This window comes from Phymastichus coffea, unplaced genomic scaffold (genome assembly GCF_024137745.1).
Source record: "Phymastichus coffea isolate CEN01 unplaced genomic scaffold, Cenicafe_Pcof_1.1 PCOF00070, whole genome shotgun sequence".
NCBI classification, from domain to species: Eukaryota; Metazoa; Arthropoda; class Insecta; order Hymenoptera; family Eulophidae; genus Phymastichus; species Phymastichus coffea.
In genome coordinates, this window is record NW_026706881.1 from 655,791 (window position 1) to 771,643 (window position 115,853).

At 39.8% G+C, this 115,853-nt stretch overlaps 8 protein-coding genes across 12 annotated transcripts; 4 read left to right on the forward strand and 4 right to left on the reverse strand.

The window, feature by feature from the left end:
• Positions 1–719: 719 nt before the first annotated feature.
• Positions 720–4,114, reverse strand: LOC131667750 (flightin). Of its 2 annotated transcripts, none has more exons than XM_058941407.1 (3): positions 4,015–4,114; positions 2,681–2,925; positions 720–2,395 (listed from the first exon to the last, which is right to left on the reverse strand). In XM_058941407.1, exons 2-3 carry the CDS (start codon positions 2,902–2,904, stop codon positions 2,149–2,151), a joined length of 471 nt encoding a protein of 156 aa, XP_058797390.1. In that variant the 5' UTR covers positions 2,905–2,925; positions 4,015–4,114; the 3' UTR covers positions 720–2,148. The 2 variants fall into 2 exon arrangements, with proteins under 2 accessions (XP_058797390.1, XP_058797391.1); XM_058941408.1 differs by having other exon boundaries at positions 2,681–2,922; positions 4,015–4,098.
• A 4,184-nt stretch (positions 4,115–8,298) lies between these two features.
• On the reverse strand, positions 8,299–9,692 carry LOC131667734 (uncharacterized). The gene is made up of 3 exons (XM_058941387.1): positions 9,687–9,692; positions 9,203–9,430; positions 8,299–9,026 (listed from the first exon to the last, which is right to left on the reverse strand). Exons 1-3 carry the CDS (start codon positions 9,690–9,692, stop codon positions 8,640–8,642), a joined length of 621 nt encoding a protein of 206 aa, XP_058797370.1. The 3' UTR covers positions 8,299–8,639.
• Positions 9,693–9,907: 215 nt separating this feature from the next.
• Positions 9,908–18,689, reverse strand: LOC131667765 (uncharacterized). 2 transcript variants are annotated; one of them, XM_058941434.1, is made up of 3 exons: positions 18,483–18,689; positions 13,690–14,003; positions 9,908–11,336 (listed from the first exon to the last, which is right to left on the reverse strand). In XM_058941434.1, the coding sequence occupies exons 2-3, from the start codon at positions 13,868–13,870 to the stop codon at positions 10,675–10,677; spliced, it is 843 nt and encodes a 280-aa protein (XP_058797417.1). In that variant the 5' UTR covers positions 13,871–14,003; positions 18,483–18,689; the 3' UTR covers positions 9,908–10,674. The 2 variants fall into 2 exon arrangements, with proteins under 2 accessions (XP_058797417.1, XP_058797418.1); XM_058941435.1 differs by lacking the exon at positions 18,483–18,689 and adding an exon at positions 18,300–18,457.
• Positions 18,690–21,657: 2,968 nt separating this feature from the next.
• Positions 21,658–24,652, reverse strand: LOC131667751 (RNA exonuclease 5). The gene is made up of 2 exons (XM_058941409.1): positions 23,819–24,652; positions 21,658–23,735 (listed from the first exon to the last, which is right to left on the reverse strand). The coding sequence occupies exons 1-2, from the start codon at positions 24,459–24,461 to the stop codon at positions 22,510–22,512; spliced, it is 1,869 nt and encodes a 622-aa protein (XP_058797392.1). The 5' UTR covers positions 24,462–24,652; the 3' UTR covers positions 21,658–22,509.
• Positions 24,653–41,997: 17,345 nt separating this feature from the next.
• LOC131667767 (large ribosomal subunit protein uL14m) lies at positions 41,998–43,259 on the forward strand. The gene is made up of 3 exons (XM_058941439.1): positions 41,998–42,191; positions 42,417–42,613; positions 42,851–43,259. The coding sequence occupies exons 2-3, from the start codon at positions 42,430–42,432 to the stop codon at positions 43,102–43,104; spliced, it is 438 nt and encodes a 145-aa protein (XP_058797422.1). The 5' UTR covers positions 41,998–42,191; positions 42,417–42,429; the 3' UTR covers positions 43,105–43,259.
• Positions 43,260–43,957: 698 nt separating this feature from the next.
• On the forward strand, positions 43,958–47,075 carry LOC131667747 (mitochondrial import receptor subunit TOM40 homolog 1). Its single transcript, XM_058941404.1, has 6 exons — positions 43,958–44,123; positions 44,592–44,706; positions 44,778–45,031; positions 45,114–45,275; positions 45,415–45,564; positions 45,999–47,075. Exons 1-6 carry the CDS (start codon positions 43,961–43,963, stop codon positions 46,136–46,138), a joined length of 984 nt encoding a protein of 327 aa, XP_058797387.1. The 5' UTR covers positions 43,958–43,960; the 3' UTR covers positions 46,139–47,075.
• A 555-nt stretch (positions 47,076–47,630) lies between these two features.
• On the forward strand, positions 47,631–86,607 carry LOC131667721 (box A-binding factor-like). Of its 2 annotated transcripts, none has more exons than XM_058941358.1 (8): positions 47,631–47,929; positions 67,372–67,714; positions 69,761–70,783; positions 77,678–77,808; positions 77,890–78,216; positions 83,282–83,457; positions 84,824–85,124; positions 85,191–86,607. In XM_058941358.1, the coding sequence occupies exons 1-8, from the start codon at positions 47,866–47,868 to the stop codon at positions 85,589–85,591; spliced, it is 2,766 nt and encodes a 921-aa protein (XP_058797341.1). In that variant the 5' UTR covers positions 47,631–47,865; the 3' UTR covers positions 85,592–86,607. The 2 variants fall into 2 exon arrangements, with proteins under 2 accessions (XP_058797341.1, XP_058797342.1); XM_058941359.1 differs by lacking the exon at positions 83,282–83,457 and adding an exon at positions 83,905–83,996 and having other exon boundaries at positions 47,634–47,929.
• Positions 86,608–102,223: 15,616 nt separating this feature from the next.
• LOC131667728 (putative mediator of RNA polymerase II transcription subunit 12) lies at positions 102,224–112,365 on the forward strand. Of its 2 annotated transcripts, XM_058941376.1 has the most exons (9): positions 102,224–102,501; positions 104,685–105,235; positions 106,250–106,961; positions 107,024–107,620; positions 108,083–108,208; positions 109,500–109,575; positions 110,260–110,319; positions 111,257–111,449; positions 112,001–112,365. In XM_058941376.1, the coding sequence occupies exons 1-9, from the start codon at positions 102,481–102,483 to the stop codon at positions 112,095–112,097; spliced, it is 2,433 nt and encodes an 810-aa protein (XP_058797359.1). In that variant the 5' UTR covers positions 102,224–102,480; the 3' UTR covers positions 112,098–112,365. The 2 variants fall into 2 exon arrangements, with proteins under 2 accessions (XP_058797359.1, XP_058797360.1); XM_058941377.1 differs by lacking the exon at positions 112,001–112,365 and having other exon boundaries at positions 104,670–105,235; positions 109,500–109,571; positions 110,259–110,330; positions 111,257–111,381.
• Positions 112,366–115,853: the final 3,488 nt, after the last annotated feature.

Below are 115,853 nucleotides of genomic sequence, written 5' to 3' on the forward strand. Positions count from 1 at the left end.
CAAAAAAATCATTTTTATCAACATTTTATAACACTAAAAATAACATTTTAGAAATAAAAATAGTATATATTACCTAGGTTAAGTATGTGCCAGCACATGAGGCACAAAAATTGAAAAACATGAACTATAACGTTACAAATTATTGTTTCAATCATATATTAGTAATTTACTTTCTTCAATAACTTTACTTTTTTCGCATTTTCAACCTAATTATTTCAAAACCACAAAAATGGACTTTACGATTATACCAAACAGTTTAAGAATTATTTTAAAGTAAATATCGTAAGCTTTGTTTTTTTTTAATAATTCTTCGACCTGTGTGAAATTTATGTACATAGATATTGTAACGATGAGATTTGAATCATATTTAAATTTCATTCCCTCTCCTATTGATGGCCGTCTTGCGCGCCCCTTAATCTCTCTCCGAGGTTTTAAAGGAGAGGATAGTCTAGCGCTCGGGCAGAAGGAATTAAGACTCGCTGTCGATGACAAGTACGTGATGTGTGACTCAACAATTGGCCGATGATTATCCGCTTAACAGATTTGTAGTGTGATCTACCGATGGCTACAAGTATACACACACGAACGCAGATATCTCGAGAGAATCATTTGCTGACACTGTCCTGAAACTGCAAGCCTATCACAGACTGTGAGGATAAAATTACAAGAATCTTATCAACTTCACTTTGAGCAATGGAGGATTGGTCTGCAGACAGTGGATTATTAGACGACAATTAGTAAAAACGACTGTAAGACGCACTTATTCTAATGATATCATTGCGGGATAGAACTTGTAATAATTCTTATAAACAGTTAAATTAGAATCTCTATTGTACCGAGGTATTAAGAATAGTGTAAGCGTGATCACGTAAATTATAGCATCGTTAAATAAATTGAATGTTAATTGTAAGGATCAATATAGTGTGTTATTGCCATGATCTTGTTCGTGAGCTCTTAGTCGTTTGCCTATTTACTTATGCTCTACCGATTTTTAAATGTCATGTTTGTGTTGGCCTTTAATTCAAGTTCCGAATAAAATTTATTTTGTACTATATTACTTTGAAATTTTTACAATATTACAATTCAAATTTTATTGAATCAAAATGTTTCATGCTCAAACATTTTATAGCTCATGCATAAAACCCTTCACGATACTATTACAAAATTACGAATTCAACCCCATGACAATATTTTCAAAGAACAAATCGTCTAAAAATAAAGAGCTAAATTACTTACTGTGATAATGAATTTGTTTTGATATGGCGGGTTATGAATAAATAAAGTGCAATTTATTTAAGAAATTTGTATTATAAGCAATTTAGAGACTAAAAATTATTATATATTATATATTCATAATTATAATACCGAATACATGAAATAATAATAACGTAAAGTGCAATAGAAAATATTGAATGGTGTAACTAACAAAATCATATTATTCCACATAATTGGTAAAATAAGCCGAAAAAGTAAATAATAGTTTTGTATATCACGATTCATTCTCAATAAATAGTTTCCATTTCTAAATGCTACTTGCAAAATTTTCTTCAAACTTCTAATAATAAGTCTTTTTTATTTGAAAAACGATTCACAAAACTAATATCTCAGGTTCGGCTTTGATGCAATCTTATTGACAAATTATTCCATTGCTTTCTTCTTTTTACTTATACAAACAATATATAAGTAACTTAAAAATGTATTCGCAATGAGTTTGTTTCGTTATTCATCGATGATTGTTTGCTCAGTCCTTGATTACTCTAAGCCGTTCGTAGTTGAACTCAAACACTTGCAATCTATCAAGAATTTATTATTACAAAATACAATAAGTTGAGCCTAAGCAACGAAAGGAAATATTGTTGAAATTTTAATGAAATATAATATATTGGATAAATTATTAATGAAATGTTGAAATTTGCGCTTGATTTGAGCTGGACATTGTTCGTTAGTTCGATATGAGGAATCTCGGTCTGTTCCACCATATATAATGTGCAATAAATATCTAGTTATCAATAATGAAAAAGAAAAAAAAATGTTACGACTGCTGTGCAGAATAATAAGTGAATTTTTTGTCAATTGGATCACAATACGCTGTGTCTTATGAAGTCAGTGTTACAGCGCAGATGTTGAACATAATTGAGGTTTACGCGTTCAAAGAATCTTCTGATATCTGAGACTATAATAGGCCCTAGTATGGTAGCTATAGTGCCGAATCTTGGGCTTATATCCCGTGAGGATGCGCATGTCTGAGCAGCGTTTGTAGCTTCGGTTCGTAACATTCTTCGAATCGTACATCCTGAGTGCGCGCTCGGGCCATTCTTCAGCACGTGGCTCTTCGCGACTAAGTCCCTTATTCCTCTTGTTCATCCAATCGATCACATCGTTATAGTAGTTTTGCCTTGTAACAGAAGGTAATATTATTGGCTTATTATTGATTTAAAATGTGACGAGGGCAGAGCCAGTGGGACTGAAGAGCAAAAATATTGTTGGTCGATCGTCCCAAGCTTGTGAAATATTGATTCGATTGAGAGGAACGTTAACCTCGGTATGACAATGGACCGAGGTTTCGATAGGCCAGCGAGGCACGCGACAGCAAAGAATGGGGCCTTGGCCAACAAATAATTCAGATTGACAAGGGCGGATGAGCTGCGCGAAGGAAAGATGAGGCTCGCAAACAACTCACCTGTAGTCGTAGATGTAACCGTAATTAAGGAAAAGCGGACGGACCCAGTGGTAGGTGTACTTGGGCGGGTCGGCCTTGGGCATGGTCCTCCAGTCGAAGCCGGCTTCTGGAGCAGCAGCAGCGGCGGCGGGAGCACCAGCCTCTCCTCCGGCTGCCGCTGCTTCGTCACCCGCGGCCGCAGGTGTCTCGTCGACATCCCAAGGTGATGGCTCGTCGTCCCACATGCTGATCTTCTAATCTGACTGCTGCAACCACACAAGCGCCCGTGAGACTTTCGATAGCTTTCGCGATCGCACGAGACCTGCCTGCCTGCCTGCCTGCCTACTACCCGTCGAACCGAAGAACTCGATCGAGTTAAATCGGGGACCACTGCGCTTTTGGCGAGGGCGCGGCTATTTGAGAATGTATTTGACCTCGATTTCGTCCTTTTGTCCGATACGTCGCTATTTCTTTTTTATTGCTTCGTAAACAATACCGCTTTTTCGCCCCGCTCTTTTTCTTTTTCTTTCGAATGCTCAGTCATTCTTATTTTCTACATTTGTATTTACACAAGTATAGTAAGCCTACAGCTTATCTATTGGAGGTATTTTTTAATTATTTCATAATTAGTCTTATTTTTTAATATTTTTTCCTTAGGAAAGTTTGCACGTTCAGTTTTCTTTGAACAATCACTCAGTTGTAAAAGCTTTGTATTCGTTTCTTTGGAAACACTAGTATAACAGCTTTTGCATTGCACAATCCAAGATATTTTCAATTATCGTTGAATACAACTTGGTTTTCTGCCTTTGAGCTCCGATAAATTGAGATCGTGCCTAACAATTAAATTTTAAGACGATATTTATTTTACTTTTTAATAAATTAACTTATTTTCTAAAGTTGATCACATTATAATCATAACGAAAAAGAACTTGTATGTTCATATCTTATTTACGAACATCGCAACTATGAACCGATACCTGAATTCTTAAATTAAAGAAAAATTAAGCGATAATTTTTAAAACTATCAAGTAATTTTTCAGTTGGCTTAATTGTTATTGTACTTGATATAAATTATAAATCAATTTTAAATAATTGACTCGGTATTGAGAAGTAAATTCGTTTTATTCTCTTGTAAGTATTTTCTTTGATAAATTTTTGAATCAGCCTAATAGCCAAGACTAATGCGCTTTTTAAAATTGCATCTGCTTTGGTAAAGAATCACTTTATGACAAAAAAAATCACAAAAATTCACTTGCAAACACTTTTAAAAAGAGTAAAAATTGTGTGCAAAGTTGCAACAATCACTAGCAATACGGGTATAGTTGAAGTTCAATTGTCTTGAATAAGCACCGTACCTCAAGTACAAAAAATACGAAACTGCACTGGCACTGATTGCAGTAGGATATCGACGAGCACCTAGTTGGAGCTGTTTTGTTCGAATGACCGTTACGATCGCTGTACTTGCCGAATACACGGCTATTCTTTTAGCTTATATTATTTTGGCCGAAACCCCTCCACCTGTGACGCCGTGCTAATCGCTCAGGTGGGGATTCTGATTCATGCAACGTATTCTTTTCGTAGGCTAAGGGCCGTGGATCGTACACGTGCGTGACCACCTTACCCTGACCGCATCAAAACACGTTCGAACTTCAGTTCATACCACGTGTCGTTCGCTCGATGGTCAATATTGACTGTATCTTTTAAGAAACATGATAATCTTAGAAATACCATTTCCTCTTCCTGTACATTTTATCTCTAGCCGTCGCCATGAATCCTACGAACATCTCAATTCAAGCACCGTATATGAAATTTAAATTATATAGGTATCTTACACGGGTAATATGTACTGCATGCTTTACAAATTATTATGTCAAAATTAGCCATGATAGCAGTAATATAATCAATTCATCGAGAGTGATAAGAATTTTGGGAAAAGAATAGCGATGGAATGTTTCAATCGTCTCTATCAATGCTTCGATGTTCAATAAGAAATGCTGGATACCTTCAACTTTGATACTTATTTTCTATGAATACAGTGGGTATTGAATATCCTTATAATTTTCTTGTAAATACTTGTTACATGAAAAATAGTTCAAAAATCGTAAACAGTTGTCGATTTAATAACCACATTCACAACTGAGCATCTTAATATGGATGTATGATGATTTTTAATATTCATTTTGAAAAGATCAATTATAATATAATTATAATTTTTAATATAAATTTTATATATAAAGACTAAAAATAGATGCCTCGAAAAATTCGTTTTCTTTAGATATGTCCCTAACATTATAAAAAGTACTACGAATTTATTAATAGGTTCTTCAAGCTCAACAATCATCCTTGTACATTCGCACTATACTTCCAATAGGAGGAAGAAATTTATCAAAAAATTACTTAATTAAAAATGTATTTAATTCTATGACACTCTTATGAAACTCTTTTATTACGTTAACATATTCCTACTAATATCTTTGATACTCTGATTTATTGTCATTAGCTAATATAATAAGGAATTCTCATACTTTTTCTACAATATTTTCTCTATAATTCTTCTGTTATATATTATAATATCAAGATGATATTTGTCTTTTTCAAGATCTAATGGAAACACAAGAACGAACTTTACTTTTAATAAATTATAATTGAACTTATACATCAAAAATATTAATTATAATAAACTATATACAATAATCTAAAGGAATGATATATGATAGTTTATTGTCAAAATAGACATGTAGTGACAAAACTAAACATAACATCGAATTTGAATACATAATAGGATATTACGTATTCCAGTTAGATAAAGCGAGAATCAGTACATTTAATTCAAGAAGATCACTCATCTTGACTGACTTTGAATTGGTGAAAACAAATTTTTCTGAATTACATAATATCTGTATAATAACAATATATAAGTAACTTTATATTAGCAGTATAGTAACATTAGAATAAGTTTTATGATACTTAATTACAAGAAGAACGTATTGATGCTCTTTTTTCTTTGTCAAATTCTTATTTTCCTCAAATTTATCCCGATTTCAATATCCAAATTAATATAATTTAAAAATTAAAAAATTGACAAGATAGGGAAGGGCTAAATATATAGAATAAAATTTTTATATAAATCATTATAATTTCATCGGTTCCATAAAAAGGCGGTTCACATAAGAGTGTTTAACTTCAGAGGTTTTACTGTATGCTTTTCAGTAAAGAATTTGTTTTTCAACAATTTAAAAAATTATACTAGAATTTTTATATTATTTTAATTTAAAATAATTATATTTAGAATGACATTCGATCAATAACGAAAAAAAGATAGGAAAACTCATACTTTTGAATTAACGTATCTGAAAGGCGTATAAATGACATCATCTCTGGATAACACATTGCTATCAGTTTTATGCTTGAAACTGTGAATTAATATTAGTTCTGAAGTTACGAATATCCACTAATACTTGCTTTAAATTATTACACTCATATGAACAATAGGTATTAATTCAATTTCCAATATTTATTTGAAAATCAGAAGCAATAATTCAGACATGAAATTCATTTGGACAATATGTATATAATGTATATTATATCTGTAAATATCATGGAAGTGTAATCCATCAACTGCAATAACAACATTTTTCAGTGGCTGCTTATTTTACTACAAATTTATTAATAGTGAAATAAATATCATGCTAAATAAGCATTATTTCTAATTTGCATCTGATTGATACATCAGTATTTTTAAATTTATCAATAACGAATGTTATTGAAAAAAAAAACATTTAAATCAAATTTTCAATAAAAAATACTATTTTTCCCTATACACCTGTATCCATCGGCATATAGTGCGGAAAAGCTCTTCAAAAAGATTTATATAATTTCTTTTTACACAAGGAACTCGTAAATTTGATCAAACAAAGAATGTCTGGTAGAAAAAACTAATACAAAGCCAATAGTTTAAGATTTGAAAGCAGTAACATATTCAAGTTTCTGTTACTGCACTTTATTACTCCAACCCATGAAACAACGGTTCCTACTATTATCCACCAAATTAAATGCATATTCCTCAAGCATAGTATTTATTGTTTTCTGAACCATCGATGACTGCCGCAGGAAGAGTTTGAGAAAATGAAGACTCATAGACAACACAGAACAATTAATAGTGACGCCTACCCACATTTGACGTAAACGCCAGCCTGTATCTGACACCTTACTCTGGTTTACTTACTATAATTCAAACACTTGCAGCTGCGCATGCTTACGGTCCAAATATAATGTCAGGGTGCTTAATTGGCTGCGAAAAAGTGTTCCGCTATGATGAATGAATACCTACCAGAAGTTCTCTAGTAGGTACGCGTGCAGCTAATGTTTCGCTCAGTATTCCCCACAACTCGATGTGCACTAGTCGTCGATCTGTACGTCGTTGCTTTATCTTCCATAGCTCAGATTTCAGTGGATCATTAATAGTTCATTCTGCTGAATTAACAATATCATCTATCGAATTATTGTGATCAAATAACACATTCCAGTATGATAAACGATGCCTCAATATTTTGAATTTGTAATTTTTCTGACATTGATTAATAAGTATTTTAGCAAACAGCCTTTATTTCCAGACGCATTTGAACGATAAATGCCAAGCAGTAAAAATTATTTGTTTGAATATCTACACAATTTAGTTACTATTCTGATAAATTAGGTATGCATTATTTATTTTTCAATAAATGAGTTTAATTTCATTTTAAAACAAATTTCATATTGCTTTTAGGTTTTCTTTGTAAAATTTCATAATTCCCAAATTTTCAATTGAAAAAATTATGGCAAAATTATTTTAATTTTAGAAATTTGGTAATCTACAAAAAAATTTATTGAAATAACAGTTTTTTTCGAATGTTATCCTGTATGATGTTAAAAATTAGATAAACATGCAACAAGCTTTAACAATACAACTAATAAACAATGCGAGTAAAAAGTACTAGTATACCTGCAGATATACGGAATTTACTATTTGACAATTTTGATTAATTCTACATTTTCAGATCAAACGTAAGTTTAAGATTTGTCATATATATTTTTTGTCAATAATTTATGACATAACAAAAAGAATTGATCATACTAGATTAAATAAATTTGATTCGGTTGCACTTCTTGTGTAGATAATAGCAAAAAATGCTTAATTAAACACACGGGCTTTCTATAAAGTTACTGCATAAGTTTCCTTCAGGCTATAGTGATATGAATTTGTCAAGCCCGACCTACGATTTATTACAACATAAAGTTATATCCGAGTAATATTGTGGATCTTAGTAAATCAATTGTATGTTACGTAATCAATACATTAAAATAGCTTAAAATAGAGTAGTTATTGATTTCATTAAAAAAATTGCCGAGCATAATGGGTATATGTAGAAACATCTTGTTCTCAAGATGTTTGGTGCAATTAAATTTAATATGACTATCGAATTTTTGAAATTTAATAGTTTTCCAATTTGACAGATTAGTGAATTAATAAAAGCAAATAAAAGTAAACTTATTTTGAGAGATTCTTATATCTGTTAATGTATAATAAATTAAGGGGATATCTGCAGGTTGTGTCGAACGTTTATTCTCATCATTAATTAGAATTTGAAATTTTACTTTATTAACAGTTAAAAATATTTGGTACAAATAATTAATTTTTTCATTGGTTGATCTTAGAAAACAAATGTTTACAAATGTGTAAGCGAAAAAGCTAAAATAAGTAACTGTGGCAATGTTAATTACTCGATTCGATGACAGAGATATCATGATGTAAAACATGAAATAAATGAATGTAAAGCAATTAAATTGAATAGTCAGCTGCACGAAGAGCATGAAATGTAAAATAAACGTGCCCACAGCTGAATAAAATAATTGAAAGCGATAGAAGAATAAAGAACATAAAGAAAATGATAATCGAATTTGAAAATAATAGGTTATGGTTGCATCGATGAATGACATTGATCTAGAAGGAGACGCTCTTCTTTCTCTTGGAGTATCCGCGTTTACCACGCGGTTCGAGCTTCTCGATATAGGGATTGTTGGTGCCATCGACGATAGAGTTAAGTCGAGTTCTGCGCATCTGAGTTGGAGTTGCCTCGAGTGGCATGGTGCCCTCTTCGACCGGCACCAATTTGGTCCACTTGACGTTACTAGATTTGGTATCAGGTACCTCCATGGCAGCGAGCGTGCGCGCACGCTCCAATCGTTGGGCTAGCGACGTGTTCTCCACGTCACCCCCCTGATTATCAAAGCGCAAGGCGTGACGCCCGAACACATTATCTGCCTGTTCCAGAGTGTTTCGAGCTTTCTCGATCTCCGCATTCAGGTCTATCATGTCGAATAGACGATCCTAATTGGGCCAATAATTGACGCCTATTAATAGCATGTTCATTCTTTAATCCGATCGCGTAACGATTACTCTCAAAGCTTCAGATAGGTCCAGTGATTTAAGTATTTGAATAAAATCGTTTTCAGTTATGATTCAATTATACGCCCACGTACGCTTATGAAAATAGTTTAATCAACCTGTACATCCCGTCGCTTGCGACGCAACTCGGCCAGATCTTCATCAAAAGCAGCAGAGGCACGGTCTTTGAAACGTCTTTGACTGGAAACGAACTCATCTTCGAACGGATCTTCGGAATGACCGCGTCCGTAACAAAAATCAAGATCATCGTATGAATCGCTGCGACCTCCTAGATTTCTTGATCCTAAAATTGCATTTTGACGTGTATTTTCTCCAATACGCAACAGCTATGATCAGTCGCATAAACAACATCAGATCTTATTATATAACAAAAATATTTGTTCGCGTTTCAACATCTCAGATAAATTGTATTGAATGTAGCTCGAGTGCTAATACAATGTTTAGATGAAAGCTTTTTAATATAAACCCTTTTATTATTCGTTCAAGAAATTGAGAGGCGTGATAGTACTTGAAGATATTTCTGAGATAAAAACAATTTACTTGATTTCTACTTTTATTACATCGTTGACATAATTGACTTACCTCCATGTGGCGATCACTCGATGAAATGCGTTTGCGCTGGCTTGTTTTCGCGGACAATCATGCTTGAAATGCAAAATCAACAGGTTGCTCAAACTACATAAAGTGCTGGTGTAGCGGGTATACAACACTCTTTAAAGGAAAGAATTCATGCTTGACTTGGTCGGAGGAATATTCAAAGCAAGTATAGGATGTAATAAACATACGATATAAATAAATTCGTTGACAGAACACGAAACACCATTTCGTGAATCCGTTTTATTATTCGTAATATGAAAAAGTATACATGATCATATACGCGTTATAAGCTACGAAACACAACCGTAGCTTCACTGTTTGAGGAACACATTTATCTTTTCTTTCTTCACAAGACAAAATGATAAATACCTTCAATGTAATAATATTTTTTTAAGAAAAAATAAAACGTAATATTGTTTTACAATAATTCCAAGTGTTGATCAATCAGAAAAAGACTAATGTTCTCAAGGTGTTTGAGACGTTTATAAAAACGCATTGATCTAACTTAATGAAAGAGAATCGTCAATACGTAAATTACATTGTTTATTTATTTCGCTTCAGTTAGCAGTGGGTACTAAATATGTTAATACTTGATTATAACAATAAATAATTGATTGACAAGGAATACATGTCTTTCGCTAGATTACCATTCAACCTAGAAGTATAGAAGTTGAACGAAATAGCAGCTGCACAGCAGACGACAAGTTCCTCAATAAATGTCTAAATAAATAAATAATTGAATCTAATAGTACGATTAATAGGGAATCTTGAAGAAAATAGACGTATTTAAAAAAATGCTCGACAGTCGATTGATAGTAGAGTATACGTATCGAAATGTTATTAGAATCCAGAACGAATGAAAAGATCACCGAGTCAGTGGTGGGCGAAAACGATAGAGTGCGCTGGAGCAATTATATAGGGGGAGAGAAGGGCAGCGGCGAAGAGGTGGTGCGACGAGCGAGAGCGGGACTCGTTAGAAAGAGACGTGCTTCTCGGTCTTCTCGGAGCGGTGCAGCGAGAGCTTGCTGGCGCTGGCGAGCGTCTCGTCGGCCGCGGAGCTGGTCTCGCTGATGAGCGCCCGCAGGGCGGCGGCCCTGCGCTCGCGCCGCGCCTGCTTCTCGGCCATCTCCTCCATCTCGAGCTCGAGGTCGTCGAGGCGCGCCTTGCTGAGCCGCGCCCTGCCGGCGGCGGCGCTGCTCGAGTCCTCGGGCGCCAGCCCGGCCTCGAGCTTCGTCCACTTGGCCAGCGGGGTGGGCTTGGCCAGGTCGTCGAGCAGCTCCTTGGCGTCGGCCTCGAAGGCGCGGGCGCGCGCGGCGCGCCGGCTGGCCACGCTCTCCTGTGCGGCGATGCTGCCGCTGCTGACGGCCTCCTCGTCGACCAGGTGCATGCGCTTCTTGATGCGGCTGGCGGTGGCGGCCATCTCGCTGGCGAACTCGTCGCCGAGGGCCGAGCGCCGGGGCCCGCGCGAGGTGCGCCGCCCGTGGATGTCGAACACCGTGTCTTCGTCCTCGAAGAAGGGATCCGGCTGGGGCGAGCCGAGGCTCCGCAGGGGGCGCCGGCCGAACGCCTCGTGATCGCTCTCGAGCTCGCTTCGACCCAGCCGTGCCTGTCTCGAGCCCGCGAGGTCGCGCGTTCCTGCAAGAATTACCGGCACATTGGCTCCTCTCTCTCTCTCTCTCTCTCTCCTATCTCCGTTTCAAATATTCGCACTGGGATAAGCTCTACTATCTTCGTGTACTTTGACCAATTCACGCCACGATTTCCGATCACTTTAAGCAATAAGATTTAGAATTACAAATTCTGATAAACGTAGCTTAGAAATTGTCTGAGAAGAAGCCTGAGAAAAGACAAACGAGATTTATTTTATACACATTATTGATTGACAGTTGCTTACGACATACCTATAAAGGGTATGTTCAAAGTCAATAGTTTCAGCCATAAGCTTTGTTCAGATCAATTATCAAAATGGCACTATCTTTTTTTGTGAAATTATCCTTAATCAAAATATATTACTCATTAATTCCAGAAGACTTAAAATGCGAATCGGTAAAATGTATTAACACGCAGAAGCTCAAGTTCAGCGGGGCTCCAGTGTCCCATATTCTCATTAAACTTAGAACTCCACACCTACGCTCTCATCTCGGAATAAGTTCTAGTATTGCGGAAATAACCTTCGTTCCGCGAATTTCCTTGGCCTATCGTAAAAGTAGTTCAAGGTCATTCGACACAGACTATCGTTCTTTCACAGGATTTTAAGCAACTTTTTTTAAGATCTTTACATCGTTTCCACTAACATTTGTAGTAAACATCATTATCTGACATATGCCCTGCTGTCAACAGATTATTAGAGGAAATATTTTTAATCTACGTATTGTGCAATGCTTTTTTCAACTCACGCTTTTCTTGAAGGAAACACATTTTTTTAATCATAATTTATGAAAAATGCTACTGTTTTGTCCTGCGCCATTTAATTCTCATTACAAAGTATACTGATGAATGATAGTTTTTCGTGGAAAATAGGCGAATCAGATAAATGAACAAAAGTGAATTTTGTTTTGACTAGTTATATCAGATATCATTGATGCAGAGTGAAATTAGTTACATATATAAATTTCTAATATATTACTTTTAAAGGTACATTATAAAATTTCAACTTTATTATTGAAATTATAGAAGTTTAACTTGTTTGAATCGCTTGCTTTGTAAAATGGCAAACGTACTTTTGCGACAAATTATTAAACTCCAGATTAATAATTTGCCTAGTTAGGCAATCTGCGTTTGACATTGAATAATATTAACTTTCTATCGCGAATTTCTTGGCGTTTCATTTGAATTAGATCTCTGTTAAAAACTGTTCGCTTACATGTATAACCTTCATATTCATATTTCACTTCAGAATAATCGAAAGAAGGGCAGAAAGCTATAGTTGCGTAGTAGAAAGTGTTGCAGCTGCAGAGAAGTTATAGCAAAAATCATAAGAAATCTACATAATATGTAAATAACCTTAAGGTAACACTCGCTTCTTTCGCAAATTAAAGACCTTAGAAAAGATAAAAAATAAAGATAAGACCAAAGCATGACTAAAAAGTAAACCGAAGAAACTTGTGAAGAAAGAATAAGACGGTATAATCAGTTCGTAAAAGTGAACAAAGTGTGAAACGCAATGCAGTAAAATATCGTAAAAAAAAAGAAACAAAGAAAAAAATACCCAAAAGAGAAACAAATATAACAATAACAAAACTCATGCGACTCCAGTTTATGTTTGTAGAAAATGAGGCAAACATTTATTCAGTAAATCAGTATTCAATACAATGATTATGGACAACAACTGGTGTGAGCCGTAAGTTGACAAACGCACAAAAGAAGGGTGCACAATTTTGAGTAAGATATTATAAGGACTGACAGATTGGAAACGTGAACACGCATAGGTATATTATTGAAGGTTTTTGCAGGAAGACAATACTTGATAATAGTTTTTTTGTATATATATCGTTTGTGGTGATCGGATTGCACTCTCCCGTCGATCGTATTCATTTGATTTGGTGTTTTGATTCGAATCGGATCGCGCGGTCGATCGGTCGTGGTCGCGATGCGGCACAGGTAAAACGGAAAAACTAAACGAGTGTTCTGACGATTGAAAAGCCCGTGTAAACTACTCGTGACTACTTGTAAAAAACTCAGCGAGGCGCGATCTCTGGTTAAATTGGTCGAAATTTCGTTGTCCGAGAAAACGCTCAAGTTTGTTTGTGAAAACGTACAGGTGGGTCGATTAAAATGAGCGTGGAATCAGCGTCTCGCGAGTTTGCAAATGGTCGCTGTTCGCGGTCGTGTGGAAAAGGTTGTTCCGAGATGTGAGCTAGAGAGAGCATATCTGAATGTAGGCGAACAAGTGGCGTAAACGGTTGCCGGTGTCGTCTACGTGTCTATGTGGTGTCGGGACAGGGCGAGGGAGATTAAAACCACTTGGGAAAACGACTGAAGACGTTACCGATGTCGCTACGGCGCGCGGCAATCTCGTCGGCGAGCGAGTTGCGTGGCTCAGGGAACAGCGGGCGTCCGCTGTACTTCCTGTTCAGGTTCTCGATCGCCGGCTTGTAGTACGACTCGCCCTTGTCGTAGTTGCAGCCGTAGACGCGCGTGCGCGGCCTGCTGAGGATCGGCCTCGACATTTCTCTTTCAATCGGATTGTCTGCCGCTGCTGCCGCTGCTGCTGCCGCCGCTGCTGCTGCCGCTGCTGCTGCTGCTGCTGCTGCTGCTGCTGCTGCTACTGCTGCTACTGCTCCTCCTGCTCCTCCTCTCTACCTGCAAATACACCAATTGCACCGTTTTCATTCTATTTCGCCACGGCCCTAATCAGCTCCGTCCCAACGAAGCCCTCGTCACGTAGCTTCGTTATTTATACTGCGGAAACTAAGTCGAAAGTCTTTCGTGTGCTCAGTTTGCCAGCTGCCCGCATTTTGTAAAGCCAGCAGTTTTTGTGGCTTGACGAGTGACGACAGTGCGTGACGTCCGGAAAACGTTTCTATATTTATAAGAAAGCGCTCAACTCAGTGCCCACGTCGACGCTGCTATAAAAACGTCATGACTAAGAGGCCGTAAAAATGCGAGAAAAGACTTATTAGCTCGTGCAAGGGGCATCGAGCCGACTAAATTCAAATATCGCGTTCGATGATTGTCCTCTCGGTGCTTGTTTGAGAAAGCACTGGAAAATGGGAAGCTATCGAAAAGGGCACGGGCCAACACGACGAGCATCGCAGGCGGCACGTGCGCCCAGAGGCGAGATTCCGCGCTCGAGGAAGTGGCAAACTGGAGCGTGGCGCGGTCTTTCTCGGTCTCGCGCTCGCCTGGCTAAAATAGCTCGCATCTAATTTGGTGTCCGTGAATCGAAGCGCGCCGAGGAGACGGCGGCGCTGATGCCCGCTCGCTCGCAGCTCATAATCGACCGATGTCCCGCGCGTCTGTCGTCTCTTTTGTGCTCGCTCGTCGTCGCGTCGGCTATTTCAGCTTGCCCAGGCGAGCAGCCGTGTACTTGCAATTGTCATTCCGCTTTGATCCCGTTCCAAATCATGTACCCGCACCCTACCTTACCTTATTTTCGACCTTTTTCTTTCTACTCGAATTTTTACTCGCTCTAGCTATCGCTCGATTTCAGACCAACGATAATCAACGAATTCAGCGCTGTCTCTTTCACCTTCGTTCAAATTTTTATACCAGCAAAAATCAGAATCATTCAAATATCTACAATCTTGTAGTCAACATGAATATCAAAAAAATTATGCAGCTTTAAAGTCAAACTTAGCGTTCACTATGAATAAGCGTCAAGATATTATTTCAAAGAAAATTTATCTACGTTTCTTTACGTTTGCACAGAAGCAATATATTCCATTATGAACGCTTCAAAAACTTAAAAATTACACATATTGTGCATTACGATTAGTGAGTAATGAAAGTTGGCATCGTTAAACGTATCTGTGTAAACACCATTAGACATTTGTTTCTTGAATCTTTATCTAATCAATGAGTTTATATTGAATTCGTAAATGAAAATAAAAATCATAAATATATGAACTTATTCTCGTTGCAAAATAGATCATCATTGACTAGCGTGAATTCATTTCACTATTGACGCGTGAGCGTGTGATATCTTTGACGTCGGAATTTCATAATGACTAGAATAATTTTCAGACGTTTTCATTAATCATACAAAAACTTAAGTTTGTATAAATGTAAGCTTCTAAAACTGGTTTACGATTATCGACTTAAATTAATATACGCCAAGACTTCGTTGATGTATAAACAACTGTTGTTTCATCAACATCCCACTAGTAATAACAATACTTATATTTACACTATAAAGTTTAAAGATACAATAATTTAACCACAATTGGCATTAGTATCGTTTCTATAAGTCTGTACGTAATGGCCAATTAAATATTTGGCATTTGTCTGTTAAATCGAGCCATTGTTCCGTTTTAGAATATAATAAATCACTTCTGACGTCTTTGAGCTAAAATGCGATCGTAGAGTGAATTCCAAGATATTAAACAAATTTATTGAAAACGTTTCATATATTCATAATAGGAAAATTTTAAAGAAAAAATTTTTCATGTAAAAATAAAATAGTGTTATGAAGTTATTCTTTTTCATAATTTCAAAAGTAAATTTTTCAAATCAACGGCAGCATATGATGTTTTGTACCCAAATATGTCTAATACACAAATTAAAATATTATTATAGCGCAACTTGTGATGGACGAACAAGCTTTCGATATTGCCACAGCATGCAGTAATCCGCCCATCAATGCAGTTTTATTTCGATGAGGTTGCGAAATAACGAAGGCGACACAAGAAAAGAGGAAGCTGAGTAGAACAGTTCAGTGTCATGCCAGCCACATTGAAGAGCCGGTAACGAGTTATTTAAGCTATGCTAACGCTTTTAGTTTCTGAGTCAGAGCTGCAAGCCAAGTTTTGATACACTCTTGAATGTCATCTAACTCATAAATGCTTCAACCTATTGTCTTTTTAAATTAATCTGCGAAGACGGAAACCTAATATTCAATTATGTCTTATATTCCCTGCAATTTTCAACTACCTTTCTATAAGTTAATTTGATTCGAGGAAAAATTTCGCGATGGAAAATAATTTCGATTGCGATTTGTGAATATTATAAATTATAGCATTTATTAAAACTTGAATCTTTACAAATGAATGTATGGTTCATAAAATGAGCAAATGTATGAAAATATTTATTAATAATCATTTTTTAGATAAACTTTTAATACTACCTATGAAAAAAAAATGAATATTCAAACCTGCTAGTCCGTACAATTTACTCGACAAATTACTTTTTGCGTATTGATTAACAAAGCTATGATGAAAGTAGCTACAATAAACATAGATGCGACATCTTGTTTACAAGTCTACGAAGTGACATTGTGGTTCCAAATATAAGTGTCTATTTTATTTCCATTAGTCTGATGCATTTCCTGTTTATAGATATCTCAAGATATATAGAATGCTAGCCGTTATGAGTAAAAAATATCAGCCAATAAATTAGCATCAATTCTAATGAATAAACATTTCCAATTATTTCAAAATATTACGCACGGAAGTCGTTCGTTTGTAGTAAATTAATTATAAAAGAACTATGTCATAAGCATTTGTAGTATGACTAATGAATTCTGTGCTCTCGAAAAAATGCATCAAAATATCTGAAAATAAAAGAGTGACATTTTGTAGTAATCGAGTTTTCCGGTTTTTTTTTAAATTTCATTGTCAAAAAATTAATAACTTTTTAACATACATTGGATCTTCCATATTTAGAGATTGTGATTTTTTCAAGTCACCTAATGATAAATAAGATAATTTATAGAACCTCAGCAAATTTTTTATTTTATCAAGTTTTTACCCTCTTGAAAAGATCTAAAATTGACTTCTTAAAATTATGATTTCAACGTACATGAAATGTATCAGCATAAACTTTCTGTATACATCGTTTCTTTCAATTCTTTTAGATTGGGAGGCATTCAGGTCAGCATTAAAAATAGCTCGGAAGAAAAAACAGAATTGCGAATAACTGAACTCGGTGAGCATGTCAAGAAAATTTGTTCGATTTCGCATGCAACTTTGATAATAATAGGTAATTGCATCTCGATCTTGATAATATTTTTGTTCGATAAGTAAAATATTGAAAAGTCGAAGATGAAATAGTTGAAATTATATAAGCTCATAAAAATGAAATGGCTAAAATTTGACGATTGCGCAATGAAATGAAGCTGTAGAGAATTGGGATAAAGAAAAAAATAAATAGCCGAACGACGGAGGGTACCGAGCATTACGCAACAAGTTAACGAACGCGCGTTTGCTCGCCTGCAGTAGCTGGGACGCGAGGGCCCGCCAAATTTAGATGCAAGACATTGTCTCGAATCGCCAGATATCGATTACAAAACATAATTATATCGCCGCATACGAGCTTCGATATTTATAAGGACGAATCGTTATTTTTTATGTTAGCTGAGTGATACATTTTTGAAAATGTACATGATTTAAGAATAAATTTCAGGTTTGAAGTGGTTGATTCGAGTAACCGTTGACACTGATTTGTGAGCTGCGGAGTAGATTGTGCAGCTGCCTAAGACCGAAGAAAACGGTTTGGCTCGATTCATGGAAAGTGCAACGTTACATAAATATTGAAGTAAAACGAACGGCAATGAAACTATTGAACAGTACAAAGAAAAACGTAAAAATAGACAAACGCAAAAAATAAAGTAGGTAAATAGAGCAAGGGGCGTCGGTAACTCGAAAAGCCGAGAGGTGCAGCCGAAGCTGGCAGCGGCGAGAAAAGGGTTAGGCGCGTCGAGGCGAATGCGATATTTTGAAACAGCATATTTGATTATTGCGAGCGCAAGAATCGCAGGGTAAGATTATCGATCAACGCCCGGGCAGAGGTGAGTCAATCGAATGGTTCGCGCGGGCTGTCGTAGCAGTCTGGTGGTCGGCGCAAGCTCGCGGCGATGACGAAAGCCCGCGATAATAAATTGACAGCTGACGAGAGAAGGGCAAAGAGTGTGGAGGCTTGTATGCAGCTGGCGCAACTCACCTAATAAAAAAGAATGGCTCGTTATTTAGCGCTCACTTGACGCGAGATCGCCTTGCGATGTGTACGCGCACGCAACCGCACTTTTTATTATATACGCCAAGCTCTTTACTAAACTTGCGCTTTGCTCCTCTCTTGTCGCTCAAGCTGCCTGCAAAGATATTTAGATGAATGAAAAACTTGTACCTCGAGATTTCGCTATGTTTATTTAGATTCGACACTCGGGATGACGATGATGATGCGCAGTCTCCCGCAGTACCAGAACGACTCCCACGGATAAATTTCGATGTCCGTTTTCTTCTCTTCGCTCTCGTAGCCCACCTCCTCAAGTTCTCCGTCCCACTACCCTCGACTACCAGCCAAACTGCCGCTTCGGCTTAAGAAAGCAAATGGAACGAGATGGAGAGCTAGCAAGTGAACTGCTTAGAGAAAGACGGTCGGTAGAGTGAGAAGGCGACCGAAAGAGAGAGAGAGAGAGAGAGAGAGAGAGAGAGAGAGAGAGAGAGAGAGAGAGAGAGAGAGAGAGAGAGAGAGAGAGAGAGAGAGAGAGAGAGAGAGAGAGAGAGAGAGAGAGAGAGAGAAACAAGAGAGAGAAACAAGAGAAGAGAAACAAGAGAAACACAGCAAACAAGTTAGATGCGGATCAGCCAACTCAACATAGATCAGATGATCGTTTGTCGGTTCATTTCACACCAATTTCACTCCAATTCGCTCTTTACCGCCAATCTCAATATAAATTCTACTATATACATGATAAAAAACCTATTCTTATTACGTAACTAATTTATACGAACAACTAATAGAAAATTGTAGTATTTTTTAGTTTCTAGTTGTATTTAAAATAAACAAAAAAGGACTAGAGCAACACTAAGTCAAAACAATTAAATATAACTTTACTACTTATACATCGGTAATTCAAAATGCACCAACTTACGCATTATTAGATTCAAATATTTTTTTCCACAGAGCGCTCAATGAAATATCTATTATATGCCAAATTCGATACTACATATTATAAGATTGTTAATTACTCCACTCGAAGTGTCGTCATTTCAGTTACTTAGCCAAAATCGATGCCATCTCACGATATACTATTTTATTTTGTCACATTGAATTAATTGACTATTCTCATTTAAGATTTTATCCGAATATTTAATGACAATGTTGACATATTACTTCAAAATTAATCTTCTTTCTATAATGGAAAATTAATCGATTTGCATAAATTTTGTTCTAAATATTTTCATAGTTTACTAACTATAATTGAATAATTTTATCTTTTAGTGATATATAAAGTTTTAACAAAATTACTTTTACAAAATATTAAACAAACACTGCTAACTCATTGGTGGTTAACTTTCTCGTCAACAAATTCGATTTCTAATTTTTTTTTCATTGATATTTATTTTTCATTTCCATGGCCTCAATGACTTGTACAATAAGAACTCGATTCATTGCTTATGATTAGTAATATTTGTACGAAATTTCAAGTCGATTTCATTCAATTTACTCCAGTTATCACAAAAATAAAAGATTTATTTTTAGAAAAAATATTCTTTTACGGAAACTAATCCATACAAAAACTTAAAATTTATAGAATATTTCACTAATAATATCAGACCTTTAGTAAAATATTGAAAAAGTTTCATGCATTATTTTATAAAATATGATTTTTTTTAAACGTTTTGGAACGTAACTTTAAAACGGGACTAGCCAAAGATATAATTTTTTTAAATGAAAGAAAAATAAAGTTACTACAAAATTCTAACACAAAATTTAATAAATCCCATATATAAGACCAAACAAAATTGAAAAAAACTAAATTTCATAATTTACATAATTGCATAATTACATAATTGTGATTATGACCAAACTACTCGATAGATTTATTTGAATGAATCTTTTTTCCACCCTTCAAAAACACATCCAAAAAGCCTTTACGCGACATTTTACCGTATAAAATTTCAGTTATTGATGACACATATACCCATAACACACACATGCACACACGCGCGCACACACACACACACATTTCGTAATGATTGCATTTTTAGACCCGCGTTAACTTTAATAAACTTTTAAAGTGATTTTCGGTAAAAAAAAAATTTTCATCCAAACAAAGCTTCTAAAGGGAAATAGATTTGAGCAATATATCACGTAGTATAAAATATTTTATTAAAAAGATATAAATATGAAATTTTTCATAAAAATCCGGTATAAATATTGTAAAATGTTTAAGAAATAAATAAATAAAATACCAGTGACATTTTTTATGTAATATTTATACAGAAATATTTCACTAAAATATTCATTGCCTACATCAAAAACATTACCTAGAACCTGTCTATAAGCTTTGTAGAAATATCGAACAAATTATTCCATGAAAAGACTTGAGAACGTTTATTAAAACATTTTCATAGTTGAAAGAATCAACATGGGAATATATTTCCTGAATATATATTTTGAAAGCATTGCCTCGACTTTCCAAATATTTTTCAAAATATTACTATTTAGTAATTATTTAATTTCATGGAAGAAATATTTACTTGCTCGTGAAAAGCCACAGAAATATTAGGGAAAAACTTGTAATGTTGAAAAATTTATAGAGTAATTCTTTGAAAAATTTTTGTAATATTTATATGTCTGTGCAAAATAAACCATAGACATATTACAGTAAAAGTTATTGCAATGTATTTTGAAAATTTGAATAAAATTTAAGAAATATAGCGGCAACCATTTCTGTAACATTCCTGCAGCATAAATTTCACAAGCTGCATAAATATCATAGAGATATTTCAATCTCGACATGAAAACTTGTTGAAAACTTGCAACACTTTTTCTAGTTCTTCGTTATAGCAGTAAGATTAATTGAATTTTTCTATTCTAAGAAAATGTGTTACATTTTTACTGGTTTATGTATGCAGTACTAGTATTTACTATTTACTATTGTATCTTGTAAAATTACCCATTAAATTTTTTGCTTTCTTTTGCATAATATTGATAATCTTCTAGTTTAGAGTTGAGGTTTCCTCAGGTATAATAAATGCAATTTACTATTCCTGGAAATATTATTTAAAGATCTTTTTCTCATTTTTAAAATTTAACAGAAAGTTATAGGTTTTCAAATAATATACTAATAATTTCAAAAATAGAACGTTGAATTTATTTCAATATGTATTTACACCAATTAAGATTATGAAGCTTCTTAAAAAATACTTAAAAAACTCATACAAACAATTCTAAAAAAATATACTAAATAACAAGGCCTATTAATATGATATGGTATATTAAGTATATTTATTAGTATAAATTAATAACTTTATTAAGATCCCCTCCATTAATATTTATAGATATACTGTCAATGGAGAAATTTGATTGTGACTTTAACCTCCAATAGTTCGCCTAAAATATATAAATCAAAGGTGCTAGAAAAAATTCTTCAAAAAATAATCATACCTTAAGTGAGACATCAATCTTGGAATATTTTGAACAGTGGTTTCTTTATAATTAATTAAAAAGTCAACTATAATTTCTAGCTATTATTTATGTTTAAACTCACGATGGATAAACAAAATGTTTTCGCACTTTACAATCAAGCTAACTCTGGAACATCATTGATTTTTTTATTATTTTATGTAGAAACTACTGCTCAAATCATTTCAAGATGATTAGTCACAAACTAGATATGAACATTTCTTAACGATAATTTTTTCGAGCATCTTTGATTTTTAATTTAGACAAATGTTTGGAGGGAAATTGCGACAAAATTTCTCCATTAACTATATATCTATGGACATTGAGGGGGAGCTTTAATTTATTTATAAATTTGGCAAAGATACATTATTATGTCACGTGTTACCAAACTGTAAATGCCTGTATTAATTTATCATAAGTACAAAATGGTAAATAAAAGTAATACTTTTAACAAATAAAATAAAATTTTATTAGGTTTTAAAATGAGTAATGCAATATAATGCTCATGTTTAAACTACATTATTTACAGCACTATGAAATCAATGATCAGTAATATTTAGAAATTAAAACTTTCTAGAAGATTACTTTTACTATTTCACTTTCTCAAAGATCTTATGAACTTGTCGTTTTATCTAATATATACAGTTTTTTAAAATACATACAAAATTGTCATTCACAATGGTGAATAATTTATCATCAGTTCAATAATAAAATTGATTATAATTTTTTACTTGTAAAATCATACTTGTTCCAAGTCTATATCTGTGTTTTTTTTTATACTTAAGAAACATGCTCCATTTGAAGAACTTTGTCCACTAAAAATTACACAAATCAAACCATTGAAAGCTGTATGTTTCCAAAGTTTCTTTACCCATTTATCTACACTATTTATAGTTTTATCCAAGTTCTCTTCTGAAATCTGATCTTCACTAAATTTTACATGACAAAAATTTAAAGCATGCTCCATAGCTACTTCACTACATCTACTGACAGCTTCTTTATTACTATTCACCACTGCAAGTCTCACATTGTCCCCTTTTCCAAATTCTTTATCTTCCATTATATTTAATGTAGAATTTTTCATAATTTTGGAATAATCATTCAGAACATCGGTACATCCAAAAATTGCTGCAGTTTTCGTTTTAACTTTTGTTACATGATTGAAAATTAATGAGCCAAAAGTAGTCATTTGCTTTTGATTCTGATGAAAATTTCTATTATCTTTCTTATACATAGATTCATATGAATATGTTTGACATTGATCCATAAGAATACTATCACCAAAATATATACTATTTGCTAATTTCAATAAAACTAATTTCATGGAGGCTTGAGAATCTTCTGTTGAACAATGACCACTTCTACCCTTTTGTATATTTTCATTCAAAAATTCTTGAACTAGAGTTTTTAATTTTGTCTTACGATACCTATCTCCAGTGATATTGAAAATTACTGATGTATCTATAATATATGGATGCATCATTTTCAGAGCATGCATATCAGAATTTAAACTTTGTCCAACAAGTATGGCATTAGCAGGTAAAAATTCCTTGATAAATTTTTGAACATCAGATAACTTTGTTGTTACATTTTCCAACATCATTTCTGTAATACCACTGTACTGAGTAAGGTAATCTGTAATTTTATTATCAGGTTTCACAAGAGTATCATAAACAATATCTAATTTTTCATCAACAATGGATACCCTAGTAAGCTCTAGACAACCTATTGTGGTTCTACACATCTCACAGTCTATACCAAACATTGGTGATTTTGAATTAACCTCATCATATTCATCTTTAGTTAATACATAGTCTACATATTTTTTAGCAAGACCTCCTTTTAATGGGATAGGATAATTCTCTTCTATAAGCTGATATGGTGAAAGAATCAATTCAGTTCTTGAAAATTGATCTGTAGATGGTAATCCAATATTGCTATTGTCACCTTTCTCTGATTTTGGAGCTAAAATTTCAAAAAAAAAACAAACACAAAAATAAAGTTTATCAAAAAGATTTTTCCATTTTTTAAAATTATAATGTTTATACCTGATTTCATAGGAAAAATTTTTTTCAGTAGCTTAATAATATCACCATTAACCTTTACTGCATTTTTTAAAGATCCATATTTATTAATAAGATTTTTCTTTTGACTTCCACTGAATGGTACAGCTGCAAGTTCTTCTACAATTGATCCACCATAAGCTGCTGGTGTAATTAGTTCTAAGCTGTGCTCTGATTTAGCTTTTAAATAACAGAATTTAGATTCATTCAACAAATAATGCCTAACCGATAATCCATCAACAATAAGTACTACAGCATGAGATACTTTATTGTATTTATCTAATTTACACCATCTATCTGGAACATAAGTTGCATGATGTCCAAGCATAGAGTACATAAGAAGGTGTTGCACGTCATTTAAAAAAATTGGTATTCGATCTTGACTGTCAACGTTAACTGTTAGGCTAGCATTTTCACCAGCTGATAGTAGTCGCAGTCGTGGAATAATTGAGAATCGTTTCTTCCTTTCACGAAGACTTTCTTTCAACTTGATAAATTCTTCTCCAGAAAGTCTAGATTTTTTGTTTTCTGTACTTCCTGGAAAGTCTACATTTTCTTTCAATATGATCAATTCTTCTTCAGAAAGCTTAGGTTTTTTACTTTCTGGAGGGTCAAGAGAATCTAGCATTTTAGTAAATTTATAACTTATAATTGGACAATAATAATAATATAAGACTTATTGCACTAAAAAAAAAATATGATTATAACAATGTTGATCCGTGATTCATACATAAATCTAATTAATAATGTGTTATACGGTGAAATCTGATTGTTTAAAAAAGGTTATTCTATGACTTAGCAAACACTGCCTATCATATGCCGTTGCCGTGGACCATAGATATAGTGGATATAGTTGAATAGTGGATAACTGACAACTGTTCTGTTCTGTTCTGTAGTATTCGTTGGCTCTGGACCTCTGATGTCGACTCGCAGTATAGCGAGCTGTGTCCCATACGGCCATCAACTGACTTGTTACGTTTGCGCGCGTGATTCAAATTGGCATTTTATTTGGGTAGAGCAAAGCGAAAGAAAAGAAAAGGCAAGTAAGTAAGTAAGTATTAAATGTGTTGAAGAAAGGCGAGAATAGATGAACTGACCATAGAAGTAGAAGTAAATGTTATTTAATAGAGAAAGTAAAGAAAAAGTTAAAGAAATATTTCTGAATTTTTAAGGAATTTACATAGAAGGTCAATGACATGCGGTTTAGGATCTGCAAGAAATTGGGAGATAGTGTAAGGGGGATAGATTTTCAATTTGTTAAGTTTGAGTAGTAATATTTTACGTTGTTCGACAAAGCGTTCACATGACCAAAAAACATGATTAAGGTCTTCTACATCTGATTCACAGGCACAAATGGGAGAATCTACCAAATGATTTCTGTGAAGGCTAAAAGCTAAATTATAATGATTTGTTCTCATACGAGTGATGGAAACTATCTGTGTTCTACAATGGCAATTATTAAAAAACCAAGGTTTTGAAGCTTTATTAAAGTAATTTTGGAAATATTGTAACCCTTTGTTAGTATCGGTGTTCAATAAATATTCAAAGAAGCGATCTTTACAGCCCTCATTGGTGAACTGTTGGAAGTCGGTGTATGGCAAGAGAAGGGATGGGGAAAAGCCTGTACCTATCGCTTTTTTAGCAGAGTCATTTACTATTTCATTACCAGAGATACCTTTGTGACTCGGGACCCAAGCAAGGATGACCTCTTGATTATTTTCTAGTAGTAATAAAAGTCGAAGTTTTATTCTAAAAATTGTGATGTGAGATGACTCGACCATGCATCCATTTTGTGAGATGGACGTAAGACAGCTTAACGAATCAGTAAAAATTATGGCTTTGTTTATTTTTTTTAAAATGATGAATTCCAGTGTCAGCTGGATTGCAAAAGCTTCGGCTGAGAATATAGAAGCATGAGAGTCTATCCTAAATTATAAATTAACATTAAGAGGTTCAGGACTATAAATTGCTAATCCGACATAAAGCCCAGGACCTGTTTTTGATCCATCAGTATAGAAGGGGGTATGAGAGTTTAGAAGGTCATGAAATTGTATATTAAATTCATTGTCGGGATTGTCAGCCTTAACAATAATAGAACCTTTATCAAAGATAATGTATGCTTGGATTGTTGAGCTTCAAGAGACAAAACGTAACAAGGAGGGATGGGGCTTGAATATAGCTTATTTCGGAATGGTTTTAGTTCTAAGTATGCAGTAAGAAGAGGAAAAGTGCGTAGATATTTAGGGGAGCTGTTGGTTGTACAATCAGCTAACTGACAAATAGTAGAAATAGAAGGATGGTTGGTGATTGAGAGCGAGCGGAGAATATAGTTGAAGGAAAGTTTATTTTGTCTCAGATGTACGGGATGAATTCGAGATTCAGCATAGATAATCCTGTTGGGGGTTGAATTTCTCATACCTAGCGCAAACCTAAGAGCACGTCTTTGAATAATGTTAATTTTTTTGAAAAAATTCGATGAGTTACGGGGAATGCAACAAAGACCAAAATCAATAGTAGCAAAAATAATTGCGTTGTAAATCAGTAGTAGCGATCTAGGATGGCCACCCCACCAAGTGGTGCGCAGCGATCTGATCATACTTATGCCTAAGGAGGTTTTTCCAATCAAATAATTTAGATGAGCAGTCCACGAAAGGCTTTTGTCTAACGTCATTCTGAGGAACTTAGCGTTGGATGAGACCGGTATTTTTGTTGAGTTTATTGTTAATGATTAGTCTGAGAGATCTTCGACTTTGTTGGTGTGAATGACTATTTTGGTTTTTTCAAGCAATAAGGATAGACCAATTTTTTTGAGAAATATATTGATTCTAGATAAATTACGTTCTAAGATCTTCAGGGCAATATTAGGGTCGGGGGCGGTTGTAATTATGTAATGCAATATCGTCAGCAAATTGAAGGCATTCACAGTTTGTAAGAATAAGAATAAGTTGGCTAACACTAATACTGTATAAAGTTGGACTGGAAACACTACCTTGCGGAACGCCTTTCCTTGTTAAGAAGGGACCAATAATCTTACCATTAATTTTAAAGTAGATGCGCCTTTCTGATATGAGGTTAAAATAAAATTTACATAATAACTTTGGAATGCCTATATAACTCAATAGATGAACTAGTGAGGTAGGATCGACGTCGTCGAAAGCGGATTTTATGTCTAGGTATGCTACAGCAGTGTAAAGGCCTTTTGCAAAGCCAGTATAGATTTTGGTGGTTAGGATAGATAAATTGTCTAATTAAGCAGGATCTTGATTTACGGAAATCAAATTGCGAGAGTGGAAGCTTGATATTATGTTCAAGCCACCACGATAAGCGGGTGAGAATCATTTTCTCAAAAAGTTTTAAAGGGGCCGAGGTGAGAGAAATTGGTCTGAACTTGTTATTAGCCGATTTGGGGATAAAAAAGATTAGGTATTCTTTCCACGCTTGAGGAAAGATGCCCGAAATAGTACATTACGACACTAGGCCAGAAAGTTGGATTTCCGGGGCGCGCGTAAGTGACGGGCGAGCCGAAGGCGAGCCCGTCATATTACGCACGCCTGGGCATCCAATTATCTGGCCGTGTGTCGTATACTATTTTTCCTTATCCCTGGCCGAAAGTGCCGTGTACACGGAGAGAGTAAAAATTATGGTGATCGTTCTGTAAAGTTGAAATACCTAAACTTTTAGAGGCTAACCGAGTGTGCGGGAATGACAGCTGCGCATGCGCGTCGCGCGTCTAATGCCGCTGCTCTATAGCGTACAGAAAAAACATTTGGAGAAAATCCGGGGAAACCCCAAGTCGTCATACTTTATGATTGAAAATTTTACTGGGCGTCACTGAAATTTTTACTAAGCTATCTTAGTCATTTCAACATGAAATTCTTTCCATGTAGCTGCGCGTGCTTTTTACTTTCCGCTTAAATCATGTTAAGCTGGTCTAGCTTGTAACGCATCGATTTGATGATTTGAATAACTCAAATCATATTCGCATGTGTACGTGGCAGTTCGTCACATGTGGGTCTGCCGCAATCCCAAAACTCGAGCATGCTATAAAACTCGAGCTACGGCAGCGCTCCTTCTTCTTTGCTCGGCCGCCACACACGAGGTAACAGCTCCGACCTGCGCGACGACACTTCTCGCTGGACGAAGATCACCTTGAGCACGCCTCGTACATCAAGCCTCTCACGCTAGTTGACATCGTCCACGAGATCTAATCAAGAACTGCGCCATTGCTGAGTATTCTCCATCGAACATCTCGCATCATCGTGCATTGGAGGTAACGACGCTTAGCCGGCCCGTACTATTTTCCTCGCAAGTATCGAGCCACGTGGCGGCTGCGGATTTCAATATATATATATCCGTGTGTGGTACAAGAAAGCCGAGCATTGCGAGCAATCATTCTTCAATTACGAATTAAAGTAAGGACACATTCGTTATAATCTCCGTAATTGGATTTAAATGTTGTTTGAACTTGAATATAACACAGATTTTATTTGTATGTAAATTGACGAAACCGCATATCTTGTTTCGAGTATTTGTTCTGGATTTTATTTATGATTAAATTATCAACTTGTTATTTATCGTCTAATTTAATGACACACGACTGAAAGTAGTATTGTCGAGTTAAGGATGAAGTATTTATTTTATTGTGGTTGCAACCAATAAATATGATGTGTACATAATAACGATTTTGTCCTTCTAGCGACCTTCCTCCTGTTATGCAATCCGGCTCAACATTCATAGTCTCGCTCCCAATTTCTAGTCCGGCAATTTCATTTGTTATATGACTTATTTCACATATAATCAACTATAAATAATAATTTTACAAGCTGCAGTACGGTTAGGTGTCTCCATGCCCGCCTGACTTTTGTAAAAACGAGGCGAAGCCGAGGTTTTACTGGTCAGGGCGGGCATGAAAAACGAAAGTATTTTATTCAATAAAGCTACAAGTATAGTACATTTTATTCAATTTTCTTTATTGATTTTGTTATCAAGTAAAGTAGCAAGTAAAGTAGGCGTACAGTAGCAAAAGCTTTGGTTTGACTGGCAAGAAAATCTTTCAGCCAACCCCCGCATTTTTACAGACGCCGTAAAAAGCGCTCTTTTCTTAGCCTTTCGGTCAAAAGATAAAAAAAAACTCTAATTTTGCCTATCAGGGGTCTACATTTTTTAAAAACGCCGCAAAGGACACTCTTTCCGAAGCCTTTCCGCGCCTGGATAGAAAAAAGCATTTCAGCCAATCAGCGCCGCGTTTCCCAAACAGCCAATCAGCGCCGCTTTTCCCAAACAGGCCGTAAAAGTCCCTCTTCCTGGAGCGAAATCAGACCGGGAAATAGGCACTTTCGGCCAAGAGATAAGGAAAAATAAATTTCATTGAAGGAATTTAACAACTCTTCAATTACGTTGTCAGGTATATTGGATAGTATACGATAATCTATCTTATCGAGGCCTGGGGCAGAGTTTAGCTTATATGAGCATGATTTTATTGCAGATTAGATCTCCAGAAGAGTAAATGGTTTATTAAAATGAGCATTAGTTGAATCATCATCAATAAAAAATTGAGGAAAGTCGTTAGGAGTACAAGAACTTGGACAGATTGAATATATCATGGCTTCTTGAGCTTGAATATTTTTGATATTGGTATGAGCTTGATTTGTTCCTAAAGAGCGATGTCGGAATTTTTTAATAGTTTGAAATATGGTTGCGATTGGGGTTGATGGGTTTATTGTTTCACAGAATTTTAAGAAGGACGAGGCTTTTGCCTGTTTGAAACCTGTTTAGCGTGTCTTTCTGCAGTTATAAGTTCGTTAATTAATCTCGGGTTATGACGAAAATTCTTTAATGCGTTTTTTCTTAATTTATTGGCTTCATCACACTTAGTATCCTACCAAGGAGCATTGAGATTTCTAGTGCATGGTTTCTTTTTTTTTATTGCCTTGTTTCTAATATGATGGTCGACGAGGAAAGAATACGTGTTCAACGGCTTGTTGAATAGTGTTTATGATATGATCATAGTTATCCGAGATGTTCTTGGAGGTAAAATCAAAAGCTATGTTTTCTAGATAATTACTGAAGGGTAGCCAGTTAGATGTGTTTTTAAATTTTCTAAGGTTATATCTCAAATTTGGTGATGATTGTGGGGAGGGATGTGGGATACCGATGTTAATGAGCAGAGGATAATGATCACTGCCAAGGTTATCATCGCTGACAGACCATTCGCAAAGATTAAATAATTGCGGTGAAGTGAAGGAAAGATCTAAATGGGTAGGATTGTTTGGATTTATCTTATTGATAAAGGTTGGAGATCCATCATCGAGAAGAAGAAGGTCATTGTCTATGAATGTATCATAGAGACTACGTCCTATATTATCAGTGGTTGTACTACCCCAAGCTTCATTATAGCAATTAAAGTCGCCTCCAATGAAGATGGATTTATAGTGGGAAACTGAGTCTATGAGAGACTTCCAGTTCAAAATAGGAAAATGATTCTTTGGTGGTCTGTAAACTGCTACAATAGTAAGGTCTGTATTATTGAGTTTAACTGTGATGGCTATTGTCTCTAGAATTTCAGGAAAGTTAGGGATTATTTCTTCAATATTAAATAAAATGTCATTTTTAATAGCTATTGCAACGCCTCCGCCATTGTTATCAAGTCTATCTCTGCGTATAAAAGTAAAATTTCTCAATTTCATTTCATATTTTTCTTTAGCTTTTGTTTCCAGAAGAATAAATACATCGAAATCATCGGAAATGCCTTCGAGAAAGGGGCGCCTTTGAAAAAAAGAGTTGCAGTTCCATTGAAAAATACGAAGAATCTTTGTATTTTTAGTTGTGTGAGCCATCATTTGAGCATATTTTGACAATAGAACTTAGGAGGTCTTTGAGTTTAGCTGCATTATTAGCATCGGATTGAGCAATTAAAGGTAAAATAAATTTGTTTGTTATCTCTAATAGTATGAATAAAGCCTGTGAGGCATCTTTAGGAGTTTCAAACACACCATAGTCTAGTTCTGGTTGAATATTAAAAGACGGAGAATTATTTCCATTAACAACATTGAGAGGGCAAAAAGATGGGTAGGCAGGAGACGAAGGTAAGGACATAGATTTCTCGCGTCGTACTCTGTCCTGTATATTTGATGACGTGGACCTTATATTTTGAGTGTTATATCTTGATGGTTGAGTTAAGTTCATTTGAGATGGTGAAGAAGGAAAAGAATTGGATGATGAATGTTGCTGAGACTGAGGAGATACACATGAAAAGTATGAGTTGATATCCTGAGTTCTGTGTTTGGAGTGATTGGAGTGGGGATAATTATTTTGATCAATGAAGTGAACATTGGAGGTATTTGAGTTTGTTGAATTTGTTGAGTGATTGTGGGTAGCATAAAAGTTAGGAGAAGATGGACAGGGATATGAATTTAGTGGTTGTAGACTGGGTGGGTTATAGTGAAGAGAAGGGAAATGAGCTGGTATAGTGGGAGGAGGCATTGAGTTGTGAGCAGTTTTCTTTTTTTTGAAGATTGCAAAAGATCTAGAGGAATAACGTGGAGGAGAGTCCCTAAATTGAATATTAAGAGCCTCTTGGATTGACAAGTTATTATCAGCTGCAAATTTTCTAACATCTTGTTGGTATAAGTATTCAGGACAATTGTTAGATGTGAGTGAGTGATCACCTTTACAATTAATGCAAACAGGGGTTACATTTAGTCGAGGACATATATTCGTTGGGTCGATCGTGGTGTTGTGTTGAAGTCTGCCACAATTACGGCAGAGAGTCTTGCCTTTACATTCGCTCTTGAGATGTCCAAATATGAAACAATTGAAACAGATCTTGGAAGGAAGCATATAAGTTGAGACTGGGTGACTTGCAGAGTAGATGTATACATTTGGCGGTAGAGACTGACCATCAAATGTAAGTTTAACAGATTGAGTAGGAATAAGTCCAATAGTGCCATCAGGTTTGATCCCTTTACGATGAAGTCGCCTAACTTTAGTTATGGGAATGGGAGAATGGATTATGTTTAAAAGTTGTGAGGCTGAGAATTCAAGAGGAACATCCTTTATTTGACCTTGTTTATTAAACGGGAGAGATATATAGAAGCTCTGAGGTTATTAGAAGCCAATTTAGGATCATGAATAAGTTTATTTGCAGCTTGACTAGTTTTAAGTGAAATGCACACTTTCTGAGGACCAGAGGATTGAATACAGCCAGGAAAAAAAGAATTACCGTATGAGTTAGCAAGAAGTTGACCAATTTTTGTGGCATTCAGTCTTGATTTTGTTAAAGTTTTATCCAAAGGTTCAATGAAGACTATATATGGGCCAGCGTTTGTTGGTGAGTATGTGTTTAATGAATTTGCAGGCTTACCTATTTTGGCAAAGTGAACTTCAGGATTGGGAATGCTCATAGCTTGTGTGGGAGAGATCAAACTGTTTTGGGAGCTATCGACAAGCTTATCAGATTTAATGGATTGGGAATTCTTATTATTGTTGTTATTATTATTTGTTCCGTCGTCACGGAAAGAGAGAGAGAGCGTATGTGTGTGTGTGCGACTTGTGGGTGCGCCCCGAAGTAGCGGCGCCACTTACTTGCGCGCGCGTTCGTCTTTTCTTCCTCGCGCGAAAAGAAGGGGAGGGAACGAGTTCGCGCGCGCTTCTAAGCCAGTAGGTCACGACCAGAACGTGAGGAAGCCTTCGCGCGAGACAAAGGAGATCGCACCCGTCGATCTCCCGCGTCGGGAAAGTTCGAAAATCGCAGAAAAACGTACTGCGTACCGCGACGCGAGTATCGTAATCAAGGTCGCGAGCGAATCCGCTGTGAAAATTCCATCTACAAAACAACAAAACGAGGGTCGACCACGTCGACAGCGCCTTCGGGCCAACACACGGGCCGACCACGTCGGCAGCGCCTTCGGGCCAACACACGGGCCGACCACGTCGGCAGCGCCTCCGGGCCAACACCAGGGTCGACCACGTCGACAGCGCCTGCGGGCCATCATTTTCCACAAGTGTGAGTGAGTGCGGTGTGCAGGAGCTCCCCGGGTTCGGGTCGCGTTCGTGCGTGTCGTGCGTGTCGTGCGTGCTGTCACGAGGCAACCGGTTTTTCCGCGCGCGCGTGCGGGCTGCGAAAAGCCACGCGATCGCCGCTTTTCCCGCGCGCCGTAGTCCGACCACGTGATCGCCGGCTGTCTTTTCGAGCGTGCGTCGAGAGCGTGTCATACGGCCACGAGGTCGTTGATTTCGCGCGCTTTCTTCGCCGCGTATAGTAGTACGGCCAAGAGGCCGCCATTTTGTGTGCGATTCTACAAAGACTTTTATGCGTGCGTGCGAGCGAGTCAGACCCGTCACGTCACCTCTTGCGAAAGCGTCTGTTCTTTTGTTTTACATTCGATTCTAATTGCGAGTTCTTTATCATCTGATATTTTGATTTCTCATTTTTCTTTTTGTGTTGTGTTCAAATAAATGGGTTTTTTATGCCGCAAGGCTTTTTCCCAAATACGTGAGTGTCATTTCGAAAACCTCAATCATTTAATAATCTGTTCATAAATTCAGAAAACTAAATAAAAACGATTTTTCGGGTTAAATCTCAATTGAATAATTCCCATCAATTCTAAATCATTTCAAATAAATTTTAATAGTGCTGACATGCCACCTAGGGCATGCCAGGGTTCAACTCATATCAATTCATTATTATTAGGTATCACAACACTAAATTTTTCAGCTGGTATGCTACTAGTTAGCTCTGTAACTATAACTTCAGTAGTTGAATCTTCAACTAACATATTTTTACTCCGTGAATCATCATCATCTTCAGAGATATTTCCATCACTTTGAGACTTACATCTTTTTGAATGATTGTTATATTGAACTTCGTTCAATCTTTTATTCTTGAACTTACTACTAATTTTGTTATTGTTAATATTTTTTCGCCCCATTTGTGAAATAATTATTCTAGGATTAAACTGAGAAGTCAAATCATAATTGTTAGAAAAAGATGCATGGTGGCCAGAGGCCACCTGTAAGAGGTTATGTTTGGATGACAGAATTGGAAATATACAGGGATTAGAGAAAAACGGAAAAGATAGTTAAAAAAAAATAGAAGTAATATAAAGTAAGATAGTTATTACTTATAACGAAGTATAGAGTAAGAAAGATTATAGGGATAGATAAATAAATAAAAAGAGAAAAACATTTCACGGGATACAAGACCTTTCGCAAAGATCGCTCCCATGCCATTGGTGGTGGCATTCTCATACTTTTGCGCAACAACCTAGCTTTCACAGAACTCACCGACCTCAAGAGCCCCGACCCAACAGTTGAAATAGCCGGCATTCGATTAACGAACATTTCTCCTCCACTAAATGTAATTGTTTGTTACCGAGCCCCGGGTAGTACGTTAACCCAAGCGCAATGGGATGCACTACTAAATAATGCCGAAAAAAATGATTCAACAATTTTTTTAGGTGACTTTAACGCTCACCACCAAGGCTGGAACTGTCAAAAAAATGACACAAACGGCGACAGACTCGCAGAAAGTATCAATAAATCTGACTTATTTCTCCATAACACATACACTTCCACTCGATTCCAAGGCTCTCTCGCGTCCAACCTCGACCTCTTATTTTCAAGTCCAAATATTGCTGACAAAATTAAATTTGAACTAGCCAAAGACTCCTGGGGCTCGGACCACATTCCTATTCACATCAACATAACAGTTACTAAAAGCATTTACCGCAAAAAGTCATTCAACGTTAAATCAGTTAGAACGGACTGGGAAAAAGTTAACACTAGCCTCGAAAACAACTTTGTCTATCTTCTCTCCAATGAATATAATTCACTACCAGCAGATGGAAAATATAACCTATTTACTGATATTATAACTGAGGCTATTGCAAACAATTCCCCCAGAAAAAGAACGGTCTGTAACAAAACTCATCGCAACCCGGTAATGTGGTGGGACTCAGAGTGTGACAAATTTAAAAGACTCAGAACAGCCGCGTTCAAACGCTGGCGTTTTACTAAAGCTCTCGACGACTTTACATCTTACAAAAAATCTTGCGCTCAAGCTACTAACTTATTCAAAAAAAAAAGAAAGTTACACTATAGATCATTTGCTAGCTCACTTAACTTCAGATCTAATCGTAGCTACGTGTGGCACTCTAGCAAAATTTTAAAAAACAAATGGGCTAAAACAAAACCGGATCACACCTCTGAAAACCTTCAAACTCAATCTAAAATTGAATCTGCTCTCAACAAAATAAGCTCCCCGTGGTGCTCCACTGACCCAAGCCACTTGCCAGTTTGCGACGAAAACGACTTTCTCAGCGCTCCCTTTGACTTTACTGAGTTCAATGTCGCCCTCGAAAGTAAAAACTCTAAGTCGTCCCCTGGAATTGATGGAATCGATTTCGATACTATCCAATGCCTCCCCATTAAATATAAACTCGTCTTGCTAGATATTTTCAACGAAATGCACACAACCGATTGCTATCCAGACAGCTGGAAAAACTCTTTCATCCACTTTATAAATAAGTCCGATGGAAAGAATGTCCGCCCTATAGCGCTCACATCCTGTTTATGTAAACTTTTCGAAACCCTGCTGAAGAACAGGCTGCAGTGGTGGATTGAACACTTCAACCTTCTTCCTAGCAGTCAAACAGGCTTTCGAAAAGGCCAATGCACAACTGACAACCTCACCAATTTTCTAGTATACACCGAAGAGGCTTTCGCAAATAAAAATAGTGTTCTGGCTGCATTCCTAGATGTCAGTGGCGCATTCGATAAAGTGCTAATAGATCTTTTACTTGTAAAATTAGCTTCACTTGGCTGCCCCTCTAATCTCGTCAAATTCGTTCAATTCCTTCTTACCGACAGAATTATTCACACTGACAGTCTGGGCTCTGCCACCAGAACAGTCAATCGTGGCGTACCGCAAGGAGGCGTGCTAAGCCCTCTTCTTTACTGTATTTATGTATCATGCGTAGCTAATGGCCTACCAAAAAGCGTCAACATGTCTCAATTCGCCGACGATATCGCTATCTATCTCAGTCAAAAAATCAAATCCCGCGTAAAACTGCTAGAAAAAACCATAAAGACAATCCACCTTAAGCTTTCTGAACTAGGTCTTGATTTCTGTGTAACCAAAACCGTCTACATACAATTCAACAACCAAAATACCCCTCCAGATTCCTCTGAAATCGTCGTCGATAATGTCACTTTACAATCCAGCCATTCTGTAAAATTCTTAGGTGTAATTTTAGACTACAAGCTCAACTTTAAAGACCACATCAATTCCGTGATAGCCAAATGCCTTCGATCCCTCAATATTACCAAGTTTGTAAGAGGTACGTGGTGGGGCGCCGACCCCGACACACTTTTAATTTTGTACAAAAGCTATGTCCGTTCTTGTCTCGACTACTGCAGCTTTATCTACTTCCCCACACAATTGAAAGAAATCGAAAAGCTCGAAAGGATCCAATTCTCAGCAATCAGACTTGCCCTTGGCTTCCGCAAAAGCACGCCTACTAACATTCTTCTTGCTGAATCCAAATTACTCCTGCTACAAGAGCGCGCAAAGTTTCTGTGTAACTGCTACCTGTCCAAAATAATCTCTAACACTAATTTGCCAACATGTAAAAAAATCAAACACTTTAAAAGGAAGCTCCTTAACCCCAACCACCGCCTCTCAAATAACGTACGTACCATTTCTATCTGCACTAGAGAACTCCGCGACTTAGAAGATATCATTTACTCCAGCAGCAACTACAAAATGCATATACAAGACTACGACTCAATCATAAAGAACTTGAACATAGACACAAATTTCGGTATCTCGCTAAAAAAAAGCCCATCAACCCAAACACTGAAATAAACAACATAATCGCAGAAAATAACTCGATTGCCATATTCACTGACGGCAGCAAGACTCCGCTTTCTACTTCAACCGGCAGCGCCTGCATATGCCCTGCCTTGAACATATCCTCCTCCATAAGTTCGCACAATACTGCTTCCATTTTCACCGCCGAATGTCTCGCCATTCTGCTAGCTATTGACATCGCTCTAAAAAACCCTGCCCACAATTACTCTATTTTCTCTGACTCGCTAAGTGCCTTACTCTCTCTCAAAAACGCCAAAATGTCAGTTCAAATCAACCCCTACATATACGAAATCAAAAGAAAAACTCTCGAATTTTCCAAACTCAGCCCGAACAGCATCTATTTCTTCTGGATCCCATCTCACTCGGGCATTCAAGGCAATGACACTGCCGATGAAATAGCCAAAAAAGCCTCTCTGTCAAACCCTGACAACCTTTTCACGATTCCACACACTGATTTTAGAGAGAAACACAAGAAACTTGCCACTGAAAATACTAACTCCATTCTAATTGCACAATCTCTAACTAAAGGTGAAAAATACTTCACAAAATACTTTACGCCTCAATCAAAGCCATGGTTTTCCGGCTTAAACTTACCGAGGGTAATCATCACCACCATAAATAGATGCCAATCGGACCACTATAGTCTAAATGCCTCTCTCAGCAAGATAAACCTTACCTCAGCTGACTGCTCGTGTGGCCATGACTCACAAGACTTAGATCACATACTTTGGCTCTGTCCTCTGTACAATATTCCCCGCTCAACCCTTCTTAAAAATCTACAACAAATGAAATTCTCCCCACCACTCACCTCCAACGTCTTTCTGTTAAACCCTTGCGTAAAAACCTGTAAAATCCTATACTCTTTTCTATGTGATTGTAAACTCTCATTGTAATTGCGTTGTAATGAACGAAATCACATAAACACGAAAAGGCAACTTGAGACATGCACAATCCTTCTGTATCAATTAATGTGTTCGTATTGTACTTAGCATAATAATTCTGTCGAATTAAATTGCCTCAATAAAAAAAAAAAAAAAAAGAGAGAGAAAAACCAAATAATGCCTGAGTACGATGTATGCGACGCAGTTGCCATCAACAGATTCTCTGCGATAACGTCGACTGCAGGGCTGAAGAGCTCGGCCGCTAGCTACATAATAACTGAAACTGACGCCAGAGGTGCTATTCTACTACTATGCAATTATATCTCCTTCATAAGGGTGCCTCTCCAATACAGACGTCAATCGCACGCAGCAAGCGTAAAACCAAGAAATTCTGAGCGCTGCCAACTTCGAAATTCAAAATGAATTAAAAAGACATAATTCAAACAACACGAGTTGTTGCATATAATCATTTTGTTATAACAATTCGTCAATCGGCTTCATGTATACATTGACAATTTTTTGAGGCTACGTACAAAAGGAATTATGTCTTTTTAATTCATTTTGAATTTCGAAGTTGGCAACACTCAGAATTTCTTGGTTTTACGACCCCCCTTACCCCAACCGGCAAAGTGTAAGACCCCGGTCCCATAGCTACGTATGAATGCGGACGGATACGGACGCGAATCGCAACTCTAGTAACATCACTAAAAATATCTAGTTCGATTATTTAGTACCAACACTACCGGTAGTGAGCAAAAGTAACTGTTATTTAAAACTGTAGCGCCGAACGTACCACATTTAATGTTCAAATGTCAGGTCTACAATTTTCTTTTCAAATTCTCATGAATATTGCTTATTGATGAGTATGCTAATGTAAAAAAAGCTTTTGGGATGATTAATATATATCATTTATATATATATTTTCTTCTTCTTTTCATATATTCAAGTACTTCCATAAAATTAAGGCCTAATTCCACTAATTGTAGTTGAAAGTCTATCAATTCTCTATCATTTGCCATCCTATAGACTGCAATAATGTAAAGGTTAGATAGGCGTTACATTAAATGTGGTACGTTCGGCGCTACAGTTTTAAACAACAGTTACTTTTGCTCACTACCGGTAGTGTTGATACTAAATAATCGAACTAGATATTTTTAGTGATGTTACTAGAGTTGCGATTCGCGTCCGTATCCGTCCGCATTCATACGTAGCTATGGGACCGGGGCCTAATGGACAGTGAAAAAAAAATACCATTCAAAATATCTCTAATCGAGAATAATTGGATTCAGAATATTACTGATGCGTTGAATATTTGTATTACACAGTAGTTGTACTGTAAATGATGAGATTAGCTCATATGATCGAAACTTATAATTTAGACTATATACTAATTAAAAAACAATTGACTCTAGATTCTGAACTTTCTCAGTTATAAATCGCTTTGCTTTTTGATTCTGGTCACTTACATCGCTGCTACCCTTGTCTTAATAATTCGCGAGCAAAATCGTCGTAACATAAAATACTTCTAACATATTTATTCATTTATTCTAACTTATTTATTCACTAAAACTACCAAAATTTTCATTGCAACTGTGCAATGAACGGAGATGCAAGAGGGTAGCGAAAACAATGAACTTATACAATTAGATAATTATACAGTCTTAGTAGCTCTTTACGTTCAATTGAGATACAATATTATTATACTGCGCAACTTGGAAAATTTCAATATTCGCGAATGGTCAAGCTCACAAGCGCCAAGAATGAAGCTAGTAATCTTCTCGCTATCAACAAAAGCTTTCTGCAAATATTGAGGGCAATGATTTCTTTTAATCTCCACTATTTCCATAATATTCTCATATTTCTCAAGCAGAATGTTCAACGCTGTCTGTCCATACTTATCTTGGATATTTATATCAGCACCATATTTTAACAGTATTTTGATAGTTTTGAGACTGCACATTTCGCTAAACTTCAGCGCGAAATGCAACGGCGTGTAACCAGGAAAATAAAGTGAATCCATGTCGACAGCTTGATTGACAATACAGGCATCGGCGTAGATTAATAATTGTAGCACTGTCTCCCAACAGTTCCCAATGCAGGCTGCATGTAGGTGCGTTATCCCGTCCAGATTGCACGGGTTTTGTGGGATGCGATGGTCGTAATGATCGATCAGATTTACCGTTAGGAATGGATTTTTTAACCGTCCGCTCAATAAATCCTGGTTGTAACTTCTTTCCACGATCTGGTGCACTAATGTCGAGCCCTGGTAGTTCTTCAGCGTGAAATCCGCGCCCACACTAAGCAGAAGTCTGTACGCGTTAATGTTGTTTTTCATATAAGCCACGTGAAACAACGTGAAGCCGATCGCCTGCACCCCCAAATCGCAAAAGTAGCGGTTGCATGCTATTCGTTAATTGAGGAGTTGCGGATTTTTCTCGACCAATTGCTGCATGACAGCGAGCTCTTGGTTCTTGACAGCCTCGTAAAGGCGAGCGAGTTCTCGGCACTCGCATTGCATCGAAGCGACTTTAATCTCTGGCTCCATATCGCACGCATGCCACTTGTCGACTGACTTCGTTCGGGCGAGAATTCGGAAATGTCTCTCTCTGCAGCCACTGCACCTTCTACTCCTTCTTCCGTCCACTAACATGGGCGTCGTTGGTCGGGCCTTAGCAGAAAATTTTAGACCCCTTTCTTTTATCTCTGACCACCCCGTTGCTGATCATCCATATAAATGGATAAATTGTATAAATGGTATAATATAATTTGTATTATCCATATAAATGATATAAACTCTTCTGGTGTTGCCATACACACTGTGATTCGCAATCCAGAAAGAGAAACTTCCTGGGATTCAAGAAGTGCCTTAAGAAATGCCTGGGTGAGAGGTCATAGATTTATTGAGGGGGGGGGGGGGCAGCTTGAGTTAAACAGTGGAAATTATGTTTTCTTTACTGTGATATCAAAATCGTTTTAATAAAGTTCGCATCATGAACATTTATCATTTTGAAGTATTCGGTAAATACTTTTATTTTATTCTTTTCAAGTTTCAAAATCTCATGTAAGGGCATCATAAAGTCTCTTGAACCATAACATCTTTTTTTTAATTTGCTTCTTTGAAAGTTAAAGTGAACAAAAATCATTTTTGAAGGACTCATTTTCTTTCTTTAGATCAGTACTCAGATTAAGTGATAAATTTATAAAAGTTGTCATAAAAATGGTAAAATTTAATATTTCGAAAAATCCTGCACCTAAACTAGAGTACAGATTTAAAGGATCAGTACTTCAGATTACCCCCCTTACCCTAACCTACAAAGTGTAATGGACAGTGAAAATAAAAAATACCATTCGAAATATCTCTAATTAAACATTCCAATAATGCTCATTTTTTTAATTGAACTCCTTCAGTTGTCTCAAAAAAATTAAAAACTATGATAATTTTTTCGTTTTTTGTAACTGCGATATCTTTAGTAATACTTAATATTTTTGCAAAGAAACAAGGCAAAAAATTGAACCCTTGCTCGTTTTAATTGCATCCCTCTTACTTTTTCAAAATTATTAATATATATGTCAAAAACAACAATCTAATTTTATTGTATGTTCTTTCCAAATAACCCAATAACCCAATAATCTATTTAAAACTACTAGGGGGGGGAGTCGCGATTCAATTCACGTTGGGGTACGTAGCCTCAAAAAATATGAAGCCGATTGACGAATTGTTATATGCTAAACAAAATGGTTATATGCAACAATTCGTCAATCAGCTTCATGTTTACATTTACAAATTTTGTGTCTACGTAAAGTGCGTTTTTTCCGCACGCTCGGGAAAAAACGTGCGTTGAAAATCGCACTTTCCACACGTCATATTAAAAAATACGGTACGGCACATGTTCGGGAAAAAGTTTCTCGTCTCGTGTATCTTTCTCGCTTTGCTCGGGCGTAATCGCTACAAAAATCTATTTTTCCGCACTTGTATCGTAATGTACTATTCTTGTCTTATGTACCTTTCTTCACTTGTATCGTAATGTACTAATTTGATCCATTTTCAATTAAATATTTTAATCACTTACATTGTATTTATATGATAAATGAATCTGAGAACATAAATGATTTTTTATTATTTTATTATATGTTGTAATTTGTTAGACAATGAATAAACTCATGCATGAAGAATTTATTTGTTAATGATAACGTAATAGTTGTCACTTATTCAAGCGTGAAGTGTCTGAATTAATAATTGAAAGCGGTATATTCCAATATTTATATACCATATTATAAGAATTAGTTAGTAATTACTATATTTCCAAAAACAGAATTTTCTTTCGTTCAAAATACACGCCTCTTATAAATCCCCATGTATAGAACTAACTGCGCACGGATAGCTGTCCAATAGTCTAGTCATGCGTCAGAATTCATGTCATTTTGGATGTGTCTCGGAATATAAAAATTATTGCTAATAAAAACTAACTAGACTGTATACTATAGTCAACGAAAATAAATGTTTATGGCATCTATATTTGTTGTATTAGTTGTGTGAAATTCTAAATAATATACTGACATTTGATATTAACCAAATATATTTAGCCTAAAAACTGTTCTATATAAGGTAATCAAATCAAACAATTCAATTAATAATAATCAAATTAATAGTATGAACAGTTTAAATTAAATATTACAATTTACCAAAAGAATTTTTTTAAAAGATTCTAAATATAGCAGTTTTGATAGCGGTTTCTTCATTTCTCAAATTTTATACAAAAATTAAATAAAATGATTTATTTAATGATTAGCTTTTTACCAAAAACTTACAAGTTAATTAAAAATTTTACAGTACAACATTTGAAATGAATCTACCTGCTCTATGTATTGCAACAAGAAGAATTTATACTTCTACTATAAACAATCAAGTTATAAGAAGATCTAGGCTAAGAGTTGTAGATAACAGCGAAATTGGAAGGAAGGCTATGCTTGAGGGAAAACCACCATATATATTTCACATTTACAATAAAGTAGGAGTTGGATATATTGGTAAATAAGACATTATTTTGCAGAAGTGTGATTTGTTTTACAAAAAATTCAAATTATCGTAGCAAGTAAATCTTTTGATGTAAAACCACATATTTTGAGGTTGCGCATGATTTTTACTAACAATTATTTTTTAAATATTTTTTAGTATATTTTATTTCATTTCTGTAATTAGGCTCATGCATTTTATTGGAAATTACAAAATATATCAGCTGTATCTGTTTGAAATTTGATTTGCAGGTGATAGGGTCTTGGTTGCTATAAAAGGAGAAAAGAAAAAAGGAATCATTGTCGGTTTGAAACAGTATCAAAAACCAAAAGTACCCAAATTTGATACAAATAACATAGTCCTTATAGATGACACTGGTAGTCCATTAGGTACACGCATTCATGTGCCTATTCCTCATATCCTAAGGACTATATTAAAAGAAAAGACACATTCAAAAGGTGCAGACTATACAAAATTGATTGCCATTGCTTCAAGATTTATATGAATCGTTATTAATTAATTTGTTAATTTAAGACTCAATCTGTACATTGAACATTATTTAATAAATATTTACTCTTTGTAATATCATTTTTTGTTATTATATTGAATTGTAATTAAAACTGTAACTCAGACTTTAAAACAAATATTTCATTAAACAAATTTTTCTGCAATGTTACCAAAAGTAAATGTTAATTAATCATTTAAATAGTTATACTTATTCCTTTCTGAATTTTGAATAGAAAGTATATTATATTATACAAGCGCTAGTAGTAATATTTTAGGTCGAAATTTTTATTTAAAAAATTTTTCTCGTAGATATAATGTATCAGTAGTGTTATTTTAAGGGTATCTATAGGAATTTATTATTAAACTATTTTGAATAATATTATAAAGATGGAAATCAACAAATTTATTTATTTTTTGAATAAATTTTTTCGAAGTTCTCAACATTTGCCTCAATTTAACCTGACCTTTATAGACGGTTAACATAACCTGAAAATAAGTAAAGGCCGGTCATATGGGTTATATAAAGCTCAGTTAACTTGGTACAACAAAGATAAAAGATCAATGAAAAGAGAAAGCAAGAAAGCACGTGAACAAGCGCGTGAGTAAGTAAGAGAAGAGTATACAGAAATCGGAAACTCGTGCTAGTTCTTTTACAAATGGCGACCTACGGCGAACCACGCTGACTTGTGTAACCGTGTCTGTGGTATTCTCAATTCGCCGACACCGAGTCCTCTTGCTGCTCGTCGTTGTGGAAGTGCTTCTGCCAATATTTACAAGCAACTATTGCATTTGTCCTCCTGGACGAGCACCCTAGGAGTGTCGTTACTCAGTAAAGACATTAATAGCGGATAATCATGGGCAATGTACAAGCAGCAACCGCACCGCCTCCGCCACCGATGGGTTTTCAACCACCTCCGCCAGCAAGTGTACCTAAGGAAAATGCTCTTGCTACTCCTGCTGAGTCTCAAGCTCTCGAGAACCCAGGAACTATGGAGGATCTTCACAAGAGATGTAAAGGTATATCGGCTTTCCCTTGACATTTTGCGCATTCTAGCCTGATCTCTTGTATTTCAGATAATTCTTAAGATTTTATCAATGAAAAATTGATAGATTTACTCAATTAGAACGCTGTATTTGTAAAACTCATATAAATTACTCAAATTCACTTATTACCTCAATAAATGATCATTTATTTGTCGGAAAGGATTGCGAATCATTCAATAGTACGCACTCATATATGTATATGAAATTATTATCTGCTTTCTTGTGAGTGCTTTACTTTCTTATGCAATGGCATTGCTTGATATAAATTTAATTGATTTCAATGATATACAGATTTTATGTTTTTAATTAATTTCATTTATAAGTAATTTCTTTAGATATTATGAAACCTAATAGACAAAATGGACATTTTACATTTCTCTTATCTGAAATGTTACAAATATTTGATATTGTAGATTATTGTGTGTTGTTTAATTGTTTCAGAAATATTTCCAGTTAACTTTGAAGGTGCTAAATTGATATTAAATAAAGGTCTCAGTAGTCACTTTCAAATTTCTCACACAATCAATATGAGTTCTGTCATGCCATCTGGCTATAGGTAAGATTTTTTTTTATAAAGGCTTATTGAATTAATAAAGTACATAATTAAATTAAGAAAAATTATTTCAGGTTTGGAGCTACATATGTGGGTACAAAACAAATATCCACTACAGAAACATTTCCAGTTCTTGTGGGAGATATTGATCCATCTGGAAATTTAAATGCCAATATTATTCATCAGTTTAGTAACAGAATTCGAGGAAAACTGGCTACTCAAGTACAAAGAAATAAATTTACTGCTGTACAAATGACAGGAGATTATCGTGGAGACACGCATTCATTGTCATTGACTTTGGGAAATCCTGATATTATTAATAACTCAGGTACAAAATATGATGTTTGAAAAATGTTTTACTTTTTGTCCTGACAGTATTAGTATTAACAAATATTTTTCATGATTTTCAGGTTTAGCAGTTTTTCATTACTTACAAAGCATCACACCAAAGTTAGCACTTGGAGGAGAACTAATTTATCAACAAGGACCAGGAGTTCCTGGAGGATATATTTCGATTATTTCTCTTGCTGGTCGTTATATTCATGGAGATTCGACTATAAGTGGAAGCTTAGGTAAATATTAAAATAAAACTGAATTATTTAAAAATGTTATTCAAATTATTGAAGTATTTGTTTATGTGTTTAACTCATATTGATACTCGTATTGCACAAGAATAATTATAAGATTATCATTTCGTAACTTTATATTAAGGTCTTGCTGGTTGTCATATATGCTTTCATCAAAAGGCTAGTCAACAAGTACAAGTTGGAGTTGAATTGGAAGTTAATAGTAGAATGCAAGAAGCTGTAGGTACTATTGCATACCAAGTGGATTTACCTAAAGCAGATTTGGTTTTCAAAGGTCAGCAATGTATAAAAATGTCAAATTATCGATTTTTTCGAATATTTAAATAACAGTCTCTGTTAATAGAACAGTTTAAAAATTTTTAAATTGATAATTATTGTGTAAGATACATATTTTCGTGTAGACTCAATGTAACACCTAATAATAGCACTAGAGATGAATTTTTGAAATTATCTAGTAAATTTCTAAACTAAAAATGTATAAAAAGTTTTTGACTAAAAGTGACAATTTTATTTGTTTTTTAAATATGTTAGTCACTTTACTGTCAAAGTATATTTTAAGAAAAGAAACTTAATTTTTAATTTTTTTGTTAATATTATTCGAATTTTCTTTGTTTAATGAGGAATCTGATTTTAAACATAGAAACTATTTATATTTTGAGTATTTAAATTTGATGCATTGCGAGTTTCAACAATTATAATATCTTACAGGGAGTGTGGATTCTAATTGGAACGTCGGTGCTGTTTTAGAAAAGAAACTCCAGCCACTACCTTTTACATTTGCATTGAGTGGCATGATTAATCACCCAAAAAATCAATTCAGACTAGGATGTGGACTAATCATCGGCTAAATTGTTTAAAATTTAATTAAAGTTGTTTTACAATAATCAATTTATAAAACTCCTTTAATATGTAAAACATGTAAAAATGAAACAACTATCAATCTATATAACAGATGACATCCTTGACTTACGTTTATAACTTTGAAAATACGCATCGATTGTTTTTAATTCAATTGCATTTTTTAACTTACACTTAAACTTTGCCATTAATATCATTCAAAAAGATAAAAGCTTATTATTGACCTTGTTTATTAGTACTGAATACATAATGCGTATGTTGATAGTGATTTGTGTCATAGATCCATAAATGAGTGTAAATAGTACATAGGGATTTAATTTTTTATAAATTTGTTTTTTACAACTTCACGCTCATGCAGTATTGTATGAATTGTTCATCATACTTAAAAATAAATTCTGCTGTTATTTAATTGATACGAGATGTTTTAATTCGAATAAACATGCTACATTTAAACTATTCTATTGTGTAATGTAAGTTACGTTACATCGATTTGTGCAAGGGAAAGGCGATATTAGGGAACTTTTTAGTGTGTCAAAAAACAATTATACCACACTGTATCGCAACAACTTTACACTTTAATTCGTACTTCACTCATTCACTAGTAAAATTATATTTTGAGGATTAGAGACTTGTATGTAAAAGTGACGTAGGTAGGTCGTTTGGAGAAAATATAAAATTCATTCTAAGTTAACTTGCTTCACTGTAGTTTTTTTTATTCATTAATCAAACAAAGTAATTATTATTTAGATATCTGAAATTTGCAAAAATTTAAAAGAATTAAAATTTTATTGGATTATTTTACAGAAAATTAAAAAATTTAACTGTAAAAATAAATCATGATATTACGTATGAAGGTGGCTTTGTTATTGCGACCGAGAAGCATTTTCCAATAGCAATGGATTGATCGTTATTAAATGATTGTTGTTCATAGTGAATTAAAAAACTGAAGTTTAACACTTCCTTGAGGAAATTCAGATTTTTTGTCGACATCTGATTCATGAATTTGTACAAGTCTGTGAATTAAATAAAACAGTTGATTAATTGTTAACTGAAATCTACAAATCGTTATCCCATAGTTGGTCATATATGAGAAATGCACTTGAATTTGTAAAAATCTGCTGGCTTATATGCGCAGTACATCAACAATAGCTGTGTGAAAAAGCTCCGAGTACGCATACAACAGTCCGAAGCTAAAACGATTTCCCCACTCGCGTATTACGGGCGAGTTACGAGCAGTGTACTTGCGGTATGAGCGCTCGCGCTCCCCGCTCTTTTTTGCGCGTAATCGATGACCCTCGCGAGAATTGCAGCTCGCATAACCGAGACTTTAGCGGCCGATGAGGCCCTCTAGCTCTCTTTTTATACTCGCTCGTACCAACGCTTGCGCTCTCGCGATTCACAGTCCATAGAGCATCTGGCCTTTTTGCCGCTTGCTTAGATCGGCAACTTGCAGTGCTTCGGAGCTATACTTAAAAGGAAGTTTCAGTGCGGAACATCAATCATACCAGCCAAACCGCTGATGCTAAGCAGTTTTTTTCCTTCACATATCATACGTTAGCAAATCCTAATCGAAGTCAACCTATTAGTCTGGTTGCTTTCTAAGATTAACATGTGCTTTTGGTTGATTTTCAATACTTTTCTTTCGAGTGCACTAAGATAATTTGATTTACGTTGGTCGCGTTCGGGCAGAAAACAAATTCGATCGTCCGGAAAAGCAATGAGAAAAAGAAATAGCACTGACAACAATGAAGACATCGTAAGCCTCCAATCGAAAAAATTTGGTGAGTAGTGCAAACAAATTTTTCTTCATTCCATTGGCTATTCGACTGAACTCATTTTCAAGTTAAGAAGCAACGCGTTTAAAAATCTTTGAAAAGTATTCGTGTCATAATTCATGATTGCAAAAATAAAAAAAAAACAATTTTTGATCACCGAATATTGAGTAGAAGGATAGGAGTAATGGGGGTTCGGAGGATGCTAGTGTAGTGCAGTAAATAAAGAAAATTATCAGCCGTACTATGGTTTTAGCAAAAATTAGAATAAAAAGAACGATGAAATTATTTTTTATTATAATTTGTCGTCACAAACACGGCATTTTGCATACGAAAATAAATGAAATTGGGGATTTGAGCATTCGCAATTGTAGGTTTACAATGAAAACAATTGATAGCTTTATTAGCACTCTGCCGATGTGGAAGACTTCGGTGAGGTTTTGTACAGGTGTAATATTGAGAGAAGTTCGTAAGAGTATTGGCGAAGGCACACTTGTAAAAGTCAGCTGACAGACGAATGAATGGATGAGCAATGCGTCGCACGTGCGCTTAGCTGCACATCTCCGCCGATTGTTTTTAGGCAGCTCATAACATTCTACTTGGCGCATGCGATCTCTGATTCATTGAGAGGACTTTGCGTGTACGACGAGTTTGGAAAAAAGAAACGACTATAAGGCGAGGAGCTAGAAGACTGCGGAGCAGCGCGTGACGCACTTTTGTTATTTATTTTGAGTCTCCGCACGATGAAAGTGCCGCTCTCCTGAGCCAAGGCACTTGCATAGAACATACGAGCTAATTATTCGATAGTTTACTTTGAGACAGGATGTTTTGACTTTTACCTCGGCCAGATCCGAGCGCAATCGCGCGGGCAGCCAGCAAGCCTTTCGTTTCTCGAATCTCCTTTTTTATTCGTAGAAATGCACGTTCGATACTTCTACTTGCAATATCGTTTCCTCCCTTGTAAACTGATAGGAGCAAAGCTTTCCATGGTGCCATTTTCGATTGGCCATTTACCCGTGGTATTTCATACTTGATTTCAATTTTGCACCGTATACTCGGAAGATTGAAATGGAAACAACCGAGAATTGGCATTTCGTGCACAGTACGTTCGTTTGGAAGAAAACCTTTAGCAATTACCGACTTGTGTACCGAGACCGGTGAAAGTATTGACTTTTCGAGATAAATCCTAATCATATTTGATAAAGCATGTAACGTGTTAAAATAATTTATGTTCAAGTTTAACACTCTTTGTGTCTGAGTTGTATAATGATAAGCTAATCGCAATAACCACGCTAATACTTACACTTTATCGGATCGTGTCATTTATACAATCATGATGCACGTGCTATTGATTTTCAAGTAAAACCTTATTATTTACAATGAACGTATTACGACTTTTCAAATAATCAGATGTATGTGTTATATAACGCTGTTATCTGCTAATTGAACGTGTTTTTCAAAAATCAATCAAAAATTCAGTTCATTTGTTGAATTGCGAACAACTTAAAATAACCATCGCAGCAGATGTACATCTCAGCGATGCGTGGAAAAATGAGATTTGCTAACTCCGACTAGTAAACTAAAAAATTCTCAAGTCGGACGTCTGAAAAGTCAGAGATCACGCAAACCGGAGCATGCATGAAGTCATCGTTCTCGCTTCGTGCGGTGCTCGCAGTTTTCTTAAACATATTTTTGTCGTGCCTTTTCCTCGACGTTCAAAGTATGCCTATATCTTCGTATATCCAATATTGACTTTTATAGCATTTTGCTGGGTCCATGCTGTGCCCACTATTGCGACCGGATCGTAATTACATCGTGAGTCACTCGAAAAAATGGAACTCTCCAGTATTACAATGTTTATTACTGGCAACTGGAGTAACAATGCTTGCGCGAATTCATCAATGGAAAGGACCAAATAACAATTATGTAACAATACGCTATATGAGTAAACAATCATTAATTGCTTTGATTGATCGTCACAAACAAGCTTTTTCATAAAAGATACTACAGTCGTCACTTTCAGTATTCGTACGTTGGATGCGAAGCCGAGGGATCACTAAAAAAATACAAGGCTACCACACAAATTTGATACATATTGATCTCTATAAAACCGCTTCCAGTATGACAAACGGTTTGGAGGAAATGAGTCGATTCACGTCCTTACTATAAAAGACTCCTTTGTTCATTTATACGATTAATTTTCGTCAACGTGCCCACTCCTTACTGTTTTAAGTCTTACCTATATACATTTTCTAAAGGCAGCTTTGAATCTATACTGAATAATAACATTTACTAGTACGGCATTGGTTATCTCCTTTATTTGGGCGACGAGAAACTTTGTTGACGCATTATATATGTGTACAGCTGAACAATTGAACAAGTGAGAATCTTTTCTTATTAAAAAATTGATCAAAAGAGTGAATAAAGTAACCAAACGAATGCGGAAAATGACGTTCAGATAAATTCATAGATCTGTCGTTGATAATGAGAGTACCGCGTTCATTCGATTACCGATGAATCGTTGAAAAATAGCTTCTCTCAAAGAGCACGTTAACAAGAGCGATGAGAATAGGCCAAAGCCGCTGCGAATGCAAGAAGGTGGAGAAAAGATTCTTAAAAATGGCGCTGTGCGGCGAATAATAGCACAGACGAGTATCATTATCCTCCTCGTGTAGCGAATGCTTCGTCCGATCTCAATTGAGAGACACCTCTATCATTGAAATAGCTCCGCCTTCCGCGACATCCACTGGACATTTTGTTGAGTTCAAGCGTTGGAACAATTGAAAGCATGGCGAATGCGATGTGCTTGACGAATCAACGAACGAAGCAATGGCGCAAACAACTTGTCAAATAACTTGGTATAAAGTTTGTAAACGGCCAAGTCAAGTGTCAGTATATTATCTTCTCTTATCTTCGAGGACATTGAAATTGTGGTTTTCTAGTTGGACGTTTGCACCCCGTTTCACGGCCTATAACTACGGTGGCACCATCGTTCAAGCCTGAGCCTCCGACTTTTTTACCGCTTTTCTCACAGATTAGGCACTCGTTATCTCGCGCGTTTTTCCCCTTTTCGAAAGAGATATCGAGGGCGCATCGATAAGCACGGAGAGTTCTTTTTCTTTATACCAATTAATGTCTCCGACTCGCTCGTAAAAGCTTGCGGTAACCGCTCACCCTCCGAGATATTTACGATGAGCTTTTTATACGGTCTCCAACGTTGATAAGACATTTAATGGAATAGAAATGTTAAGAGAAGAAAACTGGCTGGTCTTTGCGTGACGATCATTCGAAGAAATATTAAGAGTAGGTGGACAAGGTAGAAAAATTGTAATTTCGAAGCCTGCTCGCGAATAAGCAGGCTGTCACGTGTGCGGCAACAAAATGTAACAACTTGCGCGCGGTGTGCAACTGCACAAAAGCCGGCACGCGCGCGTTATTATCCGTAGCGCTGAAGTTCATGGCGTCACGGACGGAGGCGAGAGCGAGAGTTGGTCATTTTGTTTTGCTTCGTTTTTTTTACGGCGCTCTGCCCTGGCTCGCCATTGTTTTTCCAAGTTTCCTGAAACAATCGACTCGACGGAGCGCGCTCATTTCCTCGGAGAAAATCTCGCGACTCCGTGTCCGTATTGTTGCGCTGCTCGCGCCAACAGCAGCGTTTCGCATTGGCTCTTAGCTTGCATCGATCCGGCGTCATTGAGCTCGGTCTACGTCGAGCGAAAGATGACAAGGAAAGCTCGCGACCGAAAGTGCAGCTGCGCGCTTGTCTCTCGGTTGGAATTGGAATTTTCAATTATGTCACTAGGTCACACGATATTCCGCGATAACCAAGTAGCTACGTCATATGCGCGCGCGCGCGTTATATGCCGTAACGCGCGCGGACACGCCGAGTGGAGGCTGCACTGAGCACGTAGCATATTGGTCCCGCATACGACGTCGTAAATGTCACTTGTTGCCCAACGCCATTGTTAGAGCTGTGCCAACTTGCACTATTTTTTGTCGCACTAACGTTTCGCCAGCTTGCACATTTCGAAAACTTGCGAGCAATGCCGGGCGTAAATAGCGCGCCCATCGGATGGCTCGTTGCGTCCTGGATTTGAACGCAGCGCGCTGTAAACGAACGGCAAGGAGCGACGGCTGGTCTTGTAGCGGAGAGCTGCGAAAGCAAACTGAGCCGCAGAGGCAGCTCCTGCCTGTCGACTGATTTCACCAAATACCCAGTGATAATGCATGCGCATGTATACATATATACGTAAGCGACAACGGCGACGGCCACGTGAGCGCGCCGCTGATAATCTCCTTGTGTACACTACAATGCCTTCTTTCCCAAGGCAATTTTTCGCCGCGTACCCGTGTATGCGAATGCAAGTGGCCGAAACCGGAAACTTGGCGACATTTCGCCCTTCGCAATAGAAAAACGTTGTTCAACGAAGAACGTTTGCCTTGATTTGAGGAAAAAAACTTGTTGACTGAGTTGAGAGCATGAGAGAGAGAGAGAGAGAGAGAGAGAGAGAGAGAGAGAGAGAGGCTATGAGTTCGCGAAGTGTGCAATCCAATGAGCGTGCTGCGAGTTTCAGAGTTTCATTAATGGAGTGCTTGTGTGCGCAAGTACACGGTGCTTACGCGTGTGGGTATATGGAAGTGTAGTATGGGCTTATCGGTCGAGATAAACTGAGAGCTTCTGATACCTGACTCCTTATAGTTTCGAATGCATCGTACGCACGTGGTTACGGGATATCGGATTACTACGCACTCGCGGACGTATTACGTGCCGCGTCCATTGAGAACTCGAGGATTGATTTCGTCGGCTCGCCAGCTCAACGCGACCCATTCAGTTCCGGCCGGCTCAATCTATTTCAACGCTGAGCCCGAGAGTTTTTCCATCGGCACAACTGGCAATGACGAGGAGCTACGCGGCGGAGCGAACGGGAATGCGCGCAGAACGGAAATCGAACGTGGGTTCCGAGAGAAGCGGTCAGACGAGAACGATATCAAGTGGGAGGAGTCTGTTTTGGTGGACGTCCCACGAGGGCGCTTGAGCACCGCTGGCGCGCGAGCTGCGCGCAACTGGTCGGTCAGATAAGCCGTACGTACACATGCATGGGTCGGTCGAGCGCGAGCCTCGCGAGCGATAGCCTCCGCGCACACTCCAGCTGGTCGCGGTCGCTCGGCGGGTCCTGCTCTTCTCTGTTACCAGCGCAACTGGCGACCAATTTGAAGCGCTCGGCAAAATGGAAGTCGAAGAGAAAGCACAGGCGCGAAGTACGATATCAGAGATGACGGCGTTCGAAGGTTGATAGGCCGCTAATCTCGCGACGGTCGCGGCGCGCCAGAGAAAGAGTCAGCGAGATTAGCCAAGGACGCCAAGATAACAGCTACGCGGCGGGAAACAGAGAGCACACGCTCGACCTCCTCCTTTGCGAAAGCAGCCAATCAGCACGGGTATTACAGTTGGCAACGTAGCGCTGCCGCTTGCCGGTCCGTCGTCGGCGGACGCCGGCGTCGTCACGTCGTCGCCCGACGATATAATGGAGATGCCTGACGTCACACCTACGCTTAGCGCTAATCACGGCATACCCGTAGGTGCGAGCGATAAACGATAAGCCGGCCCGAATCTCTTATCCTTGTATAACCATGCCCGCCTTCTTATTCGCGGATTTACTTATCTTGCGTGTGCATAGCGGTGCCAGATACTTGCGTGCATCTCCTATCGCTTCATCTAGCAAATCTGATTATCTGATTACGTATCTTAACCGTCTATGAGACTGAGTCGTGTTTATACGCGCGCATTCGCCTTTTCACACCAAAATACTCATATAATTGTTTTTTCACACTTTACCTCTCAATTCATTGCGATAATAGCTCGAAAGCGAGTTGAGCCTTTCACGTTTCTTCGGCTACACGACTTTTACGCGTGTGCAATCCGATATCGAACAAATTTACAAATCTGTTAATACAATTTTCTTTAGAAATCAACGTTAAAAATATTTTTATAATAAAGTCTGCGATGTGAAGAATTTGTATAATTATATAAAAGTGAAACTTGATAGTTCTCGATTCTTACCCTCACCTTTGATAGCAACTATTCGAATGACATTAGAATGACTTGCTGATATGTTCACTCCAAGTATTGCTTCAACTTTTTACAATATTGAATTACCTGATTTTTAGTTAGCATTCGGTAGTCGCAGTTAACAAGAATTCATCGGGTGCATCGTAGTGATTACAGCTTATCGGAAATTCCTGTGAATATCAGCTTGATCCACATTAATTACACATTCCCTTGCTCAATAAACGCTCCACATTTATTTCTCACAGGCTGAGTTTGCAAATAAAATACAGTTTAACTATGAAGAAAAATTGATAGAAACGATTGCAGCAAAGTTGCAGCTACAATAAGCCATGAAAATGATGGTCTCATTCGAGGCAGACAAAAAATGCATATTTTTTTAAGCAATCTAAGATCCTTTTTTGGCCTAGCTCGAAAAAAAATCCCTTTCGCAAACAGACGCAACAAGAGCAAACAACAGGCTGCAGGTATACACGCGCACATTTCGCAGCTTCGTGGCCCCAAAAAAGGCACGCAAGACAGCGCACGGTTTTGTAGGGCGCGCAGCAGGCACGAGAATGGTCGTGCGCGAGGTTGGCCGAAGACAGCTGAGCCATCAGCGCTCGCGTGTGTGCCGGTTTCGGCGATAAGAGCTGGAAAAGAGCCGGTACTTTTCTCTGCTATGGGCGCGCGTGCATATTAAAGCGGAAACGTGGGCGTCGCGTAGTTCCCGCGGATCGAGCACTCCTCTGAAAAAGCACACCCTCCCCACCGTGCGGCATGCCTGTGTATGCGGGCGTTATCGGTCAACAAAAGCTGGAAAAAAAAGAAGAGAGAGAGAGAGAGAGAGAGAGAGAGAACGCTGCTCTATGTGTAGTGTAGATATACGTGTGAATCTGCTGTGCGTCAAAGAACTCTTGCGCACACGCTTGGGCTTAGGACACTGTCAACAATAACGCCGAGCGCTGACGTCTGCCACAATGTGTGAACTTTCAGCCGCAAACTCGGCCCTCTCGTGATCAGCCCCCTTTATATTGCTATCTTTATTTGCACGAGAGCAGCGCGCGTTTATTTCGTATTTAATCTGCGCGATTAGCCAATTGAAATCGCTTCACAGCGAAAACTTGTGAAATTTCTACAATAATTCGTAATTAGCAAGGTTTAAATATCGTCAAATTCAGAGAGCCGTGTCGTCGCTGATTGGAATCTATTTAATTACAAATTATTCGCGTGTTCACTTTTGTATGCAGTGTCAATGCTCGATTTATATTTAAAAAATAACAGGCCTCATTTCTGTTCTACAAATTTAATAACACATTCCCAGATAGTTTCCAGGCAGTTTTAATAAGGTTATTCTCCGGATAATTCATTCAGATTTCGCGCGTAAATCGAGAATGCTATTCGTGCAGGGTCTCGTCAGGACATCGACGCAACATCCGTTTCTTTCTCAGCATCTGCTGATAATCTGTTAGTTGTTACGAACAAAGGTCCAATCAAGTGGCTGCACAGTAGCCAGAAATTTTTGACACTGTTTGTGTTCCTTTCTCTGCGGAGCTGTGACAAATTGCTTGCGGTTTCACCCATAAAAGAGGTACGACTCGTACGCTGATTAGTTTGGCTAACATATGGTTTTAAAATACGAGATGCCATTCTTTGACATTATCTGCTGTAACCACGTGTTTCGAAAATTTCCTGTAGTCATGCATTATCAATGGAATATAATAGTCACCAAAAATGCAGATGCTAGTAAGCGATGTTTTAGAAACAGGGGCGTATCGACAAGTGCAGATGTTATAGTAAACGTTGTATTTTTCTTCTGTCGCTAACATTCGAATTGCGGCGTTGCGTACGTCGTGCACGAAGAAACAGTACGAAGCACGGGCGTAAAGAAAAAAATAGCTGCCAATGACATACCGGCGTTTAAGATCCAGCTTGGGATAATAGTTATTCAAATACTTGATTGTTGTTCAGACTCGTAATAGCATCCCATGAAAACAGAATCCACCAAGACAAACAATATAATAACGAAGGAGCATGCAACGAGCTTGCGTCTGGCAGGACAGGACAGAGCAACGCGTAGATGCGGCGCGGCAAGGTAGGAGGCTGCCTGCAAATTGATTGATCATCCACGGTTCTCGGGGCGTCATCGTTGCGTCCCCGAGGAATATAGAGTCTGTATAGTCTACGCGTATAGTCGGCAAAGAGCAGCCTCTCGGCGGCTATCTCGCTTCGCGCAGACACTACCAGGGGCGGCCTGTCAAAACATCATTAGCTCCCAAGCTGCATTCTCTCTCTCTCTCTCTCTCTCTCTCTCTCTCTCTCCGCATTTCGCCAGATTTCACGCTACTCAGGCCCACTCGATACACTCCATTTGTGCAGCACGTGTCCTACAATACTGCTCTCTCGACGAGTAGCTTTTTCAACTCACGACTTTAATTTGATTTGTCCAAGTATTAGAATAGAGCGCATGTACATTAAACTGATTATATTTGCTGGGCAGTCCGAAGTGAAGGCTTTCGATCGTTCCGTTTTAAAAATCGGTATCGAGTGCTAACAGAAACAGCATGAAAGTTCACTAAAAGCAATATACGCCTCGATGGGCTATGATTCACGTGTGTGCACGAGGTGACTAATTAAAAGAACGAACTCGCAAGCGGCTCGAACGTTGATTTATTTTTAAACGTCGCGCATGAATCGTACTCTTAAAATAATACACGTGGAACAAACGGTAAAGCATTCGACAGGCCATTGGTATGCACAACGAAAAAATTCGAACTGCCGGCCAAAGGACGTAGGACGGCATAATATAGGAGAGGTCGCGGAGCTTAAGCTTTTATAACAAACTGCCAACTAGTGTTTTACGAGTTCCGTAAGGGAATGCCGTGTGTGTGCGTCGCACGGACTCGGCCGATTGTTTCGCTTGCACACATGCGCGCCAGCAGCGTGCGTATGTATCGAGTGCGCGCGACTCAAGTTTTCAACCTATTGTAACTTGCACGTAACCTGCGCGCATTTAGTGCGTTATGTAATTACGACCGCGGTGCGCTACCGAGGCAATTGCGCTCGACTACGAGGCGAACCGAGTCGCGACCGGTGTGCCTAGTTCTGCGTATGCATGCACCTTTTGTCTAGACCACTTGCAAATTTATGAACTTGAACCAATTTTCTCCCGCCGGTGAATGCTTCTGAGACTTGTACTTTGTTTTCCCGTTTTCGACACTTAATTTGCAATTACATTTTTAATGTAATTTAAATTTAATGTAATTTAAATGGAGAATGTCTTCGTTCCTAACTATATGTTTCCTCCAGACCGAAAATTATTACACAGTAATTACAGTAAGTCTTTGTTCGTATAATAATTACGAACGCGTAAAATTCGCTTTGGATCTTGGATCTTTGTTCAAGCGGGACTAGAGCATAAACGAAGATACTAATTTTCATATAGAGAATTCATTCGGCCATTCTGAAAAGGATATTTTTAATTTGATAAATAGTAGGAAAAATTGATCGTTAGCTGAGAAAGGCTGTCGAAGAAGTGATTTGATAAAAAATGAAAAAATGCAGGAAGCATTTTTTATCATTCCATCGGTTCGCGAGCTGTTGCCATCTGTGACTCGAGCGCTGAACTATAGTCACGTTACACGAGAACGCCACTAAACTCGGGAAATGTGAATAATCCTGAAAACTAGAATTATTAGAAAAATGTTGGCTTTGAAATGTACTAATTCAGTTTGCAAAATACACATTTGACATAGAGCCTTAATTGGAACCGATGGTATCTGAGCGACGGACATTAGTAGAGTTGTCAAGGCTGCGTCGGCATGCAGAGAAAAGGTATTTGTTAATGAAGACACGCGGTGAGCGCATTAGAGTTGGCGCAATCGTCGGCCATTAGGCGTTGGATGCAACGGAGAGGCAAACTGCGGTCGCGGCCCGGGCACTCGGGTAGCAGGCGAGTTCAAAGGTGGGAAAAGGAAAGCCGTTGTGCAGTCTCGGGCAATAAAAGTTGGTAATCCAGAGAGGAGCATTGCAGACCAGCGGCGTCAAATAATAATGAGGTAAATATTTGCGGACGCGCGCGCTCCTTATTTTTCTTTCTCTGTTCGGTGTGCTTTCCGCATCCTCTCTCGGGGAGCCCGGAAATTTTCTGAACATGTGCCGCAAGAACGGGGACGGCTGTCGGGCCGCGCCACTAAAAGCCTGTTCTTTCAAAATTCTGCAGCTTATTCCCAGTGGAAAACGACAGTGCAGCGTGTGCGCAAACTCAATTCTTATCAGCACTTTCACGGACTAAATACGTTCAGTTGTTAGTCTTTGCGCGTAATTGACTGGTTGCAGTTCCGGGCGATGCTCCGATTTTTAACGACGCTATTAGAGATAAATTTGACGGGACGCCGCGTCGGCACACGGCACACGGCACACGGCACACGGCACACGGCACACGGTAGGCGTACGCGTACAGCTAGCGCGCGCTACGCGCGGTGCTTTTCGTTTTCTGTTTTTCTGTTCTCACGCCGCTGATAATGGCGCACGGCACACGTGCTTGTTCATGAATGAAACAACTCGGCCGTCTGTAGACTTGTGTACTTTCGGAACTACGTCTATCAGCTTCGAGCTGCTCCTCTTCTCTCTATTGTTCATTGCGGACGCTTGCAGTCCATCGCTTGCCGCCACTGTAGCTCTGCCACCTACTTCGCTACTTCGCTTGCCCAATATTTTCCTGCGCGCTTCTTTTATCTTTTCCTTTATTGCGTACTGCGATCGCGATGTATATAAATCATCGCTCCAATTAAAAATTAAGTCGAGTTATTATTGCGCGCGACGTCTCTAATTAACTGCCGATAAGCTAATGATTAACGAGCAATTTATAGCGCGAGCGGAGTTGCACTTCGATCGTTCCCTGTACAACTGATTTTTGGCCGAGGGAGTTGTTCGCGCGGACAAAGCAATGTCACCGACTTGGATGATCGTTGCGTGAATCGAAGCCAACGGCGAGTCTGCGATTGTTTTCCCTTGCTTTTGACTTTTCAGCAGAGCCGCCTCTCGTTATCGTTAGGTCGGCAGGAGTCCGCGAAGCCGGACACGTCCGCTTGGCAACCGAGCGCGCAGGATATGACGTATAAGCAGCGCCGGCAACAGGTTTTTCGTCGCATAGAACGCCTCGGCACTATAAACATCGCGCTCTCGATTCCTTTGCCGGCGTCTCGCGCGCGCAGCGTGCGCCTGCACTCGCCATGGTCCTCGGGCACGCATCGCTTCCTCTTTCAAGCCTTTTTCTCACCCCCTTCGCTCTCTCGCTTCCTCCTTCCCGTGTTTGCCGATAGGGTTTGACTTTGCTTTCCCAACACTCTCACTTTTATTGGCTTCGTGTTTGCTGTACACGGCTCTTCTACAAGGGGATTAACGCGCGGGAACAGGGCTGCGTTTTCACTCTTCATCGTGGACACGCACGAGGCTCGTACCCAATTTTTACTTCTTGGTGCGTACGTGATCCACTGGAGACGGAAAGTTTTTTTTTCTTCTTTCTTTCTTTTTTACTACACACGCCACCAAACTTGTTGTCTACTGCATAAACAGCGCGCGCACGACGTGAAAAAATTTCGATAAACGAGTGGCGAGCAGAAGATAAGAGCGATCGCGAGAGAGAGAGAGAGAGAGAGACAGGGGAAAAAGACAAACTGCTTAGAGCTCGCAACCGAGAGTAGAGGAGAAAAAAGTAAAGGATTTATTGAGCGTTCGGCAGAAGAGCCGCGCAGTTTGTTGCGCGAGACGACGAAGGGGCGGGCGGTTATACTCTCGGTCCGTTATCTCACGCGCGAGATGATGTGTTTTTATGAAAGTTCCATTACGCCTGCAACACATGCTTATTATTGCGAGGAAGAGGCTTACACGACGCTGTGTATTTTAAGAGCGACGAATGACCAAAAGGTCGCGAGATAATTCGGTTTGAGCCGCAATTTTATTGGATGGTTCTGCCTCGCAGACCGGACCAAGCACTCAGGTCGTCGCTTTTGATAAGAGAAGCTGTTTTTTGCTTTGCTTTCGATAGCAGCGGTTGTTTGTTAGTAGATCGAGCATCTTGGCCCACTGCTCAAAATCCATCGGCATTGGGATTAATCAAGGATCGAAATACCTTCGGTTAAAGTCGAGCTAGCTGATGACAAACACGCGGTCGCTATGGACGCGAGGGGTGCGTGCGTGCGTGCGTAGCGTGGCGTGGCAGAGAAACCCGAGAGCGTCAAGTACACTCGGCTCTTCTCCGGTTCCCCCGTGCATATGCAGTATGCACTCAACTGACTGCCACTCTGCCTCGATACTTGTTTATTTTTCGGCTGCTTTTGTCACCTTTTTCATTCTCATATAGACTCGTCTCGTTTCAAGCTTGCCATATTTTTCTTGTCGCGGGGAGCGCTCATCTAACACGGCGAGTCATCGTGCGCTTTTCAAGGTTGCGATGCTCGTAGTACGGCAGAAAGGTGCAGTCACGTGGGCACCGAACAACACAATGAAAACTGTCGGGACGAGGAGAGAAACGAAGATCGAACAAACAAACGAAGCCAAACGAAATCCGAGAGCAAGGGTGGGTGCAAGGGTTGCAATAGTATTTGCAAATCTGGGTAATCTCGCATGCGCCGGCGGATTGTCAAGTCGTGGGGCTTGACCGCTTCACTCCGCCGCAGAGAGCCGCGCAGCGGCAAGCCGCTCTCGAGTGGGGAAAGCCGCAGAAATAATAGAGAAGCGCAAGGTACACAAATGGCGAAGACTAACGCGGTTAAGGTGAGCCGGGCAAGCTCGTTCACAAGTCAAGAGTCAGTTGCCCGGGATTTCGGGACGCGCGTGTCCGTTTTGGCAAGACTCCGATCCCGCGCGCCCCGCGCGCCCCGACGGCCCCGACGGCCCCGTGCTAATCTGCCGGGCGCTGGAGTAACCAAGTCAAGTAGATTAAACGCCTGGCGGCGCGTGGCCCAACGCGCGTCTCTCGCGCCTCTCGCGCATGCCGCTCGAGCTGCGCGCAGTCGTGTTTTCCCACCTAGGCAGGGCCTATCCTCGCTTTTGTTTTCGTTGCCGCGACATTCCCCCGAGTTGTGACAATAAAACGGGGCACGCGCCTCGCGCCTCGCGCCTCGTTGTCATCGCTAACGCGCGGTTCATTTCCGCCAGGATTGCATCTGCAACTGCATCGTTGTGCTTTCGGTCCCGTGACTTTAATCTCTCGAAGGCCTCGCGCGCTTTCCCGCCCACTTTGAGCCATTGTTTTTTCACTTGCCGTTCTCGGCCGGCCAAGTTTAGTTCGGCGAGCGAGGCTAGGATTGCAATGAGCCACGGACGAAGGCGTGCGAGCGCGTGGGCCACGGTGAGAAGCTGTTGATCGAAAGAAAGCGAGGGAGAGAGGCGTGCGCCTAAGCTCGTAAAACTCGCGATTAGTGATGCTAGTGCCACTAGATTTGTGCCCTCTTTAGCGGAAAAACGAGGGGTGCAAGCGTGGAAATGAAGTCGAGCCAGCGATCATAAATACGTCAGTGGATTGAAGCGAGCGAATCGATGGCTCTCCCTTTCGGGGACGCTCGTCCTCCCTTTTCCAATGATAAAAGTGCGCCGTTCGAGGGGCGTTGCTGGCGCTTCGGTGTCAAACGCTCGCCGGCTAATTGACTGCACTCGCGTGCGCCCGCCGCAAGCCACCCGATCTCCGCCCACGATTCACGCAACATCTTCGGCGTAAACAGCGCAATCGCAAATAATCGGCAACGCCAGGGCGAAACTTGCTTGAGAAAATAGAACCTATAAAGGGGGGGGGGGGGCTCGAACTGACCATCTGTCGAATTCGGTCCATGAGAACAGACGAGTGAGCGCAGTTAGCGGAGTGAGCGTCTTGAGTAGCGCAACTAGCGTGGATAATTTCACCTCGCGAGCACCAAAGTAGAAGAAGACGAATAAGAAGGCGCATGCGTCCGTATGAAGTTTCCGCGTCAGAGGGGTGGGGCTGCTCGAGCCCAAAGCCCTCCGACTGATTTATAGCTGCGGTACCGCGCGGCGCGCGGGACACTGGCCCCGTACAAGAGCAGCCGTTGCGGCCTACCAACTCCTTGCTGCCTCTCTCAAGGCCTATTTTCAGGACGGTAATCGAGTTACGCTGCACTTGCCACGAACGCGGCAAGTCAACGATGGCGATGATGATACTGGGCGCGTGATTTAGGGGATCATTTCGAAGCACCGACGAGGCAGGGCATTTTCCGAAAATCCCAAGCCGACTTGCACGACGAAATACGTACAAGACAAAGGGGGACGACGAGCCAACGACGAACAGCTCACACTTGACACACGATCGACTCGTATAAACGGCCGCTATCAGGATTGCACGTGGCAAAATGATCCCGGTCGATTGCAATTCACCGGAATGGATGTGTTTATTGTGACGGTTTGGAAGCTAATTGGAACTTTGGCAGCTGAATAAGGACTTTTGAAAAGAGACAGCTGGAGAAAGAGGAACGGAATATAAGTGTTGCCCTTTATCAGATCGAATGAGCAATGATGGATTTGGCACTTGCTTCAAAGTCCGATGCGACCTATTCATAGAGCTCGACGAGACGAAAGTATAAAGAAGCCGGTGACGCGTGCGCGGCAGGGAGGTGGTAGGACGGCTCGCCGGGGAATAAAAAGTCCATTGATCGCGCGGCTCGAGGCATCGTCATCGCTGCCTCGTCAAAGACCTTGGCTATCTCCGCGCGCAGAGAGCAGCCTGCGCCACTTACACGCCATAAACATTTCATCGCTCTCCACTCACGATTGCCGCGCACGAGCGCCCCGCGGAGAAGAGACGAGCAAGCAGAGAAAACACAACGCCGCCCACGCACCGAGCGGAGCCTCGCGCTATCTTCCGCTTTGCGTGCGACCAGCTCCAATCCATCACGCCTGGCGCTTCGATTCAGTCCTGCGCGCACGAGCACTTTCGGGACAACTTTCCACGCGTGCTTTCCTCTGCGCTTGCCCGTGACCACTCGAGGCGCAGGCCAAAATTTCGTAAGACGACACCGCGTCACTCCTCGCTGCCACTCAATTTTCCGAATTCCTTCGCGCTGGAGGTCTCATCGCTCTGACCCCAGTCGCCACTAATTTCGTGCCTATTTATTACCCCAACTATTCCGTCTCTCGAGGCGCCCATTACAATTAGCTCGTTTACAGAAACGCTGCCTCTTCTTACTTTAGACTTTCTCGACTAAATATCTTTCAACCTCTTTCACCTCTTTTATACACGAGTCAGAGTCATAAGATTCATTGCTTGGACGACAACAAATGTTTTACAAGCCAACAACGATTTCATTCAATTTCACACGTTCATTTTCCAATCTAACGTTCGACGTGAGGAATTGACAAATAAAGTAAGACGCAACTTTAACCTGATCCCAAGGGGGAATCTTCTTGGAAAAGTACCGATAAGGCGATAAATTACCGCTCTTTGATCTTCTTTGCACCCTCGGCTCAAGTGTTGTCGCGCCTTTGCTCCAATTAGGTTGCGGCCCATTAATATTCCAAATACAGATTTCTCAATTTTCCAAGCTGGCATTATCGCAGTTGAGAAGCTTGAGCCGATGTGTGTGGAAGTAAAAAATGAGCTGTGTTTGGTATGCATAAAACACCCCTGGTCATTTATCTGCTGAGCGTGTGAAGAAATTCAAAAGGAATTATTTCAAAAGATAAGCTCGAGAGTCAGAACTTGAAATGTATAAGAACATTGATCATCGGTACATTTGTTTAGTTTCTTGTTAGAACGTTTTTATAACTTTTAAAACATTTTATTTTGCTTATTCAGCATTTTTCAATGAATATAATTAGATCGTTAATAAAACGAAAACTTACTTAATTTTATGCCGATGCAATAAACATAAATTTTTAAAATGCAAAAGGAAAAAGAGAGCATAAAGGCATGGTAAATAGACAAATAATAGTGGCCAAGTTATATTATCATAAACCTGTCAAGGATATTGCAAACATTAGACGCGTGCGCCTTTTGAGAAGTTCCGCTGCATCCGGTTTTCGTAGCCCTATTCTCAACTTTCGACTTTTCTTCTTTTTCTTTATTATACTTTTTAAGACAACTCGCAGTAGTTTCCAAAATCGGATGCCAGTTTTTTCTAAAGCACGCGAGTTTGTCCCTGTGACCGTTTTTAATTATTTTTCAGTTAGTATTGAGTAATTCGATCTTCTGATAAATTTTTCTTCTTTTTACACTTTCTTTTCACTGCAATATTTACAAAATTGAAATAGTATAAATAAAAAAATCACGATATATATGAGATGGTAAAGTTTTAATTTATAGTAGACCTTAAGAGCCTAAGAAGAACGCTTATCTGACAATATACGGCGACAGACACGTTGAAGTGACTGGACAATTTTTATGGTTTCTACCAGATGATAATACCAAGAGCACTCTTTATAGAAAAAGATCAAATTATAATTAATATCTAAAGTTGAATTAAATAGTACTCTTTATTGCGTATCAATGTCGATGTACAGCGTACACTGCTGAATCAGTCTATTACTTGAATAAGTCTCTCTCTCTTTCTTTCTCACAACGCTCACGCTCAAGTCCTTGAAACGCTGCAAATATTGCCTTCGGAAGCTGCAGACGTTCGATAATTTTCTGTATAAGTTGAAGCGACATCTTTTCTACTTTTGTCTTCACGAACTAATGGAAGCCATTATAAAAATTGTTAGTAAATAATGGGCGATGAGCATCCAACAGAGACGGGCAAAACTCGCAAGTGCACACACACACACACATGTATGAGCAGTTCAGAGTTCGCGTCGGGTCAGCTGGAATACTAACGAGCGTGCGCGCTCTCGCTTAATACCATTTCTTCTTGCTAGTCGAATGAGCATTGACGTCACGAAATTTCCATTGGCGATCGTCGTTTTCGTGTTGTGTAGCTTGCACAACCGCCATTAAGAGAACGTGAGCTCACGCGGCCCCTTGGCTCGATTGCTTTTTTCCTCGATCTTTCTTTTCTCTGAGCTGCCAGCGACTTGCGATTCATTCGGTTCGTACAGTGTCAGATCTCATACTGTGCATACCTGTTATCGTCTTGTACATAATTTCGCCAATCAATTTTCCGCATGACGTGACATAATTTCGTACATTAAAATACTATCTCCTTTGTGTGACATCGATACATAATCAATTAGAATAATTGCAGTACATTTGATCTCGTATGAAAAATGCTTCAATTATATGTATATATTGAACAGCAAATTTTCAACATTTCAACTCATTTGCTGATTGCAATATTCTAATGTAGTCACCTTCAAAACAAATTTTCAGTTAGTCGTTTGAATATTTCATATTTCGAAAAAAGTAACAATTTTTTAAATATCTGATCCAGCTACGATATTTCACGCAATTCTAAAAACCTTATCACACAGATCTTCTTATTTAAACTCATCATTATGCCATTTCTCGTTATCTATAGCTAAAATTAATCTAAAACAAAAATAAATTGGTTCTGATGAAGAAAGTTCAAACATAAATAAATTAAATCGTTACAATAGTAAAATTGGTGACTAGATAATTCTTACCGCTTAATTTTTTTCCTTTTGTATGATTACATTATTTGTTACGTATTTCAAGTATTTTTCGTGGAACAAAAAAAGCAAATATAATTGAAAAATTAGAGACAATGTTTTTATCACGAAACCAAAAGTTTTGATACGAGTACAGAATTGAACTGCAAAAAATGCATTGATTGCAAAAAACCTATTGCTTATGTAAAAAGTATATCATGGAGTACATTGAAATGAGATCATAACACTCACTAAAATGAAGATGCAAATTGTAACGAATAAAAATAGAATATATTATAGAAAATATGTATCGAGATGATAGCTACAAGTTAACTGTTCAACTGCAGCCGCGTGAGTTTGCACATGGATGAAGCATATATCTGAAGCTCGTAATCGTGGTGGTCGCGTGCCGGCAACTCGTGGCGGCGTCTCGTATCACCTTGTCAGCCCCGTACTATCACGGTTCTTATCGTTGACTTGCCATTCGATAAGTCTCTTTTTCTGTTATATACGTCTACATTGTATACATCGCCAAGCTCCTATAATCGCGATATCTTAATTGCGGCTAGAACATTCATACACGCGGAATCAGGTCAGATGAATTTATATATCTTATACTTTTACCTGAGTATATTTAGCACCTGATTGCGATCATAATGCTACTTTTTATTGTTTCACACTTTTTCTACGTTTTTCAAATTACATTGCAATGAAGGCAAAATTGAGTAAATATCGATCCACAACTTCAGCTTACAAAAATAATTTTTTGATAGTGTTAGATTTGTGGCACTAAGTATATTCTTAATACAATTTTCTGAAACAATAGGAAAATTCAATTTTATCTGATTTCTTTTAAAACTCAAAGGCATTTCTAACGGATATTCCTTTCAGTCACTATTTCAATTTGTGAAATTCGTGTCACATTATCTAAAAGATATTCTTTTGACTTTTCAGATTCACAGACTTGAGATGTTCCTTTGTCAAGTTAGGGTATTCCACAAATTATACGAGCTATAAGAATCTCTGTAAGCTAACAACTAAATTCTGAAATCCTAGTGAATAAGATAATGCAATTTTTTAATATTAGGCTTTGCGCAATAACAACAGGTTCAAGAATGTTCTACATAGAACATTCTATACAATGTATATATATATATATATATATATATATATATATATATATATAATTTGAGTTACAAATACATAAGATCATTTCATTGTAACTGACAGAACGTGTTTTCGTGAATCCGTGGAAAGATAACGGGAATAACCCCTGACCTCTCGTCATTCGAAACCGTCTTCCTCTTATTGCTGTATTGGCTTTCTACAGTGTTTCCATTTGAAATAAATACAAATCTACTGATATTTTACTGACAATACATAAATTGTTTGTTAGTGGTTTTTGATATCGTAAATCAATAAAGACGATAGTAAAACAAGACAGTAAGATTTTTTCAGCTACACCGAGTTACCATGTCATTATCCTTGAAAATTTTCATTGAATACAGTTTGTTTTGTTCAGCTGAATATTATTTTGCTCTTGATAGCCATTGTCGGGTCGATCCAATCATTTGATCGTTGTGCAATTTCAAAGTTATTGGTCATCTAACAAAAAATTCATTTAGCAGAGCTGTTTGTTGAGCTTTTAATAAGCTTTTAAATAAAAACAAAAGTAAAATTGGTAATTTTCCCTAGATGTCGCGCAGTGCTGACTATAGAACGAATACGTGACAGGACAGTTGAAATATAGCGGCGCACTTGTCTGTCGACGAACTGATATATCGCGATAATTAAGCAATTGAAAGCGAATGAAACGGTCGAACTGATGGTTGTGTGTGGGATAATGTAGAGACGAGCCATCGAGATGCCCCTCCGGCTGAAGCCGAGACAAACGGTTTACAAGTGGAACGCGCGCTGAGCCGGCGGCTGGAGGAGGAAGGCGAGGGCGGAGTTAGCGGGTCGCCAGGCGTGGCCGAGGCGGGACATCCGGACGGGGCGAAAAATGGCGTCGACTGCGGCGTCGTCGAACAGCGGCACCAGCAACAGTGGCTTGCCACCGGTTGCTCCCAACACTCGCAGTCCGACGCGATCGCTTATCACGGACTGCAGGCCAGCTTCGCCCTCAGGCAACTCGCTTACTTGGAGCAGCAGCAGCAGCAGCAGCAGCAGCAGCACACTCTAGGCAGTCAACGGTCAGACTCTGTCATTTACTTACTTTTTGCTTGTCATTCTTCCGATCCGAGTGCCATATTCCAGGCTCGAGCACGTTATTGAAAAATCTAACTCTCCAAGCATCCTCGTATCTTCCTTGTAATATTATTTACTGCTGCGTAGCGGAGCCCGCTAGACTGCAAGCGATCTTATAATAAAATATTAGTCGAGCAAAGTTTCAAGTAATTGTTAAGCTTACAAAGCGAAGAAAATAATGCTGCGTGCTTTTACCCGAGACAACTGCTGACGTACTCAACAACATCTTCATGTATACATTTCATTATTCAGCTAATTGTTTTATCACCAATGCATGCGATTGCTACTATCGTTAACTATTCGATTAGGTTATTGTATAATACAACGATAATGTTTAGAGCACAAAAGTAAATGAACATTCTTTAGTGGAATTTTTAAAGATAAATTTAATATCAATACGTTTAGGAATAAACATGACGATAATCCATGTGTGTTTATATCGATTGATTCCGTTCAATAATAGACTATTCACTTTTTAGAAGCATTATTGATTCATCCTAATCTCATCAAACGTGTGATATAAATGTTACGTTTCCCAAGAAATCCACATTGCGAGGTATACCAACATTACACGAAACCAAGATACGTTAGATACATTTTTTTATACATATTTCCATAAGATCTTTAGCACAAGGTAAAACCTTAGAATCTTCATTTCTTAGAATGTTAGGCTTCGTTTCTAAGAGATCATTTATCACATTCTTAGGGATATTACAATTACACCGGACCACTGCTCCTATATTAGTTTTCAATGGGAATCTTTTATTCTAGATATAAAATATTAAGCATCCTTTGGAATTTTTCCTTTTCGCTTATATATCGCTACTTCTGCCACTGTCTGTTCTGCTCGCCCTTATTCAATCACGGTTATATAAAAAATCATGCAATACGTACCTGACAACGTGCACATTTTTTCACATATGAAGCTAATGGTAAATTTATAAAAAATTGTTTAGCTCGAAGTCACATTATAAATAGCCAACATCCTCTCTGGTTCGATGACAGAGCACTAAGCGTCCGTCTGCTACAAATAGATAGCAATTATCAGCCATCCTTTAGCCAATGTGTGTACGACTGATAAGAATCACCGCAAGTCTCGTGAGGCACTGAACACTTCATTTAGGTTGCTCGAACAACATAAGATCAAAGCACAAGTTATGCCCATTGAATTCGTTTTAATTTAAATTAATCTAATTATGCTTATTTTTATATATAAAATATGACTTCTATGCTTTGCGGGGAATTCTTCTGATAGGCAATTAATAGACAGAGAAAGTAACTCTATATATTTTAAGAGATAAAATCAAGTCTTTGCTAACAATGGTGATCTAATTATAGATGATAATATTTGGTATATTTTTCAAATGAATTGGCACCGTTCTTTTCAAATATTCAAATGAAAACAAAAAGAAAAACAATTTTCATTGCATTTTTCGGAATTGTATGAGTTTTATGAAAATCCAAGAAGCGTATCGTTAATCATCTGAACTGAAATCCGAAACAAAATAAGCCGAAAGCTATATGTTTTTATTGATTTTCTACTCGACATTTCGAACGAGATGGAGCTTTAAAACAACGTAAATGTTGATCAAACGTATTGATCCTGGGCCGTTTGAGATTTTTATGCTCTGCTCTATTTTCCAAAGCTCTATAAGGCTGAACATTTCAAGTAAAAATAAGAAAATATATAGTTTTGAATGCATCTTTTGACGTACCATTCGAATATGAGTTCGGATAACGTTCTCTCTCATATATTTTGAAAATATTGCCCAACGATGCGGTGTGTAAAAAAATGATGTTTGCGTTGAATACGAGGATTTATTCGTTCGCGTTGCGCGTACATAAAACGCGTAAATAAAAGAAAGCAAATGTTTGAATTGGCGAGAATGCAAGTGCAAGAAAGTAGATTGAAAGTTAAAATTGAGCGAGAAAAGCGAACGATGTAAGGAAGAGGAGTGCAAGGGTCGGCTTATCGACAACTCTCGTTGCAGTTTTCAGATCGAGTCGAGCGCCTACGGCAGTGCAATAGCCGAGCGCAGCGCTCGTCAACAGCAGGGCCAAATCGGTGATCCGACGGAGTTTGAACAGCAGCAGCAGCAGCAGCAGCAGCAGCAGCAGCTCTACATCAGCCGCGAGAGCGAGCAGCAGCAGCAGCCCCACCACCGAGAGCGCGCCGCAGCGGCAGAGACGGGCGCGGGAGAGGTCCCTGCGGTTCCCGAAGGAGGGGATAGCCAGTCGCCGAGCAGCCAGGCCACAGTCCCGACGGAAGGGAAGAGCACCGTCAGTCACATGCCTCTCGTCGCGATGCACCGATACCCCGCAGCAGTCGAGACGCTCTTGCCCGAGCACCACCACCACCACCACCACCATCACCACCACGGCCACGGCGCGCACCACGGCCTCGGCCGACACGACGAGGCGCAGCAGCAGCAGCAGCAGCAGCAGCAGCAGCATCACGACGAGCGCAGCTCTGCTGCCATTAACCTGAACGTGTTCCTGCCGAGCCTCGGCGGCCAGCCGGGCAGCGGCGCCGGCAACGGCGCTCACCAGCCGGCGCAGCACCTCGACGAGGTGCTCCAGCACGAGGACAGCTACCTGACGATGCGCGGCTCGGCCAACAGCGTCGAGGGCGTCTCGCCGGGGGCGATGCGCGCCGCCGGCAGCTCGCCCGGCTCCAGCCGCAGCCCGCACAACGGCGCCGAGCAGCCGCAGCAGGAGCTGTCGCCGCCGCCGCCGCCGCCGGCCGCGCGCCACACCGAGGCCCAGGCCTACAGCCCCGGCCAGGAGCAGGCGCGCCTGCAGAGCTTCACGCACCTGACCAACATGCAGCCGGCCATAGTGAACGTCAACCACCTGCAGCCGGACGACAGAGTGCAGCCCGACCAGCTCTACCTCGACTCGCTCTACGCGCAGCAGCACCAGGGCGCCGCGGTCGCCGCCGTGCACCACCACCACCACCACCACCCCGACCACGAGCAGAGCTCCACGGCGCCGCACTCGCCCACCGGCGCGGGGTAAGTCTCCATTCGGCTCTTTTGCCCCCCGTTGCGATCGTTGTTGTGGCGCGCGCGCGCGCGAGATGTTTGTTTACGATTGTCTGCCGATAAGCTGTTGCGTCGCTGATAACCCGTTCCGCGTGTTCTGCCGTGTGTTTCACTACTGCGCTTCTTCCTCGGCTCTCGTCTAGTCCACTGCCATTTTCAGCTAATAAGTCTGTCCACTATACAACCATCAGTGCTTCGCCAATCGCGTCTCGCCTTTTCTTCTTATAAATATCCTTTCGAATCTGTCACTCTAGTCAATAAATTACATCCCCTTTTCGATTCGTATTAAGCAGGTGCGCGCACGCTAACGTAGTTTTTTTAACCACTCAATGGCAATGAATTAACGAATGGAACACAATTTATGGTTTAATTCCTTTTGCAATTCTTCAATCAATTTTATTTTGCGATTAAAATACTTGATGACAAAAAATTGCTATAAACTCGCTATAGCTCAACTCCTGCGATCGCAACTCTCTGGATTTCATTAATTCGTTGAGCGATTAAAATTATTAATAAAATAATACTATGAACAAAATTTTAATGAGAATTAATACATTTTGAAAGCTTTCAACAAAATTGCATAGATTTCATAGATTTTCGAATGACCAGCCTTGGGTACTGTCAAATGTCATTCGCGTAAGATAATTCAAAAATAAAATTTAAAAATCAATTTGTGAATTTAATGAACAAAAAAAAGTAACTCTTATAATAAAAAATATGGAATCTTTCTTACACAGTAGAACAATGTTTGGCTTTGTTCGACTTTGTTCATGAATCAGAATTTAAAAATTTGAAAAATGACGAGCGTATGAGCACTCGGTCTTTAACTGTCACGAGAATTCGATGTGATTCATCGAATCCGACGAATCTGCAATGCGTTGCACGATGAGACGGACAAAATCATTTATTTTCTTCAATACGAACAAAGAGTGTACTTGCCACAGTGGTGATCGATTGTTCGCTACGAGAATCGATTTGGGTCAGTAAGTTTTCGTTATTTTTTTTTCTCATGCTCGGTAATGTTTTCATTAGGATTTAACTAGCACTACACAAACCCAACCCAAACATCGCGGCGTACGCATATGTTCATTCATAGAGCGGCGGCCAAGAGCCTGAAATCTGATACGGTGCAAGCTTGAGTTCGTCGTCGCTTGTTCGTTCTCTATTTTGACTTTGAAAAAAAGGGCTTTGGCGGGATTTTCAACGATGAAAAAAATATGCATGGCAAAAAGTCGAGGTGAAGTAAAAATAGAGTGGAGGGAGTGCGATAATGGCATGCCTGTATGTAAGAGGCGGAAGGAGAGAGGGCATCGGCTGAGCGATAGTGGGGAAGCGCATCGAACACGTCGGTTGACGTGTGCGTGGTGAATCGTCGAAGAAAGAGGGCAAAAAAGTGAAGCGGGAGTTAGCGAGCAAGAGAGAGAGAAGGAGAAGTTCTAGCCACCTTCTGGTCGAGTCGAACCACCGGAACCCCACGACGCGGACGGCGCGACGCCTCTCTTTCTCTGTCGCTTCTGACAAGCATACGCCTGGCTGTACTCGCGGCCAGATTTTCTCCTACCTCAGTTCCCGCTTGTCCAGTGACACACGCGCAGGCCTTTTCTCTCTCTCTCTCTCTCTTTTTCTCTCTGCGTCGATCTCGTCTAATCGAATCGATTCCGCTGCTCTATCTCATCGTTCTATTAATATCGGTCTCGTTGGTACACGACCCTGTGCCACCTCCCTCCTCCCGTCTCGCTTGATTACGCCCCCTTGTACGTTCGCAGTACTCTCCCACATTGACTTTCGATTTTGCAATCCAAGACCTATCGCAAGCTCGCTGGGCATCGTCTCCACAGGATAATCTATTGGCTCCGGCAGATACCTTATTGTTTTTAACATGCCTTCGTCGTTCACGAACGTGCAGTAAGTTTTTCAACATTTTTCTTATTATCAAAATGATAACACACAATAATTTTCAAACATACAACAACTCTTTTTATCAGACTCCGATTGCGAAAGCCAATTTTTTGGCTTTCTGTTTTGCAATAATACGATATGCGACTGAGGAATTTTTCGAGCTAGAAATTTCCTCTGTATTAATACCGGAAAAAGCTTTTTCTTTTGAAAACATTGCTAGCCGTAACAAATATCGAGGACTTTGGAGAAATTCAATTAAATTTTTTAAAAATGTTTTTATGCTAAAGTTGAAATATATAATAATGCACTGCAGCTATATATTAAATTGCACGTCTGATAAGAAAAGAATAGCTTGGGAAAGGGGATGCTAGGTCTCAAACTTTTTTTTTATTCTATTACAATTTTCAACAAGACTGTTAGATCCTACGTTAATAATTTCAACTGGTAGGAAGCATTTAAAATATTGAGTTTTTCCGACAACGTCGTCTGGACGGATTCACTGCAAGACGAATGTGAAACCCATAAATACTCAGTTTTTAAAGAAATTCCTCGCTCCTACCTCGAGGCAGTAATAAGTTACGGACCAGCATTACGTTTCTTTCCGCTTTCACGCTCTCCGTGATTTTGTCAACGTGTTAGAGCCGGAGCGCATTTCCATGTCTCATATAATTCCGTTCTAACACAATGAAAGTGGCAATCGTGCATGTTTTCGTGCACGGCCAGCTCGATGCACAATTGGTTTGACCGCAAACGTCTTCGATACACCGTTGTCATTGCCGCATCGAGGCGAGCAAGCAGGAGATCAGATAAAAAGTAGACAAGTCGAAATAAAGAGGAGTTTGAGGGGTTTGACTTGAGCAAATACCGGCATCCCGATACGCGCATCCTCGGTTTATCTAGCTCGATGTTTATCGGCCGTCCCCTGGGATTATCAGCGACCCGACAGAGCATAGACACATGCATGTGCGTGCGCGGTCGTGGGCGACCACTCGTGTTCTCTCTCTCTCTCTCTCTCTCTCTCTCAGCGAAGACCTTGTCTCGTCGCAACACGTCGCAAATATTTGTCCCCGTGCCGAGTGTCGATTATCGGCTTGACACGAGCGCGTGATGCATCGCTCTTTCGGGGGCAGTTAGGCAGTGGCGCACCTCGCAAAATTTCGTCCGCGACACGAATGCGGCCGGGGCCAAGTGGCGGGATAGGTACACCCGACGCTCGTCGCGGCCAACCTCGAATAAGAAGATCGTGAGAAGCGAGAAGGCCAGTGGCTGGCTGGCCGGCCGGCCGGTGGCGGACGACTGCACGGCGCGACGGGGCCGTAACCTCTTCTCGCGGTCGCGCTCGGTATTGTATTTCGCGGCTCGCGCATTCCGCCTTCAGCAAGCATTTAGCGAAGAGCGCGCCGGTGAAGAACCTTGGCGCTGCTGCGCGACGCGTAATCGTGATACGCAAGTAAAACACGAGCGTAGAGATGAGTATTTTATTCGACGACGGCGATGGGCAACGTGCTGAAATATACAGTATCCTCTGTCAGAAGTGTTGAGTAGGCTCGGTGAGTTCAGTCCCCCCAATCCTCGGCGACGGCGGGCGACGGCGGGCGACGGCGGGCGACGGTACGCGCGAACGAGGCACGCAATCGGCCACACATCGCGCGGCAAGGAACCAGACTGCAGCCAGCTAATAGACTGCCGGGCGCGCATACCGGAAGCGAGCTGACCGAATGCGGGTGTCGCCCGAGAGAGCGTTCTGCACTTTGCCGCCCGAAACACAACTACTCCATTACCGCTGCGGCCCGCGGCCAGTTAGCTACCTGGCGCCCCGCGAACCTTCGCGCGAGCTCCATCCCCGCCTTTTACCGGCGCGCTCTCGACCCCCAGCCGGAAATCTCCGAATGCGGGCATTTTTACCGTTTGATGATTCCGGAATCGGCTTCTCTCGCTGCAACGGACTCCGCGGGCTGCAGGGGCGAGATTGCCACGTGGACAACTGGAACGCTACCTGGCGCGTGCCCACGTTGCCCGCTCTCGCCAAATTATTCGGTAGCGTAGCGCACGAGCCTTGTCGCTCGCCACCGCACGATGTGCTCGTTTCTCGAGCCTATCTCCCCAAATTCTGTTAATCTTATCGCGCTGGATATACGTGACTTGCATCGTTATATCACAACTTTGTTGTTCGGCTTTTCCTTCAACGAAACAATGACTGCTGGCTGAATGTCCAGTGCGAAAAAAATCGAAAATTCATAAGGAATTGCGCACAAAGGCTGGTACGTTTGCAGGCCAATTTTTTTCCGCTCTTAACTTTCGAGTTTGAAGAGCGATTCGGAGCTGCCCTTCGACGCGTGGCTCGGTCGTCGGCAACAATGCTGCTGCCCACTGAACTCTGCAGGTGGAAATCGCAGCGCTCGATCGGACAACAATCCGATGGACTTGAAAGAGAAAGCGCGAGGTCCGCCGACGAGTAATGGCTTGTGTGTATATTATGGAAAGCTGAGGGATCGGGGGAAATTCGTTACGGTCATTAGGCCAACGGCAGACAGTGGCTATGCGGAGCTAAGTTTCTCAGAACCAATAAGTGTAGCGGACCATTAAGTTCTGCCAACATTTGCACGAGTATATGCATCCAATAGACGCTTGCTTCATTCGAAGCAATGTCAATTTAAGTAAAACTCGTCAAACCCAAAATTGTTAACCGCCTCGACGCCTTCAATTGTTCGCGAGAGGGTTTCTCAAAAAAGTTCACGTGCTGCGCGTGCGCTTCGTTAGAATGTTGAATTGTGATTCAACAAAGCTGACCTACTAATTTCGACGAGTCATTGTTAATGCAATTCGATATGTGACGAGACCTAATAAATTTCGTCGAGCTCAACGTTGTTATATCAAGTTTCAGAAAGTGCCGTGTTATTTTTCGTCTTTGCTAGTGTAAAAGACGAGTTCAAGAATCGACAAGCTTACGTGTGTAGTTGCAAATTTTCGCCAGCACCGCAGTCTTTTGAGCTCTTTCACGTGGTACACATGCGCCAGCGACGTCGTCGCGTCTTTTCATTCTTGTAATATTTACTTATCTACTGCAATCTGGCTTAGAGGTTGTGAAAAATTGTTTTCCAATCGAGAAGAATGCTAAACGAGACGACATGTGGCGCAGCGAGAAAAATATGCGCTATTCCGATGCGTCAGCGCCGTTGACGAATGGCTCGAGTGGACTTTAGTCGCGCATCCCCATGTTCGATCGGTCGTAGATTGGAAAGCTGTGAGTTGTCCTAACATTCCTCGATGATTTTTCCTGTCTGCAGCCCGAGCAAGCGTTTTCGGTACCGAGATATTGGTTGGTAAACGGTCGTCGAACAATGGTTAATCGGCTAGTCGCGCTCGATCAACGCAAATCGGAGTGACATAATGAAATGAGAATAAAAAATACGACGATGCATAAGCAAACAAAAATGTTTACCGATAACTGCCGTGCAAACAAAGCGGCCGCGCGAATAAAACATAGCGCCGGCAGCACGTGTATCATTTTGGATGCATCGCCGCGGTGACACGGAGGCACGTAGCAGTGCTACGAAACGTGCCCCAGTCACAGCGATGCCCAAGGCCGCTGAGTCGTATTGACATCTTCGCGAGCGTTTTCTGCTTTACTCCCGATAACTCGATTTTCCACGCAACTCTTGCTCTTTTTCGCCTCTTCTGACGACCAGTCGCAAATCGCTTACTCGCCGCTCAACATCGTGCTCGCATTTGCGCCTCCCCTCCCAACTGTTTTCCTTTTACGATAGCTACATTGCCTATTCGATGGAGAGTACAAGGTAAATGCCGCAGCTATTTTTTCCACACTTCTTGTTTTAGTCCTTGTTCTGCTTTGTCAGAGAAAAAATATTGAAAATTGTTTGACATTTGAATACGTTTGGCATAGGTATATGCTACTACGTATCTGCTGCTAGTGCGAGACTGCGTTCGTGGTTGGACGAGCTTTGCAAAAGTCTGATGGAATTTGGATTCATCGGAACTCGGATATTTAATCTTGAATAACAAACGCAATTAGTAAAAGTTTTCATCATTGCACCGAGGTTCACGTAAATTCACTAGTTTTATTATTCGAAGCTGACAATCGATCACTGGGATATCTTGGGCGAAAGTCATAATATTTTATCAAATGTCAATGCCAACAACGTTGTCGATTTACCTCTCTCAATGTAGCAATGCAGTAAAACCAAATTGTGAATAATGGGCGATCGTAATTGAGTCAAAAAGATAAGTAATCAAAGGTGTATTTATCTAAATACTTGGCAATTACATGCGAAATAAAGATAATTTTAATTTACAATTCGCGAACAATCATTGCTCGCCGAACAGCTGAAAGTTGCGTTAAAAGCATACGAGAATGGATAAAAGCAGTCGCGAACGTGTGATTTGAAAGCTATTTATGATTAAATTCGCGTTTTTTGTGCCATTTAGTAGAACATTAATTTGCCGGGTAAACATTTTTCTTGGTGATTCGTGCTGAATATAAAGAAAGAGCTTGCAATATTACTCTCAACGATGCGATTATACATTATGTTGCGCTGACTAATTTTAGCGGAACATCGAGAAGAATGGATATAACCGATGAATGTACAGAATAATACATTACGCTACTATTTCACACAGTGCGTGTTCGACTACAAAGTACTCCCGACTAGCGTATCATTCATTTTCCGCACAGCCCCGTGAAGGACTGATGCTGCGTATTCAGCAGGTGACACAGAACCGTATTTCGGACACTGTCTAATGTGTACAGTCAGTCGAGCCAGTCAGGCAAGAGCGGGAAAGGCGCATCGCACATGCGCGAGGTACTTTACCTCGTGTTGTCCATGCGGCTCTGTGTTCCCTACCTGAGAAGGGGGGGGGGGGGCGCACAGTCACCACTTTGTGTGCAGTCTGAGAGACAAAATGTATGTAGGATCGAAAAATTAACGTGAGACACATTGTTTACAGCTCGTCGTTGTATCGGATACCCGGCGTCGGCACCATTGGCAGTGGCGGTGGCTCCGCGCCAAGCTACTCGATGTATATGAATCCGTCTGCTGAACTCGGCCCAGGACCACAGCAAATATGGACTACCCAAGGTGATTACCAGCTGCCAATTGTTCATTACAGCCTCGTCGTGGTTAAAGCTAATCTACATAACGAATTGCTCGTGTGCGTAGTGTCGGCTCTGCCGCCGCTTGGCGACGAGTACGTGGGCAAATCGACGTCATCGGTGGTTAGTCACCAGAGCCTGCCGGCGTTCTCGCAACCCTTCCCAACTCGTTTTCGCTACTCACCGTCTTACACCACGCAGCAGGCGTCCGCTGGCGAAATAGTTACTTGGTCGACTTACAATGCTGCCCAAGCAGCCGTTGCTGCGACAGACTCGCCTTATAGCGGTAGCAATCTCGTGTCCAACTCCCAGCATCGAAGACAATCTAGCTCCGCCGTCAATTCTTCGTCCTGCGTCCCCACCTCGCATCAGCTGCCACCGACTCTTTCTACCAGTAAGTCTCCATTTTATCTGTTGCTTTCAATAAACCAGTTTATTTTATTCATTCATTGACAAGCTACTCGACAAAACTAAAATGAGTATGACGGACGTAGAAATGCGATGACGTCGCAACAATCGACTTTCCGTGTAACGTTCAAAATGAATTTCGAGTGAAATTAGCTCCAGACTAATTAGCGACTAATTAAGAAATACATTTTTTTGACATGGTTAAGAGAAGTAGACTATTGGAGTGCAATTAAAAACGATGACTTAAGAACCGTCCTTGACATTCGACACGTAGCTCTCTCTCTCTCTCTCTCTCTCTCTCTCTCTGTCTCGCGTCCGAAGTGAACTTATCATAATAATAAATGACCCTCCGAACTCCGCAATCATTTTTCTCGCGGTCTCGCTTCTACAAAGATCAGCCGTCGGCCTCCCGGATCGTCGTAAAAATCGACATGGCTCTGATAAAACGTGTCATTCGCGCGCGCGATCGCTTAACGATTTTAACTTTCACTTGGTATACGAACGCTTGCCTGGGCAGTGAGCCTCGCTTATCGCACTCGCTGCGCGTCGGACACACGTTTCATTATGGACGTTCCCAACGTTGTGCAAAAATAATGAACGAGCCAACGCGCAGCTGCGATAAGTTTCCCCGAATCACGCTTTGTCAGAATGTTCCATGCGGTATTGCCCAAAGTTCGCTGCTTTTTTATCGTTCGCTTTATGGTCTGTTTCGGCTTGTTCAGATAGTATTTAAATTTCAGCTCGACACTTGTTCTACGCTTGCCGCTCGTGCTCGTCCGTTCTTTTGCCCCCAATCTCAACTATTTTTTGACGAATGAAATAATAAACGAATCGTTGAGTTTGTTCATTCAGTGTTGATGAAAAATCAAGTGAAATAATCATGCGAATAGCAGTGTTGTTTGATCTTACATAAGAAAATATCAAAAAGATATTATTTTTGTCGCAAGTTGATATGATAAAAGAAAACCATTGAATAAAATTGAAAATTGTTTTGTTTTGATAAGGATAAAGTAATTGAGTCGAGTGATATTTTATAAAATGTTGAAAATCTGAACGCTTCAACGGTTTTTAACGAGTTTCTTAGACAGGCGATGCGCGTCAATGTCGCGATGGGCGAGTGATGAGAAGTGTAGATTCGTAGGGCGTGAATCCGGAAAAATTGAAAGGCAATTTGGAGATAGCCGTGCGAACGGGTGATTAGCCAAGCGCAGTGACCTTGCATCGCGCCTGCCTGATCATCATCAGCAGCGGCATCCGAAATAATCGGAGGCTGCCTCTGCACTCGCGCATAGATGAGCGGCGTATCGCAATCGCGCCGATTACACCTACGCGTCGTCTAGGTCAGGGCCTGCCCGATATACGTCACGTCGTCAGTTGGCGCGTAATCCTACGATTAGACAAACGCTCGATGATGCTACTGTACGCTGCCTTCTAATGCTTATCTAACGCTGATTCGCTCTATCTTGCGCCCAGCTGATTTCCTGCGTAAACTGCATGTCGCCGGCTACAGTCGAATATTGCTGCTCCCCTGTCGGTTGTTTCTCGATTGGGCAGCGCCGTGCAAAACGCCGCGCGTTGCGATTGTTTGTTGACTGAAATGCGGAGTTTATCAATGGTAGCTGGCGCATCAGGCAATCATCATCGGGGCAAAGAGACCGAGAGCGAGAGTTCATTTATCGGCGGAGGATTGCTGTGTAGTTTATTAAGTCTACGAGATAAGCGAGTGTCAGAAGCATATAGTGCCGCTGATCGGTAGCCGTCGGCGGCTGCGCCGAGCTTGTCATTGACCCATGCCAAGCCGCCTCTATGTATAGCCGATAAAACTCTGCGACTGCTTATATACCTCGACGATAACGACGCGCATCAAATCCCTCCGCGCGATTCTCTCGATATCATTTCGTGCGTAGGCCTTGCTGGCTTGCTGGTTTGCCGCCTTGGTGCTGCTGCCCCTCAACGCGGCGTATCGACCAAGCGCTACTTTTCGCTCTTTCGCGCACTCGCTGCGGCATTTTATTTATTTCAAATTGCATTTTCATTGCGCGCGAACGACTGATAACGCATGCTTTTGCCGCAAACTCCCTGTAAACAGGTACACATCGCTGAATTAACGTCAGTTCTGAATCCATGGATGTTTAGACTCGAACGCGAATATTTTCACGCGTGCCAGATAAAAAAAAAAACAAGTTGCCTTTTCCGTGAGACTTGCCCCGGTTGATTGTCCGAAGTGTGCACGAGCAACAACAGTTGGTCGCCTGGTCGATTATGCGCCTTTCTAGAAACTCAAGATTTTTATTATGGTACACAGTTGAATTTAACGAGTTTTGAAATAGCACGCCGTCAAATGAAAACTGAATCGTACGAAATACGCGTATTCGAATGCGTGAGCGCGAGCTCGGAAATAAAGGCTAAGCTCTCGTGCTCTCGTCGTGTTAAAAAACAGACGTGTGCTTTTTTTCAACTTTTACGTGCGTCGGCTCTTGCGAGCTCGTGGTAAGTGTCAAGCGATCGGTGGGCGTGTGCCGCGCAGTGCTTAGCTGCCCCCACTGGAGCAGGCTGTTTATAGAGGAAAACAGACAGCGGCAACGACGCGCGAGCGCGTTCTTCGCGTCAATGTTCTTTCGCTGCTGCAAATTGACGTCTGCTTTCGCACGTTGCCTACGCTTCGGAATAACTCACATTGGGGATGGCTCTTGAAACGCTAATCGTCGGATCCACGGCAACTGACTTGTTTGTAAATGAGTCCTCGCAATCGTGGAAGTACGGTTAGAATTGAAGTTGGCCGTGGAAGTAGACTGTGAGAACATACGTATGGCTAGATTAGTGAAGCGAGCGGCGAGCGTTTAAAAAAAAAAATTACTGTCTCATTTGGAAACGATACGTTGCTTCAGGGCGTAGGACGCGCAACATTGTATCGCTGTTTGAAATCGGATTATCGCTTTTTAATGGCTTCTTCAAAGTCGTGTCTTTTTCAGACGAAGTGCAGTAGCACGAGATACGCCCATTAAAAACCAAACTGCGCGGCCTTCGCTCCGTGAAAATCCTCTTAACTAGACATTAATAATACCTTGAAGTGTCATTAAAAAGTGGAAAAAAGCCCGAATGACTGGAGGGAGGACGACGGGGGTGTGGGGAAACTCGTCGTAAATCGTCGTAGGTCCTCCAGGCCGAAGTAGGGCTTGAAGCGCGCGCGGAGAGCCGGGGGAAGGCTTCGCACGCGGGCCGGGCCCCCGACGCAACATTTTCTCGCGCGGTCCAGAGAGCGAGATGATGCGCAGCGAGTGCCAGCGAGCGGCTCGGGTTACAGCGCGTGGGCGGCCGCGGAGAAATCAGAGCGGAAAGGCATCACTCCTGACGGCAGGACAAATCTGCCTCGATAAATAACGAGCGGAGAGGCCGGCGCGCTGACCAAAATATTGTCGATTCGTTGGGCGTCTGTCCCTGGGAAAGTTTCAAGTGGCCTCTGCTTGCTTAGAACCCGTAGAGTAGAGGCCGAGCTCTGGCGCGGCGTTGGGTCGCCGAGAGACTGAACAGAGTTGCGACGAAGAAAGGGAGAACAGGTCGCGAAGCGAAAAGCTAAAAGCGCTCATGAGAGGTGAGCACTTGGCGCCGCAGCGCGCGCAGCAGCCCCGTACGAGGCAGGCGCTGTCGTGCATCATCCCGAGTGGCTGCTCTCGGGGCACGTGCGATGCTTTTTATTTTTGGCCTCGCAGCCTCGGTCCGTCGCGGCCGCGTCCCGGTCGCGCCCCGGCGGCTTCAGGGATCGCTCGCGCGCGGCCGTTCCCAGTCGAATGCCAGCGCCCGTAGACCAACTGGAATTACAGCCGCGTCAGCGGCGTCGCTCGTCTTTCGCGCGCAAGTACGGCAGGACAACGGGGCGACGGCAGGCGCCACTGCGCGCATACCGCGGACGCGGCTAGGCCACGGAGATACGGCAGGCCTGCGTACGCGTATAGCTGCATCAGCCGGCGGCCGCAGCAGCCCTTGCTCGTACTGTCGATCGCAGCGACACCCGAGCCACATTCTCCGCCCGGTTTCTCGCTAATTGCAGCTGTATAACGCGGCCATTAAAAATGTAATGGCACGGCTGTTCGCACTTCCGAGGAGAGCCGAGGGTAACGCGATATACGCGCGTGCCACCACATCGCGATGCAAGGTTCATTCGATTATCGAGCGCCGCCGAGCCGTCGACCGGTGCGGCGGCTTGCGTGGCGTAACGGCGGGCATGCGACGCAGTCCGAACGCTTAATTGGCCCGAGCTCGAAGGGGGTCTGCTAAGCGCGGCCGCGAGCGCACTGCGCTTATCGCCGGAAGCCCCCCGCGATAAGCCACATGTCCTCTTCCTTCTTCTGCCCGCGCCCTCGCCTGCCCGCCTCGTACGCCACTCTTTCCGCCTACGGCTCTCTGCCTTCTTTCGTATTTTTACACCGCCGTCTAACTCTCTCTCTCTTGTGGCGGACATGCGCCTCGAGTACGCGCTCGCGCAATAGGACGTTAGCCGATGGACTCGCTGCCGCGTTAAAGCACCATCAGAAACAGCTTAGCGCGCCAGCTCGAGCCAATTGCCCGAGGAAAAGTGCTGTCTTCGTGGAAAAACACGAGGACGGTATCGAGCGCTAATTATGCAGGTGGCGCGCGCGTGGCAGAAGCTATAGTCGTTCGACGACTCGCCTGTGCTGCTGTTGCTGCTGCTGCTGCTGCTGCCGCTGCTGCTGCTTCATTGTCGCTTGTTTTCTCGGCCAGACGACGCTGCGAGCGAGCGCAACGCCTGTTCGGCGGGGGCCTCTTATCGCGAGCGCGAACAAGCAGCACGAGTGCGGGTATCCGGACAATTGTTCGGAGGCGCTAATCGCCGCGACCTATGCGGACGAATCGTCGAGCGTGGAAAAAGGGTACCAGGCCACGCGCCGCGACTTTCTAACCGAATTTGCACTCCAATTGGCTGCGCCGTCTACGGCCGTATTCGATTGATATTCATTCGCATGCATAAGGACTGCACGAGCGACGAACGCGGGAGGAGGAATATCTGAAAGTAACATGTAAATGAAAAACAGTGCACAACATCGAGGCCGAGTACTTTACGGAAGGCCGCGAGTGCGTGAATTGCGGGGCGGTGTCAACGCCGCTGTGGCGACGCGACGGCACCGGGCACTACCTCTGCAACGCCTGTGGACTCTACCACAAGATGAACGGCATGAATCGGCCGCTGGTCAAGCAATCCCGCCGTATGGTAAGCACTGCGCGCAAAGCGACCAGCAATACAGCGCAACTTCCGCAAGATCGACCAGAGACGACTGCTGCAGCACAGCCGACCATCCGCCCAGCCCTCCGTCCCTCCCATTCATTACTGTTCATGTTATTGTGTATTTGAGTGGTGAGCGACGCGCCTGCAGACAGGCAACCCGTCGCTCGTCGCTCGCTCGTGTACTGCCTGCGCGCAGGCAATCAGGAGCCTCTGTGGATATTCGCCCTTGGCCGAATTGCCCAAATTTATTACATATCGCATGATCACACTCTCGGAATAGATTAGCTTGCCGAAGGCACAGCGTGATAGTCAAAAATGAAGGGACAAACAAAAGCTCTCTTTGCTCTCGAAAGTCTGATATGAAAAAAGACGACCCAGTTTTGAGAAAGAAAAAACGAAACGTCCTAACTTTTGGCCTCATGTCTGTTTCAGTTCAATCGGACCAAAGCGATATCTACAAAGGCTTCTGTGGGTATAGTGGCGTTCCTCGCAACCTCGAAGAGAAACCGTCAAATCGTCGTTTGGTAGGTGTCATACCCGTAACGCCCGATCCAGTCCGCAACACACATTTGTTTTTTTTCTACCAATCTCTACGCTTTATACTCTTCCTTCGCCACATTCTCTTTGTATCATTCTTCTTCTCCTCGATATTTGACCCCTCAGTTGCTCATTACACTCTATTTTCTCATTCATCTTTCGATATGTAAATCTGTATCTGCTGTTACAAGTCTAGATATTCAATTGGATGACAGTGTTTTCAGTGAATCATTCGACACGAATCAATCATTCGTAATCATAAAGCAACTTATTCACGCCAGCAGACTCACCTGTTAACTATACCCTTCGCAGTAGCTGCACATTACATAATACTAGAAATTTCATAATCATATGTGTAGCTTGAGGTGCCACTATACCCATGGTATAAGCTTACACGAAATCACTCTCCTGAAGTCACGCCTACAGCCTGGGACTCAAATTTTAACGTCACTGGACATAAAACAAACGCATCTTTTCAAAGATTTCATTATTTATGTTGTTGATGAGTTTTCCAGGCCAATAGCGTGACCTTAGGAAAGCGTGGCTCTGCTCCCATTCTCTCTGGTAGAACTTTCGGTCTTTTTAAGGTATTTGGCTTAAAAATGGTAACAGTCTACTTTTGCAATTGCCTGAGTTGAATGTTTGCCTCTGCACACTTCCAAGTGAGTATCTTTCCATTTCTATTTGAACGCAAACGAATCACGGTAGCAGTTGCCATTTTTGCCACTACACCAAAGTTTCTGGTTGATGAATTATTAATGAGTCTCGCGATCTGGCAACGAAACTAATCCTTATTGTTGTTTTCGAAAAACAGTCGGCCTCCAGGCGCGCGGGATTGCAGTGTAGCAACTGTCGCACGCAGACGACGTCTCTGTGGCGTCGCAACGCCCAGGGTGATCCGGTTTGCAATGCCTGCGGTCTCTACTACAAATTGCACAGCGTCAACAGGCCACTCACCATGAAGAAGGACTCTATCCAGACACGCAAACGCAAGCCGAAAAACGTGAAAATCGGCGACACCCCGATCTCTGGTTCGGTAGCTCCTTGCACCATTCCTCACAACAACAATAACAACAACAATAACAACAATAACAACAGTCTCAAGATCGATCCAGGTAATTATTCAGGGAGTTGCGCGGTGGTCGGCATTACGCGGCATTCAGCAAATCATCATTTTTTAGACACTTTGAACTTCAACTGCAATGACTTGCGCCTGAACCACGCTGGTGTCACGCAGACGAGCTACGTGCAGAGTCTTTACGGCAGCCAGACACCAGTCAGTCGGATACAAACCATCTCCTACCAGCCTGAGCTCTATTACGATGCGTTACAGCAGCAACAGCAGCACCATCATCAGGATCAACAGCAGAGCCACGTACAAGAGGCTCATCACTCGCCGAAGGAGGAATGCCCCTCGCCATCGGGCGCCACTCGCTCGCCAGTACTCACCTCGGCCGGACACTCGCCTGAGCGTCATCAGGCTTCGCACATCGTCGCTCTTAGCAATTCCTCGCCAGGTCCCAATGGCAAACTTCTCATCGACACACTGGACCGACCCACTGTAGTCTCCATATCCTCGTAGACCTCTCGTCGCTCAATGTCGATTTTTACGGTTATGTGATCAACTAGTTATTGTTTTAAATGAAGCAAAGTCACGACTTGTTGTGTCAACTTTTTCTCGCCACGCTAACGAATTAACAGTGAAGATCATTTGTAATCATGACATAGATGGGTTAGTTTCAGCAAAACTTTGTGTGCGTCACTTCACGTATAAGTGTGATGCATCTTCACTGGAATCTCGTTAATTTTATCATAATATCATTTGGCAGAGGCCAATTCTTTATTGTTTATTATTATTATTATTATTATTATTATTATTATTAAGATGTAAGTTGTATCTTTTAACTGTGCATCTCTCTTCTCTCTTTTGTATATAACTATATTTCTTTTTATAACGTAACTTTCAATTACATTTTTATTAGTTTGTAAGTGACGCAGTTCTTATAGATCTGTTTGTACATTATGCGAATTTAGAAAGCTACATGGACAGAACGTTATTGATATGAGTAAATGCATTGTTGGATTTCGATATTCTACAAGACATATTGTTATGTTTCTAGAAAACATTATTTTTAAGTTACTTCCAACGAATTATGAATCAAAAGTAATATTTCCAAGAAATTTAAGTTATTGCCGAATATGTTTTTATATTTGTAAGTTTTGCATGTATAGTGATTATTGTCTTTAATCAATTCTGCGTTTTATTGCGGGTGTTGAGGTTTCTCTGTAAAAACGAAAGACGGCATTAAGAGTTTTATAGGTTTAAAATTTATATTGATTCTTGGACTTTTCAGTTCAATAATATCATAAATTGACGATTGTCTGACCAGCAATTATGGCATAACATAGTAATATTTTTTAACTTAAGATACTTCGATTCTGTCAATCTTTGTTTTTCTTATTAACAAACATAGATAGTATTGACAGACGAAGGTAAGCAGCACAATACCAAATTCTAAGTGACAATATTTTGTAAATAAATAAGTTTTGTAAAGTATATTTTAAGATAATAAAAGCACTTTCATTTGGAAATCAAAATATTTGTTAGTTTTTTCGTTACCTATAGAAATATTTGTGCATTCTTGTATTTATTATGAATCCTTCCACCTTTCAAAGTAATTAATGTCTATTATTTAGATCTCTAGAGGCAGTTTTATTAGAACAGCAGCTATTATTATTATTATTAATATTTTAATATTATCGATGATTTCTTATATAAAAATGTTTATCAACAAAATGTAGGCCGAATAGACAAAAACGAATAAATATATTTTGTAACGGAGGAAATATTTATTTGAATCCAAACCATTATTTAATTCTCGTTGTGAGGCTAACCGCCGCCTCGTTGTCGTTGCGTTGTTGTAAATGGAGCAGGTCGCTAGCTAGAAGTGCGAAATTGTCTGCGTTGCAAATCATTGTCTTGATGATCGACAAGGTTAGTTGCGTGCAGTATTAGGTAGGTTAAATCAATTACATGACTTGTTATTATTTACTATAAGATCTTTTCTCGATGACAGCATATATACATAATTCTATATATCTCAAATTACGAGAAAGAAAAACCGCATCCGCGAGTTTAACCCACGCAATGACATTTATGACAGGACAGAACTTATGTTAAATGAGGCGGGGTAGCGAATATTCATCGCTAAATGAAACAAAGGCTCTTGGAAAAGCTAGCGCCGACGTACTTGAATCAACCGGGTTGAAAATGGACGACTTTGCTGTTTAGCTCCTTTCCTGCGGCTACTGCTCCGGAGATTGGCGACGACAGTTCTTGCAACCACACAACATTCTCCTCCTGCACCACATACTCATAACTCTAGGGAATTACTTATACGTAGAGGTGCCTAGTGTACTACTGCAACGTTCCACGTGGACGTAATTCTTGAAGTCACAATAACACTCGCAGCTCTTCGTACTCTTCTGTAACACAATGTCCGTGATGTTCCTAGCTTCGCTTGCCGCCCGATTCCAATTCACTTGACCTGGAGGAAATCTTCCGCAACTCAGAGTGAGCACGCGTAGCTCGGTCAGAGATCATTCTCTCCCTACTACACGGTTACTCTCTCTCCTTGAAGTAAACCTTTCTCGCCGCACCTCTTCGCTTGCAAAGGCAAACATACGCTCGAAATAGCAAGAGTCGTGCAAATTAATTTATTGATTTTATCGCTCGGTACAGTTTGTAATATCATATGAGTATAAGTCGAAAAGATTATTTTACTTTAAATGTATTAGTAAGGGAGGAAAAATAATATTTTCAGAAAACATTTTATTAATCTACTTTTACAGCTACATTTTCTGATACTTTAATAAAAATCTAATCTAAAACCGTTTTTCTTGAGTTACTCAGTTCAATTCTAAGCGATACCGTCTACTAAATGACTCTTTTTGTAGAATCATTCTTTACTCATACCTAAAGTGACATCGTGAGCACTTATCGACAGATTTTTTCAAAACCCTTTCTGCTATGACATCATCTGATAAAGGTTGTGCCTTTGTGCAATGCAACTTTAACTCGACACATTTAAATAGCACTTAAGATTGTTTAAAGTAATTATATGATACGGATAATACAAAAATATCAAGCAGCATTATTTGGTTATTATTTAGTTGATTTCATAGAACGTTAATTATAATTAAGGAAAATGTACTAAAGTTGGAATGTCTATTGGATTCATGTTTATATTTCAATTTTCAAATTTTATCTTTTGCATATTTCTGATTAGATGTGACTGCTAGATAGTAATTATTAACTGTTTAGTATTGTCAACGACTATAGATGTCTAACTATCTATAAATATTTGTTGACAATATTAAACAGAACCACGTGTGTCCGTATAGTGTACTTTGAAAGCAGCATACTTTAACTAAGAAAAATAAATATTCCTTAGCAAAGAGCATATCAATTTATATATATTTCAATTGTCAATTAGACTGTTTGATCAAGATTAATCAACAAAATCTGCTGCCTATTGACCTTGAATAGGCTTTTAAGGCTCTCTATCAGAGTTTGAGCGAAGATTATCTAAGATAGAGAAGTACAGAGTTCGTTCAATTCGAAAATGATAAAATGCGTGCAACAGATTAGCCGACGAAGATAAAATAGGATTTTTTCCGTGAGCATTTTCCTGTATAATACATTATCGAATGCTTATTGGGAAACAATACTTTTTCGTCGAATCATTATATTATAATCAAGTCATGAATTTGATCTACAGCTGTAAGTTTTTATTTGTGCTTTTGTACTGAAGTTATGATGCAGAGTCTAAAATTGGTAAATAAAATAAATTTAAGCATTAATAATTAGAAAATAAGTTTTCATTGTTTTTAATTGTTCAATAGCCATGTGTAAAAATCGTAAGTTAACTTAATAGAGATAAAATAAGTCAAATAAACTAAAGATATGATTGCGTTAATCATACTGTGACAATGCTAATTATGATAAGATATTGATAAAGTTTCTGAAATATAGAGATAATTTATAGATAATATAGAGATAATTATTCAAATCATAATTTCTGTTGCATTTTCGGCTTTATCACTATCAAAGACAAACAATCACGACTATAATTCTAATAATAAATGATAAAAAACGTCGATAAATTTATCTAATCAATCAGATTTGAAAGCTGGTGCATTGCACCTTGCGAATAAACACGATTGTTTGAAATATCCATTGTATAGTATTGCGATAATATGTAATTATGTATATGATTGTTCTGTGTTCTCTGCAACTTTATTCCTGTGTAGAATAAGACAATTTAGAGCACTAGAAGTATATAATGATGTTTTCATGTTTTTCTTTTCACCAAGGTGATAATCGACCTGTCGCAAAAAGCTTTCTACAATACAACTGTACGAATCGAATAGTAAAATATAGTACAAACCCGCATGATAACGCGATGAAAAATGTTGAAGAAAAATTGTAGTCTGAAAAGTTTTAATAAAAAAAAAAAACAGACGAGCTGCTCGCGGTTTTAAGCGGAAAAGCTGAAATAAGCTGGCGCGTAAGAGTACGAAAAGAAAAAATAGTCGCGCGCGCGATACACCATACGCACGTGCTGCGAGCTTATGTGCTCTCGTTTCGAAATCTCGCGGCTAGACGGCGTGGGCGTCTTGCTCATTCGCACACCTTGGTGTAAGTGCGCACCTGTGTCAAGTAGCAGCAGCAACAGCAGGAGATACGACGGTACGGACGACGCAACGTGTGCTTGCTACTCAGCCACTCCGAGTATTGCTATACCAATCTCACCATCGAATATCCATCACCACTGCATTTTCATACCGCTTCCCGAACATTTACAACGTCAGGAGGATAAGCTGGCTTCGAGCTGTCGAGGTACGTTACTGTTCACTTTCTTTCATTTCGTTTCCCTCTCGTTAAACAACGGCGTGCAAGTATCGTCGCTCTTGTGAACTACTTTTGAACGTGATTTGCCAAACTTCTTACCAACACCGCTGTTTTATTAGCAATCTAATGGTCGGGTACGGGACTTGGAATATCAGATGTCGGTTTTGCGATCGAAGAGTTGAACATTCATTCGTTTAGCTTGCTCTCAGTATTTGCTAATTTTGAAGAAATTTTCCCGTTCTTTGGAAGATCAACATTGATGAAAAAGCGCATGAGTCACTATCGAAATGAAGCACCGCAGTACACGAGAATTCATAAAATACGAGGTTCGTTCAAATATAAGCGATCGCGCCGACAATGGCAAACGAAATGGAAATGCGACCGGAGGCATTCAATTGGAACATTAGTATCCAAGTGAAACGTTAATGTGGATCCTCGACGTAATAGGTATTCATGAAAAGCACAGGTGGCCGCGCGCTGGATTTTCAGTCGCGATCGCTGCTGTGGTTGCTTCTTTTGCTGCTGTTAATGTTAGTTTAAATGTCCAAACATTGAGTTACATTCACGCGAATATTAATGAAATCGAACCGAAAGAATATGGCGTCGAGCTATTTCGTTCGTTTTCCCCTTTGAATTTTATTCAGACATGTTGTACTGTAGCTCAGCAAGCACGTTTCAGGCATTTCGTGTAGAAGTATCAAGAATTGTAATAACACTTGCTCTCCAGTATTTAGAGCCCACTCGAATAAACTATTCATCCATTGGTGAGAAATAAAATGTTGAAAACGTGTACGTACGCTGGAATAATATTCACACATACGCACCACCGATTTATTAGCTGTTCTTGGTTGCACACGACACTTTTTATTTCACCTTTCAAATCTCAAATTCATAAAGCAGTCTGAACAACGTCCATGACTTTGTTTTAATAAATCATATGTACACAAACGTGCGCGCGGCAGCGAAGATTTTCTGAACGCGCGTGTTCGCTCTCGGTTTTATTTCGGCGAAACCGCCTAATGAGCAGGTTGCTGAATTGAAAATCTGTTAACACTGGTTGGCATTGTGCACACATGAAATGGCAAAAAGTCGAATTGTGTGCGCACGCGAGAGAGAGAGAGAGAGAGAGAGAGAGAGAGAGAGAGAGAGAGAGAGAGAGAAAGAGTGACGGAGAAAAATCGCGAGGTAATAGCGCTTTTATGCTCGAGTTTCGACTGCGAGAGCGACGGCACGGCGGGCAAGTGCTGGCTCACCGTGCAGATACACTGGCTGCGAGCTGTTTGATAAAATGTTTTATTAATGATTAGGGAATCGTAGCTGCAGATTACAATACGTGGTAGATAATGAAAATTAAGTCGTTAGACGATAACGGCCAACGTTCAAATCGATACACCACGGCAGATACTCCTGTATCATACACGCGTGTATCCTCGGATATTTCTCTTGTACTTTCATTTTCATCCCTCGACTCACGCACCATTTGCTCCTTCAGTATTATCAATGCATGAACCGTGCTCGATATTTTCAACAGCGAGCGACATCCATTTCTATCAATCAGTGTCCAATCCAGCAAATACTATAATTCACTGTAAACTGATCTTCCAAATCAATTATCAAAACTTTATTGTTGATTTATTATTTGCTCCTGTGCTTCTTATAAAAGCGCTACTGCGAATGTGCTTTTGATTTACATTGATATATTCATCCGCACCACGATACAAATTTTACGTCGCCAACTTATTTCACATGATTTCTTTGAATTGAATTGTCAAAGTGAATTTGATTACCAATACTTTTAAGGGCTTGCTTATATATATCCAGACATCGAACATGTCACGTGAAAAAATTAATTACTTTTTACCTGCTGTCTGATGTCCAACGTTCGATGTCCGCTTAGGCTGATTGTAAGATTCAAATGATTTTGCATTACCACAAATGTAAAACGTTTAAATGTGGATGACATCAACGAATACTTGCATATTGTTCTTGGCTTTATCGACAGTATATAAATTGAATATACTTACGAGTGAAGATGGCTTTTAGGACTATCGATAACAACTTCAGTAAGCTGGAAGCGATTATTTTTTAATCTCTCTCGGTGAACGCGGGAAAAAATATTGTATTTAGACATCCAATTTTTTGTTATTACTGTTTTATTAAAAAACAAATAATACATGACTAAACCATTGAGATTTGTTGAAACAGTACATTTTCTAACATTTTCTAATCTACGGTTTTTTTAACAAAATCGTAGGTTCACGGCACGAGCCTGACGACGAGTGCTGTAACGAGTTTCGTCAACAAGCCTATTCGCGTCAGTTAGAGACAGTATTTTTTCGTACAAGAGGGGAAAGCAAGCGCCGAAGGTACCATTTGGAGGTTAGAACGCGGAATAGTACATTACGATACAAGTGCGGGAAAGTAGATTGTTGTCTCGTGTGGCGTTTACGCCCGAGCGAAGCGAGAAACTCTTTCCCGAACATGTGCCGTACCGTATTTTTTTATACGACGCGTGGAAAGTGCGATTTTCAACGCATGTTTTTTGCCGAGCGTGCGGGAAAAACGGACTTTCCGCACGGAGTGTCGAAAAAATACTTATTAACAGTAAAGGTGTTCTGTTTCGTATGTTCCGGTACCATACCCATAAATCAACCAATGATGCTTCGAAAAAAGCTTTCCTGTATGATTTATCAATATTAAAAGTTCGACAGCACTTTTCAAATGAGTATTACGTTTGTTCTACACATCATCCTTCAACACCCTCATTTCAGTAAAAAAATTGTCACCTGCTCTGCACATCTTACGATAACATGTCTGACTGAATGTTTTTAAATGCTATCCAAGCATTAGGAATATTGCTCTTTTTGGAATTTTTCTAACTTCCATTGTGGTTTTATAAGACGATTACAATTAATTCTCAATGTTTAAATTTTTGAAAACGAATTGAAATAATATTAGACAAAATGGAAAACTATATATTTGAATGATTTGATATTCAACATTTTTGGCAAACCATACTTGTGAAGAGATCTGATTTGAATGAGCATAATATAAATTTAATATTTCGTTAATGTAATAATGTAATGTAAAAGTAAAGTGAGGAAATATCTATATTTAAATCCAAAGAAAGAATCGAGTTGGATATAGGTATCATTCCGTTAATAATTCACTCGTTTTTACGAATTTTTGTGACTCAATGTGACAAGACTTGCAAGATGACAAACGAGTTAATTGTCTGTTTACAGAAAGATCTCCATGAAGTGAATTGCTTGAAATCAAGTTGCGAAGGAGTTATAGAGGAGAATAAAAGAAAAACCTATCCTATAAATTTCCGCAATAAGAACTCGTTTATTTCTTCGAAATACGACTTTGGAGTTCGCGTAAAGTCACACGTCTGCTATGTTGAAAAAGTCATCACTCTTGGTTTCTCGGATCTTTTTAACAATGAAGCGATAAAAATATGTTTTTTTTTTCAACGACTAAGCTCAAGGAATCATAAAACCTTGCCGCCACACTCAATGTTACAACATTGCGAATGTTGCTTTAAAATATAATCTACGCGTAAATATAAAGACCATTTTATAAGACGATACTCTTAACAGCTCTGATACCTTGTAACTATCATATATATACGATAGTTACTCATCTCTACTATCGACGAGTGAAAAACATTTAGACAGCGCTTCCTTCTCAACTAAATCGTTACGAAATTCAAAATTTTCAACTTGTAATTCAGCTAATGATGTCTTGAAACGACGTAATTAAAGGACTAAAATGTAATTGATCAAAAAAAGTAAGCTATAGTTAATGCAAGTAAGACATGCGGACGCCTCTGTGGAATTTTACGTCGTGTACATATAGCAGCTCATAAAGGCATCCGAGAAAACACACAAAAGAGGCACGAGGTGCGCGCTAATTACGCAACAACGTCTCGGTGCTTGATGGGGAGAGGAGACAGGAGCGCAATATTTATTTGCCCTCGGAAAGCTTCTAATGAGTGCAATGGGCACTGGTCGGCAGAATGGCCAATATTACATTGACACAGGCACGCGCGTCGGCGTTCGTCACGATTGCACGCGGCAACATGTTTTTCCGTCGATACGCTTATCGCACGGCGCGATCTGTAGCCATCGGACTGACCGCTCGGCTGTCACGTCGACATCGAGCAGCGCGCTTGCGCGATAACGTCGAAAAATGCCCTATCTACGCCTACATCTAGCCGCCTCCGCCGCCCTCGCGCCTCGCTCTCCGCGGACGCCAAGCAGATAAGCTGGAACGCGGGATTACCGCTCGCGATTCGCAGCTGATGACGCAAGCTCCACTCGACAGCGAGCGAGCAGTCACAAGGACGGAGGAGCTTTGCCGCTTGGGCTCAAGCTGTACTCTACCTGTGTGTACCTGTCTCGCTTGTAACTCATCGCGCCGCGGCCGCCATTGTTGCGCGCCTCAACAACGCCGAACATGAGCCGCGTGCAGGTCGCCTTGCCGCTTGCGAAATCCAATGAGCGATCGAGACCAAGAACCTCGCGTCCCGTCACTCCTCGCCTTCTCCTTCGAACGTCTCACTTTTACGCTACGTTCTTTCCCGTCTTTGCCCCTTCTTCTTCTTCTTCTTCTTCTTCTTCTTCTTCTTCTTCTTCTTCTTCTTCTTTTAACGATTTCCCGTTCGAAGCACATTCAATAACTTTATGCTTATTATCGTTTAACGACGTTTGCATTATAAGAATGGAGCTCGAACGACCAGTTCAAATTTCTTATTCAAATTCTAGAAGACATTCAAAGACGTCTGTATTCTCTTTTAAAACAATAAAACAATAATTGTGATAGGAAAAAATTATTGATTCTGCTCACAGAGTGCGCGTCTTGTAAAATCAGTACAGGAAAAATAAAGTCAACGTACGAGAGATGTTAAATATAACTTCACGAATTCACAAATATTTACAACAGCCAGATAAACATCGGTCTGCGTTTCAATTAATCGCACACGATATCACACTTTCACATGAATTTGCACAAACGTATCCAAAGTTGAGTGATAGCGACAGAAGTATTATTAAGCACGAATAACATACAAATATACATACGTGTGTGTGCGTGCGTATGTGTATGTGTTTGAATTGGCAGGACCGGGAGGGTTGCGTGCGGCATTGGCTGCTGCTGATGACTGTCTGGTGCCTTGACATCAACCAGGTACCAGTCGCTGGAAATTATCATTTTAGCTGATAATAGCTAATGTAATGATGCAGTTTTATCTCTTATTATCATGGGAAACGAGATAAATCGCGATAGTGTCGTTTATTTTGACAACGAGAAAGGGAAAGAGTATAATACTTCCTATGTATTCGTAATGAGCTTTACTTGATAATAATTTGATATTTTTTCATCGTCATTTGCAACGCCACCATTCACGTCAATTTGTCAAAATTAATATAAAGAAGTATTTCGGGTAATCACATAAAAAAATTTTTCCCCTTAGGACTTATTAATTAGAAAAAAACTTGATCAACGTTTTCATCACGTTTTGTATCACCCTGTTCAAGACCTAGAAGTCGAGCGAATATTACATTCTTATCAAACAAATTGAAAAGTCGTTATTTGATATAAAAAGATACACAATATCGAACTGTACAAAAATTTTAAATCTTTAAAATCAAATTTACAATTTCAAAATGGCTATATGTTATGCAACATGCTGCCAATAGAGCAAATATGCAGTGATTAACTAGAAAGCCGTAAATTAAATTAGATTAATGTATTTTCTTTTTATTTTTCATTTAATTTCTAAATAAAATATACAAATTTATATATTCTTTTTTATTGTTTTTATATTTCTAATATAATTACAGGTTCAATAAGTTGTATGCCAACTAAGAGCATGTACTCGATTTTGAAATTGCGCCAATACAATGTACTTTTGATGGGATTTGTCATATGACTTAGAAGCGAACGCGCGCGCGTGTGTGTGTGTCTGTACATTTGCGAGGGACAAATATATGTGTGTGTATACATATATTTGTTCCTCGCAATAAATGTTGACAAAAACATTGTTTGGTAATAACTAATGGAATATTTATCAAAATATGCGTGTACATAAGTAGTGTTATTTAGTTTTTATTTGCTTATTTGCAATGCTCTCAGATCCATTTCATTATTGACATTGACTATAATTTTATTTGAAAAAATAAAAAGAATTGTTATGCCTTAGAAAATTGTCGCAATGAAAAAATTATCACTAATGTCTCTTTTAGTTGTTGCTTATATGTATATATATTTTTAGAACGTACATAGACAGCTCGAAAAATTTGAATAAATTCAATAGCATCTCAATTCAGCTTTAAACAGACGAACAAAAAATTGTTTGGCATCGAAGCCCTACACTCGCTACGATAAGCGCATGAAAAACGTATTCATACATTTTATTAATACGGGAAAGAAGCTCGATCGCGGGCCACAAAATAATATCTCGAGCGGGAATTCAAATAATTTCATGATTAGAAATCAAACTGTATTTCACCAGGATTATATATATATTCATCTTCAATTTGAATTTATCTGTTATTGGCAGATGTTAGTAAAATTATCATATCCGAATTATTATAGATAGTTCAGACTACTGATTTTTTTTATTGAAGAAAGATCTCGTGAGAAGACGTCTTATTTTAACGAGATTTCTTCTTGTTACAAGTGGATTGGACAATAGGGTTGGCACGAAGCGAACCTTCCATCTCGGTATACTAAGGTATTGTCGCTCATACAGTAAACTTGCAAACTAATGAATCATCAACCAAGAGAAAGTTGCCTCCAGATTGTATCATCGAAGCCTCTATAGACTTGTCACGTGATAATATATAGCAGTAGCAGCTTATCGATCAGTATACGATCATTCTTAGCAACGGAATCTTTTTAATTTCCAAAGTGTAATAAACAAGACCGGAGATGACAAGTGTTCGATGAATTGAAATGTAATAAATGACCAAATCATGGAAGTGATGGCAATATCATTGCATTAAAGTGCTCTTAATAAGCATGGCACTGATATATAGCTTTATTGCGTCTTCGAATGTCGATAAAGTAAGGTTGATTATTAATTCAAGATCGAAGATTTGCAGTAGATGTGCTGGTGTTTTGTGAGGATTCAACGTCGTTATTGAAAACGTAGAGCGTATACGGTGGGCGGCCTATCGAGCGTCGAAGATTTTCTCAGGAGGCGAGAGGCGAGAGGCGCATCAGCCGATAACCCACAGAGTGCTAACAACGCAGGTACATCGGCGAGCGATAGCCGATGCGTGCTTGTGTGCGCGCGTCAAGGTGTCGCGCCCCCGCGTGTGTTCATATAGCCCAGGCATCGCTCAAGCGAGAGCCGTTTAACAAACACCTGAGAGAGATAGTGGACATTTCGGATTTATTGATCGACCAACGATACACGTGAGAATTCGACCTCTTCGCGTACGTGCGCGCGCGCGCTTCTATGTATATTCCTCAATTTTTGTTTCGATAACGAAAAATACGTCGACTTTACGTGCGCGGAGGAGCAGCCGAGAGTAAATGCGTGCAGTTTACACACACGTGTGTATTTTTAAAGTTTCGCTGGATTGCTCTCGGTTGTTGACTCGCTGGATTACGGACTGAAGTATCTTGTATAAATAACAGTCTATTCGAAATTTCTTGTTGAATCCTAAGCCAACGAAAATTCGAATCGTCGTAAATTGTTCAACGACTATAGAAGTGCTCGGACAAATAAACATAAAAATATTAACTGGTATTAACGTGTTTTTTTTACTCATGCCAAATATTTTTTACCAAGTTATAGACTATCTCTGGTGCATCTAACTTCATACTATTCGTTTTCTTGATGAGAAATAGCGGCATGTACGTGATTAATTTGATTTTGTGCTCAAATTACGTAGAAACGAATGCGCTATCTCTCAAGCACCTTCATTCACCTATTTTACAGCTCCAATTTAGACTCCATTTTGATCAAATTGAACAATATGAAATTGCTTGTAAGTTCATGGTAAAAAGTAAACTCAAAAGCTGTCGATTACATGCACTATTTTTACTACAATTCATCATGAAGCTTTTATTGATAGTTAAATTGGACTATCGTAAGATCGTACTCAAGCGATAATTCAATGCGAGAATAATTGCACTACTCAAATTGACAAAGTTCATGTGCTGATAAATGACATGCTGAAGTGTGAGTTATGCACCTTAGCCGCAGGAGAGCGTAATATGTCATACCTTCATAGATTCCACATCAAAAGTCGAGCATGTATTATAGAGTATTAAAATGTCTGCATTATATTTTTCTAGTTTATAGTCCGCTGAAACGAGAATATCAAGTGACGAGAATATTTCTATGGATTTTCTATTGCACATAGAAAAAGAAGCGTGATTGAATCATTAAACGAGTATTTTGTTGTCAAATGCAAAGCAAATGATGACTGTGCACTGAAAACTCCCAAAATAGTAAATAAGAAAAAGTAAAACCAGTACAAACAAGACCATCAATCACTATTATTTAACGTATGCCAAAGAAAGAACATCTCTGTTGAGAGTACAGTAGAAAGCGGCGAACCGCGGGGAGCGCGTCAGTCTGGAAAGGCTGGTCAGCGACGACAAGTCGGCGCAAGAATTTTCCAGTCAATCTGGGTGCGCGTGCGCGCCTGCTGGAAGCCATTGTGCGTAATCGAGGTCCTGGGCGGTAGCGCCCAAGTGCAAACATCCTCGGCCGATGATGACGCACACGCTGAATCAGGCGCGTTCGACTGCTGTTGCTGCTGCTGCTGCTGCTGCTGCTGCGCCCCTATTCGCCTAATGTCGTTCACGCGGCCGTAATAATAAGTTTCGTCGGGCCGTCTACTGGCCCAGTGACTGACTCAGCGCGCACTTCTTAGCCTCTCCAAACGTCGCATTGTTCCCTGCTCGGACCGATATAATCTTGTCACGCCTCATCATTACGTCTTCGTTGGTTTATTGTGCGATAATCCCTCCTGCCGCTTGTCCTATACTTATTTCATTTTTTAAATAAAAAATTGAATTATAGAATTATTAAATTATCAAATTATTAACAAACTTAAATCTATCAGTTCCTCTTATCCACAATTTATCACAACTTGTTCTGTTGCTAACAATTCTTTGTCGCTGTTGGTGATTTACTTTAATTTCTCCGACACGTCACTGCCATTCAATTGACAAGCGTTACATCCTTTCTTCATTCGATTTTCATTTTAAAAGTAATATTGCTTGAGTTAAGAACAAAGTTATGAAGTTTTCTTTGCAGCGATATTAATGCATTTGTCTGATAGTGCTTCTAGACTACGGCTCTATCCTCCAATTGGATTACCTTTTAAATAATCATATTAAATATTGAAATGTACCAATGTATAGATCCCATATTTCTTTGTCTGTTCATATTTGATTCGCGTTTTGTTTGTGTTATCCAGATAAGCGTCGTTTGCGTTCGAAATATAATCGGGTTTGTGGATAAACCTCTATAGTCTAGAGGCACTATTCTTCACGAAAAAATACAATTGGATGATAGTGAAGCGTTAGGTCTACAATTTCTCGCTTGTGAAATATGGTTCACATTATACCCGCACATTATATCATTTCCGCAGCCGTCTGATATAATTCTAACTTTGTCGCTCGTCTAACTGACGAGTCGTGTCAACCGAACTACGTGTTTGTCTTGAAATTTCAACCAAATTTGTTGTATTTTTCGAACAGCATCATTATATTGGAATGAAGCATTGATTTGACACGAAAAGTCAATTTTGAAATGTCAACTTTTGGCAATCAATGCAATGTTCGATGGAAGATTTCTATCCACAAGGTAGACTTGATGGGTTTCAATTGCGAATGTTTGTGGGACATCACATTGTACAGTGATGCACAGTTGTCAATTCGTCTTGATAGACTGAAAGAAGACGAGCAATAGGTTAGCGCAAAACAATGGAAAAAGCGAGTTTGAAGTGTAAATATGGATTGTTTGCTCGACCGAAAAATAGGTGAAACGTTGATGCGAGGCAGATCGCGGCTGGATATAAAGCTCGCAAACAGGCAGGCGGGCAGGCGTTGCATGAGTGGCTCGGCACACAGACTGAGACGCACTCAAGGTACAGACGTGTCGGTGTACACACAGTGCTAGAACAAAGTGTTATTACGGATCGTTAGCGCGGCTGCCAAGATGGCGGCCTGCGCGAATCGTGAGTGCTGCATACACGCGCGGCGGCACACAAGCACGATACGCGCGCGCGAGCATGCCCTGCACGAGCTCGAGGGCCGTTATCTCGCTTGCCCGGCAACTCGCCAAGCTTATCAGTCGAGCAAGCAAACAAGCTCCTCTCTTGCTCACTGGTCTCCCGCCGCCACCGCCGCCACCGCCGCCACCGCCACCGCCGTGTCAATCACCAGACGATTTTGTATTTCACGCGGCGCGCTTTTGCCTCACCTGCCGCCCGCCGCGCTGCCGTGAAAACTCCAGGTCGCGAACTGCCTCTGTCATTTCGACTTTTCCCTCCGCTGACGCACCGCGCGCTGCTTGTTTTTTAGCGTCTGCTCTTGCCCGAAGAGCATGCAGAGATATTTTTCATTCTTTTGCTCGCGAATTGCGCGCTCTCGTTTCAATGAACCGTGCGACAAGGTATTATCGCAACAATCCATTTTTATTCTACAAATCGGCTTTTCTCATTGAATTTCAAGCCAGTTCATTCCCGCAACAACTTTTTACTTAAGTCAAATTGATTTCCTTAGATTTCGCAGTGATATGTTTTCAATTAGCCTACTTTTCGCTCTCAGCACCGCTTGCAAACATCGCGTTTCCCATTTCGCTTCTTTTTGCGCTACACGCGTATAACGTTAAAAAATACCAAATTTCTAATAATAATGCATCTGCAAAACATACGAAAATATCGAATAATCTGATTGAATGAGCACGATTATTTTTAAATAACTGTCGTTAAATAAGTTTACGTTGCATCTCTACAGTTTCAACTTTTGCCCTGATTATTGTTATGTTGTAATATCGGATATATTAAAAATATCAAGAAGATATTCTTCAATTTGTTAACACATTAAAATAACATTGTACGTTATTCGATGTAAATTATAAATTTTTTATACGTTGATGTCTTTATATACATCGAAATTGTCATCTATTTTAATACGAAAAGTTATTCTTCTAATTATCGAATCGACTTGTATTTCATTTGTCGTCATTTTATATGCATACTTTTTTAACTCGCGTGCACAATTGGAATATTATGTTCGAATGCGGTCTAATTGGAGCTTAAGGTTGCTATCAGAAAGACTTGGAATTGACATTTCCGATCAGGTGTAACAATTCAAAATTACGCCTCAATCTAATAAGTCTGAAAGTTTATATTCCAGCCCAACCGTTAATTATTTATGTGATTGTTTATCTGTATCTTAGGACTGTCACAGAATTGAGTTTATCGAGAGTCGAATTAATTGTCATTTTTTAGGGCATTTTTTAAATCATTATAATTATTAGTAAAAAATCCCGGTCAATTATGCACTATCGTTGATTAATGTTCTAGGTACAAAAGAACTAAAATGCCATAATTAAAAACAATAATCATGATTTGGATTTGAAATATAAGGCGATCGCGAGACTTGATTATAAAAATATTCGATCGCTGTACTGGTGGATAGCAGGTTGAATAGGCAACGAGAACTCTTGGCAAGTGACTCTGAATAAATCCGAGTGCAGGGTTATTCGACTATAAAATTGCTTGGAGTAATGGAGTGAGCGGAGAGCGTCGAAAGACGAGAAGGTAAAGAGCGAAGCCGGAGAAAAGCAAAATGCATCGGCTCGGAGCGAGGAGCGAGGAGCGAGGAGCGAGCGCGGCGCTGACCAATGAGCGAGAGGGGGACGTTCCGTCCAAGTGGCATAAGGTAGCCGCATCGAGTGGTGCGCGCGTTGCAGCTCCGCGTGCGCGTCGGCGAGCGGGCGGGCTGATCGTCGGGACGAGTCATCGCGGCGTTGGCGCTTCCCTGTTACGCTCTCGCGCGCCCCCCCCACTCTGGCGGCCGTGCGCGCGCGCTTGTCACTTTTTCGCCAGCTCTCGTTTTGCCTGCTCATCACCGGCGCTCGCTGTCCGACCCGTCCCTTCTCGGCGCTCTCTCTCTCTCTCTCTCTCTCTCTCTCTCTCTCTCTCTCGCTCTCGCTCTCGTCGCGTCTCGCGTGTAGGCGCAGTCAAAGTTGCCACCTCCAGTTCGACGAGCGCTTATCTGCTCTTAGCGCCGGCTGTTCTCCGTCAGTTCCAACTCGTGCTCCAGCGTCGGCGCATCGCCTGTACGACTCGGCCCTACGTCGATGACGCCCGTGTGCGACAGCACTGACACCTTTTATATATTCCCTTGCCGTATCTAGTTAATCTCGGGCTCCGATATAGACTCGCCAGATAGCGAGCGTGCAATCTTCCCGCAGCCAGTGCGCGGCCACGAATAGTTTTTGCGATTTTTATCCTGTCCACGGCGTTTTCCGCGCCGTTCGCCACCGTCAGCTTCGACCATCTATCACATCCGGCTAAATGCGGCTCACGCCAATGGAGGTAATTTTATTTCCTTGACTATGTCATTTTCGATTTGGCTATTCGGCTTCTTTTTTTTCAACGACTTGTGCCTTCACTTCCAGCTTCGCCGCCAAACATTCATTGAAGCTTTGCGTCTGTTGTACATATTCGTACAACTTTCAATGATTATACTTTGACGAATCGTTTTATCCTTAAATAAATCTTCATTTGTTTTTCGCAATTGTTACGCTTCAACGACTCCTAATCACTTTTACGCGAACAATTTTTTACGAGCAATTTTCTACCGTTGAGCGCTTTCGATTAGTTGGCTGTATTAAACGTTACGCGTGTATTAAAAACGCGCACAAACAAGCTTCGTTTTCGTCAATATTATTTCGATCAATAAAAGTGCTTATGAATATTGCATATAAATGGAATATCGTTTCTCGTCGCGAAAGAAAGGAATAGTTTGTGGTGGAAAAGGCGCAGAAGCGACGCACGCTCGGGTATCATTTATATGTTGGACAAACGTAGAAATAAGTGAGATCACTTTACATAATTGTCGTCGCGAGTTGTCATAGCAAGCGTTTAGGAATATTCAGTCTGACAATACTGTGCCGAAAAAGAAGGAGTTTTAAGGAGAATAATAGACGGGCGGTATGCGGTGACGGCGGTGCATTAATAAGCTCCACGTGTGTCCCATTCAGAAAACTTGGCCTCATATACATTTGAACATGAGGCAGCTTTCAAAAAAAAAAAAAAACCAGAATCTTTACAACGTGCGTGAGCGCCAGGCCCCCGAAGTCGACCTGTGCAGCGCACACATATACGTGTTATAAGTTTACCTTGGCTGCGCGCGCGTTCAACTCCTCTGTTTTACGAACGACCGGGCGAACTGGCGCTCTCTTGCTCCGTTGCTCTCGCTTCGGACGAAGCAGTTATTGCTGTGTTTACGAGGGCTGTTGTTCACGCGATAAGCGAATAAGATACAGAGAGAGTGCTATCTGCGCTTATCTGGCTCCGATGCGCCAAATCAAGGAGTCGATTACTGGCAGCCGGCGGTCGAGGGTAGCCAAAGGATGTTGCGGCACGCGACAGCACTTTGAAAGGCACGAGCGCGCGGCGGAGCGTCACGCGCGTCTTCGGACACACCTCGTCCGTCTCGAGAAAAATGTGAGAGATCTGTTTGCTCTCTCGCGCTCGTCACTTCCGCTCGGCAATGTCAAGTTTCGACTTCCGCTGCCGCCGCTTTGGTAGACACCTTGCGCACTGCTCGCAATGCATCGCGCTCCACGGAATTTCCGATCACCGTCTATTTGGCCCGTTCTGTCGCCTCGCCTGCCCTCACTGCCCTCTTTGCCGGCACAGTTTCCATTAGTTTGCCCCGTGGCGAATTTCATTGGTAACTCGTGCGAAAACGTTGTCGCGCTATTATTGCGATTTTCGTTTCTTAATGCGCGTGGCGTGAATGCGAAGAGTGCGACGCCTGGCAAAATTTTACCGTCGTGTGACAAAGGCATTACCTACTTTTTGCCATTCGAAAGTTGAGTTTTCGAGACAATGGTTTCGCAACAAAAAGCCGCCAATACCAAATCGGCGGTGTTGCCATAAAACGTCCGGAAAACAGGCGATGACTCCTTCCGATCTTTTGCCTCTTCCACTGATGTCATAAGTGCCACATGTGCGTATGTATCGTACATGTTCCTGTGTCCTAGTTACCTCCTTTTCTGCACTATTCTATTGACAATTATGACAGAGTTCATATGATTCATTTTTTTCGTCGCACAATGTCTACTATTCTCAACTATTTCATCCAGTTTTATTTCCCGACACTTCGGGCAAATGGCTTATCTTGCTTATTGCACATTGTTCCTGCAATTCTCATATTACAATTTAGTCTAATTTTAAATGTTTAATTTCTTAGAATATTTTTGCAGTTAATATTCATCTTGTAGTAACTTTTTAAATTACACGAAAGATTCGATAAAATGACAACAAAAATCTCTCGGATTATCCGTTGATCACGGCACGATTTAAAAAATTGATTTTGCGAAATAGATCGCATGATGGATATTCAGTTAAACTCGAATATCGTTGTCGATCTTGAAATAGTTGTTAACTGTAACACGAATGATGAAAAGTTCGCGAGCAGTTTGTTTGGCCGAGAAACATACTTGAAAAGAACTTTAAAAAAGGTAAGATGTTAGTTTTTCCCGTTCCAGGAGACAATAAAGGGAAACCTGCACAAGCAGGAGGTGAAATTGGAGTGGGAGAGTAATCAGCATCGGCCAGAAGAGAGCTCCCCTCAGCAGGGTCCACGCGGTGGCATGGACGCGTCTCCACAGCCGCAGCATCAACAGCAGCCGCATTCGCAGTCGCAGCATCCAACGCCAGTCGGCAGTCCACGAAGCGTTATCACGAGCCGTCGGCACGTGCGCACAATCACGACCGCGGGACACATCACCGAGACCCTCATCGAGCACGAGATCCCAGGATCACCCGAAGCCAACAACAATAACAACAGCGCCGAGCTGATCGCTCAGCAACAAAGGCTCATCAAGCAGGAGTCCACGCCACCGCCGCCTCCTTACTCCACCGAGGAGCCGACGGCCCAGCAGCATTACCAAATTCACATAACTCAGCAGCATAGTCCCAATGACCAGCAGCACAAGCATCACGTTATATACGCCACTGCTAACGGCCAGGAGATACAGGTCGAGGCGACGGAGCCTACCGAATCGACCATCGCTATGACCGTCGACGAGTCGTCCAGGTTGGTTTTTCCTCCTACTTATTTCAAAAGTAATCGCGAATGTTTCAAAATGAAATGAAGTAGTGCTATTCGTTCCGTGCAACGCGAGAGATTGCAGCTGTTTGTTGGCAAAATACATTCTATTGAATAACAATGGATATGTTCTTTACACCTTATTTACAATTTGTAGGTTGATTTTGGAAAATTTGCGGATACGAGTTAACGTTTTCAAAAACCTTAGTTGATCCATCGAAAATTCATAAAACTAATACAGACATCTACAACCTATATGCTTCGAATTAAATGATCCATTTGCACATTAATGATTAGTGTACCATTATAATAGTTTATTTCAATTGAAATTACTCATGATTTTGTTATGATTTTTATCATAAATGTTTACTAGGCGAGAATGAAGTTCTCGAAACCACCTCCGGTATTGCTGCAATCTTAATTGAACGTACACACGGAGCGTATAAAGCTCGCGACACAATGAATTTCTTAAATTTGTTGCATCTTTTCAAACGAAGCAAATGTTTTTAAAATATGAAATGTGTGAACAATGTAATAAATTTCAGAAACTTTGTGGTAGTGTTGTTTGGAGTAGTTGTAGAGAATATTTGTGCATGAAGATCGGAACTTAAACTTTTTTGGATGGCTAAAATTTATCATGATTTTTCTAATTTTTAATATTGATATTCTTTAAACTCGGCAATTGTCCGTACATGTACTCGAAACTTTCTTAGATTTGCTGTCGAAGATGTTTATAAAAGCGCTAAAACGTTTTCGACGATCGAGCCGTTTTTAGCGATTGTCTGCAACTCATTCGCCAACTGTCAATAACTTAATTTTGACGGTGAACGAGTGGCGTTCCGCTCATTAAACGGGGTACGTTGCTTAGAAGTGTAGCGGGTGATTTTGGTTGTATCGTACTGAGTAGTGTAAGTAGACACGAGTGCCAAAGTAGTTGCATGCGGAGTGTGGAAGAAGGCGTACGCCAAAGCTGCCATACTAATGAGATGTCGTTGAGAAAAGCTGCCTACGTTTCTTTAGATACGAGGCAGCCGTAGGCGAACGGGCGGAGCCGGCCGAACGGCCGACGCTGGTGAGCTACGCGGACGAGGCCGAGTTGAGACGCGAGGGCCACGCGATGAGCGGGCAAGAGCGTCACGTGCAGCTGGCCAGCTCGCAGCAACGATACAGCCCACAGCAGCAGCAACAGCAGCAGCAGCAACGCTACCAGGCCTCGCCCCAATCCACAGTTGAAAGCTACGAACCCACGGCCCAGTCGCTCGTCTCCCAGCAGTGCGCCAACGCCGGCATCCAGCTCGGCTCGCCCGCCGCCCATCAGAACTATTCGCCGCCGCTGGATAGCATCAGGCAGTCGAACAGCGCGGCATCTCACCAACAGCAGCAGCAGCAGCAGCAACAGCAGCAGCAGCAGCAGCAACAGCAGCAGCAGCAGCAGCAGCAGCAACAGCAGCAGCAGCAGCACCTCGTCGCAACCACCTACACGGACGGCAGCGTCAAGTACAGCGCCGAGGTGAGCGTCGCCCCCGAGAACCTCAAGGCCTCGAGCACCTACACCACCCTGGAGACGGTGCCGCTGCTGCCCAGCCAGACCGCGCCCTACAGCCAGTACATCGCCGCCCCCGAGGCCTTCCAGCAGGCGCCCGCCTACAGCTACTCCAAGCACCAGGAAATCTTCATCTACCCCGCGTCCAGCCAGGCCTCCAGGCCGGTCGAGGTGAGCGTTGGCAGACCCGTGCCACATCGACGAGCGATAACGGTGGCGCTCCGCGCTTGCAGATCGAGCACGCGGGCGTGTACATCAAGAGCGACCCGACGCTGGCCTCCTCGTCGCTGATGCGCCCGGCCTCGCTGCAGTACGAGCCGGCGCCGGGCTCGCCCTCGCAGGTCAGCCTGTACCCGGGCGGCACGGTCACCTACCAGTTCGCCGCCAAGCCCGGCCAGGAGCAGTACTGGGCGGGCCCGGCGGGCGGCGCCTCGCCGTCGGCCAGCTTCGACTACGTGCACCAGGCGGCCGCCGGCTACGCGGGCGTGCCCATCTCCGCGGCCGAGGCCGCCGGCGGCATGATCTTCCCCGGCGGCTCGTACGCCGTGGCCAACGGGCCGGGCCCGGCCTGGGCGGCGCTGCCGCTGGGCCCGGCCGAGCCCGCCGACGACCCGGCCGGCGCGGTCGCCGCGGCCGCCGGCTTCGAGGCCGCCCTCGGCGCCGAGACCAAGGAGTGCGTCAACTGCGGCGCCCACAACACGCCGCTCTGGCGCAAGGACGGCACCGGACTCTACCTGTGCAACGCCTGCGGCATCTACTGCAAGACCAACGGCATCAACAGGCCGCTGGCCCAGCGCGTCAAGCCCAAGCCCAGCGCCCCGCCCGTCAGCGTAAGTCCACCTCCTCTGCCGGCGCGGTAGCCGGACCGCGCGCCCCCGCCGCCCCTCTCGAGGAGCTGCAATAACGCGGATGTAAATAAGGCGCGCTCGACGAGGGAACGAAAGCCGGCCGGGGGAATCAGCTTATCGCGTGCGCGCCTCGAGCAAATAATAACTTGCTGACACGCCACGCAGGCGCTGTTTGCTCTACTTTTCTCGCTCGAGCACTCCTCTTTTCTCGTCTTCGTTGATCCTTGGATACATTTATCATTTCAATCTTTTCATCGCCCGCTTTTTCCCTGCCTGCGCGCTTGCCATCCGCTCGAGTAATGTACCGAGGCGGAGTCCCGTTATCCGCCTCGAACCTTGCGAATCGATTGAAACCGGCCCATTTATGTTTTCAACGACCGTCAGATCTGCGCTTATCGTCATTCGCATCTTCTCTCATCCTTTTTTCTCTTTCTCTCTTCGCAGACTGGTGGTAGGAGGATAGGAGTAAGGTGTGCGAACTGTTCGACGACCACCACAACTCTTTGGCGACGAAATAACAATGGTGAACCTGTGTGCAATGCCTGTGGGCTGTACTTCAAACTTCACAACGTAAGTTAAATCCTCTTGCTCCGAGTGTCAACAATTTTTAGTTAGATGTAACAAATGCCTACTTCGATAAGTGTCATCTTCACCCGTCGGTGGAATTCATAAAAGCAATTGTCAGCAAACAGTTAGCGAGAGAAGCATTTCCGAAGACTCTTTTGTTCCGGCTAAAAAGTGTAACGACCAAACGGAAATCGCGTCTTTCTCTTGACGTACTTCTAATGTGCGTTACATACCTTGCGTCAGCCTTTTACCTCCTTGCCGATAACTATAGTCTCTAAGAAAACCTTTCAACTTCCTTCGTGACACATTTTGCGCGATTCTAACGAATTTCTCATCATTCGTGAAAGTGACAAGATTTTTTCATTTTCATTCGCATCGCGCGTGTTTTTTTTCATCACTTTTATTCCAAGCTTATTGATATGTTTTAATTGAGTAACGACTAATCGAGACGAGCTTCCAGGCTTTATCAGTGTAGAAGAATTCCTATAGTTCAATTGACTCTTTGATAAAAAAATATTTGTGTTGACCATCGGTTTCGAAACGTTGTGATTTCATGACCGAACCGTAGAAAAAAAAATGACAGAAATCTTGAAAGCTTGTGGATTAAGAAATGTATGTGTGCACTCGGTCACGTCTATTGTAAGACATAAAAACCGTCTGATTCGTATTTACAGTAGAAACGTTGAATTTGTATCGTAGTTGCGCCATGCTTTTTGAATTAAGAATGAGCTATGCACTCTGACTAAATTATAACTTAACTCTATACTGAAGAATACCGGAAGTGAGAAGAGTTTGGAAGGTGTTTCTCTCATTTTCTGACTGTTTGTCAAAGGTTTTCTTGCACGCATAAAAGAGGAAAGACCTGCGACGAGGCTCACGACGTGTCTCTCGCTTACACACAGGCGCGCGCACGCACATACAAACATGAAACATTCTTGCGAGTGTCGCGTACCAGCGTACACGGACCATATAACTGTCTTGAAATAAGTCGCGGCGGCAGCGGGGTCGTGTTTGCCGCTTTTACTGCATTTGTTTAGCTTCGTCTCGACATTTTTCCTTTTTTTATTGTTCCGCTTGTTGCCCGCTTTCGTGTTTCGCTCTAGAAACTATCTTTTTTTGTATCATTAATTCTTTCACTTGTTTCTATCAACATTTTCTACCGTACCTTTCAACAGCTTAATTTTCAAGTTTTTATCAATTATTTTTTACTTGGTCAGAATATATCATCTCGATTATTATTACATTATTTATATGCGCGTAAATCGTTTTTCTCAAAGACATACTTTTGTTACAGGTGAACAGACCAATGAGTATGAAGAAAGAAGGCATTCAAACACGAAAGAGAAAACCCAAAAACCATGCAAATGTAAATACACAGATAAAACAATTACTTAAATAAATAGACATTTTTTCTAGTGAATATGTCGATTGCTTATGCAATTATATTTATTTAGAATTTAGAAAATTTATTGAAAATAATGTATACTTGATGCCTAAGTGGCTTATTTTTAATGGAATAGTGAGTTAGTTGTATTTAAGAGAACTGTTGACTAAATTCTTTTACATTAATTATACGCTGTATTATAAATGTTCAAGTGTGATCGATCATGTAATTAAATCGTGTAAATAAATGTTATTTAAATTGACAATCGACTTCACCATTATTCTTTAAAAATGTCATCATTCTATATTATCACAGTTTCTTGGAAAAGTGACCCTTAGTTTTATTTTCATGAAATTTTCATTAATTTTATTATAACCTATTGAATATGCAATAATTATTTTATGCTACACAACTGATATTATTCCAATTATGCATACATTCACTTACATTTCAAAAGTATGAAAAATATATCTCAATTACTATCATATCTACCAATGCTTAAATGAAATTGAAAATTGATTAATAAGACACAATCAGTTATATATTTGTGCATACCTTTATCTTTGTGGCAATGCACTTTTAAATCTCTTCTAGCAAAATAAACAGTTAAATTTTGGTATCGAATAACATTTGAATAATGAGAAAAAATAATTGCAATTTTGTTTGCAGTATAATAACCACGGCGTATCCAATGCTATTCATAAGCAAGAAATCAAGTCCAATCTACTTGGTGAGTCTCTGGTGAGCAAGTTATAAATAAATAAAGTTACTTTATGCATGACCGATATTTTTCAATGAAAATGAATTCGGTCTTGATTTACACATATTAAGTTGTTGAATTCTTCGGCCTTTTATTACACGAACAAAGAAGCTATACTCTATAAAATAATAATAGATTTGGTACAAGATTGCTTGCAATACACAGACATGCTATGAAAATCGGATAATTCGAGAACCCAGGCATTAAATACATATACAAAATCTAGATCTCTTATCGAATGAAAAACACCTCTATTGGAATGAAAACAATACCTCTGTTATTCATTTTTCAAATCAAATATTGCACTTGAAGCAAATGTCGCAAAGAGTATATTTAATTATTATTAATGAAATATTTACATATTAGCGTATAAAACAGCTAAAATACACTCACGCGGAACTGTTGCTGATTAAAATACGATATTTTTTACTACTCTAATAGCTCACAATCAATAATCAAATAATTTTTTCTTCTGTTTTTTTTTCTTTCAGTCGTTATTAATAATGGATAGAATCTTAAATGTACAATTCATTCAAATATTTGTTTCTTCCTGCAGAAATATCTCATGTATAAAATATTTTACGGCTGTTATTTTTCATTTGAATTTTCTGTAGAAAGTTTACACATTCAATAGTATCTTGTTTCCTAATAAAAACACAAATACTATTTAATGTACTCTGTTCAATTAAAACTGTATTATGCTAAATAAACAAAGTTTTCAAATTCGTGCGTAGAATCGTTATTTGTAAGACACGAAGCCGGTCATGTCGCTGATGTAAAGCTGAGATCGAAAACTTTTGTTCAATAAAGTATAAGGATAGAAATCAGTATTATCTTTTTTAAAAATAACTCAAGAACATTATATTTTTTAATTCACTAGTAAAAATCTTTTTATTTAATTTTACAGAGGAATTGAAGGTACAGTCAAGCATATGCGTTGACGAAGGTGAAGATAACAGGAAGGATAATATAGGTTTACCCACAAGTTATAAAATATCGCCTATCATGCAAATACCTGTGACATTACCAGCTTACATTGCTTCGCCCTCACCTTTAACTTTACGTTCCGCAGCTATTCTTAATCGTCAGGCTACACTTTTGTAAGTTAATAAAACTTCACTTTTATTTCTATTATCAAAGAAATTTTTTAAGTGTACTAGCAAACTTGAAAAATTATTTTTAATAATCATAGAATCTGTAAAAGAAATATAATGAAAGGTACACAATATAGAATATAGATATTATAAATTTTTCATAAATTTTTGCTAAAAGAATATTTTACAACGATATTTAAAGTTGGAAAGTTAACGCTTATTAAAATAACACTATTATACTTACTTATATATATATATATATATATATATATATATATATATATATATATATATATATATATATATATATATATATATATATATATATATACACAATATTTTATTTAATACATGTTATTCCTTTCCGTAGTATGTATATATGCTATTCAAAGCAAATTTTTTATTAAAACTTTAAAAATAAACCTTTCAAAAGAAAATTGTAGGAAAAGATTCAATTAATATTATGACATTAAATTGATTTTACAGTTTTCTAATATTAAAAATGTAAATAAAAGTTTTAAATTGTAAATCATAAACTTTATGATTTTTGATTTTAGAGTACCGCCTTTGGAACCAGTTCCTAGCCGATCAGATAAAGATTTTACTTCAGTGATAATATCGACAACTACCTCAAAACCAACTAAAAGGGTTTGAAAACATTTCATTGGAATACCTTTATTACCGACTGTGTTATGCATTGCCGAGTCCTGGTAATATCGACATTTTCGAGTGTCTTTGAAAATGTTTGCCACCTACTGGTACAAAATCAAATTATGGTCAATTAGCCTCCGATCAAACGTGTTGAAAATACTGTAATTTTATTGTTAACTTCGCGCAGTAGAAATAATAATAATAGCATATTTTTATTTATCATATCCACAGTACGTATTCTTCATGTTTGATTTGTAACAGTCGTATAAAATAAAAGCGAAATATGGAATTGTAAGATTTTATGTATCATATGTAAGTACTTACTAATATAATTAGAAATATATGAAGCTCGCTTTTTTATTGATTAATTTTAACGAAAAGAAAGTAGTCTTGTATAAATGAAATTCTTTAATATATGAAGTACAAAAGTATTATTTTTGTAGATTACCTAAACAAAAATGTCCATAGGTCAAGACGGCACAATATTGGCTTTATATTATTATACTTTTAATACGCAAACAAATTGAGCATTTCCTATCTTCAATAAATTACTAAAGTATTCTGATTTAAGAAACTTAATTAGGTGGCTTAATCGACATAGGAGAAAAGTACAAAACTATACAATTCATATAGAATATTAATTATTTTTTAGATATCGGCTGATCTTTCAATTAATTCTTAGTATATTAATAACTTTAATAACGTTAATTATATAGAGAATTTTCGTAAATAACAGAATTCCGGAAATGTGGCATAGCATCGTTTACTTGATTGCGTCACTATGAATTTTAATGCTGTTGACCTCATTGAACAATAACCTTTGAAAGTGTAAATAATTTCTTCTCCCGTTTTTCGGCAAACTTCGGAAGTTTTCCTGTAAATCGCTTTTGCATTTTGTTACTGAGTAATATAGGCTAAATTAGAATTATAGAGAAATACCATTTAAAATATATATTATATTTTCTCCTTTAATAAGTAATATGTACCTCTGTATACGATTAATAGTCAAAATAATCCATTGATTTAATTTTATGTATTCTTACTTATTATAAAGTATATATATATGTGTGTGTGTGTAAGATTTGATCAAACGTTCATAAATTAACGGTCATAAAATAAAAAAAGAAATTTCGAAAGTGTATTCAACTATCCATAAAAATGTTTTCTTTTCATACTTTTATTGACTAAATATCATAATGGGTAAATAAAATTTGTATTTTAAAGCATATAATTAATTTAAAATCGTGCAGTATTAATTATAGGTCGATTATTTGGATAGATTCATTATTGATTATATTATGTTTAATAAAATATTGCAAATTTTTACTTGTATTCCAATGAAGTAAATCAGTTATTAAGTTTATATTGTGTTTAAAATTGAAATTGAACATTCATTGTATCATTTTGTGTAGCTATTTCCTAAAGTGATTATTGTATTTAGTAAACTTATACTGTTTATGATGAAATTTTAAAAAGTGATTTCACATCAATATTTGTTAATTATCATAATTCAAAGCTAATTACTTCTATATATATTCCAGTAGCTGATGAATTGTATTGTCATAAGTATGAATGTATATATAAATATTACAAATAAATATTAATAAGCAGCTATGAGATCATCCATTTCCTGTCTTATTTTATCTTTATCCACCCTATCTTATTTGAAATTAAATTTTCTAATAATAGAAAAATATATTTTATATTTTTTAGAGTAATTTGTTCTACTTTGAAAAAAACTACGTTTATTTTATTGATGTATTGGATACCATGCAAAATCAATATATACAATTTTTTCTAATGTTTGTATGATTGTATATGTATGTGTGTGTGTGTGCGTGTGTGTGTGTGTTTGTGTGTGTGTGCGTGTGTGTGTGTAGTCAGACAATCGTTCCAGTGGCTCTATTTGAAGAATTATTTTAATTTTCTTCTAAATATTTGCAAATAAAAATATTATCAGAGAAACTAATCTTTATGATAAGCTATCGAATAGAAAATATTTTACAATCTTTTTATAGAATGAAATTTATAGAATAAAATTTTTTGAAAATTTCGCATTGTATGTGATCAAAGTAGTTGATTGAAAAATATAATTAAATAATCTAGGAGATAATATTTACCATACTCTAAGGACCGTATAACAAGTACTGAATAACAGCTTCATACCCGTATTCTCAAAAAAATAAGAAATTTTTGGGAAATCATTTTGTTGGTAAAGAATTTTTATGTTTATTATTAAACGCGCTTAAAACACATCCATGTTTTGTTTATCTTGTTAACCGTGCTAAGGAATGAATAAACTTTATTAACAAGAAATAAAAAAAACACGCTTTTGAAATTTAGAAGTTCTCCCAAAAAAACAATAAGAGAATATTTTTTTTAACCTTATAGTGTTTTTTCTATCCTTCTCTTCAAAACATCCTAAAAATAAACTACCCCGATTATTTTTTTACTTCAATATTTTTGTAATATTTTTATGTGAGAATTTTTTTACATTATAAAACCAAAGTTTCTTTTTAGTAAAACTAGAGTGAGAGAGAGAGAGAGAGAGAGAGAGAGAGAGAGAGAGACAGACAGACAGACAGACAGACAGAAGGAGAGAGAAAGAGAGAGAGAGAAAAAGAGAGAGGTCAGACAAGTCCGTCAGACCAGAGTCGCTGGGCTATCATGGTCTGCTAAGGGCCATTTCATGTTAGCCGTTCTCTTTTCCATTTCTTTCTCTATTTTCAATTTGGCATAGTGTACGCGCCCGCTCGCACTTGCTTCAACTTTTTTCCCATATGTACGCGAGGTCAATAGTTGCTTTTCAATTATATTTCCATTTTTTGACCTTTCATCCATGTAAATATTGTTATGTAAATCCTTTGTGACGTAATTTCAGTCAACGGTATATTATACCTGTAGTCACATTGTATACCAAATCAGTTAATTTTTGTTGCTACTTCTGCTTATCTTTTATCATCCATTGACCCTTAAGTGTCAAACAAATTAAGTAGTAACGAGAACGCGGAAAAAAATGTTTTGGATAATCTGATGTAGATATAAAAGAAGAAATAAAATCCAATTGCCTCATCCCCTGCTTGTTCATCATCCAAAATTTCCAGATTTAAATAGTTTTATGAATGACTCCACATATTTGTGTATTTTAGTATTATTATGCAAATGAAGTTTGTGCAATTATGAAATATAGTTACACCAGTATAACATTAAAAGTCTTACTTATTATTCCATGGAATTCAATTAAATATTTTTATGCGCTAAAAATGGAAGTAGTATACTACTACGTATATTACTACGTTGCACGTAAAATCAAATGTTAATACCTATTTGAATAAACTGTGAAGCTTAATCAAGCAACGGAATACAAAATAACAAAATATCAGAAAATTCGGCAAGTCTAAAAAGATTATGATTACGTAAAACGAATTTTTTTTTGGAGATTTTTCTGCTCATTCAAATAATCATTTGAAGCTCTAAAAATAAAGAAATACATTTTAAGTACAATGAGAAATGTATGAACTTCGTGAAATAAAATTATAAATTATATCTCGTTTTTTCATACTTCTATTTTACGAAAAATACGTGCCACTCATCCTAATCTTCGTTATTAAATTCATTAGTAATTTGCTACTGTATTGTAACGATATCTGACTTTTAAAATAATTTTCATTCGTGTGTATGATGTAAAGTATATTATCAAAACATTTTCGTAGATGAAATAGGCGATGACAAGCACAATAACTTATACTGATAGTATGT

Excerpts from the sequence above, each read along its gene's own strand:
- LOC131667750 (XM_058941407.1), bottom strand. The coding sequence starts at position 2,904 with ATGTGGGACGACGAGCCATCACCTTGGGATGTCGACGAGACACCTGCG. Across the intron at positions 2,396-2,680 it reads GGTTACATCTACGACTACAG|GCAAAACTACTATAACGATG; the intron begins GTGAGTTGTTTG and ends TTCTGTTACAAG.
- LOC131667734 (XM_058941387.1), bottom strand. Across the intron at positions 9,027-9,202 it reads GCAAGCGACGGGATGTACAG|GATCGTCTATTCGACATGAT; the intron begins GTTGATTAAACT and ends TGGCCCAATTAG.
- LOC131667765 (XM_058941434.1), bottom strand. The coding sequence starts at position 13,870 with ATGTCGAGGCCGATCCTCAGCAGGCCGCGCACGCGCGTCTACGGCTGC. Across the intron at positions 11,337-13,689 it reads CGCGCGCCGTAGCGACATCG|GAACGCGCGACCTCGCGGGC; the intron begins GTAACGTCTTCA and ends TAATTCTTGCAG.
- LOC131667751 (XM_058941409.1), bottom strand. The coding sequence starts at position 24,461 with ATGCTAGATTCTCTTGACCCTCCAGAAAGTAAAAAACCTAAGCTTTCT. Across the intron at positions 23,736-23,818 it reads AATTTTTCCTATGAAATCAG|CTCCAAAATCAGAGAAAGGT; the intron begins GTATAAACATTA and ends TTGAAATTTTAG.
- LOC131667767 (XM_058941439.1), top strand. The coding sequence starts at position 42,430 with ATGAATCTACCTGCTCTATGTATTGCAACAAGAAGAATTTATACTTCT. Across the intron at positions 42,614-42,850 it reads AGTAGGAGTTGGATATATTG|GTGATAGGGTCTTGGTTGCT; the intron begins GTAAATAAGACA and ends TTTGATTTGCAG.
- LOC131667747 (XM_058941404.1), top strand. The coding sequence starts at position 43,961 with ATGGGCAATGTACAAGCAGCAACCGCACCGCCTCCGCCACCGATGGGT. Across the intron at positions 44,707-44,777 it reads GTCATGCCATCTGGCTATAG|GTTTGGAGCTACATATGTGG; the intron begins GTAAGATTTTTT and ends AAATTATTTCAG. Across the intron at positions 45,032-45,113 it reads TGATATTATTAATAACTCAG|GTTTAGCAGTTTTTCATTAC; the intron begins GTACAAAATATG and ends CATGATTTTCAG.
- LOC131667721 (XM_058941358.1), top strand. The coding sequence starts at position 47,866 with ATGAGAAAAAGAAATAGCACTGACAACAATGAAGACATCGTAAGCCTC. Across the intron at positions 70,784-77,677 it reads CACTCGCCCACCGGCGCGGG|CTCGTCGTTGTATCGGATAC; the intron begins GTAAGTCTCCAT and ends CATTGTTTACAG. Across the intron at positions 85,125-85,190 it reads CAGTCTCAAGATCGATCCAG|ACACTTTGAACTTCAACTGC; the intron begins GTAATTATTCAG and ends ATCATTTTTTAG.
- LOC131667728 (XM_058941376.1), top strand. The coding sequence starts at position 102,481 with ATGCGGCTCACGCCAATGGAG. Across the intron at positions 105,236-106,249 it reads ACCGTCGACGAGTCGTCCAG|CTGCCTACGTTTCTTTAGAT; the intron begins GTTGGTTTTTCC and ends CGTTGAGAAAAG. Across the intron at positions 107,621-108,082 it reads CCAGCGCCCCGCCCGTCAGC|ACTGGTGGTAGGAGGATAGG; the intron begins GTAAGTCCACCT and ends CTCTCTTCGCAG.